The sequence below is a fragment of the Urocitellus parryii genome, chromosome 12, assembly GCF_045843805.1.
Source record: "Urocitellus parryii isolate mUroPar1 chromosome 12, mUroPar1.hap1, whole genome shotgun sequence".
Lineage (NCBI taxonomy): Eukaryota > Metazoa > Chordata > Mammalia > Rodentia > Sciuridae > Urocitellus > Urocitellus parryii.
In genome coordinates, this window is record NC_135542.1 from 30667399 (window position 1) to 30808281 (window position 140883).

Below are 140883 nucleotides of genomic sequence, written 5' to 3' on the forward strand. Positions count from 1 at the left end.
GAGAGGGAGACGCTGTGGAGGCTGTTTCCAGGGGAAGCCCAGTCCCTCAGCCAGCCCAGAGCCGCACTTGGCTGCTGACTGGATTCAGACACAGTGACTTCCTTGGTGTCAGTGTTCAAAACCCTAACTTACGGACAAATTTGGATTATTAAGTTGAATCGATCGTTTTTATACAATAACAAGAATCAGAGTCCTTTTGAAAAGAAGTTGTTTCTTTATTCCAAACTTTTGTCCCCTCCCCCATTACAAAAATAATAATTGGATTGTCCCAAAGGTTCACACAACACCCCTGAGCACAACGGTATTGGAAATCCTCCAAAGCCACAGCCAGGAATGGCTGCATAAACCCCTCGAGATTTCACACACACACACACACACACACACACACACACACACGAACCCAGAAGCCTTGATATATTCTTAGAGAACACAAATCAAATTTGTAAAACAACAAATCTTCTGTGTTCTATATATTATGTATTAAGCATTTTCTCTATCATATTCTGCATTTATAAGATTTCAATTTTTGGTTTGAAAAAGCTATGTGCAGACAGAAGTCTGGAAGAATGAGAAAATTTTAAACACATGCTTTGATGATCTGCAATGTTCTCTATTTGGATTTTTTTAAAAAATGTTTTAGTTGTAGTTGGATATTTCTTTCTTTCTTTTTATTTGGTGCTGAGCATGAAACCCAGGGCCTCACACGCTGAGCCCCAGCCCAGGCTCCTCTGTTTGGATTTTTAAATTTCTTGTGACTCTTCCTCTACATCCTCACCGTGGAAGGCCCACCTGCAGCTCAGCAAGTCGCCACACTGGATGCCCTCCCGCGCCTGACCCCCAGATGCAGAAGCAGAGCCCCCAGGCCTCCTGCTCCCTCCCAGGGCAGCAGGAGGCTGGCCCTGGCGTCTGGTTGGTGCTTTGCCTGGGCCTGTTCCCTGCCCTTGGGATACAGGCAGGTGAAGTGGCTGTCACTTGGGGTCTAGCCATTCCTGGCAGCTGTCTGGACCCCGTGAAGCCGTGTTGTCATACTGCTATCTGGTCCCTTTGATGGGCATTCAGCTTGTTCCCAGCTGGGGCCTGAAAACCAGGAGCACATGAACAATCTCATGCGTGTTCTTTGTATATGTCACTTCTGAAGTATCCTGGGCAATGTGTGCCAGGCAGAGGATGGCGGTCGGTTGCTTGTGCATGTATCTTGCCACAGTGTCCCCAAGATGGTGGCTGCAGCTCAGTGTCTTCCTCAGAACCCAAGCCAGGTGCTGGGTGCAGACTCCTCACCGCAGCCCCCACTGATGCGCCAGGCTGCTGTGGCTCCTGGGCGGCCAGAGCTGAGCCTGCAGGTGGGTGCCTGTGGCCCGGAAGACAGATGGGGGGCAGGCCGGTCCCAGCGCAGCAGCAAAGCACAGACAGCAGCAGGTAGCCCTGGGGCCAGGGCCTCTGGCCTGTTCTTCCTTCCGCTGCTTGCGGCCGGAGTGTGCTCAGTCTGGGCCTCAGTCTCTCATCGCTCACACAGGAGGCCTGGCCAGGGCCTGCCTGACGAGGGACGTGGGTCCGGCCAGCCCGAGCCTCTTACCTCTCCCCTCAGCCATGGAAGGTGGCCCGTCCCTGTTCCCAGACCTGATGGGCAGGAAGATTCGGCTCCTCTGGAGGCCACTGCGTTTGCGCCCTCCTTGCCCCCGGCCCATGCGCAGCCCTGCCCCCAGCCACCTGCGTTTCAGATGCTGGAGGGGATGCGCTGCCCCCCCCCCGCCCCCCAGCCATCTTTTCTTTCCTGTTTTCTGCGATATGTTAACATTCTGTGGCTGCCAGAGGCCTCTGACCACAGCTGGTGGCCCACACCCTTCTCTGAGCAGGCACAGAGAAGCAGGTGGGCTGGGTTCTCCGGGTTGGGCGGAGGAGGTCTGCTCACCAGTCCCTGGGCCCTAGAGCCCAGGGCAGGACTAGAGGACACACAGGGACCTTTCCAAAATGCCCAGGTCCTCCTCTGCACCCAGCTCGGTGTTGCCTGTCCTTCCTTGGCCACCAAGGCTGAGGGACCAATGAAAGGTGGACAACCTGCTGTCTCTCCCTTCCCAGGTGGCTTGAGGCCAGCAGTCCCTGGGGCTCAGCCCTCAAGAGCAAGAGCAGTGAAGTCACTCAGCCAGGAGGCGCTGGCCTCTGGGTGTCCTGGTGCTCCCTGTCCCCAGTCTGTACACCCACTGGTGTTTACAAACGTGCATCTCAGATGTAAAATGAGGACGTACAAATCACGTCCCTGTTGTTTCTCCTCAACTGAGCGTCAGCGTTCTCCTGTAAGTGGCTCTTGTCATAACAGGAGTCACTGCATCTTTAACCCAGGACTTTATTTTTACAACCGAGACATTTTCATAAAAAGGGCAGAGAGTGGGAGAAGAAATAAACAAGCCATGGGAGAGGAGACGTGAACCTGAGAGACTCCCTTGTAGAGGGGAAGGCCTCAGAGACCAACAGGGCTGCCAGGAGCCTTCAACATAGCTGGCCTCCCACCATGAGGGCAGGGAGGACATCGGCCTTGGCCTGGGAACGCACAGGAGGCCATCCCAACTCCATTCCACGAGCCCCAGGAGCCAATGTCACCACTCTGCCAGGAAAAGCAAATGGCAGCCATGGTGGCTTACTGGGCCCCACCAAAGCCCGGGGGGAGGGCAGGAGCCAGAAGAGGTGCCATGGTGGTGTTGCTGAGCGCCCAGCCAGCTTGGTGGGGACCCGAGGCCTGGGGCCTCACAAACTGCTCCCACATGCGAGGCCTGAAGAAAGAACTTGCTGTAGTTAAAAGCGGGCGGCTCGAGAGGGTGATCATCGAAGCAAGAATGACCCTCTCCCACTTGTGCGGACTATTGCTGACCGATATCTGTCTCCTCGTGTTGGTGCAGTCTGCTCACTTGTAAAACCTGAAACAGGAAGGGGTGAGACACTCATGTTCAGCAGATGACAGACGTGGGCCGATTGCAGTAGCCAGGGCCATGGTTAGTGTGAGGATGTTCTTAGGGCGCTGCTTGGTAATTCAACAAAACTTGAAAGCTCAAAGTCCCAAGGATCAGAACCCAGAGTATCCAGCCCAGGGCACCCCAGCTCCGAGGCCTCACTTCCTCCGGGGCCTGTACAAATGCACAGCGAGGGCCGGACACACTGCCTGACCGTGGCTCTTCCCACAGGTCGGGGCTGTGGGGCTGCAGGACGTGCGTCCAAGCCGCAGCTGGAGGTTGGAACAGCTACTCTGTGAGGCCCAGGGACTCCTCACCATACCTGGATCAAGACAGCAAGACCAGAGGCAGTTTGCAAGCTTTTTTTAGCCACAAACCCTTTTGTTCAGATGACGTCTTACAAGAACATGTAAACCCAGGCAGCAGATGAGAGCAGAGCTGTTTCAACTGAGGAGGGCGAGGTGGGCGCAGAGGCCCTGTGACCACTAACCCTCCCTCCCTCCACTGGTGCTAGGAACCCTGGTTTGCCAAAGCATGAGGTCTTGCCTCCGGCTCATCCAGAACTGATTTCAGGTCACTGGGGAACAAGTTAAAGCAAGAGAGTCTGGGGACAGATCACAGGGTGTGCCCAGAGCGGGGCTCTGTTCTTCTTAAGAGGCCGCCATGGGAGCTGGGTGTAGGGACACACACCTGTAATCCCAGCAACTCTGGAGGCTGAGACAGGAGGGTCACAAGTTCAAGGCCAGCCTGGGCAGCTTAGAGAGATAAAGTAAAAAGGGCTGGTGTCACTCAGCAGTAGGGTGCTTGCCCGGCACCTGCCAGGCCCTGGGCTCCATCCGCAGCAGGAACAAAAATAAAAAACCCAGAACAAACGAAAACCAACACAAATCATGTGGGGCATTTTGAGCGGGTTTCTTGCCGGAGGGCTGGCCTTTGGCAGATGCCCTCAAGTTCTCATCCCTGAGGTTGACGGGTTTCTGAATCCGACCCCTGGGTGAAATCGCCCAGCATGAGACTCATTGCAAATCGCCAGAAAGACGTGGCTGGCTCAGGGACTCGGCGGCCTCCAGGGCCCTTTGACACACAGCCTGTCCTGGTACCAGGTGGGGTTACAGGCAGCAGAGGGGAGGCCAGCTCTGGGCAGGGAAGCAACTGTGGAGGGGAGGCCCGCCTCCCCTGATCTGCAGAGTGGGGTGATGGCCCTCCCCTCACGCAGGCCCAGGTGGATGGAGCTGGGACAGAGCCTGGGCTCCCCAGCCCCCTAGGGTGCTCTGCCTGTAGGTTTGATGAGTGCAACCCACAGAGCTGAGAGCTAAGCACTCCCCCACTGAAACACCCCGAGTGGTGTCTGTGTTCCTCTAGGTCACCCCTCTCTCCCCCCTCTGTTTGTGGCTCTCTGCAGGTGACAGCTGACTCTGCTCCCAGCTGCAGTGGGAGACTGTAAACGGGGCAGGGCCCAGCGTCCAGGGCCACATGGGCCTTCGGGGCCCTGTAAGAAGCCCCACACACTCACTGTTTTATGAAGCGAAGCCGGGTTCTCCTCTGCAGACCTGGAAGGGAGAGTAAAGAGCCGGTCAGTGGAGGTTGTGGACCACTAGCACTGACCCAGAGGACCACAGGAGTACAGGGCTGGCCAACACCTCAGGCCACCTCTGTACCATGCTCTGCCTCCAGCCCCTAACACACTTGTGGCCCCTCATGCTCACTGAGAACCTGTCAGGTGGACGCTACAACTGACCCGTTACCCACAGGAGCTGAGGCATAGGTGAGGGGGCCACTGAGTGGCCTGCCCAGGGCCAGGCAGGTGTCAGAGGACATGCAGGTCAGATGGGAGAGGTGGCTCCAGACTTCCTGGGGGGTGGGAAGGAAGCCGGAGCAAGTCTCTCGTGTTTGGTCTCCCCCTCGTTACTTTGACCTCCGAAGCCCACTTAGAAACACCTGGGATATATTGATAAATAAAGTGGGCAATTGCATTTAATGAGACCAGTTTTTAAAATTTTTACTGATAAGGTCCTTAATCAGGAAAGTCCGCAGTCCCTGAGCTTCAGGGGGTTCTGAGAGCAGGGCACACAGACCCACTGCAGGGAGCAGCGGTGGGCAGAAGAGGATCCACAAGACATCACACCTCCCCAGGGCTCAGTGACCTGTACAAGTTAAGGGCTGTGGTCCAGGCCTTGCCTCTAATGTGCCACCCTGCCTGTCTTACAGAAGCTCAGAGAGGGGCGGCCATGTGCCCAGGGCAGCACAGCTGGAGGAGGGCAGCCTGGGTCCCGCCTCCCCCCACCCTTAGTAGGAGCCTATGCTGGGTGGAGCCTGGGAGCCCAGAGGGACCAGGGGAGCAGCCTGCCCGAGAGGGAGGACTCAGGAGCATTACTCAAACCCCACCAGCGGTCTCTCCTGGGCCCTGGGCCCGAGCCCCCACAGCTCACGGGAGTCCCCACAGCTCACAGGAGTCCCCGCGTACTGAGCACATGTTGCCCACCAAGCACTCTGCGAGGGAGAGGCCAGGCCCAAGGCCAGTCATGGGTGAGGGTGGCAGCACTGGACTCAGAGCCAGGTCGGCCTCACTCCACAGACGGCCGCCTCTGATGCAGCATGGCCGAGGCCAAGAAGGCCTCTGGCCGGGTGCTGCCCAGCAAGCCTGAGGCCTGGGTTCCCTCTCCAGTACCAGGGCCACGGGGTGGGGGGACAAACAGGAGAAGGGTCACCTCGGAGCGCCACAGGGTCCCTGGGGCAAGTCCCCAGCAGGCCCTGCTCCCCCAGAGAAGAGACCACCCTAGAGCCACTGCAGACCCCAGTAGGCCCCCGGCTAGTAGAGGAAGGGCCACTCACAGTATAGGTGGACGGCCACGCCCAGGGACACCAGCAGGACCAGGATGCCGGCCACCAGCAGGCTGAGGGTGACAATGCCACAGGGCAGACCTGGAGAGACACAGCCATGCTCAGCCCTGACTCCATGGGTAGGACACGGGAGGGAGGGAGCCGGGGACCCAGCCCAGGCCCAGCCCAGGGCCACCCCAGGGCCCATCCCAGAAGCCCAGGCCAGGCCCAGCCCAGGGCCACCCCAGGGCCACCCCAGGGCCCATCCTAGAAGCCCAGCCCAGGCCCAGCCCAGGGCCACACCAGGGCCCAGCCCAGGCCCAGCTCAGGCTCACCCCTGGCGCACTCTGGGTCTCCTTCGAGGCCTGTTTGTGTGCACTTCAAACCTCTGAGGTAATTTTGTATAAAAATTTCATGTTTCACATCCAAGTATTTTTTAAATTAGTTAAACTCAGGAGGTCTCTGTGTTCCAAGGAGGTAGATAATTGTCATGTATGGAAACAATGTTTTCACTGCATATTTTAAAAACCTTTGTTTGAATTTCATAAGAAATAGCCGACTGTACTTTCTTTGTACAGGTTTAAATGTGTGGTTAGGGTGCCCCTTGGCACCCTGGCTCCTTTGATAAGTTTGATTATCACCCTTGATAATTTGGTGGTCTTTCTTTTCACACTTATGCATACATGATTTCCATAGATATTTAAGTTTTTTTTTTTTTTTTTTAATGCAGTGGATTCCACTTTACAGATTATTCTGCAAGGGCTTCGTCCTCTTCATCTGATCACACAGCATGTTCTTTTCCCCAGCAATTGATACGTGACTGTATGGGTAGGCATGGATTATTTAGCCATCAGTGTGCAACTGGACCGTTTCCTGTGTTTTATAAGCAACCCTCGGAGAACATCCTGGTAGGTTTCCTAATACGGATGTCTTCCTGAGCAGATACTGAAGATGGAAATTACTAAATCTTAGACTCCCTCCACCTTAATTTTTTTAGGGGTGCTGGGGATTGAACCCAGGGGCACTTTGACACTGAGCCACATCCCAGCCCTCTCTATTTTTTACTTTGAGACAGGATCTTGCCAAGTTGCTTAGGCCTCGCCAAGTTGCTGAGGCTGACTCTGAACTCCCAATCCTCCTGCCTCAGACTCCTGAGCCCTTGGGAGGTGGTGTGCATCGTGGTGTGCACTACCATGTCCACCTCATGTATGAATTTTCTTCTGTGAGCTGGCACTCTGTTCCTTTGCCCATTTTGCATATTATTTAAGTAGCAGAGGTTGGTTTTTTTTTTTTTTTTTTCTGTGCTGGGGATGGAACTCAGGACTTCAGGCATGCCAAAGAGCACTGTACCACTGAGCTATACACCCCGCCCAGGAGCAAAGCTTCCATTCTTAAAGTGATGCCCCAAACCCTTCTCCAATACCTGTCGGGACCTGTGGTTGGTCCCTCTAGTAGCTGAGGTCCAGAACTGAGGCCCAGGGGTGACAGGGCAAGGGTGCATATTTTGGGCTTGAGGTTAACAAAATTAGGAATCATCTTGGATGTCAGGGAGGAGGGAGTTTGTACTGAATGCAGCGTGCCAAGGGCAGACTAGCTGCAAGCCCTCATCTTGTGGGGAAGGAATGTTTTGAGGCTCATAAAACCAAGATTCAAATAGGTTCAATCACAAACCTGAGGTTACCCAGCTTCTACAAGGCAGGACCAGGTGCAGATACCAGTCCTTCGAGTTCTCAAGCCCTGCCTGGCCCACCTGTGCTGCCCGAGCTTCTGGAAGGGAACCTGCCATCGCTGGGAGGGCACAGGCCAAGGCCAATGATGGGGACATGGAGGCTCCTGCACAGGCAACGGGTTGGAAGAGAGGCCCAGCTCTCTCCGGGTTCCTGTCCCACTTCCACTCACCTTCTCCAGCTCCCCTCAATTTGGTGAGCCTCAGAAATGTGGCTCTGGGTGGAAGCAGCCAAGTGTGAGACCAATGGAAGCACCCAGATCGTGCAGTTATGTTTAAACGAACTGCCAGGGGTACAGACTGGGGAGGTGGAGAGGGACTCATGGTTGCCAGTGGCTGTGACGGGAGGACACCAGCTCTGGACACGTGCAGGGTCTCACTGGGTCCTGAGGCCTCCTAAGGCTCAATGGTGGTGCACTATCCTGAGTCCCATGCTCCAAGAGTCCCCGAGTCCGCATGCTTAACGTGGATGTTATGGTTGGCAGACTACACCCCTGACGGTTTTCAGAAGTCCTGGAGGTGGCCTCAGGGCACCTGAGGATGGCCGCCTGGCAGCCTTCCCGTGGAGTGGTCGCTACACGCTGGAGCTGCTGTGCAGCTGGGGTCGTGGGCTGGCTGAGCCAGGGCCCCACCGGGTTGCTCCCTGTGTCCTGCTCCCTGTGTCCTGTTCTGTGGTAGTCTGCCTCAGGGCCTCAGGCCAAGTTGTCAGGGCCTGGTGCATCATGGACCCAGGCCACTCTGCCCCCCTTTCTATTCCAGAAGCTTTGCCATCTGTGCAGGGGCTCTGATTTCCCTGAGCTGAGCCCGAGTCCTGTGGGTGCCCCTCCTCAGCCCCTGTCAGGCACTCTGTATGGTAACAAAAGCCACCCACCACAGAAGTCAGTCCCGTGGGGGTGGGGATGCTGCGGCTTGTCTCTGGGAAGTGGCAGATGGTACTTTCTGTTTGTCACCAGTTACTTTTAGGGTCTGAGGTCGGTAGTTTTCCAGAAACATGTTTGGACTGATGATCAAAAAAAGTGTGTGTGTGTGTGTGTGGACACATTGTGTGCATGTGCCACTTCAGCTATGGGGTCTGGTGCTTACAGCATAGATGGGCCGTTCTGTCCACTCACTGACCAATAGACAGTGAGCCCATCCCATGTGTTAGGTCCTCAGTTAAGCATCAAAATGGGGAGAGGGGCTGGGGCGTGGCTCAGTGGTGCAATGCTTGCCTAGCACATGCGAGGCCCTGGGTTTGATCCTCAGCACCACGTGAAAACAAATAAATAAAATAAAACTATTGTGTCCATCTACAACTAAAAACCAAAAAGATAAATGGGGAGAGTTTTAAAACTTAAAGTGTGGCTGAGGGTGACAATGCCACAGGGCAGACCTGGAGAGACACAGCCATGCTCAGCCTTGACTCCATGGGTAGGACACGGGAGGGAGGGAGCCGGGGGCTGTTTTTGTGCCTGTGTGTTTTTGTTTTCTGTTGGCGCTGGGGATTGAACCTCTGAGCTACAATCCTTAGCCACATCCCCAGTCCTTTTCATTTTCTATTTTGAGACAGGGTCTTGCTAAGTTGCCCAGGCTGGCCTTGAACTTGTGACCCTCGTCCTTAGCCTCCCCAGCTGCTGGGATTATAGGAGGGTGCCACAGCGCCCGGCCTGGGTTGGGTTTTGTTGAACAGTCTTTCTGAGGCACAATCTGCGTATCATAAAGCTCCCTGTTCCCAGTGCACAACATGGTGGCTCTTTCCATCTTGGTAGAATAATGTGACCATTACCATATTCTCACGTTTGTCCCTACCCCCAGAAAGAAACCCTGCACCCTCAGGAATCACTTCTCCACCTCTCTGTCTCTGTCCCGCTGAGCTGCATCCTTGGGCCACTCCCCAGGTCACTCTCTAGCCCTCCCAGGGTAGCCGCTCACCCGCCCTCTGTTCCTATGGAGTGCCACCTGCACAATTCATAGCAGGGCACCGTGTAGCACGTGGCCTTCTGGGACTGGCCTCTTCCACTGCGTAGCAGTTCCAAGATCCAGCCAGGGCACCTATTGGCTCTTGGTTCTTTACGTGGCCGATGTGCTGCTGTAACAGAGGCCATACTTTATCACATTCATTAGCTGGTGGACATCTGGGTTGTTTCTGCTTTCAGCCAAAATGAACCATCGTGTGCAAGTGTTTTGGTGGTAGTTTCTCTCTGGGGTCTGTCTGTGATGATTTGTGAGTCTGACCACTGGACAGGGAGCTGCTGTTGCTCAGTGTCCCTTCTGGACCCAGCTCAGGCTGGGGAATCAGGCTACAGAGTGAACACTTGGCAAGGGCTTAGAGGAAGAAGGAGGGGAGGAGGGAGGGGAGGAGGAGAGGAAGGTGGGAAGGAAGGAGGGGAGAACGCCTGCCTCATTCTGAGGGTGCTGGGGATGGAGACTCACCCTTCTGGGCTGTCAGCTTAGGGCGCTGGCAGGTTCTTTTCTTGGGGACAGACTTACTGGTGGGCTTGGCAGTGGTAGGAAGAGCATCAACTACAGAAGGAAAGCAAGATACACCCGAATCAGATAAACAGCAAGTGGATGTAGAGACAAATTCAAAGCTGCCTACATCATAGGCACAAAAGTCCCTATGATAGTTCCCTGGGCTGCCACAGGGATTCAAGTGACAGAGCAAAAGAATTTTGATCCCTTTCTGGAATCTCAGATGTATCTGAGGCCCAGGAATGGGGACCAGCTTTGTGTCCTGCAGAGAGGGGCTCTGCAGCCCCCATACCAGATTCAACACCCTGGTCAGCCACTGTGAGACGGCCACCATGAGATGTGGGAAAGCCTGCACACTCTCTGAGCCTCAGCGTCCCCACCTGCCACAATAACATGACTCCACCTCCTTCTCAGGGTCGCTGTGGCTGCAAAGTGTACGAGGGCTGCCTGGCAGGAGGCTGTGAGCTGCCGCTGGAGTCCCCAGGCCTTGGCACAGCCAGCCCCGGCCCTGGCCACCCCTGAGCCAGCAGAGAGGCTCATGGGAAGGGGCCACCCTGCTCCGGGACTGAGCCATACAGGGCGCCTGTCTGGGATTGCTCTCCTTCTTATCTGTCCTTGAAAGACTAAGGGGACCTGTAGTCTCCACTGCAACTTCAAAGGTGAACTCCAGCAATGGGGGCTGAAGGAGGCCTCACAGGCCAGTGCTGGGCTGGGCCCCCAAGCACCACTGCCCTCCTTCCCCAGGCCAGTGTCCCCTGCTGCAGGGTTGGGAGAGGGCAGTGAGGCCACCCCCAGAGGGAAGGGAGACCCAGGGTTCTGCAGAGCTGAGCGAGCCGTGAGTGAGCATGGCAGCCACCAGCCCTCGCCCCCCTCAATGAGGCCATCTTTTGGCAAAGTGGTACGACGGAGAAGAGGGAAGCAAGATGAGCCGGGGGAGCAAGGAGGGGTGGCTGGCGATGGTCCCCATGGGCTGGCGCCTTCCATACGCAGAGAGGACACGGGGCCTCTCTTCCTGGGCCTCCTCCAGAAGGTGGAGGACGCGGCAGCTTTGCCTGCTCTATGGTGTTCCTGGGAAGAACTGGGGAAACTAGAATAGACTATCCTGAGCTCCCTGGCACTTCAGCCTGAGAGGACGGCCCCCATGAGCCTGGGCCTAGCGAGCAGCTGAGGAGGCCTCCGCTCAGAGGCTGTAACAGCTTGTGCATACCAACCGGGGAGTCAGGATCTGAACCCAGAGCCTGGTTCCACCCCAACACTCCTCTTGTCACCACTCTGCTCCGGGCACCAACGTTTTCTGACAAAGGTGGAATACTTAGGCTGACCTGAGCCTTAGGTGACCTGAGGGTGCTGGGGACCACGGTAAGAGGATGAACAGCGGGCTCGGCGCTTGTGACCCGGGAGCTCCACTGGCCTGCAGGGAGTCCCTCAGCTGGAGCAGGAGCCCGGAGGGGATGGGGCTGGCACCACAGGCCTGGGCCTTGTGGGGGCTTGGGGCGGAGGCTTGTTCTGTTTTAATTCCTTCTTGCAGAGTCTAGTTCTCCTCGGCTGCTCTCTCTCTGGCCTTGGAAGGCGCAGGCCCTCTGAGCCCTGGGACACCTCGAGGCCTGGTGACGGGCCTCTCCACCACCCAGGCTTTTCTGACACGCAGGACCTCAGCCACACAGGTGGGTGCTAGCTCTGCACACCTGGGCTCTGGGGAGCTTCGGGAGCTGTGGCCAGTCCTGGGAGGTGAGCAGTGGCTTTGAAGCCAGGTGTGGGGGGTGGGGGTGAAGGTGGTGAGAGGTTTCTGGAAAACAGTGGCACTTACTCCACAGAGACTGGAGTCTCACGGTGGGGAGACGGGGGCTTTCAGAGCCAAGGCTGTAAACCAACACCAACCCAACCCTCAAGCTGGGTTTCAACACTGTTCCCCGAGGAGGCCTTGCTTCTCACCCAGAATCTGACCCCAGGCTGAGGACAGGCATCGCATCGCTCTGGCTTTTGTCTTCCTAACTCAGCCACTGTCCCCAGCTGTCCTGCACCTTCTTATGCTGAGCAGTGTGATTTCTGGGGTCCCCCAGTCCTGCTCTGTACCCCTGGTGGGTGGAAGCCATGGGAGGCCCGGCCACAGGCTAAGCTGGGGAAGGGGCCACAGCTGGGTGCAGGCCTGAGGGAATGTCCACTTCCCTCTCTGCCAGCACAGCAGCCCCTGGCCACGTGCGGCTGGGCGCGTGCCAGTCTGGGTGGACACGCCACAAGCATCAGTAAACCCCCAGCACTCAGTGTGAGCACTCTGTGAACTGCGCAATGGCTGAGTAAAACGTCACGTAAAGTCTTCCACTTGTTTCTTTTTACACTTTAAAATCTGGCTGTTAAAATTTTAATTTACACCCGTAGCTTACAGTGTGCGGCCATTGTACGCTGCCTTAACTCAGGGCATTGATGCTTCTCAGGCCTGAGGGGACACGAGGCTGTCAGCAGCCCCCAGAGCAGAGGAGGAAACTGAGGCCAGGAGGGAGTGGCCTACCCAAAGGCACGTGGCAGATTCACAGCACAGCTGAGCCTGGGGTCCAATTTCCTTCATCCCTAAACTTCAAGTGCGGGCTTGAACCACAGGCCCCACAAAGAACATTTGGGGAATCTGCCTCTCCATTACCCAGACATACTTTTGCTGAGTGTATGCAGGCAATGGGAAGCTTCTTTCCCTGTCTGCACCGTTGGGATCCTGGGATTCACCAGGTGGGCCTGAAGGACAGCACTGCCCTGTCCCCATGAGAAGCATGGCCCCTGTCTCCTTCAGGCTCGTCTGACTTCAAGTAAGATGGGAGTGGTAAAATGCCCCCAGCTGGGCGGGTACAGCACTGAGTGACACCCCGTGGGAAATGCGGCGGGTGCCTGCCCTGGCCAGGCCCGCACTCGCCCTCGGTGATGCCCAGCTCTCGGTCATGGCTGCAGAGTAGGCTCCCGAGAGTGGCCAGCCCAGAGCGCCGTTCTTACCCACACTCAGCCGAGTTCCCTTCCCGAAGGTCAGCTCAGGGGCCCCGACAGTCATGCAGAAGTAGACGCCACTGTCCTCAGGCCTCACGCTCGTGAGGTTGAGAAAGTGCCCGGTGGCATTTGAGAACGGAGTCAGCTTCTCCTTGGCCACTGCCTCTCCATATGTCGTCCCTTTTTGTGGATACCAGGAGGCCAGGAACTGGTACCAGCTGTGCTCACTGGGGGGCTGGGGCTGTCGCAGCCAGAAGACACGCACTTGGCTCGAGGAGGTTGTGGTCTTACAGGACAGCGTCACCACTTGGTGGGTCAGAGCCACCGTGAACCCAGGGGTCTGTTGGAAGGCAGAGCCACCGTGGAGAGCTACGAGAGACCAGGGGGCAGAGACCATCAGCACATGTTCTGGCCACCATGTGAGGCCTTAGTCACACTGAGCGGGTGCCTGAGGGAAAGCCATGGAGAACCTGTCCAGAGACAGGGCCCAGGTGTGAATGTGATGGGTGCCTCTGCACTCAGAGCTCACACATCTCACGACCCAGGAGATCAGCTGCCAGGTATTTCCTATGCCAAGCTTTACCATAGGTACAGGAGAGACCACGGCCAGTTGTGGGTAGCACATGGATATGTCTGGCCCTCAACCTGGCTTCAGGAGTTTAATCTCCATTGCATAGAGGAGAAAACTTGGCCATGAAGGTACTTGTCCAAAGTTACTTGCAAGTAGCTTTGGATTCAAACCACAGGATCCAAAGTCTGAGTCAAAGCTGGGGCCACTCTACGCTTAGGCCTCGGTAGCTCAAGCCACTTCAGGAGGGCCGGGAGAGACTGAGTGCCAGGCAGAGCCCATAGCTGGTCTGGACGAGCTGAGGATAGCCACCACTCTGGACAAACAGCAGAAGGGGCTCACTGTCCCAGTGGCCACAGTTGCCCCATCACTCCTAGCTCAGTGATCCACGGTCGCAGAACCCCATTCTGTGTGGAAGGACGCACCCCAGGAGCAGAGCAGGTGTTCACGTGAGCCTCCCCGCAGGTGGGGCTTGTCCACCAGGAGCTAGAGGGGACCTCGAGGCTTGGCAGAAACCTGCCTCTGCTGTGGGCCACCTGTGGGACCGAGTCTAGGCCTGAGACGCCGTGAGGGAGGTGGCTTCCCCTGGCTGTCTTGTAGCAGGGCCCAGCAGAATCAAAAGCCCCAACTTGTTTCCTTCCCCTTCTTCCTGGTGAGAGTTGTTCTCTCTGGACTTCCTACTGCTGAGAATGGGGACTGAAGAGCCACCCCTGGCCCAGGCAAGACGGCCTGTGACGACCTCTCTGGCTAGCACAGCCTTGCTCCATCCCCAGGTGACTGTCTCCTGGCCTTGGTTTCTAGGGGACCAGTGGGGACAGACTGGTTGCTTCTCCCAGTCCTGGCCAAACAGCCTCAGATCCCTCAGTGCCCTTCGACATGGCTCCCTCTCTCCTTATGTGGGTGAGTGGCTGAATCCAGCTGCTGGGAGCCGGGCAGGTTCCCTGGCTGGTGGCCACAGCTGTCCTGTCGGCCTGAGGGTCAGAAAGAAAGGAAAGGGCACCAAAGAACCATCTCAAGCTGCAGAGCCCTCCACGCAGGGAGACACTGTCCTCCTGTCCACAGCCCAGGAGCTGCTACGAACGACAAGTAAGACCTCAAGAAGGATCCCAATGGGTCCCCTTCACAGTATTGCCAGGTCACACAGGTTCCCAACAGGCCCATTCTGACTGGGCAAGGAGCAGAGGGGGACCCTGCAGACCATGGCAAAGCACAGAGGACACAGACTGGGTGGGCAGAGGAGACTGGGGTGTGAGCATGTGTGCGTGGGGCATGCAGCAGGGCACTGCCTGGACCAGGGTTCTCCTGCCCTACTCGTGGCTCAAGCCCAGTGTTCCCACAATGGCTTCTCCAGTACTGATGAGGTGGACCTGAACTTCCTGATGCTGTTCCCAGGCCACTCGAGCTTCTGCTGACATGCAGAATGAGATGGCACCTGGGGCCCAAGTAGCAGCAGGACCTCCTCTCTTCCCAGACACCAGGCCACCCAGCAGAGTTTCCTCACTGGGGAGTTAATAAGAATCAATAACGACAGTATTTCCTGAGCTGCGCCTGGGAGGGTGTGTGTGTTTCCTCATTTAACCCTCACTGGGTCCTGAGGATTAAAGGAGACCTGTTTTACATTCAGGCCCAGGGACGGAAGGAACCGTTCAAGGTCACACAGCCTGGCAGATGGATCCAGATTGCAGGGGCCCCAGCACCTGCGCTTGGAGCAGGTTTCACGGCATCTGAAATCCGCCCTCCTCTCCCAGATCTAGGTTATGTGCACAGTGGGGCAGCAAATGTTCCGCCACCCAAACCCTGGCCCAGAAAGCCCAGAAGAGCCTCCCTGGGCAGCGGGGGCCATTTCCCCTCCTGCGGAGGCACGCCCTGCTCCTGCTCTCTTGCTCTCTGGGCCATTTTCCTCTTGGCCTCTGGAGATTGAACCCCAGGCTGAGACAGAGCCCCCACTGGGCCGGACACAGAGCCAGCCCCCAAGCTGGTCTCATTGTGGCTCCCAGTAACCTACAGTTGTCCCTTCTCAGAGGCCTGTGAGGGTTCCAGAGCCACCAATGATCAGCGGAGTTCTGTGGCTTGGCCTGATCTGGGTTCTTGCTGTTTGGATATGGCTGAGCTCACCGGGTCAGAGCTTGGTGCTGTCAGGCCTTGTCCCCTGCTGGCAGAATGACAGCTTTTGGCTTTGGGGACCACAGGCTAGAGGGCAGTTTGAGGTGTGGGGGGCCTTCTTCCAAAAGGTAGTCTGGGGGGACTTAGCCAGAGGTGCCATTCTGACCCATGCCTCCTGCCAACTCCAGCGCTAACCCTGCTTCTTTGGGGGAATCCCACCACACAGGACCCCACACCAAAGGACAGCGGAGTGAGGGGACTAGAGAGGACACTTCCCGGAAGTGATAAAAATGTATCCACAGGACCCTCAGCTCAGGGCAAGTGTGGGGCTCAAAGACCAGGCTACTCCTGGCTCCTTCCAGGGGCAAATCCCCGTGGGGACCGCGAGGACCTCTCTTCTTTCTCCCTGTACCCCTCCGTTCTTCTCCCTCCTCCCGTCCCTCCTCTTGGGTCCTCCCTTCTCCAGAGCGGCTCTCGGGTCCCGGGGTTACTGGGCTCCGAGGGACTTTCCTTCCCACTGGGGACCGAGCCTGCCAGCCGCCTCGACCCCGCCGAGTCCCGCCCAGTCCCGCCTGCGTCCCGCTTACCCGCCAGCTGCGCGGCCAGGAGCAGCCAGAGCCGCGGCTGCATGGTGTCGCCGCGGCACCGGCACCGTCGGGCGGGCGGGTGGCGACGCGGCTCCACTCCGTCGCCGCGGGAGCCGGGGAGGCGGGGTGCGGGGCGGGGCCGGCGCTAGAGGTGGACGGCGGGGTCTCCGCCCTCGTCCCTGGAGGCCCAGGTCTCCACCGTCCTCTGCTTTCCGCTAAGGCGCTGACCCCGCTGACCTGTGCCAAGCAGTGTGAGCTTGAAGGCCTCCTGCCCCTGGGAGGTGCCCAGGGCATGGCGGTGACCCACTGTGTCAGCTGGAGAGGTTCGGAGAGGCCGTAATTCTCCAGGTCCTACAGGACTGCTGCGGGGGCTGACTTAACTGGGGGACACTGCTTCACTTCTTTTCTGTTTGAGCAGTGGCCGAGGTGACCAGTCTGGTGACCAGGGTTCAGCTGGACCTGGAAGCAGGCAAGGCCATCCTGACTGTCACACAGGAAGATGAGGGAGGTAGAGGACTTGGGAGCTGGAACGCTGGAGGGGCCCCCAGCTCTGCCTGGGGTGGGGCTAGGTCAAACCTAGGCCCTGAGTCCCCAGGACTAGCTGATGGGGTGTGCCAGGACCCGCCCTGCCCCTGCACCCAGGGAGATCCAGCCTGGTGGGCACACTGTAGGACGACCTGGCTTGAGGGTGTTAGAGGTGGCAGGGCTGAGAGTGGGGAGGCTGTGCAGGGAGAGCTGGTGAGTGATGACCTACAGGGGAGAAGAGGGCTGGGAGGGCTGCAAGCAGGGGACTGCCCGCAGGATCAGCTGGACAGGCCTGTGAGGGACCAGGGGAAGAGCTTGCATATCCCAGAAGGGATGGCCTGTCCCTGGAGGGCTAAAGTAGGCAGTGGGTGGGGACATCGTCACCTTCCCAACCCACTCTTGCCCATTGCTGGTGACCAGCATCACTGACCTAGGGACAGGGTTCAAAGTCTGGAAGGGAAGAAGAAAGGGGGTGCGTGCACTGAGTGTGGGCTTCTGACGGCTCACACCTCCCCTGTATTGTCGTGGCCCAGGAGCGGCTGCTGAGGCCTGGTGCACACAGAAGCCCAGGGAGACCGATGGTAGTAATTAAGGGGAGCCCGCTGGGTGAGGTGGCATACATCTGTCATCCCAGCGGTTTGGGAGGCTGTGACAGGAGGATTGCAAGTTCAAAGCTAGCCTCAGCAACAGCGAGGCACTAAGCAAGTCAGTGAGACCCTGTCTCTAAATAAAATGCAAAATAGGGCTGGGGTGTGGCTCAGTGGTTGAGTGCCTCTGAATTCAGTCTCTGGTACAAAAACATAAAATAAAATAAAATGGAGGGGAGCCAGAGGTGGTGGTGTGTGCTTGTAATCTCAGCAACTGGGGAGGCTGAGGCAGGAAGTTCTCGAGTTTGAGACCACCCTGGGAACTTACCAAGACCCTGTTTCAAAAGAAAATAAAGAACTGTAGAACTGGGGCAGTGTAGTTCAGTGGTAGAGCACCCTTGCATTCCCACCAACACTTGCCGCTTTCTGTTTTGTGCCCATCCTTGTGGGTGTCAAGTGGCATCTCGTTGTGGTTTGGATTTGCATTTCCCCAGTCATTAAGGAGATTAGCTTCTTTGCATGTCCCATTTGTATTTCTTCTTCATATGTCTATTTAAAACATTTGTTGTTTACTTCTGGGTGCAGTAGTGTACAACCGCAGTTCCAGCAACTCAGGAGGCTGAGGCAGGAGGACTGCAAGTTTGAGGCCAGCCTGGGAAATTTAGTGAGACTCTAAACAATTCAGCAAGACCCTGTCTCAAAATAAAACAGGCTAGGGGGTGTGGCTCGGTGGTCAAGCTCCTCTGGGTTCAATCCCCAGTATATATACACACACATACACATAAACATGCATGTTTGTATTTTATACGCTACTCTTTCTACCCTCTCTCTCTCATGGATTCCTGAAAAACAACTTTCTCACTGAATGACTAAGAGTCACTTCTTGTCCAGGTATTGGCAAGGATAAGGTACTCCTGGATGCATTAGTCAAGGAAACACTTGCTCTCCTGATTAATTAAGTCTTAATGATTTACTTCTTAACGATTAGGCCTTAATGATCTGACTCCATCCCAAAGCCCTGGCTCCCTCTGCACCCTCCAGTGGCTGTTCCAGGGCTGGACCTTGTCTGTTCCCCTCATCTGTAGGCCCAGGCTCTTTCTGTCTTGCCGTTCTCCACCCTTAACTCGAGGCTTCAGGGACTACTGTGCATAGGGAAGGGAGAAGAGTGGGTGGGTGGAGCCTTTCTCTGCCCACTCTTCCATGGCCAGGGCTCAGTCACCTGTAGGGGTGCTGTCAAGTGGAGCTGAGTTGGAAAGGGAGAGACCTTGGTCTGCACACGCCCAGTGAGGATCACACCACCAACCATGCGTCTCACTGGGTTATTTTGGAGTCAGGTGAGACCCAGGGTCCGCTTTGTGATCTCTTGCTGGCTGATCTCCAAGGAGCCAATGTGGGGGGAGGGGGGGGATACAAGGATCATTTTTATAAAAACCGAGGTGGAGTCTCACTGTGTGTCCAGGCTGGTCTTGGACTCCTAGGCTCAAGTGATCCTCCCACCTCAGCCTCCGGAGTCTCTGGGACTCAGTGTGCATGCTACTGTGCCTGGCAGTGTCCCCTTCACATGGGAGCAGTTTGGAAAGGCACTGAAGATCTTTCAATAGATCCACTGATTGAGGTAGCCATAAAGTTTGGTGAGTGGGGCCAGGGGGCCACAGTACAGCATGAACCTTTCCTGTGACTTCCAAGTGTGCTGCTCGTCATCGATCCAGGTGGATGATCTGAACCTGGAGCTGACCGTTTGGTTCTCACTGGGTGCCTTTTCCTTTGGGCTATTACACGCTGTGACTCTGGTGGCCCAGCCATGCAGCCCAGCCACCCTTTGCCCCCTGCCCTCCCAACCTCCTGATCTCTGCCACATGCCAGGACCTACTCCGGCTTCTCTGCAGCTGGCGTGTGCGTGGTGCAGTCAGTGTTGGGGCACAGGGACCTTGGCAGGGCGTCTCCGGAGCCCAGGGAGCCGGCTGGTTCAAGTGCTCTCCAACTGGTTCTCACGCTCTCCTCTCTTACGTTGTGCTTTAGGGTTTGTGCTGATTTGTTTTGAAATCGTGGGTGCAGGTTGGACATTTTGTCTCAGGATTTCATTTCAGGGCAGTAAAAATGCTCTGGTAAGAATGGTCAAGTCGAAGGTTCTGGTCTGACAGGTTGGGATGGGTGATTCCCAGGGGGCTGCGGGGCTTGCAGCGGCTGGCTGACAGGCCCACAGGGGGCGCTCTTTCAACAGCTGCGGAAGGGGCGGAGGGAGGACCAGCCGGTGTAAATGCTTTAGTGCACAGTGGTGGCTCAGGGTAGATCTCTGAGTGTGCCAGGCCCTGGGGCCAGCACCCAATGAATGAGTGAATGAATGAATGAATATTAAAATAGTGTGATCAGAAAACACCCGGAACATAAATCTAGTTTAGATCAGTCTCAGAACACTCTGAACTCTGAAGTCAAAGCTTTTTGAGCTGCTGTTCATTTTCCACTTGGAAATCTCACACTTAATTCTAGACCAAGTCAAAGAAAAACAGTATATACCACTTTTTCTAGTCTTATTAGGAAAGTGCTAGAAACACCAAACACATGGCCATCAAAGGGAACCCAAATGGAAGAAAAACACTGAATAACCTCCTCAAGTAAAGGGCTAATGATTCCACTGTCACCAATAAGAGAAGTGAAAGTAGGAGCCTCTTACTCAGAAAAATCACATTAGGGGGCAAAGAAAGGAAAATCATGTCTCTTGAAAGTTTATTTATAGTTGGGCATTTTTCTCTTGAAAATCTTGTGTCTTGAAAGTTTTGTAATCCAAACTACTGGGAAGGCTGAAACAGGAGGATCACAAGTTTGGGGCCAGCGTCAGCAAATTAGTGAGATCCTGTCTCAAGATTTCAAAAGAAAAAAAAAGGGGGGGGGGCTGAGGATGTATTTCAGTGGTCAAGTGCCTCTGGGTTCAATTCCCAGTACTGGGGAAAAAATTTTCCAAGCTGGAGAGCTGAGCGGGGCAGCCAGTGGAGACTGCTTGGCTGGTCTACCCCCGTCAGAGGCTCAGGTGTGGCTCCATATTCCAAAGTCAGGTGTTCACAGATACTTCACCACTTCCCCAGAGGTTTGGAGTCTACTTTTATTTTTTCCAAATTAATTTTTCGATTTTATTGCCTTTACTCAAAAATGTTGAACAATATATGAAAAAGAATGTTCAGGATTTTTAAAATTACCTAAAGAAGTGGAAGTGCCTTATCAGTTCCCATCAATTCCAGGCCTGGGAGTGAGCCTCCTGTGAGAAAGAAATCATTCAGATGAGGTGAACTCTGTCTGTCCTCTCGATGAGGCCTGGAATGGCTCAGAGGTGGGCGGAGTGCCCAGCGTATGAGGCCCTGGGTGGGACCCCTAGTAGCACCAAGGAAAGGTGGCCAAGGACAGGGTCATCAGCCCTTTCCCTGGGGAGCCTATTCGACCTGCTTGAACCTGAGTGGAGACCAGTCTGGGCAAAACAACAGGACTCGGCTTCAAAAACAGCAACGCACATGGCAGGCCTTGCCAAAGGTCCCTCACACCCCAGGGGAGGGGTCAGCAAGGGTCCCTCACACCTCAGGGCAGGGGATGGCAAGGGTCCCTCATACCTCAGGGCAGGGGTCACCTAGGATCCCCTCACACCCCAGGGCAGGGGTTGGCAAGGGTCCCTCACACTCCAGGGCAGGGGTCACTTAGGATCCCCTCACACCCCAGGGCAGGGTCACCAAGGATTTCTTCATACTCCAGGGCAGGCTTCCCAAAGGGTCCCTCACACCCCAGGGCAGGGTCACCAAGGGTCCCTCACACCCAGGGCAGGGTCGCCAAGGGTCCTTCACCCCCGGGGCAGGGTCGGCAAGCATTTTCTTTCCTCTTTTCAGAGGCATGAGCAGATTTACTTAGGATAGTGGAGACCTAGTCCAAGGAGAACGGGGCCATCTCAAGACGGAGGACTCTGGAGGAAGAGAGGAAGGCGCATCCCGGGAAAGTGGCATTGGCCTCTAGGGGGCAAGAGGGCAGGCTGTCGCTGAGGAACGCGCTGGGGCTTCTCCTGGAGCTCTCTATTCTCCTACACAGCGCAGTCTGTGCCTCTGGCTGGCGCTCACTGTGTGCCAAGGACCCTGCGGGTCCTGCACCAAGTGTCCCCTGTTCCTGGGACTCCTTGGGCCCTTCTTCAGAGATGTCTTCTCCTGGGACAACTCTGGTGTGGTCCACATGGGGACCTCTGGAGGCCCTGACTTGGCCTCATGAAACTGGCCTACTAGTTTAAAATCAAAACTTGGAGACCAAACCCAGGGAATGAAAGGGCTAAGGAAAAGCAGCCCAGGGGTTGGCCCTGGCCCTTTAAGGTCGGCCAGGACCTAGGACATCATGGACCCCCTAAGGCCTTGTGACTTCAGGGAGTCTCCCCACCTCCCAGTCAGGTGGATTGTGAGGATCCTTGGGAACAGGAAGCCAACATGTGCACATTCTGCAAAGAGGAGGGTCAGAGAGGGAAATGCTCCTGATTATTCCAAGGGGGCCATGGGTGCTCAGTTAGACCCTGGCCCATCCTGGTGGCTCGCACTACTGATGGGGGAGGGCAGCAGAGCCAAGAGGCTCCTCACAAGTCCCCAAGCATGACCCCTGAGCAATCTCAGCTGCCCTTAACCGTAGGTAGGAACCAGTCAATTTTTTTACCAACCTGGCCTTAAATACCTGGAAAGCATTTTCTTAAAGGGCCATATTTTTTCACCTTTGTGGGTCTGGTCTATTGCAGCTCTGAGGTGACCACATGGGTGTGGCTGTGTCCCAGTGTAACTATCTACAACAACAGGCAGAAGCCAGCTTTGGCCACGGGCTGCAGTGGGCAGACCCCTCACATCCCTGGGGAATGTATTAGTTGACTTACTATTGACCATGAACGTCCAGTCCATGAATTTGAATGTTACTTTTATTTATCTTAATCATTAACACATATAACAGGCTTCACGAGGACACTTCCACCAGGGCACAGATCAAGCTTTGGTCATGCCCACCTTCCTGCCCCTTGTGCCCTCTGACTGCCTTCCTCAATCCTAATAGCTCCTCTTCTACTTTCAGGGCCTCCCCTGCCCCCCCCCCCCCCCGTTTCCACATAGGAGAGGAAATGTACAACAGTCGTCTTTCTGTGTCTCCTTGATTTTGTTTAACAGGAGGTCTTTCAGTTCCATCCATTTTCTGCAAATAAGAGGATTTCATTCTTTTTGTTTTTTCCAGTACTGGGTATTGAACCCAGGGGTGCTCTACCTCTGCACTGTAGCCCCAGCCCTTTTAATTATTATTATTATTTAATTTTGTGACCGAGTCTTATTGAGTTGGTGAGGCTGGCCTCCAACTTGTGGTCCTCCTGCCTCAGGCTCCTAAGGACCTAAATTTACAGGCATGTGCTACCATGGCCCGCTGACCTGGTTCCTCTCTACATACTGAATAATGCTCCATTGTTAGGCCATATTTTCTTTATCCATTCATCTGTTGATGGGCACCTGGGTTGATTCCATATCTTGGTTATTGTATGTGGGTGTCTCTTTGTATGATAACCTCATTTCCTCAGATATGCGCCCAGCAGGAGTTCTGTTTTTTCTTTTGTGAGGAGTCTACATCCTCTTTGCACTAATTTACGTGCCCACCAACAGTGTTGAGGGCTTCTTTTTCTGTGCAACCTCATCAGGACTGGTTATTTTTTGCTCTTTTGCTAACAGGCTGAAAGTTAAAAAGTTGCAAATGACCTTTGGTAGGGATGCAGGAGCTTTGATCCAGGAGAGAAGCTCATCTCAGTGTTCTGCTGCCCACAGGCCACCCATCATTTTTATATCTAAATTAGCATGTTTATTTCAGCATAAATCTGTTGACCATCCTGCTGGGCCCTTTTTCTTTGTGCACAAATGCAGGAGTGGGAGGAAGGGAATGTAGGGCAGGATCAGGGTGACCGACAGTAGAGAGGGCTGGGGTGGAGGGTCGAGCTTGGTTTAGGTCCTTCATCGATGGGAGGTTATGAGTCTGTCTGGAGTGGTATCTACATACACATGTGCATATGTATCTATATTATTTTACACAGTTCAAAATGTTCTCTGAGAAATGGGTCTAAAATCAGCTCCTTTTCTGGAACCATTATGGGTTGCAGACTTAGCTACATGTGTGTAGCTCTGCTTGAGCAGATTGGAACCCTCTTCTGCCTCCTTCATCTTGACCTTGAGCCCTGCTCTTTTGCCAGACAGAAATCTGAACCTGGCTCCATACTTCTGCTGCCCTACCTTGGGCAAGAGGCTGCTGATCTGGTCTCACGGATCTCTCAGGAGTCACACTGACCTCCAGGCATTTTGAGGATGGGGTCAGACGGTGTGTAACACACTGGACTGTCACCGCACCACTGTGGTCACTGAGCACAAGCTCTGCTTTCCAGCCCCAAACATTCCAGGCATTTGGACACTGAAGAGCTGAGCACTCAGGACTCTGGCACAGGGAACATGCAGTCTGTGGGACAGAAAAACAAACAGAATGGGAAATTGTGCTACTTGTCAAAGGACGAAATGAAAATGATTTAGTTTAAAGATCTTAATTCATTTTCCGTTCTATTCTAGAATGTCTCCATACTTCCTTCCATAAAGTTGAGGACACACAGAATGGAAGTGGTTTTACTGACAGAGAAAGGCCAGAGAGAGCAGAAACAACAGAAAAAGCAAATTGAGCCTTTCAAAGTTACTTTCCTTGTGAAGTGAGGAAGAATAATAGAAAAATAATGGACGTGGCTAACACCAGACTATTTTGGGTTGCTCCGCCTAAGGATGTAAGGCTGCTGGGGTGAAGGTAGAGCAGACAGGGTCCTCACCTTGAGCCAAACTGCCTGGGAGAGTAAACTCCTTTTCCTGGTTTTAGGAGGGCAGAGAAGCAGCTCAGTTTGGGTTTGATGACAAGGAACTTCAGTGCATGTGACTCCCCTTTGATGCTTATTCTGGTTTTGGGGACCCACTGCAGGAGGATCCTTGTCCAAAACAATGGTCTTTGTAAATTTTATTTAACAAATCAATGAGCCTGGTGAGGAAACAGGGGCTCAGGTGAGATTCCAGGCTGGAGTGTGTGGGTACACGTGTGGCTGTGTGGTTATGTGTGGAAGATGCATGTGTGTGTGTTTGCATGCAGAGTTTGCTTGTCTTGCTATTTAGTGTTCCACACATTCAGTTCTGCTCTACCCTACCTGGAAGGAATAGATGGTCAGCAGCTCCTACAGCCTAAGCCACCCGTGGGAAGCCATGCCCAAAGCATGTGGGCGGTGAGGGCAGGGACCCAGGCCTTCCTTCCTCCTGAGCCCCTCCCTCTCTGTCTCTCCCTCCTCCTTCCAGCCTCTCCTCCTGGGTCAGATTTCTGGCAGAGATGGAAGGCTCAGTCCTGGGCTCTTTGAATTCCTGGGAGGATGAGCTAAGCTCCAGAAATTTCCTTTCCACACACCGGAGCCCCTCTGGCCCTGACCCAGCCCTCAGTCCTCAGTCTGATAGGGACAGCCAGCTCCAGCCCTGATGTGGACCCACGGGAAGCTCTGCAGATGATTGGGAGCCCAGCTAAAATGGGCACCAAGTTGTTACTCTTCTGGGTTAAACAGGGCTGACCTGGGCCCTCCTAGAAAGCACCTAGGGAACGTTTCCCATGTCCATACCTGCTCTAGACTCAGCGGAGCACAGAGCCTTCCCAGATTTCCCCCTGAATTGCTCCCTATCCCAGTCTTCACCCCAGCCCCGACACAGCCTGCCTTGGACACAAGAAGCCTTATTCAGGCTCCTTTCCACTGTCAGCCATCACCCCCCTTCCCAGTTTTCCACAACTGTGTTCCGAGAGAGAATTTTCTTCAAAGCTTAAATAATAAAAGCTGAATTAAATGTATCTATTAGAAACTAACACTTCCCATAAATAGGAAGTGATTGTTAATTTGAAAACCAGGGAAAAAAAAAACTGAGGTCAGAGAGGAGATCTGCAGTGCTCCGGGGGATTCAAGGTTGGCCAGAACTGGAGGGAGACTTTATGTCTGAGGGTTCGAGGAGGACAGACTGGATGGGAGGACAGACTGGACAGCAGCAACCTTCCATCTCATGTGGTTTGATGTGTCTGTAAATTACCTGAATGAATATTTGTAAACTGATGGGATCTCAGAGGACCTTGGCTAATCATCCCTGGCTCCTCTGGGCCCAGACCATGAGTCCTCATTGAATAAAAGGGGACAAGACTACACCACCTTGCCTATCTTGCTAGGTTGTCCTCAGGGACAAAGGAAATCAGATGGTGATCTAAAAATCACAGGAGCTCTGAAGGGTCAGGCATAATGGGTAGGAGCGCATTTTGTAAATTCATGGTGGAAGACCTGTGTTGGTCTTCCCAGTGTTGGGGTGGAGGGGGCTGCTGGCATTTAGCAGATGGGGGTAGGGATGCCAGGAGTTCTGCAAATGCATTGATCTATACCTAGACCAATGGTTAAATGACAGCTCCCACCCCCGTCGGCCCTCTGGCGCCCCCTATAGGCAGAGACGAACATAAAGCCACGGGTCTAACCTGACCCTGGGCCGCCCAGCTTCTCAGAGCAATGAAGTCACTTGGATCTAAGAGTGGTACCTTCAGCTCAAGGTGAGCTGCCCGCCCTGCCCAACACGAGCCCAGATGGAGCTCAGTTACACATCAACGCCTCCCTCCCTCTCTCCTCTTTCTTCCTCTTTGTCTCTATTTCCTGCTCTGCTGTATCTCTATACCTAGACCAATGGTTAAATGCCAGGTGAATGTCTACATTTTCTTATTGATTTGTAGAAGTTATTTGTCTAGTAGGACTATCTTGGTCAAAGCCAAATCAGGAAATCAAAACCACACCAATAATTTAAACAGAAAAAATTAAATATGAAGAATTGTTAGCTATAAAAGATGGCTAGCTACCAAAAAGGTACAAAAGTCTATTGCACATGCCTGTAATCTAAGCTCCTTGGGAAACTGAGATAGGAGGATCTCAAGTTTCAAGGCTAGCCTCAGAAACTTGGCAAGAACTGTCTCAAAATAAAAAATAACAAAGGGCTGGGAGTGTAGCTCAGTGGCAGAGCAGCTCTGGGTTCAATCCTCAGTGCCAACAAATGCTGGGTTTCTTTTCTGACTAAAACGCTCAGGGATTACTCCAGTTGAACTGGGCTGACTGGACTGTGCAAAATAACCACACAAGAGACACAAACACCTTTTTCTTTGGGGTCGCTATGACGGCTCCTCTGACCTTAAGGGTCCACAGAAAGAGAGAGAGCCCACATGAGCTGACCCCCTTTTATTGAGGAGAAGCTATTCAAATGAGGCAAGGGGTCAGTTTTCAGGGGGCTGAGTCTATCTTCATGATGTCCACTGTCAGCAGGTTGACTGACATCTGGGTAGGCCACACCCAAGGGCACAGTAAGAGAAGGGGACATATACAAGGCACTTCCATGAAGATTCTAACCTAAACAGGGCAAGGGATTATATTACAAAGGAATAGGTGAGCATAGCTCCACCCATGGGGCTGGCCTAAGACACACCCAGGCATGAAGACACAGTCACTCAACCCTGGAAGAGCGGGGCAGTCTAGCAGCATGGGTGCCTGATGCCACACTGCCCAGTAGGGGAGTTAACTCAGTCACATGCAAGGTTGGTCACACACACACACACACACACACACACACACGGAACAAAGAGCACAAGAGGGCTCTGAAGCAGGGTGGCAAGCTTTTCCTGCCAAGGTCTGGGCGGCAGACATTTGGGGCTTTATGGACAAGAGGCACTATCAAGGATACATGTTCCTATAGCAACACAGAAAACAAGCATCTGCTGTCAGGTAGACTTAGAACAAAGCAGCCGGCGAGGGAAAGGAACATCAATCAGGTGCCTACAGAAAGCCTGTCAATCAGCGGGATCTCCTGACTAGCACCTGTCAATCAGCAGGACCCCCTGGCCAATCCTGGAGTTCAGCCAGCTCCCCTGACCAACTTCAGCGGGACAAGGGACCCTAAAAATCCCTTTTCCTGTCCCAAGCCCTTCCCTTCCTGCCTAAGCCCCATAAAATCCCAGTCCAGTCGAGTTCCCATGCAGTTTCTCCTCAGTCCCTTCTCCTGTCCACTCTATCAGTCTGATTGAGTTCCGCCCTGGTGAATCTCAATAAAGGCTCATTCAGTGGCCTTTTAAAATCTGCCTCCTTGGGCTGGGGATGTGGCTCAAGTGGTAGCGCGCTCACCTGGCATGCGTGCGGCCTGGGTTCGATCCTCAGCACCACATACCAACAAAGATGTTGTGTCTGCCGAGAACTAAAAAAAATAAATATTAAAAAAAATTCTAAAAAAAAAAATGAGGGAAAGGGTGGGATGTCAAGTAAAAAATAAATAAAATCTGCCTCCTCTTGGTCGCCCCATGTCCTGATCTCACATCTACAACATTTTTATTGATGGGATCCAGAATAAAATATTGAGTACATGTTTTGGAATGCCGTTCAATCAATGAGGACTGGTTTAACATTTTGCTTAGTTGAGGTCCAGGTGTAAAATCCACCCTCAGCTCAAGGGCAGTGCAGAAGCTGTAGTGGACTGATGGCTTTAAGCCCTACCTGTGGGGCCGGGCAAGGTAAGCAAGGAAGGACTGAGAAGGAGGGCATCTCCCTGATGACTGGGAGTCAGGCTCTGCAGAGAGAACTGGGCCCTTGGCCCAACAATACAGACTTGTTGAGGGCACAGGTGGGAGGTTGAGGCCACACTCCTCTAGAGAAATCTGCTCCAACCTGGGCAGCAAAGCTGGTCCTCCCAGCTCCCACCCCCGTCGGCCCTCTGGCGCCCCCTATAGGCAGGGACGAACATCAAGCCACTGGGCACACCAGACCCTGGGCCGCCCAGCTTCTCAGAGCAATGAAGCCACTTGGATCTAAGAGTGGTACCTTGAGAGTGGTACTGGGGCACTAGGTGATGCACATGATTTTCTCAGTCTGTTTGACTTGAAAACATTTGTGTTTCATAGGACGCAGTATTCAAAACGGAAAGAAATAACACTTTGAAAAGTTAATCTAGCTCCCACCTCTGTGCCCGCTCACTCAGTCCTGGCCCCCAGAGACTCTGGTTACCATGTACCATGTATCTTTATTGAGTGCTGCAGTCTGGCTGGGCACAAATAACTGAGCCACCACAAAGCCTTGTAGGTTCAAATAGCAAGTCTTTATTCCCGAACTTTCACCGGCACTCTACACACACTTCCTGGGAACACACTCCCTCCACCGGGCTCAGCACGCCAATTCTCCCGGAACCCTGGGAGAACTCAACGCCCAAGGGCAGCAGGATCCGCCCTAATCCCAGGAGGATCTGCCCTAATCCTGAGCCGCCCTATTCCTGGAAGATCCACCCTAATCCCGGAGCCGCCCTAATCCCAGAGCAGAGTCACCTTTCAACCATTCCCTCTAGCAAAATGCCAGGAGTCATTCCGACTAAACTGTGGCTCTCAACAATTGAGCTGCTCTAAGTATGCAAGCAATGCTTATTTTTAAATTTCTGTTTTAAAGATTTCACAATAAAGTCTTCTTCTTCATACAAATTCTAAATACTTTGGCAACTATGTCTCTTAATTTTTCTCATTTAATGGCCTCTGGCTAAGGTGTCTTGTTTATGAGGGACATCCAAACACTAAGATTAAAAGCCATTTTCCATATTTTCTTCTACGACTTTTGTACTTTAGCTTTTACTTTCCTGCATTTAAACCAGCTGGGCTTGACAGTGTGAGGTGGGGATGAGCTTCTGTGTAGTGGTGTTTCCGAAAGACCCGTCCCTGTCCCCTATGCCAGTCCAGTAACGAGGACTCGAATTTGACAAAAAAGAAGGTTATTGCTTTGCTAGTGTTACCGCTGTTGACCAGTGACAGTCCTTGCTTCCCCAATGTTGAAGAATAACACCAGAGAAGCACGCCGAGGCAAGGTCAGAGTAGAAATTAGAAGTTTATTAAAGGACAGCAGAAAAGACTTCTCCTGGAGAAGAAGGGGACCAAAGAGGTGGAATCCGTGGAAGTGCGGTTGTTTCCCCTTTGTATAGTTCTTTCAGTGATGGAATGTAGGTTGGAAGGCCGGAGGGGTGGGACACAGGTGGGCCAAAGAAGTAATCTGGGCAGGGAGGACTTCATTAACACTTCTTTGGGATGGGCTATCTCCAAATCTTTTGGGGGCTGTTTCCTGGGCTCCATTAACATTCCTTTGGGATGGACTTTGGGCCTAGGGCTTTTTCGGGACTTCATTAACATTCCATGAGTTGTCCTGCGTTTCCCGGAATTCATTCAACATGGCCTCCATTTTAGATCTTACTCGATATTAGACCCGATTTACCTAACTACACTGACTACCTAACTTTAAATCTGGCTTCACTAGCAAAGGAGACACAGGGCACTCCTGTCCCAGAGGCTGTGATCCTGCCATCAGAGGGAACTGGTGAAGCCAGATTTAAAATTAGGTAGTCAGTGTAGTTAGGTAAATAGGGTCTAATACGGAGTGAAATCTAAAATGGAGGCCATGCTGAGAATGACTCAGGGAAAACAGGACAACTCATGGAATGTTAATGAAGTCCCGAAAAGGCCCTAGGCCAAAGTCCACCTCAAAGAAGTATTAATGAACAGCCCCCAACAGATTTGGAGATAGCCCATCCCAGAGAAGTGATAAGCCCATCCCAAAAGTCCTTCCTTCCCGTTTGGCCCACCAGTGTCCTAACCCTTCCCCCTTGCATTCCATCACCAAAACTATAAAAAGGGGAAACAACCGCACTTCCACGGATTCCACCTCTTGGGTCCCCTTCTTTCTCCGGGAGAAGTCTTTTCTGCTGTCCTTTAATAAACTTCTAATTTCTACTCTGACCTTGCCTCGGCGTGCTTCTTTGGTGTTATTCTTCAACATGGGAAGCAAGAACTCATCACCGGTCAACAGCGGTAACACTGGGGCTGTTAAAGAGGTGACTCAAAGGCTGCATTCCCCGTGCTTTCTGTTGGAGTTAATTTGAGAGATGGTCATTTCTGAGACGTTCTGGTGCCACCCCCAAAGTCTGGAGGACTTCTTTCCTATGGTGGGTGTGTGTTCAGGGACAGATACCTCTGCCTAAGATGGGCCAGAAAGGTGATCCTGTCTCCCCTGAGATTAGGGAGGAACAGGGAGAGATTAGGGAGGAGCAGGGAGAGAGGAAGAGAAAGAACCGTGTCCATTTAAAAACCAGTTGCAGTAGCAGAGCAGCAGGGCCACATTCAAAGCCTGAAGTGGACACTGTTATAGTGGGAGGTGGTGGCCATTACCCAGGTCCCTCTCAGCTGCGCTCCTTGGGCTCCACTGCCTGCAGACTGCTCTATGCCTTGCCTTCTATGTCGGCTTCTGTCTTGGATGTCCCTGGGGCCAGAGCCACTTGGGAGAGCCCCAGGGTTTTGAAATGCTTGAGACTTTCTGGCGGGTTGGACACTGCGGGCTTGGTCCTCAGCAGTGGGCGTTTGCCAGCTGGGCAGGTGTCTGGCTTTCTGTCCTTTGCAGCCCTTCCTGGGAAGCAGGGCCCTGGTGGCCTCCTGGGGGATGTGGGGCCATGTGCTTCCTCCTCATCCTCAGGGGTAGAGTCCTGGTCACCCTCCTAAGCCACACCTTGGGCTGTAACCCTTTGGCTTTCTGTTTTCTAATGTCAGTCTCAAATTCATGTTGCAAGGGTCTAGAGTTTTCCGTTACATTGACCAGGAATGAACGCTCTCCGTTAGAATGCATTGCTTGCTAGGAGCCCATTCTTGTCTGAAGAAGGGCAAGCTCAAATTCCTAGGGGAGAGGATGCTATATACTGTAAATACTCCTTGTCATTTGTGCTAGTCAGCTTCTCATGACTGTGACCAAAATACCCAACACAAACAACCTGCAGGAGGAAAAGATCTATTTGGGGGCAGGGTTTCCGAGGTCTCAGTCATGGTCAGCTGGCTCTGATGCCTGGCCTGAGGTGAGGCAGAGGTCATGTGGAGGAAGGCTGCTCACCTCATGGTGGGGAAGCAGAGGGAGACAAGGGAGAGAAGATGACCCCTTGTAGGGTATGGGCCAGGGACCAGCTTCCTCCCTACCTCCTACCTCCCAGGCATCCAGGCGGTCATCACTGGGGTGATCCCCTGAGGAGGCCAGCGCCTCATAATCCAGTCACTTCCCCCAATCCTACCTATGAACCCATGGGGCTATGGGGATGTTCAGGTCCAAACCATAACGTCGTGGATCTTGAGCAGGCATATTTGGTGTAGAATGGAAATCATGAAACACAATGGACTATGAAAGTGAATCTCAAAACACTGTGCAAATGTGAGTTTTAATATATAATAAATGTAACTCCCATTTTCCCAGGAGTTCATGTTTAAAATTTATCCCTGGTTACCACAGGTTTGAAGATCATGGATAATGTTAGTCTTTCTTAATTGTTTTGATTTTTCCTATAAATACCATTACTTTGTATATAAAAATAAATGAGATTGAGTCATTTTAAGAAAACAGAAGCAGACTACCAAGCAACTAAGCTCTGGTGAAACCAAGCCAGGCATGTTGGATCAGGCCTGTAGTCCCAGCTGCTTGGGAGGCTGAGGCAGGAGGATCACCTCAGGGGCCAGACTTGGCAACAGCCAGACCTGTCTCTAAATAAACAAACAAATCTAAAATATATATGTGTTCATTTGTAAGTTCTACAGAACCAGAACTGGTCGTCTTATATGCCAGGAAGGAAAAAGCAGACCAACCAACACGTCCCAAGCACACCTGTGTACTTGGTCCCTCCGTGTCGCCTCTCTGCATTGGACCTGAGAGCTGGGCCATGGAGAGCTGTGTGGCCAGGCTCCTGCATCAGGCCCACTGGACAGACCAAAATGGAGTTGCTGGTGCTGATTTCCACCTCCCCAGGTAGGAAGAAGCTAAGCCATGCCTCTGGTCACCGGGGAAATCAGGAGAGAGGCATCATCAAAGCTCAACAGGCCAGGTTCATCTGGGATATGCGGAGTCCCCTCAGCTTTCACTCATTAAAGGATGAACAGCGTTTTGCTGTTTCTGCTTCCTGGAGCCCATCTCTGCCTCTAAAGCCAAGGCCTCTGCTCGGCTCATGGGAAGGCTCCTGCCACATTGTGAAAGAAGGTGTTGCCATTTACTTGGACACTGCTTATTCTTTTATGTTCCCTGAGGAACATAAAAGTTTGCTACCACCCTCTCCTACTTCCAGAATCACAAAAGGCCACAAGTGAGACTGTGGAGCTTATGAAATCTGTGGTTTTGCTTACGTATTTGTCAGGCTGCTTACCAAGATGAGGACTTTGTTAAAAGAATGTTTGCTTTGTGGGAAAAAAAAATGGGAGGAAGATTAGATGAGAGAAATAAGATAAGGTGGCTGGGCGCAGCAGGTGGGCTGGGAGTTTGCCTGTGGGAGCTCTGAAATGGGCTCAGCACTGTGACATTCACACTGTCTGGTTTTACTCCTGAATGGAGTATCCTTTTGTGTGTGCTGGGGACGACTCTGGGACACTGTGATACCCAAGTCAGTTGCAGCTCACATTCTATAAGAACCTGGACAGCCTCCCCTGTGCTTTGGTCATCTTCAGATGACCTGTCAGACCAACAGTAATGCTGTCAAGAGGCGTCACACCCCATATTGTTTGGTGAATAATAAGAAATAGGTCTGCGCCTGTTCAACAGACACAGTGGAAAACAGCGTCCACCCATGTTCGTTGAGCCTGCACAGGCTGAGGGCTGACATGCACACTTCTCTGTTCCTTTCTGGTGCCTTTAGCGTGTAAGCACATGCTCTCCCACCGAGCTACCCCCAGCTCTGTACTGGATATTCTGATTCAACTAACTAATGCATGGAACTGGAACATTTTATCTTCAAATCACCTCCTCAGGTGAGACAGTTCACAAACTCAATAAAGGTTAAGTGACCCCCTCAGCCACCTGACTGTGAGACCACCTCCCTGCTCCAGTCTCCCTTCCCAGGTCTGAGTTCCCACTCCCAGCTGCTCTGTAAACCCTGGGTACTTGTAAGGGGCCTTGAGTATCAGACAACTTGAGGTAAAAGCAGAAGAACCCCTTTTAAAACATGTTTTTATTAGCGTGTTCTAGTTCTACAGAGTGTGGTTCATTGTGACACAATCAAACATGCAGAGAATTTAATTAACTCTAAGTCAGCCTCTAGGACCTCCACTTCCTCCCCTGCGCCCCCCTGTCCCCTCCTCTGGTCCACTTGTTTATTCTTTTCTTGTTTGTTAGGTTGGAGCTTCATAGACATACATGTGAAGTCCTCCCTGGAATATGCGCACAGGACAGAGCACAGCACATCATGGCCCGCTAGCTTCACTCCACACTTCTCCCCACTCAAGCTGCTTCCTCTACTCCATCCATCTCCCCTCTATTTAGTGGGACCGGCCCTGCTTCCCTTTATTTTGTTCTAGCTTCCGGATATGAGAGAAAGCGTCCAACCCTTGATGTTCCACTCAGCATGACGACCTGCCTTTCCCCCACTACCAGCCGACATCATGATTTCCTTCTTCTTTATGGCTGTGCAGAACTCCACTGTGTATGGGTGCCACATTTTCTGTGTCCATTCATCTGCTGACAGGCTCCTGGGCTGGTTTTGTAATTTGGCTGTTGTGAACTGAGCTGCCATAAACATTGAGGGGCGGAAAGTGGAACTACCACATGACCCAGCCATCCCACTCCTTGGTATTCATCCAAAGGGAAACATTTTTGATGGTGCTGCCTAGGTGCAGACAGGCAGATGTCTCATGAGGATACTCTCGCTGCTGCAGGTTGGGGGGCCTCTAGGTACCTCAATACACATAGGTTCCTGGGTAGCACACATTGGGGGAGGGAAGCTCCTGCCCTTCCCGCAGGCTTACACCATGCACGTCTCCATCCGTAATACCCTTTATAGCAAACCAGTAAGCATCAGTCAAGAGTTCCCCGAATCTGTGAGCTGTTCTAGAAAATTAACCAAATCCAAGGGAACCCAACTATGGCTGGTCACTCTAAAACAGGTACACCTGGGGCCTGTGATTCGCATCAACTTGAGGGATGTCTTGGGAACTAAGCCCTCATCCTGGGTGGATAGTGTCAGAGATGAACTGGCTCAGAGGACACCCAGCTGGTGTCTGCTGCAAAAACTAGAGAACCGGGCGATGGCTTGTGGTGGGAGAAGTCCTCACACTTCTTGGTGAACAGAGGTCACAGAGACCTTGTGTTGTGTTGTGAGAGTAGGGTGGGAGGAATCAAGTTTGTTTTCCTCTACATTGCAGAGTGGTTGAGGGAGTTTTTATAATTTTTCTTCTGAAAGGGAGACAGAAGCAAATGGATAGGATAGTCCAATACAGACCCTCAGTGCAGGACAGAGATGAGTCCTGAGAAGGTAAAAGGTGTAGAGTTCACGGCATGAGGAGAGGAGGTGTCTTCAGGAAGAGCAGGTTGTCTTCATGAGGAAAGGGGGTGTCTTCAGGAAGAGCAGGGTGTCTTCATGAGGAAAGGGGGTGTCTCCAAGAAGAGCAGGGTGTCTTCATGAGGAGAGGAGGTGTCTTCAGGAAGAGCAAGGCGTCTTCATGAGGAAAGGGGGTGTCTTCAGGAAGAGCAGGGCGTCACCAAGAGGAGAGGAGGTGTCTTCAGGAAGAACAGGGCATCCTCATATGGAGAGGAAGTGTCTTCAGGAAGAGCAGGGCATCTTTACGAGGAAAAGGGGTGTCTTCAGGAAGAGTGGGGCTTCTTCATGAAGAGAAGAGGTGTCTTCAGGAAGAGCAGGGCATCCTCATTAGGAAATGGGGTATCTTCAGGAAGAGCAGTGCATCTTCATGAGGAGAGGTGGTGTCTTCAGGAAGAGCTGGGTGTCTTCATGAGGAGAGATGGTGTCTTCAGGAAGAGCTGGGTGTCTTCATGAGGAAAGGGGGTGTCTCAGGAAGAGCAGGGTGTCTTCCCTGCAACAATGGGAACCTGGGGCTGTGTGCAGGAGGCAGACAGACAGAGGCATTTATCTCCCTAGTGAAGTGGGAGGTAGGTTATCACTGCTGCCTACACCTCACTGCCCAGCCCTGGTCAGGCCAACCCTGTTTCTTTCTGGGACCCTGAGACAGCCTCCTGCCTGACCTTTCTGGTGTTCGTTTGCCTTGCCTGCCCTAACCCCCAAACTTAGTTTCAGGTAACAGAGGAGGTGTAATGCAGCGATCTCAGTGGGGTGCTTTTTCAAGAGTGGTCTATTTCCCTGTCCCCTAACTCCTCAGGAGGAAGTTCTTCAATCCAAGGTCTGGGGACACTGCCTAGTAGTCATGTCTCTCCCTGCCTATGGCTTTGTGAACGCCCCCTGACCCATTCAGCTGTCCTTCAGGAGCCCTCGTGTTCTCATAGCCCAAGCTCTGGGCATCAGACACCCAGCTCCCTCCAGTCACTCTAGGATCCACTAAAGCCAAAGTTTCAGAATGTCTGGGGTGAGTGGGTCCAGAGTCTGTGGGAAGCGGTCTTTTAAATACTGAAACTCAAGGCCTTCAATGTCTATCGCAGACAAATCCAAGTTCCATAACACAGCCTTGTGGACACCTCTGCTCTTCCCAGCTTGGCTCCAGACTCCTTCTGTCCTCACCCAGAGATATGCCCGTCTATGGCCTTTTGGGTACCGCAGTACCTCTGCGGGACACACTCCTGCTCCCTCACCTTCCAGTGGGAGCTGACCCCTAGTGACACGTCTTCCCAAGGCCTGTTCCCACCCACAGATCCGACGCCACCCAGCTACAGCCCATCCCGTGTGGACTGGCTGGCCTCCTCAGGTAGTGTGCAGCCTGGGGTGGAGACAGCCCCAGCCCACTGTCCCAGGTTCCTTCCTGGCACCCCTCAGGCCTGGTGCTCTCAGTCTTGGTTCACGTTTGTTATGACAAAAACTCCAGTTTTGACACTTCCCTTCAAATCTAGCCAGAATTTCTCTCCCCCATCTCCCAGTCAGCTTAGGTTCTGCTCTTGGGAAGTGCTACCCTTGAAGGGGCAGAAGAGGAGAGAGAGCTGCCCGAAGAAATCTCAGCTTCAGCCACAGTGGCACCACTGATAGCCCCCTGTATGCTGAACAGGGTGGAGAACAAGGCCTCCCTTCATATTTTAGGGCAATGTTTCCGTCCTACAAATATTTTTTTTCCCTATCCTAAAATTTTTTAAAAAGATTGCGCAAACCACAGGGCTTCCTAAAGATCATCAGCATCACGTATATAGCCTTCCCCTGCCCAATTTCCATGATTTAATCCCATTTACAAAGGACCTGCATGATACTTGCAGTGTGGACTGTTCATCAGGTGCTGCCTACTGGACCTGAGCCATTCGGAAGGCTCCCCAGCACTTGGTGTCTTCTGATGTCCCTACAGCGTTGTCAGGATGGGGGAGTGAATGGCATTTCACCTTAAACATTCCCATCTCTTCAGGGTCAACTATCTGGAAAATTAGCCACACATTTCTCTTCTGAAAACTGAGTTCAAATATGAATATGCTTGGTACAGAAGATAAAGACCTTCCACAACTCTGAAGTGTCCCACCCCAAAGATCTGGCTGCTTACGTACAAACTGTCCTGTTGTTATTTTGCTCTTCCACTTGCCAAGGAAACTCATCACTGAGGGGAACAGACCACTGACACAGAACAACGTGTAGAAATTAGAACACTTTATTATAAACATTTCCAGAATATAAACTGATTTTTTATTGAGACTCTTCAAAACTTTTAAAACTATATGAAACATTATCTTACTATTATTATATTTATTTTCCACTTTCCAACCTAGAAAATATGACATTAGAGCTAACAAAGGAAAAAAATCTAAATTGCTGCATAGAGAAAAATCAATCAACTTAAAAAAAAATCCCACTCAAAACTAAAACAATCCCAACCAAGAAACAGATTCTGCAAAGTCTATTCATCCTCAAATTTAAAATAAATGATCTCCCAAGGGAAATAATCCCATCCTAGCAGTTTGATGAATAAAAGCAGAGTCACTCTCCTAAAGAGAAACCCATCGTGTAAGAACAACATAATAGTGCTTTTAGAAAAGGAGAAACGGTGACTCCCCCTTGGGGAGCAAGCACACGAAATGCTGCACGTCTGTGGCCTGGTAGGAATCTAACAGGGCCTGATCACAAAGGAAGCCCTGTGCATACCAGCACCATAACCAGCTCTGCAACCCTGTCTTCAGCGCCACCTGGGAGGACCAGCGCCGGCGCTTGCTTCAGAACCCGAGGATGGACTGGTCCCAGAGCATTTCCTCCTCGGTCCTCTCCTGGCCTTGGTCCTTGCTGGCTTTTCTGTGCTTGCGGCCCTCTTTCCTCGAGGCCGCTCGGCTCTTTCTCTCCTTCCGGCTCTTGGGCTTTCTTGCACTGACCTGTGTGGCTTCTGTCTCCGTCTCCACCTTTGCTTTCTTTCTTTGGATGCTCCTGTGTCTGCCCAAACCCAGTTCCTCAGAACCTCTTTTCCTACGGTGCTTGGGCTGCTCCTCCTCTGCCTCCTCTCCAACCTCCTCGGGGTGCCTTTTCCTCTTCTGATGCGCCTGCTTGTGGCCGGCTGATCGGTCGCTGGGGCTGTTTCCTGAAGAGAGGTGCCTGTGAACACTGGACTCCAAGTCATAAGAGCCACAATTGTACTCTCGCTGACTAAGGTTCCTGGGCACTGGTGTCCCTAAGAAGCAGTGCTTGGGGAGCTGAGAGACGCTCAGGGACTCTGGTCTCAGCCTGCCGTCCTGAGCTGGCAGGCACTGAGGTAACTGGCCGTCCGCTGTCTGTAGAGAACTGCATGATCTTGGGTGGGTCTGGACAAGTCCAGGTGGTGGTCTCTGGTCAGACATTCTGTACCTGGCTCTGGAGTCGACCTCCTCTCTGTGCCCACAGGTTTCCAGGTAGCCCTCTCTCATCTTCCTGAAACAAGTCTTTGGCTCTAAGCCTCTGGCTTTCTGCACTTTAATGTAATCTTCAAGCTCATCTTGAAAAGAGTCATATGACTTTGAATGCTTCATTAGGTTGGCAAAAAGGGATTCTCTGTAGAAGAGATGGAAGAAAATCCTTACTAGATAATTTTGTTCTGAATATTTCCTTTGCTCTTGAAAAGAGCTTTGAAAAACAAAGAAGCCTAAACAAATTAAAACTTCCTTCATCATAAATGTTAAACGTTATGACAATATAGGCCAAAGAGTGGCATCAGCATGGTCACATACCTCCCAGGCCACTCAGGGGGACCTTCACCCTCTCCACCATGGAAGGAAGAGGCAGAGAGGGCTGACAGGAGACCTGTCACAGGACTGAGATGAAGACACACACGGATGTGTAGGGAAGAACCACGAGTGGTGGCCCCCTCTGAAGGGTTAGATAGTTTCTAAAGCTCTATTAATCAGTTTCCTGTATGTGTTTTCTCAGAAAAGTCCTAGAACCACTGAGAAGTAGTCTGATCTTTAACATGTTCAATTTACTCAAACAAAATAAACACACATACTCACCTGACTACGTACTGTAAGGCTTAATAATAAAAGGATGACTAATCACAAATTAAAAAAAAGTATATATGAAAATAAAATAAAAGGATGTTTGTGAAACAGTTTGGGGATGCTGGAAATCAGAAATTCAGCTCTAAACTACTCGGGTATAGGGCTTGAAGGCATATGAGGGAACAGAGTTCTGTTTCTCCTGCCCAGCGCTAGGGTTTCATTCCGTTACTTCTGATTGGTGGGAAAAGCATTCTAGAATACCTTCTGGTTTGTTCTCTCAAAGTACTGATGTGAGGGCTGAGGGAGGAAACCGAGGAGACGGCACTTGGGGACACCTGGTGTAGAGAGTGTCAGGAGGAACGTAGGAGGGGATTGTCTGTGGTCCTGGTGATGGAGCACAGGGCCTGGAGCAGGCCAGGAAGGCAGGCAGGCTTCTCACACTGAGCCACGTGCCCAGCCCTAGTCTGTTTTCACTGAGACAGGGCTCACCAGGCTGCAGGAGGCCCCACCCTGTGGTCTCCTGCCCTGGCCTCCAGGTAGCTGCATCTCAGGCCTGCTTGGCTGTGTGTAATTCATGCTGTTTTTCTGCTTGCTTGTCAGATTCTTTTTGCAGGGGAGAGGGAACAAGCAACAGGATTCCTGATTCTCTCTCTTCTCCCACCTCAAGCCCTGATTAAGCAGCAGAAAGTACACTAGGGAATGATAATGCCCTGGGTGTTATCAGTGAGGTTTCACCTGTAAGGCAGGAGGCAGCAGCAACCCTGTGCAGAGCTGCATTTCCCCTTTCACAAGAGCAAGCTGCACAGCACTCTAGAGTCACTGCTGACCAGCTCTTCTCTTGCCAATGAAATCCACTTTTCTCTAAATGAAACCCAATTGGGTGAGTTACAAAAATCAGCTCCTATTCCATGTAAATAGCACAAAAGTTCTGACTAGGATAATAAAATAACAAATGGTTAAATATAGGCAAAATATTTTAAGAAATATTTCTGAAAAGAATAAATAGAAATGGCCAATAAACACATGAAAAAGATGTTGAAGATCATTATCATCAAGAAAATGTAAACTATGTAAAGACAAACCTCACCATTATGTACCCCTATAATGCACCAATAGAAAATACAGGAAAAAAAAATAAAAAGAAAATGTGAACTAAGCTGGGGCAGTGGCCCACGCCTATTGAAAGGTTAATAAAATAGGTACTTGTCACTCCGTTTTTCTATATGCTTAACAAAACACTGTTGAAATCTTAAGTGCCAAACTGCAAAATGTAACTTCCCTCCCTGCCCTCTCCAAGGAAAGTATATAAGCTCTGCTTAAGCTGTTCTCAGGGCTCTCTCTCTTTGCTCTATTCAAGTGAGCTCTGAGCCCCAGAATGCTGGTCCCCTTTGCTGGTGCATGAGACAGTCTCTTGGTGGTCTCTTCCTCCGACATTTCGCCGGTCCCTTACATTTGGTGCATTGGCCGGGAACTGCGCATCGCCGGACAAGGAGACCCCAACAGACTCCTTTAGGGGGTAAGTAAGGCGCCTCTCCTTCTTCTCCTTCTTGTTTTTCCTTTGCCATCGCTCAGAGCTAATTTGGTTCAGGTTTGGTTTTTGGCTTGAGTTTGGTTTTTGGTTTGGGTTGGCAGAGTGTGGTTACCAGCGGAGAGCATGAGCTCCCCCTGGCGGTGGTGGACAGATGTGTCCTGAAGCCACAGGACACGTCCTTCAAGGGATGCCTTGGAGGACTCGGGGAGGGACGGAAGCGCCCTCATCTGGTAGAGGGACGGAAGCGCCCTCGTTGGGTATATTTTGCTGCCAAACCGTCTGGTCTTGCGGCAATTCTTTCTCTCAGGTTGTTGAATTCACTGTCTGTTTTTAATCTTTGCCTCTAAACTTGTGTTACACGTTTACTGTGTGTGTCGTGTTTGTGTCACGTTTGTATTGTCCCTGTCTTTGTTCAAGACTTTCATTATGGGACAAAGCCATTCCACGCCTCTGTCCCTGACCCTTGATCACTGGACTGAAGTCCACTTAAGGGCTCAGAATCTTTCTTTTTCAGTAAAACGCCGGACCTGGCAGACTCTTTGTGCCTCAGAATGGCCCACCTTTGGAGTCGGGTGGCCCCCAGAAGGATCTTTCTACATCCCACTAATTTAAAAAGTCAGAGATATTGTCTTTGTCTTTCAGCCGGGACCACATAGCCATCCAGATCAACAGCCATATATCTTAACTTGGCAGGACCTCTGCAAATCTCCTCCTCCATGGGTGAAGCCTTTCCTTGTCCCTGCCCCCGCTCCTACTCCTTCCCCCACGATTCTGTCTCTCAAACCCTCTGCTCCTCCTCCTCCTCCACCCTCTGTTCTCCCTAAATCTCAAGATTTGACTCTACTGGACTCTCCTCCCCCTCCTTATCCCCTGCCCTCGTTCCCCAACCCCCAACACCCTCTAAGTGATTCCCCTGCTGCTGACTCAGCCTCTCCACCATTGGAGGAAGCTAAGCCAGCCCAGTGCCCTCCAGATGACTCCCCCACAGCACACACAGCCCCTCCTCCCCTGGAGGAAACTGGCTCAACTAAAAGAACTGAAAAAAACTCAATGGCGTTTTCACACCAGCCTACTTGGGATGACTGCCAACAACTCCTAGGGACTCTCTTCATGACAGAGGAACAAAAGAGAATCCTCCTGGAAGCTAGGAAAAAAATATCCTCGGACCAGATGGGCGACCGACACAACTTCCCAACATAATCGAAGCCGACTTCCCCTTGAACCGACCCAACTGGGACCCCAACACCTTTGAAGGTAGAGAGCATCTGTCCACTTATCGCCGAGCTCTAATAGCAGGTGTCCGAGCAGCCACTAGATGGCCAACTAATTTGGCCAATGTAAGAGAGATTATTCAAGGGCCTAATGAATCTCCCTCTATGTTTCTGGAGAGAATTATGGAGGCATATAGGAGAGATACTCCTTTTGATCCTCAGGCAGAGGATCAAAAGGCATCTGTTATGATGGCCTTTATTGGGCAAGCTGCCCTGGATATTAAAATAAAGTTACAACGCTTAGATGGATTACAAGATATGACTTTGAGAGATTTAGTCAGAGAAGCCAAGAAGGTATACCTTAAGAGAGAAACTGAGGAAGAGAAGGGAGCAAAGGGAGGATGAAAGAAGCAAAAGACAGACTAAGGCATTGACTAAGGTCCTGGTCACAACAACAAATAGGCCAGAAATTAAGAGGCAGGGAGACAGAAAGGGATACCTGGGCCCATGCCAGAAGCCACCTCTGGCCTCAGATCAATGTGCCTACTGTAGAGAAAAAGGACACTGGGCCAAAGAGTGCCCTAGAAAGAAACAGCCACGCCAGTTAGCCATTCTAACTCTAGAGAATGACTAGGAAAGTCGGGGCTCGGATCCCCTCCCCGAGCTCAAGGTAACTTTTGAAGTGGAGGGGACCTCAGTAAACTTTGAAGTGGATACAGGGGCAATATACTCAGCCCTTAAGGCCCCATTGGGCCCTCTATCAACTAAAAGGTCTCTAGTTCAAGGGGCTAACGGCAGTAAATATCGGGCTTGGATAACTAAGAGGACCATGGACCTGGGGAAAGGAAAAGTCCATCACTCCTTCCTAGTGATCCCAGAATGCCCAGCCCCATTGATGGGCAGAGATCTGCTCACCAAACTCCGGGCCAAAATAACTTTTAACCCTGAAGGCCCCCAAATGAAATTTCTAAATCCTTCAGTAAAAACTCCTATAGTCATGGCTTTAACTATGTTAGTAAAAGATGAACATCAACTCTTCACACCCCCCAAGACTGATCAAACAGGCAAGCTATCCCAGAAATGGATAACAGATTACCCAGATGCCTGGGCAGAAACTGCTAAGTTAGGCCTAGCCGTAAAACAACCTCCAATAACAGTGGAGTTAAAAACCTCAGCCTCCCCAATTAATATTAAACAATATCCTCTGAACAAAGAAGCTAAAGATGGGATAAGGCCCCATATTCAGAAATATCTGGCCTTGGGGTCCTAAGGCCCTGTCAATTGGCCTGGAACACTCTCCTGCTACCAGTAAAAAAGCCAGGAACCGGGAACTATCGCCCCATTCAAGACCTAAGAGAGATCAACAACAGAGTGCAGGACATTCACCCCACAGTACCTAATCTGTACAATCTGCTTAGCACCCTGAACCCTGAGCAAAAATGGTATACTGTTCTGGACTTACAAGATGCTTTCTTTTGCTTGCCTGTGCATAAAGATACTCAGTTGCTGTTTGCTTTCGAATGGGTAAACCCAGAAACCGGAACGTCTGATCAACTAACTTGGACCAGATTCCTACAGGGGTTCAAAAACTCCCCCACTCTCTTTGATGAAGCCCTCCATAGAGATCTCAATAACTTCAGAACTATGCACCCCGAAGTTACCCTGTTTCAATATGTGGATGACCTGCTACTGGCAACCGAAAACTATACATTTTCAGGATGGATTGAAGCCTTCCCCACAAAAAAAGAAACGGCGCAAATGGTGGTCAAGAAGATCCTGGAAGATATTTTTTCCAAGATACGGCCTGCCTAAGGTAACAGGGTCTGATAATGGACCGGCGTTCGTGGCCCAGGTAAGTCAGGGGTTAACCAGGACCCTGGGGATTAATTGAAAGTTACATTGTGCTTATAGACCCCAGAGCTCAGGACAGATAAAAAAAATAAATAGAACCATTAAAGAGACCTTAACGAAATTAAGCTTGGAGACTGGCATAAAAGATTGGACTATGCTCCTGCCTTATGCACTGTTTCATACAAGAAATACTCCCTCTGTTTCTTTGTGTAACCTCACCCCCTACGAAATTCTCTATGGTGCCCCTCCTCCAGTAAGGGACCTAACCCCAACTCTAAGACCTAACAATCCCTTCCACACCCCTTTGCTTGACAGACTTAAAGCTCTTGAAAAAACTCAGTGATACCTGTGGAAACAGCTGGCCACTGCCTACCAACCTGGGGACGAAGGAACTCCACACCGATATCAAGTGGGAAACTTCTTCTACATAAGACGACATCAGGTGTCATCCCTGGAACCCCGCTGGAAAGGACCATACCAGGTGCTACTTATAACACTTACAGCGGTAAAGGTAAACGGAATCACTTCCTGGATCCATGCCTCTTATCTCAAGCCTGCGCCCTGTCCAGACTCTGGCTGGAAATTGAAAAGACTGGTAACCCTCTCAAATTGCGTATTCGCCGTGTGGATAGGGCTATGGACTCTCCCCTTGACCACCAGTAGTCCTAACCCTCATCAGCCCGTTCAGAAGCGATGGCTGATCACAAATCCTACTGGACAGGAAGTATGGTCTATCTCGAATACAGCCCCCTTAGGGACCTGGTGGCCATCTCTCCACCCAGACATTTGTCAGCTGGCTATAGGTCTTTCCTATTGGGATATCCCTGATGAAGAGGATCCCACTAAAATTCCATTAAATCCCTTCCATACCATAGATAATAGAAACAAACATTATGGATGTAGGGACACGCGAGCCAGATGCAGGTTGGCTAACCTAGATTACTATGTTTGCCCGGCGGACTATCAAAGCCACAAACAGTCATGACTGTGTGGGGGAAAAACCGACTTCTTCTGTAAGTCATAAGGATGTAAACATACAGGGGCTATCTGATGGAACCCAAACCTCCGCCGGTTCTCAGACCATTGCCCCCTTGCTGAAGTAACAGGTACTGAGGTATCTCTCCACCCATTCACTCCTCTCTTCTCCTGTCAGTGCCCACACCGGGTCCCACCAGGTCCTCTTACCAGCTAACCCAAAGCTCAAACCAGCTGAGGAGAGCCCTCAGACCCCTATCCAAGATGTAATGAAAATGGCCTTTAATGTTGCCTTGTCATCACTGAAAACAGGTTACTAAAAATTTAAAGTCCCTCACAGGCTTTTTGGGATACTCACTCCAGTCTTCCCCTCTGCTATACCTGTTCTACTACTCAAATTTTTGTTGCTAGGAAAATCCCAAACCCCTTTCCCATTATTCTTTTACATCTCTCCTTCCTCATTCTCAGATCCACGGAGCTGCTCTCAGCACTGCCTTCCCCGTCCTCCCCCTCTATACCAGGCCCACAGAAAAGTCTTAACTGACCTTCTCCAGAAGTCTTCACCATGGCTGACTTTAGGACTTTCAGCAAAAGAGTCCCTATAAAAGAGTTCAGTATAGATAAACTTCCTCTTTTTTTCATGTTGCCCTGTTCTTCTTGGCCACTGGCTGGAAAAATCAGCACTCCTAAGCTAGACACCCCCTTACTAGGTTTTCACAAAATATGTGAACAAGGCCTCTGCCCTTGAGCTGGGGCTTCACAGAGATGGCTACATTTCTAAGATAAAAAAGTTATCAACTGGGCTCCATGGTAACAGCTGGCAAGGGGGAAAAAAAAGTTCTCCCCCTCCCAGGTGTCCTTAAAAAGTTAACTTGCCCAGAACAGAGAAAAAAAAAACAGAAACAAAAACTGCTTTTTGTGAACTTCTGCAGACTATAAACATCTGAGCCCCTTCCCTTACATATTGAGTACAAAATTCTGAAACTACCTACTCTTGGGGTTCAGGGGATTAATTGATTACAACAGAAGCAATGCCCTCTAAATCCGGTTGCAACCAAATAGGACTGTTTCCCTGTCTTCAGTGCTATCTTAGGTGCCTTGCCTTGTCCGTCCCTACAACAGTATAACTTAAACATTATTTATGTTTTCATAAAATGGTCAACAGATGTGATTAATTGTATAATGGTGCAGATGTTTCCCAGAGTGCTCTATCATGATGCAGGTTCATTTAAAGATCAAATAAGGGGACATACAACCTGGTTCCGCTGGGAACCTGTATCCCTCACTTTAGCCATCTTATTAGGAATGAGAATTGCTGCAGAGGTGGACACAAGAACCACTGCCCTGGTCCGTGGGACACAACAAATGACCCAATTAGAAACAGCAATGGACCAAAACTTAAAGATATTAAAAACCTCCATCACAGCTTTGCAGGAATCTTTAACCTCTCTCTCTAAAGTTGTTTTACAGAACAGGCGAGGGTTGGACCTCCTCTTCATGAGAGAAAAAAGCCTTTGTGCTGCATTGAGGAAATAATGTTGTTTTTATGCCAACCATACTGGAGTTGTAAAAAAATCTACAAATAAATTAAAAAGACGCCTTTAAGAGCGTCAACGAGAGAGAGAAACCCAAAAAGGGTGGTATGGGTCTTGGTTCACATAGTCCCCCTGGTTAACTATGCTTTTACCAGCCCTGGCCGGTCCTTTAATAATTCTTATATTGTTGCTAACTCTAGGACCCTGTTTGCTCAACCGTGTAGTTTCCTTTCTCCAAGCCCAAATTGGACAAGTCAAACTTATGGTAATCAGACAACAATATACCCCACTAGCAGACATAAAATGTGACACCCCCCAATGATCACTTTTATGATTAAAAGTAGCCAGAAGAAGAAGTGGGGAATGAAAGGTTAATAAAATAGGTACTTGTCACTCCGTTTTTCTGTATGCTTAACAAAACACTGTTGAAATCTTAAGAACTGTTTGCTAATCTTGTTCCCAAAATGTGCCGTCCCCAACTGCGAACTGTTTGCTAATCTTGTTCCCAGAATGTGCTGTCCCCAACTGCCAAACTGCAAAATGTAACTTCCCTCCCTGCCCTCTCCAAGGAAAGTATATAAGCTCTGCTTAAGCTGTTCTCAGGGCTCTCTCTCTTTGCTCTATTCAAGTGAGCTCTGAGCCCCAGCATGCTGGTCCCCAAATAAACCCTTTGCTGTTGCATGAGACAGTCTCTTGGTGGTCTCTTCCTCCGAAGTTTCGCCGGTCCCTTACACTATAATCCCAGGGACTTGGGAGGCTGAGGCAGGAGGATCACAAGTTTGAGGCCAGCCTCAGCAACTTGGTGAGGCACTAAGCAACTTAGCAAGACTCTGTCTCAAACACTAAAAAAGGCTAGTGATGTAGTCCAGTGGTAAAGCATATATCCCTCAGTTCAATCCCTAGTGTCATTATTAAAAAAAAAAAAAAAAAAGGAAAGAAAAGGGAAACGTGAAGTGAAACCACAGGGAGCCATCCCCACCTTCCAGGACGCCTGAAATGAAGATGGCCTGAAGTGAAGACTGCAGTCCCCCTCTCATGAGAGTGGACAGCTGGAGCTCCTGGGAGGGTCTGAGGGGTAGAAAAGGGCACCACCACTTTGAAATCAGGCATTGGGGCTAAGCCCAGAGGTGTTCTACCACAGAGCTACATAATCCTCAGTCCTTTTTTAAAAATTTATTTTTCAGTTGTAGGTAGATAAACAATATCTTTATTTATTTTTATGTGGTGCCGAGGATCAGACCCAGGGCCTCGAACATGCTAGGTGAGTGCTCTACCGCTGAGCCCCAGCCCCAGCCCCCCAAGTCCTTTTTATTTTATATTTCGAGACAGGATTAAGTTGCCCAGGCCGGCCTTGAACTTGTGATCCTCCTGCTTCAGCCTGGTCCATTGGGACCACGGGCGTGGCTACCGCAACTCACTAGTCTGGCAGAGCTTCAGTCAGCTTTTTTGTTGCTGTGACCAAAAGACCTGGCAAGAGCAATTTTAAGGAGAAAAAGTGTAATTGGGGGCTCACGTTTTCAGAGGTCTCAGTCCACAGACAGCTGGCTCCTTCCTCAGGGCACAAGGTGAGGCTGGAAGAGTGTGGCGGAGGAAGGGGCTCAGGAATTATGTCAAGAAGCAGAGACTCCACTCACCAGGTGCAAAAATATACCCCAAGGGCACGCCCACCTCCCATCTCCTACCTTCGCCAGCCACACCCTACCACACAGCTCATCCCATCAGGGAGTAGTTCACTGACTAGGTAAGACTCTCATGATACTCTAAACCTCTTTGCATTGTCTCACACATGAGCTTTGGGGGGACACCTCACATCCAAACCATCACAGGCAGTTTCTTAAGAAGTCACACACACATTTACCAAATGATCCATTTTATATCACTCCTAGATATTTACTCCAAAGAAAAGGAGATCTATGTCTACACAAAGGCTTGGATATCAATGTTTACAGTAATTTCATTTGTAACAGCTCCAGAAAGAAAGAAAATGTCATTAATAGGTGAATGGATAAGCTAAATGGTGTTACGACTGTACAATGGAATAAATACTCTTAGTGATACAAAGTGGGAACAATCCCAACTTCCATCAACTAAAACAAAATGTGGTACATTCATACAATGGAATATTATTCAACGATAAAAAGGAATGCAGTACTGATACATAGTATGTCGTAGAGGAACATGAGGACACTATACTAAGTGAAAGAAGCTGGTCCCCAAACACTGCAGAGGGCACAGATGGGGATGAAGAGGTGAACAAAAGCTTACCCTTCTCAGGCTGAGAACTTGGTGGAGATACCTGATCATATTTACCCATTAACTGCTTCAGATTTTCAGAATGAACTTTCTTCAAATAGTGAGGCTGTGCAAGAATCTGTGAGCTAAAAAACATGATGCAGAAGATTACAACTCTGTATTGTGTAATACTCTATTCTTGCTCACCTGGAACAAAGCACAATCTTGTTATAAAGATTAAATAATTTGGAGCCAGGTGAGATGTCACACGCCTGTAATCCCAGCAGCTTGGGAGGCTGAGACAGGATTGTGAGTTCAAAGTCAGCAACTTAGTGAGGCCCTAAGCAACTCAGTGAGTCCCTGTCTCTAAATAAAATACAAAATAGAGCTGGGGATGTGGCTCAGTGGTGGAGTGCCCCTGGGTTCAATTAAAAACAAAAATTAGGGTGGGGTTGTGGTTCACAAGTAGAGCGGCCGCCTGGCAGTTCTTCGTGAGGCACTGGGTTTGATCCTCAGCATGATATAAAGTAAAATAAAGACATTGTGTCCATCTATAATTAAAAAATTTTAAAAAATTAAATAATTCAAGCTAGGCATTGTGGCACATACCTATAATCCCAGTGACTAAGGAGGCTGAGGCAAGAGATTGAAAATTTGAGTCTAGCCTGCCCAATTTAGCAGATCCTGTCTCAAACAATAAAAAGAGCCAAGATGAAGTTCAGTAGTAGAGTACTCCAGTACTGGGGGAGGGGGAAGGGGAGGGGGGGAGAAAGAGTCCTCCAATTTGGAAGTCAGTCGGTTTTCTTTCTTTCTTTATCTCTTTTTTTAAACACAATACCTTTTATTTATTTATATGTGATGCTGAGGGTCTAACCCAGTGCTTCACACATGCTAGGCAAGCCACAACCCCAGCCCCTCCTTTTTCTTGAGACAGAGTCTTAGCCGGGTGTAGTGGTGCATGCTTGTGATCCAAGGAGCTCAGGAGGCTGAGACAGGAGGATTGTGAGTTCAAAACCAGCCTTAACAAAATCGAGTGCTAAGCAACTCAGTGAGACCCTATCTCTAAACAAAATACAAAATAGAGCTGGGGATGTGGCTCAGTGGTTGAGTGCCCTGGAGTTCAATCCCTGGTTCCCCACTCCAAAAAAAAAAAAAAAAAGAGACATAGACTTGCTATGTTACCTAGGCTGGACCGAATTCTTGATCTCAAAGAGATCCTCCTGCCTCAGCCTCCCACGTAGTGGGGACTATAAGTTTGTGCCCATGGCCAAATTTAGAAGCCATTAATTTTTATGTTTTTATTGGTTTTTGTTTCTTGAACCAGGGTTTTTTTTTTTACCACTGGCTATATCCTCAAGTCTTTATAATTTTTTACTTCAACACAGGGTCTTGTTAAGTTGCCCAGGCTGGCCCTAAACTTGTGATCCTCCTGCCTCGGCTTCTAAATCACTGAGATCACAGGCATGTGTCCCTGTACCTAGCTATGTTCCTACTTATGAGAAATAATTAGCTGCTTCTCAAAATACTTTGCCCTTCCTTAGTAACAAACCTTAGGCAATATGTCTAGTTAGAAGATGACATTTCCTGGCCACTCTTAAAGATTCGGTCATCTGAATAAATTCTGAAAGAAAGCTTAAGGTCATGTAGGGCTGCAGCAGAGCTCCTTCCTCCTGCTGCTGGAATGAGACACCTGGGCGGAGCTCAGCATCCTGGGCATGGGGAGGGGAGCCAGTGCCCCAAGGACCCATCTGGTCCTCTCCACGACACACGTCATGGAGCTGTTGCAGCTGCCTGGCACTGTCTACTTCCAACCTCCCATAAGTAGGATGAAGAGACCTCTAGAGGTTCAAGCCAGGGCAAATCTCCAAATTAGTTTAAACTGACCATGTAACTAAAGCGTTGATATAGGGAGAAGGAGATGCAAACATTTTCAGAGTATAGCTGCAAGTGGTTTTTATTGTCTTGTATTTACATGCCTTCCTACATTGACTGTTACTTTATAGTTGTAGAATCTTGTGGTCATGTCTTCAACAGTCCTGGCTTTCACTGTGGGGAAAGGATCAGACTAGACATACTCACAACTATGGCAACACACAGATCATCAACCCCACTCTGCAGGTTGAGAGAACAGAGAGGTAACAAGTCATAGGAGAGCGGAGACCTGAGTCCACTCGATCCCAGGCCAAGACGTGCCTGCAATCATGGTGCTCTATCTCAGCCTTACATGAACTAAACCGCAGTTCCTACAAGCTCACCGGTGGGTGAAAATAGAGCTACTCCTCAGAGCTGCAGAGCTGGCTTTGTGCTTCAGGTCAGTAAATGTGTCCAGTACTCCTGGTCTGCAGGTACCAGACCTAAGAGATCCAACAGCTTGTCCGGTCTTACGAGAATGAAAGGGTCAGCGTGGGAAAGATGGCTTCCTGTGCTAGGCAAAGCAGGAGAGTACAAGACCGCCCTTTCTCCAGGAGATCCCCACGAAGGGAAGACTACACAGGGAGCCCCACCCACAAAGGGAATGGGCACAGGCAGGATCGCATCTCACCTGCAGGCTCTGTCATGCCCATGACTAGTTAAGGAGAATCCCTCTCTTCTGGATCTCAGTTTCTTTGGCTATAAACTAAGAAAGTAGGGCCAATGGATTTTGTGTGTGTGTGTGTGTGTGTGGTTTTTTTTTTTTTTTGGTTACTGGGGATTAAACTCAGGGATGCTTTACCACTGAGCCACTTCCTCAGCCATTTTTAGTTTTTGAGACAGTGTCTTGCTAAGTTGCTGAGGCTGGCCTGGAACTTGTGATCCTCCTGCCTCAGCCTCCCAAGTTGCTGGGATTACAGATGTGTGCCACCGTGCCTGACTAGTAAATGTTTACCTTCTGTTTTTAACACTCTTATATTCTAAGACTAAAAATTATAAACAAACAAACACACACAAAAGCCTAGGTCAAGGGTGAGACTGCTACATATAATATTCATAACCTTCAACTACTACAAGGGAAGCCTCTTTGGGCCTTGATCCAGATTAATAGGTTCCTGCTCAAGCTTTATGATACTATAAGAACTAAGGATTCAGGGGCTTTCTGGATCCAGTGGAAGACATGGGGAAAGCAAATGAATTTTGGAGTTACAAATACTTGAGTTTAAACCCTAATTCCAAAGGGGTAAGTCACTCTTGAGCCAGTCCCACCATCTGTCAAAAGGACAGGGGCACCTCCTTCATAGGGTTCTTGTAAAGATTAAACAGATGACACTCTGAAGTTCCCTGCTCCATTTAAGCTTCTGGAGGTCCTGTTCTCTTTATGTTCGACCTACCTCATCATAGGAACTTGTTTATCAGTCAGACTGAAGCAATAGTCCACGGAGGCCTTTTATAAAAAAGTATCTGTGACAGTTCAGTCTTTGTTCATTTAACGTGGTCCCTATAGAGGAAGTAAAGGGAGGCAAAGACAGAGGATCAGATTAAACACCTAAGGCAATGTTCCTGACCTTCAGCTAGTAGCATCATTTCATGAACTATCCCAAATCTTCATTTCCCAAGTGCTTACAGGTGACAGCAATAGCTTCTTGTGCTCATTAGAACAGCAATTTTAATGTGAAAACATTTAGTAAATCTCTAATACGGACACATTTTGATTTGGTTCAGAATACTGCTCTGAAGGAAAGGTTAAGGGGCACCGTGGGACCTGGACTTCTGGGACGTGATCTGGAATACCGATATTGAAGAGTGGGTAAGAGATCATCCTGGTGTTTTGTTTTAGAGCAATCACAAGAAATGTAGCCCACTTTATGGTGCTGCTGACTTCAGCTGCAGCAGGCCCTCCATGTCTGTGGGTCCACATCCTTGGACCCAACCAACCGTGGTTGGATGTGTTTGAATGTCTATCCGAACACGTACAGACCTTTTTTTTCTTGTCGTTATTTCCTAAACAATATAGTATCGCCACTGATTACAAGCATCTACATGTATCTGGTATATGAGCATCTAGAGGTGACTTACAGCACTGAAGGATGTGTGCGGGCTGTGTGTAGACACCATGGCATTTTATCGGACACAGTTGAAGGACTGTGGATTTTGCTTTATTTGGGGAGGTCCAATCCCCTGCAGACACTCCAAGATGACCCCACAGCACTAATGTCCTCCCCACAGTTGCTATAAATGTACCCACACAAATCTCATTGAGTAGGCTCCTCAAGCCCCTTAAAGCTATACTTACATATAACTTCTAGAACATGTGCAAAACATTTTTTCCTCATAATAAGTAATTTATCCCAAAACGACTACATTAATACTGAGAACTGAACTTCAATATAAAGTTCCTAACAGTTTAAATTTATTTTATAGAAGTTTGCCGGTTTATAATTAGGATCTACTATGGTCTTAACATGTTCCCCTAAAATGTGTGGAAAACTTAATTACCAAAGCAACCGTGTTGGGAGGCAGGGGCCTAAAGGGAGGTTTGAGGTCAGGAGGGCTTCTCCTTCACAAGAGATTGATACCAGTTATACAGGGGGTCAGGTCGTAGTGTGATCCCTCCACACATGGCTGCCCTCTGCCCTGGAATGGTGTAGCAAGAAGGTCTTCGACAAAGGCTGGCACCTAGACACGGGAATTCCTAGCCTCCAGGTCTCCTGGGCCTCGGAATTAAGAGCCTGATCACAGCAACTAAGAATATTTAACAACAAATCCCTCCATTATGTGCAACTATAAAGCACCAATAAAAAAAATAATGGGGGAAAAAGAGCTTAATGGTAGTTGCTAGGAGGAAAAAACCCCCTCTCCGAGTCCCATTAGTAAGATGTCCCTGGCAAAGAGTCACTGGCAGTAAATAAATCCAAAATTGATGAGGCACTGTTTTGTGAATAACATCATGTAAGCCATACTACAAGAAGCTGATTCACAATCCACCTCGTGAAGTGAAACTCACTTAAAAACCTTATCTATTATCCTGGGTCAGGAACACAGGACCAACTAGGGGACACAGCCTGAAGAGAGCGCTTTCACGTACCACATGCTCTTCTGATTCACTGGAATCTCCCAATTGCCTGTATCCTTTAAATAATCACTAAACCTTAATCCTGGCTTTTATTACTGACTCACGTGAGCCTGATTTGACAATCCAATCTATGTGCTAGCTAAAATTGTGCAGAGAAAACCTGAAGGCTGTGTAAGGGTGCGCTCCAATAATCCCAGCACTCAGGAAGCCGAGGCCGAGTTCCAAGACCATGTCTTAAAGTAATAAGCACTGGAGACGCAGCTCACTGTTAGAACACCTCTAGGTTCAGTCCCCAGTACTGATAAAGAAAAAAAAAAATCTAAAAAGGTACATAGTAAATTTAATGGGAATAAGATAGGGGAGAATATTTAAATTTTGCTTCAGATATGCCTGTATTATGCTAATTTTTGCAAAAAAATATGACCTTGTAAACTGAATCTCCTGAAGTATTTATTTACATTATACTGTATATATTCAAACTAAGCTTAATTTCAGTACCAGTGTATAGATTTTAAAAGGTTTGCTTAAAAATATGTGCTCAAGATAATAATTGTAAATGAGAACCAATTTAGGAAGAACTTGATGAGTAAAATGTATGTCACATATCATATCTCTTAATTAGTTTTGAGTTGTTTTAAAATATATAGTTGTACTTGGTTTTAAAGTAACAAGACAAAAAACGTAACGACATAGGTTTATATACTTCTCTTTCCTCCTTCTGGTTCCGGGCTTGAGCCCTGGGGTGCTTTAGAACTGAGCTGCAGCTTTAGACCTTTTTTTTTCCCCCATTTATTTTGTCACAGGATCTTGCTAAATTGCTGAGGCTAGCCTCAAACTCAAGATCCTCCTGCCTTAGCCTCCCACTGTTGGGATTACAGTTATGTGCCACTGTGCTTGATTAGAATGTCAGGATTCAGAATTCATAAAGAACTGTCCATGGTGATGTGATCCCCCACCCCCTTGAGATAGGATCTATGTTGCCCAGGCTGGCTTTGAACTCTTGGGACCAAGTGATCTGCCTGCCTCAACTTTCTGGGTAGCTGTGACAATAGGCATCAAGTCAGTTTTAATGGTACTATTAGGATTTTGAAAGTGAGAAAGAAATTTTAATAACTGGGAACAGGATAATTCTTTGATAACATTTGGAGAACTCTTCTAACAAGTTCTTTAAAAAAAAGATTAAGTAAAATATCTTGTTTTTCTCTTCTTGTTTATCTATGATCATAGCTGGCAACTATTTATAACTATGTGAAATAATAAGCTTTTATAACTATGTAAAATAAAAATATAAGCTGGGCTTGTGGCACAAGCCTGTAATCCTGGTGACTCAGAAGGCAGGACAATCACAAGTTCAGAGTCACCCTCAGCAACTTATAGAGACCCTATCTCATAGTATAAAAATAAAAAGGGCTGGCAATGTATTTTTTAAACTTTAAATATTGAGTCCCAATAGTGTTTTAAAAATATAACATATCTAATATTTACCATATTAGATATGTTATATTTTAGATATGTTATATTTTTAAAACACTATTGGGACTATCTCAAGTGGCTAATGAAGGATATTAACTTGAAATAAAGGTGACAAGATGTATTTTTAGGTAACAATTATATTTTGCTTTTCAAGTCCACAGGAAGGACCTCCACCTTGACTCAGGCGAGTTCATCACTCTGCAGGTCTGACCGGGTCACAGGCGAGTTTCGTGTTTAATGAGTCACTGTTTAGCACACAACCACTGAGGAGAGCGTGTCGGGTGGAGCTGCTCAGCTGTTGGTGTCAAAGTCTGGACAGTGCAGGCTCCTGTAGTGCACACCACTGACATTCTCAGTAAGATGATCTTGTGCTATGTGTAGGTTGTCCAGTGTATTTTTAGGATGTTTGTGGCATTTCTGGTCCACAGTAAAAAGATGCCCTTAGAACCTGCCCTCACTCACTATGCCCCTCCCTGTCCAGTAGTGCGACAAGCAAATGTCTCCAGACATTACCCAATATCCTCTTGGGGACAAGGGTGGGTAGGTGGTAAAATGACCCTTGGTTGAGAACCACTGGGCTAGTCCAGCAGCCCCACTCAACAGATGACAAAGTCAAGTTCAAAGAACTGGGGACTTACTCAGGGCCATAGAGTGAGTGGAGAGACTAGCACCAGGGCCTGGGACAAATCAAGACTCCTACTCCAGTGCTCTCATTTACCACCCGAAGTGATTCAGAAAGGTGACTGTTGGCACCACATGGACACCTATTAATGTTTTCTGCACACATTTAAAGTCACTGCAAAAACCAAAACAAACACCCAAATGCCACGTTTGGCAAAAAGTTAATTTTCCATGAAGTGCTGTTTGCACGTCTGATGGGTTGGCCATGAAGCCACACTGACTTGCATCTCTCCTGACACCCATAAGCTGTTCAGACACACTGACAGGAAGTTTTGGTGTAAAAGAAAAAAATATATATTTCAGCCAGGCATGGCAGCAGATGCCTGTGACCTCCAGCTTGAGAAGGGTATGGCCAGCCTGGGCAACTCAGACTGCCTCCAATAAAATAAAAAAGACTGGGATGCACCTCAGTGACTCAATCACTTTTCTGAGGGGACGAAGTGATAAAAATCTGATGTTTCTTATTTTTTTTGTTGTTGTTCTTTTGTTTCAAATCAGAACAATGATACTAATTCAGGCTGACTGAAGACACTCATTTGATTGTAATGGAATTCTAATTAGCATATATATAGGGAATGGAATTTATAATTCACTGCTTATAAAAATGTTTTAAGAGTTATTTTATTCCTTGGTCATTTCTCCAAAGTGAAATAAGTAAGATTATGGAACAGCACACAAAACATACCCATCACAATAAAGTATTTTTATAGTTATTACATTTATGGTGTCAGTCCTAGTAAAAGGGTCCTAAATCACTCTTTAATATGAACTCCATTATCTTTCACTCTGCATAAAGAAAGTGACTTAGGGTAACCCAGCAAGCGCCCCTCCCTGAAATCACCTGTGGACGTTTTGCAGCCTATCCCGGCCGCCTACAGGCGGGCTGTCCGCAGTGGAGGGTACTTGGAGGAACCCAAGTCTCTTACACCGGGACGGGCAAGAAACTGTGTGTTACAGGAAACGTGTTGGTGATAACTGTAAAAACTCTCCAGATCCCTGTAAAAGACATTTTTTTGAATATATTTTTTAGTTGATGACCTTTATTTTATGTAGTTGTATGCATTGCTGAGGATCAGATCCAGGGCCGCACAGGTGCCAGGCGAGCGCCCCTCCACTGAGCCCAGGCCTCTAACAGCTGAGGCTGGGTCCCTGCAGAAGCGCTGGATTCTCTGCTCTAGCCGCCGCCCCAGGACAGGCCTGCTGTCCCGGGGCGCACCCCGACCGCCCCTGCGAACTGCTCCTCGGTCCTTCTGGGAGGTGTGTCCGGGGCCTGCGAGCCACTGCTCTGGACTGGTCAGCGGGGCCGGTCTCCGAGGGGGGACCGAGCCGGGGACACGGGGCCCTGCCTGCACGAGCACCAGCGCCCTGCGGACAGGCGTGCCCACCTCTCCCGCCCAGCGCCCGGGACGCCCGGGGCAGACCCGTCCCGCTCGGCCCGGCCCGCCCGGCGTCCAGCTCCACCGCGGCCCCGCAGGAGCGCGCCGAGGCGCAGGCGGCGTCGGGACAGGACTGGGCCCGCCCTCCGACCCCTGCGCCGCGGCATGGCGCCTTCCGGGCCACGGGCGGCGAGGCAGGGCGAGGGACGAGGCGGCAGCCGCCGCCCGGCAGGAACTCACCTTCTCGGAGGCGGGGCGGCGTCGACAACTGCGGCCCCCTCCCCGCCAGCGCCGCGGCCGGGCCGCGCAGCGGGTGGCGGAGAGGCGGGGACGCCGCCGCAGCCCGGAGCAGGCGGGCCGGGAGCAAGAGGCGGAGACCCGGTTTCCCGAGTGGAAGTCGCTGCCACCACCGGTGGCTGACTGGGCGGCGCCGGCGCCATGGCGGCCGAGCGCGCTCCGGCGCCTGCGCGGCCCCGCTCTTGGCAGCCCTCCTGCGCCACGCCCTCCCGCGTGCCCCGCCCCCTGAGCGGCCCCACCCTCTTGCTGCCCCGCCCCCTGAGCGGCCCTGCTCTGGACAGTCTCCCGCGCCACGCCCTACCGTGTGTCCCGCCCCCTGCACGGCCCCGCTTTCGGCGTGCCTCGCCGCCTGCGCGGCCCTACCCTTCCTGCCCCGCCCTCTGCGCGGCTCGGCACTAGGAAGTCCCCCGCGCCACGCCCTCCCTCTTTCCCCGCCCCCTGCGCAGCCCCACCCTCTCGCATGCCCCGCCCCCCTGCGCGGCCCCGTTTTCGGCAGTCCCCCGCGCCACGCCCTCATGCGTGCCCCGCCCCCTACACCGCCTCGCTTTCTGTGGTCTCTGCGCCACGCCTTTCAGCTTGCCTGATCCCCCTGAGCTGTCCGGCTCTCGGCGGCCCCCGCGCCACGCCCTCCCGCGTGCCCCGCCCCCTGCGAGCGCCGCGCGGGATCGGCTGGCACTTGGCCTCTGGGCTGTGGTTCCGCCTTCCCATTGGAGGAAGGGACAGCTGCTGAGACTGGAGACCCGGGGACGCGCGTGCCTTCCACCTGCACGACGCATCGCGTGCGCGCTCCCCTTCTTCCTTATTACGCAATTTAATACCCAACGTAGAGGAGGCGCAATCCTCGGTCGGGACTGTTGTCTTCAGGGCACCCTAAGTGACCTCTCTCCCCGCTCTTTTTCAGGCTTTGAGCATAGACGTGCAGCACACGCACGAGGCTCTATCCAAAGCAGCACCCCTGTTCGCAGTCATCACCGCCTCTCTCCTCTCTGTCGTACACACATAGCACACGTATGTGGTCACATCTATGTTAGGTTGCTTTTGTCAACTCGTAAGGCTACTTGTCCCTGTGTGAAGCATCCTGGGACTTGTTTCACTTAACGCGGGGTTAACCTCTGCGCAGTCGCAAGTAGCTGTGATTTATTTAGTTCCCTGATGGACAATGCTCCACCCATTTTCTCCTTGATTGGTGTTTTTCCTGATAGGCTGCGCAAAAAAACGTTCCCCTGGTGACCTCTGCATTCCTGTCACACTGATACTGCCTGTTTCACGTCTCGCCTCTTTTGATTGAAACACGCTAAGATCTGCCTTCTTTTGATTTCAGCAGCTACAGTCGATGCTCATGTTGCTGCTGAGGATTCAATAAAGAAGTCATAATTGGCTCTCCATTGTTAGTGGGGAAAAGTTAGACTGAGTCCTGTCAGCTGTGCAAGCCCTGATCTCATTCTCTCCCACTGCCCTCAAGCCCCACCCAGCACTCACCTTATGATTCTACAACATTAAACTTTTATGATTACTACAAATACTCCACTACTGTGTTACTAAACTTTTTTATTTGCTCCCTCCTCCTGTAATGCTCTCTCCAGAAAGAGGTAAGAATAGAAGCAAGCATGCTATCTTATTTTGTTGTATTTTTTTGCACCGCTTGGGACCAAACCCTTGGGACCCTACTTCCTAATGAACTCCTTTTCCTAAATCCAGCATTTCTCATTCACACGCATTGTTTCATAATTTTACGGCATATATATGGAATATTGATTTGCATGACTTAGAATTTTACATAAATATTATTATACATCCTGCTTATTCCTCTGGAATTTGTCTCCACTTTCCAGTTTAGCGGCATTCCATCCTGTGAACACACGGTCTTCATTCCCCAGCCATTCTCCTTGGACGGGAGCTGTTTCCCAGGTTTGTTCTCACAGACGGTGCTGCATCAGGGCTCTCGTGAAGCCTCATGCACTTGAGTGGTGGTTCCTATGGAGGAGATGATGCTGTGTCTTCAGTAGGAGCTCTTAGCCACATTTCTTCTCAGGACCTCCATTTCTTATCTTCCAAAAGGCACTAGTTCCCACCTCAAAGGGCACTAGGGGAACGTGGCAATTCCAAGCATTCAAACGTCTTGCTAGTAGAATCTCTTTCCAATGCACACGAGTCACTGGACATGAAAGGCCTGGGACCAGACTAGCGAAGGAAACAGTTGTGTGCTCTATGTGTCCTGCTGTCTCTCCATGTCCACCTCTCTGGGTCCTTGGGCGTATGCTGCTCTCCTCCAGTTCTGATTTCCCCTTTCTTCTTCCTCTACCCTTCTTTGGAAGATTGCCCTGGTTCCTCATTCTCACCTGGATAAGATTTTCTCTTTGTCTCCTACTCTCTTTAACCATCTTCACATGCTTTTCCATAATCCCCTTTATTATTTATTTATTTGCAGTACTGGGGTTTGAATCTGGGGCGCTATACACTGAGCCACATCCTTAGCCTCCCCTTTCTTTGTGGTGCTGGGGATCGCACCCAGGACCTGTGCATGCAAGGCAAGCATTCTATCAACTGAACTATATACCCATCCCTTTTTAATTTTCTTTTAAATTTTGAAACAGAGTCTTGCTAGGTTGCTTAGGGCCTGTCTAAATTGCTGAGGCTGGCCTTGAACTTGCAATCCTCCTGCCTCAGTCTCTCATGTCCCTGTAATAACAGGTGTGTGCTACCTCACCTGGCCCATAATCTCCTTTAAATGGTCAATGTCTTGAAGCCAGGCCCTACATTTTGTGGGTCTATGTGCCTCAGACCCTGATTATAGTGCTTGCTACATGTGCTGGTAAGTGCATGTGGAATGAGGGAATTTAAGAATTCTCTGATGGAAAGCAGTTTGAAACTAAGGATTTCTTAGAGGCAGGGCATTGGGACCAAACCAAGGGCCTCATGCATGTTAGGCAAGTGCTCTACCACTGAACTATATTCCCGGCTTCATACTTATTTTTGTGAGAACACAGGGACCAGAGGGAATGTGTTTTTCAGTGATGAAACTGCATAGAACATAATGAGTATTGGGGAGAGAACCTGCACTGCTCATCCTAGGTGTGGGCTAGACATGCACAAGAGCCTTTCTTTGATAGTGTCTCTGACATTGCTTTTGAAATGAGTGAATGCAGCAGCCAGGGGATGGCTGTTGAAGCAGCAAGCTCCTGTGGCCTCTTCTAGGTGTCCAGGCATGCAGCCATTTTAGTTTGAATAAGGCTTGGCAAACATTTTTTGAACAATGCCAGAGAGTAAGTTTTTTTTCAGTTCTGGGGACTCTGTGTAATATTCAACTCTGCTGTTGAAGTGTGAAGGCAGCCTTAGAAAATATGTAAATCCAGTGGCTGTTTTCTAATAAAATTAAATATATGGCCATTAAAATTTGAATTTTGTGTGATTTTTTTTGTGTGTGTGTCACAAAATATTCTTTAATTTTTTTTCCCCAAACCATTCTAAAGGACCCCGGCCTAAGTGAAAGTTAGGGCTGAGGATGTAGCTCAGTGTACAGTTACTTGCCAAGAAGCGTCGGGCTCTGACTTTGATTCCCAGTACAGAAAAGGAGGGGAAAAAAAGCTCAACGAACCTCAGTACCAGGTACTGGGGTGCAGAGGCCGGGACCAGCCAAGGGTGGGACTCCTGTCACTACAGCAGCCTCAGGGAAGATTAAAATCCTGCAGTTCCTAGACTAGCCACTAGATGGCGCTCTCCCCAGGCTCGTGGCTCAACAGGGACCCAAAGGCTGGAGTAGTTTTCCCCAGGTGTGGTAGGTCAGTGGCCACCCTATTCACACAGGCACACCAACTTCCCAAAGATCCAAAACCTATCACAGACTGTGTAGGTCTGTTTTCCCTCTCCATGTTCATACTTTTTGTGCATATTCCCTGAATCGTCACCCACCCAGCTGAGGGGAGTTAGTCACTCTGAAGCCTCTGTGTCATCAAGGCTCAGGATGATCATGTAAATACAGGTTTATGGTCAAACATCCGGGAGCTGCAGCAGGCTCTGGAGATACAGTCTGCCTAGGTGCGTGTAAGCCAGCAGAGCGCCTCCTTATGCTGCGAGGATACTTGCAGCCCCTGGCTCATCTCATGGCATGGTACTGACCGCTGTCTCCAGAACAGCCCCAGGCCTGGCCTCCTCCTCACCACCTCCTTCCACCACGGAGGTGCGTGGCAGGGACCTGACACTACCTTTGATTTGCACCAATGGCCTTGAACTCTTGTTAGGGTGTGGGAGCATTGGGTAGCCGTGGTAATGTTCTTTGCGCGTATGCGTGTGTGTGCGCGTGCACGCGTGTGCACACTCGGGCATTTCTGCTGACACAGAGGTATAGCGACAGCCTGGGCATCTGCCCCATGGGGTCATTCTTGTTGCTGCACTGCAGACCCCTCTTCTGCTCTGGGTGCCCTTGGGCTCAAGTGGTCTCCCTTTCCCCAGCCTCACCCTCCTTCTTTATTCAGACACACATGAAAGAGACCCTGTGCCTTTAAAGTGATCTCCGATGGGAAAACTCCCAGCATGGTGGAGTGGAAAAGGGTCCTCAACCGCAGTGTGATTTGAAGGCCTGGGAGGCTCAGTTCTGTGACCTGAAGTGACAGTCACACGCAGATATGCCACCCTGGTCTTGGAGGATCTCTCAGGAGGTGTGGAATGAACCTACCTCTTCCATCCCTCATGAGGTATGATGTCCAAGAAAGCTCTGGTGTCCTTCCTGTAGCCTTTCTCTGGTGACCTCCACCAGGGTGACAAGAAATCCCGAGGATTTGGAATGTGCTTTTCCTGAAGACAAGGAGCAGCCGTTCCCAGAGGAGGCAAGTCCACCACAGGGAAGAGTTTAGAGATGTGATGAGAGTCTTTGGTTATCACAGTGACCCCAGGTGCTAGAGGCACGATGCTGTCCATCCAGGGCCACCAGGAAAGATCGGCATCCTGGTGAAAAGACACTGGAGGAGCTGGGGTGCCAGCCAGGGCAGATGGGCTCAGAGCTGTTTCATCAGGTCTGTGCTCACATGCGACCTGGCAGGGTCCGGTGCCTTCTGCCCCCGACCAGCCTGGTCTGGGGCCAACTCTCCTGACTCTCTGATGCTGGCCAGAAATGCTGGCTGTCCTGGAAGCAAGGAGCAGCCTTGAATAATGAAAAACCTGTCCCAAGAGGCTTAGATAGCCAGATGTGCCTCTCCAGCAGGTGAAAACCCCGTTTATAATCACCTGGTCCAGAACTCTGCTTTGTATGGAATCATAGAGCAGTTTTTAGAAGTTCTATTATCCACTGAACATTATAGGGGAGATTGTGCCAAGAGACAACCACCATCTCAGGAAGCCATGCCCTGGGCACTGTGCCCCGCGTGGGGTTTGTGTCCCCAGATCAACCCACACAGGGCTTCACTCAGACGTGCACAGTTCTGACCACTCCATCACATCTCTACTGCGGTTGGACCCAAGCATGTGAACAGTGAGCAAACCGGCATCTTAATTTACCATCAAGGTATTAACATTTATTTTTTAGTTGTAGGTGGACACAATACCTTTATTTTATTTTTATATGGTGCTGAGGATTGAAGCAGTGCTTCATGCATGCTAGGCCAGTGCTCTACCTCTGAGCCCCAGCCCCAGCCCCACCATCAAGGTACTTTAATTTATTATAAGTTACCTTTCATTTTCTTCCCCCCCCTTATTAGGGTGGGATAATAGTTGATTGTGTTTTTTTTTTTTTTTTTTTTTTTGTAAGAGCTAGTAAATTACACTCTGTATGAATTTCCTTTCAGAGTAGCAGAAGAGCCTTAGGTGATATGTACTGTGTGGAGAAACTACTTCAATACTTTATATGTGAGTTTCCCATCGCTACGGTAACAAATCAGGACAAAGTTAGTGACTTAAAAACATGAAGTTATCATCTTACAGTTCTGGAGGTCAGAAGCCAGACCTGGGGTTCGCCGGCTGAGATCAAGGTGCCACAGTGCTGCGCTGTCCTGGAGGAGCGGGAGGGAGGGCCTGCTCCGCTGCCTTTTCCAGAGTCGGCCGCTTCTCTGCCCGTGACTCCTTCCTCCATCTTTATGGTCAGCAGCACTGAATCTCCAGAGAGCTCTCGGACTCCGACCCTCTGGCGTCCATTGTGACGACTCCTTCTCTGACCCTGACCCTCCTGCCTTGCTCTTATGGGGATCCCCGTGATCACATTGGTCCCACCCAGATAATCTAGGATAATCTTTGTGTCTCAAGATCCTTAATTCAATCACATTTGCAAAGTCCCCTTTGCCATGTGTCTCGATGCTACAACTGGATATCACAGACTGAGTCACTTATAAAGAAAGTGTGTTCCACTTGTGATTCTGAAGGCTGGGAAATTCAAGACTGGGTGGCCGTATCTGGTGAGGGCCTGCCCTCTGGTGGGGATGCTGCAAAGACCCAAGCACCGTAGGAAGTCAATAGAGCATCCCCACGTCCATCTCTCCAGTGCCATTGGACCAGGGCCACCCTCAGTGCTCCTTGGACCTTGATTGCCCTCTGCACTCCCATCTCCAGGTGCCGTTGTTGGATCCATTAAGCTTTGATACCTCATGTGGGGATCACGTTCACCACTGTTTTCTTGTTGGTTTGTTTTTTTATGGTACCTGGGATTGAACCCAGGGGCATTCTACCACTGAGCTACATCCCCAGCCCTTTTAAAAAATTTAGTTTTGAGACAGTCTTGCTACGTTGCTGAGGCTGTCCTTGAACTTGCCATCCTCATGCCTCACTCAGCCTCTAGTGCTGGGTTTATAGGCGTGCACCACCTGCCTGTCTCGGCATGAGTGTTTGTGGAGACAGTCACTCCATGGACATCCTATGTCAGGTATGTTCAAAGCTCTGGGGATTTGAGCCTGGACATCCTTGGGGGCCTGATTCTGCCTTCAACAGTATTCCTGTCTTTGATCTGGTAAGGTTGCACCCAGGGATATAACTCAAGCTCTGGTCTCGGGTGGGTCCACTTTGTCCTCGATGACAGCTTGGGCTGAACCTGTTCCAGTCCAGTGTCTACAGGAGAGCACAGGGCCCTGCCAGGCTGAGGGAGGACCAGCTGTCACCAGGCAACATGGGTGTGGGCACTTCGCTGGAAGCCGACTAGTCTCCTCCATAATATTATTTTTTCTCTTGGGAGTGTGTGATGTTTACTCTTTGAGGCACCAGCTTTCACCGTCTTAAGTTGTTGTGCTCTTTGGATCCATCTGAAGCCGCCAAGATATTGTCCAGCCCATCGGGCTGCGGGAGAACTCCACACCAGGATGTGTGGTCTGAGAGGATTTGGGGTGTGCTATCCGGAGCCACAGGAGAGTGGGGAGAGGCAATTTGCCTGAAGGTCCATTAGAATTCCTGCACATCTTGGTAGTCTAGGGAGGACAATGGAACAGAATAAACAGAGTAGAAGAGCCTTCGCTGAATGATGTGACATGAAGTGCCAAGTGCCAGGCTCTGTCCTTCCATGTGACCCCACTTAACTCCCAAATAAGTTGGCGAGGTAGAGACGGTCACCTTGCTCTTAGGTTTTGTGTCAGGGTGACATTAACAGACCCTTTACTGCTAAGCTACATTCCCAGCCTTTACCTTTTTAAAATTTTTTTTAAAATTTTGAGACAGAGTCCCATTAGGTTGCCTAGGCTGGCCTTGGACTTGTGGTCCTCAAGCCTCAACCTCCTGAGTACCTCGGATTACAGGCGTGCACCCCTATGATGGGCTGAGACTGGATAATTTGTAACAGAAAACTTACTGACTCACGATACTGGAGCTTGTGAAGTCCAGGCTCCAGGGGCCACGTCTAGTGAGGGCCTTCTTGCTGCATTGCCATATGGTGGAAGGCATCAGAGGAAGAGAGAGAGGAAGGGAGAGAGAGAAGGAGGACGGGAGGGAGGGAGAGAGAGCAAGAGGCGTGGGGGGGTCGGGGGTGTGGACAACAGACAGAGGCCAAACTTTTATCAATCCTTTCATCAGGAACCCAAAATAACTAACCCACTCCCTTGACAATGGCCTTAATGTGCTCACAAGGGTGGAGACCCTGTGAACCACTCACTCCCTAACCCTAACCCTAACCCTAACCTTAATGTGTTCACAAGGGTGGAGACCCTGGGAACCACCCACCCCCTAAAGGTCCTGCCTGTCAACACTGTTGCATTGTGAACTAGGTGTCCAACACAAGGACTCTGGGGACACATTCAAACCATGGCAGGAGGTATCCAGAAACTAGAAATACTACAGGGAGGATAAGCCACATCTCCAGACCTGGGCCTTTCTTCGGCTTCCGTGAGATGTGCCTGATGGCTAGGGAGAGTGGCACTTAGTTCACTGAGGATCTCAGAACTGTCCCTCCACAGCCCTGGCACCAGATGAGGAGGACAGAGCACGCTGGTGTTCTCCTGGCAGTAGATGGTGTTTAAGGGGAGTTTGATGGGTGGATGGAGACAGGGATGGGTTTGTGAAGCCGGCCTTCCCTGTGCCCAACCTGCCTCTGAGACAGCTGCATGGCCAGTGATATTAAAGACAAGACACCCTTGGACCTCCATGCCACCTGGGGGAGCCACGCCCGGGACCTTCATGACACCTGGCAGGGGGCACGCCTGGGACCTCCATGCCACCTGGGGGGACATGCCCAGGACCTCCATGCCACCTGGGGGGGCACGCCTGGCACCTCCATGCCACGTGGGTGGGGTACACCCAGGACCTCCATGCCACCTCAGTGGGCACCCCAGGAGTCTCCATGTCACCTGGGGGGGCACACCTGGGACCTTCATGACACCTGGCAGGGGGCACGCCTGGGACCTCCATGCCACTTGGGGGGACATGCCCAGGACCTCCATGCCACCTGGGGGGCACGCCTGGCACCTCCATGCCACCTAGGTGGGCACCCCAGGAATCTCCATGTCACCTGGGGGGGCACACCCGGGACCTCCATGCCACCTGGGGGGGGCATGCCTGGGACCTCCATGCCACTTGGGGGGGCATACCTGGGAGCCCCAGGTGCTGGAGAGGAGCAATGCCCCTTGGAACCTGGGCAGTTCTGTTAAGCAGCGTCCCACCAGGCAGAGAGACTGGGGTGGGAGGAGCGTCCACCTTGGGAAACGCGAGCCTGACAGCTGAAGGGTCCCAGAGCAGCAGGCCACCTTTCCTCTTCCCTTGGGCCACTCTGGAGGTCTGCTCTTGATTGATAGAGGCATCTGGCTGCTAAAAATACCCTCCTGCCTGGCTCCCTGTTCCAGCTCCAGCTGAGCCGACACACGCACACGCACACAGCTTCTTTTTGCAAAGAACCTTTCAGAACTGGTCAGGCCCCATCCCAGGGCTGCACTCGCCCACGGCATCTTCTGCTTTCTCCGCTGTGCTGGGTGACAAGAGAGACCCTTGCCCTACTGCTGTCTTCTCGCCTGCCTACTCCTGCCTCCAGGAACGAGGTAGAGGGGGAGGTGAGGGCCCAAGGCCAAGGGGGCAGGGAAGGGGAGGTGGCCTGTCCATTTATAGTCCTGCTCTTTGGGATGCCGAAGGTGCCGAAATAGCAGCAGTGACAAAGGGCTTGGCCCAGCGCTGACATCCCCCGTGCGCCCGCAGACTCTGAGATGACAATAGGGAGCATGGAGAACGTGGAGGTCTTCAACTCCGAGGGCAAAGGCCGGGGCCTGAAGGCCACCAAGGAGTTCTGGGCAGCAGACGTCATCTTCGCCGAGCGGGCTTATGCCGCTGTGGTCTTTGACAGGTATGGGGCCCTTGCTTTGGCTTGTGCCAAACTTTAAAATAGGTGGCTCTCATGGTCACCAGGGAGGGGGTGGTGACCACGGGGTCCTCTTGGCGAAGCGGCACTGCTGCCAGGTAACTCCCTTCTGGAGGCCCCAGCATTGCCTGAGATGTGCTGTGGACTCAGAGTGGTGGAGGTGACCAGAGGCCCCGGCATGTCCTCCTGAAACATGTGCCCGTGGCCCAGCTGTGGGTGGGTGCTGGGGGGCAGAGGTGGGCGTGGTGCTGCAGCAGACACCTTCTGGCAGAAGATCCCTCCTGTAAACTTCCTTTGATACGTTAAATAAGCCAAAGACTTGTAGACATATGTTCAAGAATCAAGGAATTGCTGAGACTTGAAGAAATCAACTGTAAATACACAGGTGACTCAGGGACCCATGTGCCCTTCAAAAATCTTGTCCAGTCCTGGTTCCTTCTGTCTTTCCTGAGGTAACCTGTGTGATGATTTAAATGTATTTCTTTCCAGAATGTTCTTGTGTTATTACATACAGTCACTGGCACTTACCAAAGTGGCCTTTGGTTTCTTTTTATAGAGATGGCCTCTTCCTTCAAATGCCCTTTTAGAACCTCTCCTTTCCCCACACCACACACTCCTGACGGCCATTCCTGAGGGACTGGAAGCTCTAGACACTTCCTTTCAATCCTTGGGGACCTGCCTCCTTTAGGGATGCGTAGCACTGTTCACGTTGGTCCAGCTGCTCTGCGGACCCCGGGTTTGAGCTGCCCGATGAGTTCTGCCCCCCATACTCGTGACTCCTGGAGTTGGGGTGTGGCTCAGTGTAGGGCATGTGCTCAGCCTGTGAAGGCCCTGCTGATTCTTCACGCCATCAAGCCTCGGCAGGGAGGCCTGCTGTGGCCATTGCTTGCTGGTGGCTGTTCTCTGGGTGTGTGGCTGGAAGAGCCACCCCCAGGCCATCAGAGTGCTGCCTTCAGTTTTAGTAGTGTCTGCCATGACCCTGTCCCTGCAGAACAGCCACTTTTAAATTAGCTCTTAAAATTGGTTTTCAAAAGCCCTGCCTGGTAATTAAATGAACATGATGCTTTCTGAGCCTGTAGTTGGTGTGACCTACCTGATGTTTACGTGGCCCGTTGGTCCCTGTGATTGGCTGTGGCTCCGCCCATCCTGGGCATGGGTGCTGCTTTCCAGAGACACCTTGCTGGGCACTCAGGGTGTCCTCTGCCTGCTGCAGGCCCTCTGGGGAAGTCAGAGAGCAGGCCCTGGGGATGGAGTGAGGTCTCCCTCACCAGTCCGTGTGTGTGTTGTGTGTTTATGTATGTGTGTGGGTGTGTGTATGTGGGTTTATGTGTGTGTGTGTGTATGTGTGTGGGTGTGTATATGTGTGTATGTGGGTTTATGTGTGTGTGTGTGTATGTGTGTGGGTGTGTATATGTGTGTATGTGGGTTTATGTGTGTGTGTGTGTGTGTGTGTGTACATACAACAAGGAGTCAGCTGGTTAAAACACAAAATTCAGAAACACAGGGTCTGGGACTGCTGGTCCTGTTCTGGGGCCAGGCTGCCCCCTGACCTTAAAAGAGCACCCCCACTTAACACCTTGGGTTCCCCGGAGCCCATCTGGGGCCCAGTCTCCTCCCAGGAGTGTCTGGAGTTGGGCAGGTTGCACCGTTTAGCTGTAGAGAAGCTTGAGGAGAAGTGCGTCATGGCGGAGTGTCTGCTCTCTACACACTGTTGTCTCCTCGGCTGGTTGTGCCCAGGTGTCAGCATCTGTCCACACAGCTGGGATCTGACCACATGGCTGTTGGGATTTTTTATTTAATGACTACCTATCTCTGGGCAACATACATACCCTCTTCACGGACACAGAGGTTAAGGATTACGTGTTCTGCCACTTGCTGAGGATCAAAAGTGTAGGTGGCTTCTGTATCTCTGTTACTATGAATAATGTGTTACCAAGTTGAAGTAATAACTACAAAAACAGCCTTAGAGCATGCTGCAGATAAAATGCTATACAGTATTTCATATTGTCATTACAGTCGTCGTAGGGTGAAGGGGGTAAAAGATCTCCAAAATGATTACAAGGGGGCTTGGGGCATAGCTCAGTGGCAGGCACATGTTTAGCCTACAGGAGGCCCTGGGAAGGATCCCCAGCAACACACACACACACACACACACACACACACACACACACACACACACACACACTGATGGGGAAAAAGTAATAGAGATAGTGTTTGAAAGTGATTCACCCAAATTCCTCGCTGCACAGAGGAGGGAGCTGTTTCTATGGGCATCTCATGCCCGAGACAGCCTGGAAACGGTGAGAGGAAGGCTTTGCCCATCGAGGGCTCCTGCTGAAGCTCAGAGACTGTTCAAGAGAAACACAGCTGGGCAGGTAGGACAGGGTCACCCAGGAAGTCCCTCTGCAGACGTGATAGGCTCTAGTCCACAGATCAGCAGCACAGGCCTTCTGCATGAGGACTGTTTTTAGTTGAGTAGTGCATTAGATGAAAATCAGTTCCTTCAATTAATGGGTGGTGCCTACCGTATCCTGTAACACCCTAACTGTTGTGATGAAGCACAGTGTGAAATGGGCACAGGAGGCCACCAGCTCCCCCTGGGGTGCTCCAGCCTGCTGCCCCTTCTCCTCCCTTCTGAGTCCTGTGTCCTGCCTGCCCTGAGCCCAGGGGTACCCTAAGCTTTTTCTCATACACTCTACTGCTTTTCTCATACAGTTTATTCACAGGGTGAATATTTCTAAGCCATATGCAACTTGGTTTCTATTTCGTTTTTTAATCAAAGGTACAACAATGCTTGTGGTTTTGTGCCAATTGCTTCCTTCACCCTCAAGTTCGTTCTCATCCATGTGGCTTTGCCCAATTAATAAATAAATAAATAAGCTGTGTGTTGTGTGTGCCACATGCATCTTCCACCCCCTGATGGACGGTCGGGGGAGCCTTGTTCCTCTGTCTCTTGGAGGGCAGACGCTCTAGGTGCGTGCCCTTGCTGGCTTGCGGGTCTCCGCTGCCTGTGCGTTCTGCTTTCCCGCCCAGGGCTGGCGGGCAGGAGTGAGCTGGTCTAGCTCATGCTGCTGAGTCTGGCCCTCACAGCCGCCTGCCACGGTCCTCAGTGTGCTCAGGATGTCTTCCCCTTTGCCGGCTGGACACATGAGGCATCTGCTTAGAGGTCAGGGAGACACAGAGAGCAGATGTCAGAGAGCACACCAAGAGCTGGGAGGACTCTCTCAGGCCTTGGCAGTGTGCAATGTGTCCCATGGTCCCTGGCAGGTGTGACCAATCCCTCAGGCACACCTGCCCCCCCCTAAACTTCAGTCTGGCCTCAGAATCCTCCCAGCAGGTGCTCTGGCGGCCACTGCCCATCATCCTAGAATGGGAACTGGCTTTGAGATGAAGTCCACTTGCCCCCCGTGGGTGCTTCCATGGGACTGGGTGCCAGAAAGGAGGGAGAGTGAGGTGGTGGAGGAGGGAAACTTGCAGGGAGCCTCTGTGAACACAGAGTTTTAAAGTGGTGAGACACTGGTTTGGGGGTGAGCTGGCAGAGGCCCTTTAGCTGTCTCCTCTGAGGGTTCCCAGATCCTGGGAAGACAGGGACAGGGAGCCCACAGGACCTTAGCCCCATGCCCTCGCTGTTCTGCAGTGGGGTGGATCTGGGAACTGGTGATGCTGGATTGATTGTTGCTGTTTAGATTTTTTTCTACTTCATTTTAGAAAATTTGTAAATTATAGAAAAAACAAGGAGGGAAATTAAAATGACCTGAAATCCTACCATTTGGAGAAAACTACGATTAACATTCTGATGTATTTCTTTCTGTCTGTCTCATGAAAATATAATACATATAAAATGTTCTCTTGCTCCCGATGGGGTGTATGTGGGCTGAGGGTGCTGGGAGAAGCACTCCCTTGACTGTAAGGTAGTAAGTGCACCTGATTGTAAGGTGTTAAATTCCAGGTAGTAAAATACGGGGGAAGAAGTTAGCTTTAGAATGGAAGGAATATGGGGCACATATAGTATTTTATCAATTCCAGGACATATATTTCATTTTAACATCTCCAAGTTCATCATGTGAGGTGGGGGGTATAGCTCAATGATAGAGCATGTGCTTAGCAAATGTGAGGCCCTGGGTTCAATCACTATAAGAGTGAATAAATGAATAAAAATAAGCAAATAACATCATGATGGATGCTACAATCTATGGTTCATTATAGTTTAATTGGCAGAATTTTTTTGTTTCTTAGTGGTAAATACAAATGGTGTGTTTAATAATCATTTAATACTTCTAATAACTAAAGAATATTAAGTGGTGCACTTAGTTACTTTAGGTTCAATGTAGTGGAGTTGTATATATTTTTTTTTCTCAAGAGATGAAATTATTTGAAACCTGTTTTTTTCTTTTTAAAAATATCTTTTGGGCTGGGGATATGGCTCAAGTGGTAGCGCGCTCGCCTGGCATGCGTGCGGCCCGGGTTCGATCCTCAGCACCACATACAAACAAAGATATTGTGTCCGCCGATAACTAAAAAATAAATATTAAAAAATTCTCTCTCTCTCCCTCTCTCTCTCTCACTCTCTCTAAAAAAAAAAATCTTTAATTTTTTTTTTAGTTGTAGATGGATAATACCTTTATTTATTTATCTTTATGTGGTGCTGAGGCTTGATCCCAGTGCCTCGCAAATGCTAGGCGAATGCTCTACCACTGAGCCACAACCCCAGCTCCCCTGAAACCTGTTTTCTTTACTTCACAGCATGTTGTGACATTCCAAACCATTAATGTCCTTCCACACCTTTTACACACCCATGTAGTGCTCCTTTTGTTGACCCATGTTTATTAATTTAACCAGATATCAAGGGGGGGTCCTACTCTTTCCTAGTAAGTCTTCCCATAGGTGTCTGATTATTTATTGAAGATAAACTCCTGGAAATAGATTTTTTTTTTTTACTTCAAAAGACATTTGTCAGGCTTTGGATGTAGATTTCCACATCACCTCCCCAAAGGGGCCACGCTGCCTTCTCTGACAGTGAAGGTTTACCTACCCGCCCCAGCCTTGGTGAGCAGTTATTAGTTACTTTTTTATGTTTTCCAACTTAATCTGTAAAATCTTACTTTATTATTGTTATAATTTGAGTTTTCATTATTAGAGAAGTGAACTTTTAAACTGTTTATTAGTCATCAACATGTATTACTTTATGATTTGGTTTTCTTTGAATGTCCTCAAGTTTTAAGAAAAGAGGGTCCCCATTAGGACGGTTCCCCACAGTCTTCACCTCTAGAAGGTGTGAGGGTGACCACACCCAGTGGGAGCTGCCCTGTGAGGTGGGCCTGTTGGTCTTCTCCTGGGCTGGTGGTGGGCAGCACAGTACCGTCAAGAGGCTGGGCAGTGGCAGCGCTGCAGCCCCCAGTCACTCAGCTGTCACCAGGTGAGTGACGGACACTCCACAGTGCACTGTGTTGAGCTAGGGTGTTGGTGGCCAGGTGACCACATGCATCTTTGTCTTTTCTTTGGCTGTGCTGGGAATGGAACCCAGGGCCTGGGACACCCGGGAAATGCTCTACCACTAAGCGGCACCCGCAGCCCTGCATGCATTTTAACTCAGGATATTTCCAACTTAGGATGTGTTCACTGGCACCTGTCCCTGTGGCAAACTGAGGAGCATTTGCACTTTCGTGCTCAGATGTTTTCCCCTCCTTTATGTGCAGGTCTTCACCACTGCCTGTGTTTCTTGAAATCCCTTCTGTTTTGATTTCAGCTCTTCTACAGTCTTCTATTAGTTTTGACTTTAATTTTGCAAGTCTTTCTTTGATCTTATCTGAAGACATTTTTAGAGGTGCATATTTTCCCTATGTGTGCCTTTTAAAGTGATGTCCAGCTTTGCTTCTTTCTTGTTCCTTCATTGCACTCTGATTCCTGTTGTCACTGTGGTTTTCAACTTAGCTGACTCAGTTTGTTTTATGTCAAGTAGAAGGAGAGACAAAGGGCTCAGGAGTGACTCAGGCCTTCAGCAAATGGTCAGGTCCTGGCCTTTTCCCTGGGTGGCCTGGAACTCTTCCAGACCCTCAAAGGAAAACCTCCATATTTTTAACTCCAAAATCTACTGGATAAGCCAGGTAACTTATTGTAATATGAATGAAATTCACCACCATTGCCACCATCATCACCATCACCATCATCACCATCACTACTACTACCACCATATCACCACCACCACCACCACCACTACCTACAACACTACCACCACCACCACCACCACCACCACCACCATCACCACCACCACCATCATTACTGTCACTACCATCACCACCATCACCATCACCACCACCACCACCACTATCATTACCACCACCACCATCATACCACCACCACCACCATTGCCATCATCACCACCACCAATGCCACCATCACCACCATCACCATCACCACCATCACCACTATCACCATCACCACCATCACCACTATCACCATCACCACCATCACCACCATCACCACCATCACTATTACCATCACTATCACCATCACCATCACTGTCACCACCACCACCACCACCATCATTATTATCACTACCATCACCACCACCACCACCACCACCACCATCACCACCACCACCATCATTACTGTCACTACCATCACCACCATCACCATCACCACCACCACCACCACTATCATTACCACCACCACCATCATACCACCACCATCACCACCATCACCATCACCACCATCACCACTATCACCATCACCACCACCACCATCACCATCACCACCATCACCACCATCACTATTACCATCACTATCACCATCACCATCACCGTCACCACCACCACCACCACCATCATTATTATCACTACCATCACCACCATCACCACTATCACCATTACCATCATCATCAACACCATCACCACTATCACCATTACCATTAACATCACCATCATCATCATCACCATCATCACCATCATCACCATCCCTACTATCACCACCACCACCACCACCACCACAACCATCATCATCATTGACATCACTACCACCATCACCATCGACACTGTCACCATCCATCACCATCATTACTTTCAAACAATGTACACACCTAATAACTATGTGGCCAAACTGGAATGAATTCAGAATTGGGCTGGTCAACAGAAGCATAATACACTTCAAATAATTTTCAAATAATTTTGGAGAACCTCTTGAAATAGCCATCTGAAAATAATGAATTGTCCTTTGAAAGAGTGTTCTGAACATTCTGTTTCTCTCTCTCTCCCTCTCTCTCTCTCTCTATACACACACACACACACACACACACATACATATTTTAATTGTCAATGGACCTTTATTTTATAAATTTATATGCGGTGCTGAGACTCGAACCCAGTGCCTCATACATAAGACATAGTCAGGCCACAGGCCTTTTTTTCTGGGGCACCTGAAAATTTCCAGTCCCTTGGCACCCAAAGCCTTGCCTGCCCTGGCCGGGGTGGGCCTGGAAGTGCTGTTACTCCTCTTGAGGTCCCCTGAACAGTCCCCCCGTCTTGAATTTAGAGTCCATGTGGCCTGGGGGTTCCTAACTTGGATCCAGGGATCCTTCACCAGGGAAATACCTGAACCTGGAAGGTCCAGCTTTCTATGTGTGGGCATATCCACTTCTGCCTCTGGGAGAAAGTCCACGGCTTCCATCAGGTGTGAGTGGTTCCAGGCCCAGATGAATGCCGGGGCTATTGGCTTTTATGCAATCTTCTGTGGCAGATGAGGAAACTGAGGCTTAGAGAGGTAATGGTCCCCCAGGTCACACAGGGTGGGTCCCAGGGAAGGACTGAGTCGTCCAGGCCATTGGTTCTCATCAGCTGCACTCCCACCCCAAGAGGGCTTCATGGCACTGCTACCAAGCTTTCTCGTGCAGTGTTCAATGAAATTAATGGTATTTTGTTTTTGTTTTGTTTTGGGTACCGGAGATTTAACTCAGAGCCACTCAACCACTGAGCCACATCCACAGCCCTATTTTGTATTTTACTTAGAGACAGGGACTCACTGAGTTGCTTAGCACCTCACTTTTGCTGAGGCTGGCTTTGAACTCGTGATTCTCCTGCCTCTGCCTCCTGAGCCACTGGGATTACAGGAGTGCACCACCATGCCCAGCCAGTATTTAATTTTAATAAAAGAAAAAGCATCCATTAATTTCAGAAGAATCAAAAGATGATTATAGCCAGGTGCAATTACGCCTGTAATCCCAACTCAGAAGGCTGAGGCAGGAGGATCCCAAGTTCAAGGACATCCTGGGCAATTTAGGGAGACCCTGTCTCAAAAACAAAATAATAAGGGCTGAGGCTGAGAGCAGAGCACTGCCTAGCATGTATGAGGCCCTGAATTTGATCCCCAGCCCCGAAAAAAAGGTCACCGGCTCCCAGGTTACAGGAATTAGGACATGAACACCTTGGAAGGCTATTTTTGAACCTACCACAACCAGTAATGTGAATTTTCTAGATCAAAGTTCTTTATAAAGTATAGTAAGAAGAAGGAAGGAGCCAGGATAATTTTGGAGACTTTTCTTTTAATTTTTATGACTCTTTTCTGTGCTAGGGATTGAACCTAGGGTCACATACATGCTAGATGAGGGCTCTGCCACTGAGCTATATCCCCAGAGCTTTTAAGTCCTTTAAATAAAACATGACCAAGTCCAGATGATTCTGGGTGGGAGTTAGAGTGGCCGAGACATTGTGTAGACACCTGTGTGCAGAGAAAGCACAAGGGGCAGCGTGGAGGAGCTGAGGACTTTTAAAGAAATGGTCCCAGCCAGGCTGCTTTTGAAAACTGAACCAGAGAGAGCCCCTTTAGGCCCAGTGGGGACAGCTGGGCCTTGGGCCTCTGGAGCGCTGTGTGACCCGTGGGAAAGCCAGGATTAGCCCCGCAGACGCAGGACACACATGTGGCCTTTAATCTGGGAGCAGCTGGTGAGTGGAGGGTGGAGGGCAGATGAGGCTATAAATAGAAACAACTTAATAACGGGATTAGAGAAATTCCTGGACAATTAGTTCAGAAAATGCAGGAATCAGTGTCTGTTAGGGTGATCAGGTGGCAGCCTCCCAGGTCTGCCCTTGCTGAGAGCGAGTCTCCCCTTTAGTTTGGCGTCTTGGCTGCAGAAAGCTGCAGGGCTGGAGTTCTCCACAGTCCTCAACGGCAGACTTAGGATGGTTGCTTTTTAAAAATTTAGGCAAATCACCTCTGTAGAGATGTCATCGTCACTCATGTGCATCTGAGGGCTGAGCAGAGTCTCAGGTCAGGGTGTAGACACAGCTGGCGCAGGGCTAGCATCCAGGTATGGGGTGTGTGACCTCCTCAAGGGAGGAGTGGCAGGGAAAACCTCAAGAGTCAGCGTTTCAATAAAATGTGGCCTGTAATCCCAGCAGCTCTGGAGGCTGAGGCGAGAGGATCATGAGTTCAAAGCCAGACTCAGCTACAGCGAGGCCCTAAGCAACTCAGTGAGACCCTGTCTCTAAATAAAATACAAATAAGGCTGGGGATGTGGCCCAGTGGTCGAGGGCCCCTGAGTTCAATCCCTGGTACCAAAAACAAACAAACAAACAAGAAAGTGGTGTTAGAGATGGATAGGCCATCCCGGGCCTCCTCCAGAGATGCCATGCCACCCAGTGTATGCCTAGGCACACAGGACAGTGAACAGCAGCACAGCAACGTCCCTCAGGGCCCCTGGGCCTGAAATGCACAGTAGGGAGATGTCTGGAGAGAAACGGAGCAGCCAGCTCTGCTCCTGTGGCTCCTCTCTCACAGGCCATCAGTGGAGCCCCTGGGCCTGCAGGCTGGGGACGTGCACTGAGAGGGCAGTCCACGTCCCCCAAGCCTGGTCACTTTCCCAACATCCCTTCCCAGTATGGTGCCTCCTGCAATCTCCTCAAGAGCTGGCCACTCCTGTCTCCTAGAGCACCCCGCCTCCAACTCACACAGGAGACCTGGGCCTCCTAGTGTGCACACAGCCCATCTGGGGGGCCAGAACAATGTCTCCTCTCCCAGGTGACAGCTCCACCTCAGTGAAGTAAGGGCTTCTCCCTGACCTGATGGTGTTGCCTTCATACGTGTTTGTGTCCCAGCCCAGCCTGGGGACTGCAGGAGGGCGAGATCAGCCTTCCCTGTGTTCAGGCCCTCCATGACCTACCTCAGTGTGCAGCACATAACAGATGCTCAGTAAAGACTTGTGAAAAGAAGGAGGAGGGGAGGAGTTGGGGGAAGGGTGAAGAAAGGAAAGAAGGAATGAGAAAAGGAATTTGAGACACTGGAGTTGTCTGGGCGCTGGAAGGGGTGCTCTTGAAGATCCCCTTCCCCAGTGTCCAGGCAGCCTGCGGAGCCGGGGGCGCTCTCTGAGCCTCAGCTGGCCCGCCCACCACGTGCACACCTCGACTTTGCATTTGTCTGTGACTATTTCCATACAAGGAGCGGAGCAGCAGCTGCCCCTCCGTCCCTCTTGACGCTGACAGGTGACAGAGCACAGGGCACAGCTGCGGGGCGAGGAGCGAATGGGGACCAGTGGCCAGGAAAAACCACACAGGCTTCAGGAGGACAGTGGGCTCTGGGGCGTCTGCCCTCATGCTGGGAGTGGGTGCAGCAGCAGGCACTCGGGTGAGACCCCTATGGGACAATGACCACCAGGGCTCCAAAGGCTGTGGAGAGGATTTAAAAAAGAAGACTCCACACACCTCTGGAAACTTGGAGCTCTGTACAAAAGAGACCTGCCACTTCCTGTGTGAAGGGCAGCTGGTAGCCCAGGAGGCAGTCTTGCTGAAGGCCACCCAGCTGAGCCTGGAGGGACCGCACTCTCCCAGAATCCAAGTAGTGGTTTGGGGATTTGCTTCTTTTGGACACTCTTCTGTGCTGGGGGAAGGGATGGGGGTATTTCCATCTAGGAGGGGCCCTGGTCCCACCAGGAAGGTCTCCATACCCGGCTGTACTCTCCTCCTCTCTGGCACCTTGGAGAGCAGGAGGAGCTGGAGGAGAGCAGGGGCTCAGAGGTCACCTGACCAACCTCCCCGTGTGACGGGCGGGCCAGGCTGCCATCCAGGGAGCACCCACCCAGTGCCAGGCTGTGCTGGCTACTTCACACCTATTACATCAAAATCATTAAATCCTGAAAAATCACCCTGAGGGTAGAACTTCTTTGTAAATTTATTCTTGTTTTAATTTAAAAGCAGTAATGATGTTTCTTTCAAAAGCAACAAACATTAGTCTAAAAAATATCAAGATGTAGGTGTTGCCATTCCCATCTTCACATAAGGAATCAGGGCTCAGAGAGGTTAGGGGACTTGCTAAGGTCTCACAGCCAGCAGATATTGGAGTCAGGAGTTGAACCCAGCTCTAACTGACTCCAGATTTGACCTTCCACATTATCCCAAAACTCTGGAGGTTTTCCCTGCCACTCCTCCTGTGAGGAGGTCACACACACCACTGATGAGGAGAGGTGAGGACCAGAGGGCTAGGCTTCTCCTTCTCCTTGTTTCTAAATAAGCTTCCCCTTCCTGTCTACCTGGTATTTCCCGTGTGCTCCCTGGAAGCAGCAGGATCCAGGTTCCTCCCGTCTCTACTTTCTCGCTCCTGAAAGGCATCAGTGTCCCCCCAGAATAGGAAGGGCACAATCCCGGGCCCCCCAGACCTGGCAGCAGAAGCTGGATTTAGCAGGACCTCCGAGGATGTGTGTGCAGTGATCCAGGGCCTCAGTCCGCAGGTGCGGCTCAGGGCTAGGGCGGCAGGTAGCCGAAAGAGGGGCCGCCTGTCCCAAGGGCACCGGGATTTGGAGCTAACTTGCAATGCTTCCTGGGTTTCACTGGCCTTTGAAGCTGGCTCCAGGCCCCCCAGGGAACTGCAGGATGGATCCCAAGCCGACTTCTTCCCTTGGCTCTGGAGGAAGCACTTGCTCACACTCGGACCCACGCTAGTCAGGGTGAGAAAAGGCCATCCTGATGGTCACGTTTACTATGTCAGATTTGTCCCACTGCACATTTAGTTTTTATGAGAGGAATGAAAGCGTCTTATGGAGAAGTGACGAGGTGGAAGGAGGTGGGACACTGCACTGATAGGCTTACTGATCCGAGGCAGGCGACAATCAGTGATTGGAAGGCTTCCTGTCACTCAGCCTGGAGTGAAGGGTGAAGGTCTCACCGGAGCAGCCAGGGCTCTGTCTCCAGCCTCCTCCCCAAAGTGGTTGCTCGTGACCTTGAAGCCACATGGTCCAACCCTCTGGAATTTATTCTTAGGAACATAATTTGGCTATAGTTCATTGCAAGTGGATTATTCTAAATTCAGGCCTTAGTAGAAGTGATTTAAGTCAGCTCCTGGGAGCTGGGGACAAGTGCCAGGCCAGGAAAACACACCTTAATGAACCTCAGGCTATGCAGACCTGGGGCAGGCGGGACAGGGGTCCAGCCAGGGGCAGGCCATAGGGGGCATTGTCTGCACAGTTACAAATCAATGACAACCAAGTCCTACTCATCTTTTTCTACTGTCACCATGACCAGCAGCCCTCGACCATGTCAGACCGTGGGCTCCTGCCCGCCAAAATCCATGTTCTGAACAGTTGCTGTTGACTGACCTTCACATTGGCACATTTGAAAACACTGTCTTCTGCCCGGGGTTTGATTGGACAGACTCTCAGTGGCATCATTGTTCCCTGACACAGCAGGCCGGGCTGCTGTGTTTGCTTTGAGAGTTGCTCTGGGGACGAGACTCCTTCAGCTTGTGTTGGCCACTCTCCAATCCCGTGATACCATGTGGGTTAGGCCAAGCAGTGAGCGCAAAAGTCAAACGTCTGTTATGCCAGGTGATCCCCTAGAGCCTATTCACATTTAAGATTTATTTAATTTATTAATTATTTTTTTTGTACCAGTCATTGAACCCAGGGGCACTTAACCACTGAGCCACATCCTTAGCCCTTTTGAGTATTTTTATTTAGAGACAGGGTCTTGCTGAATTGCTTAGGGCTTTGCTAAGTGGCTCATCCTCCTGCCTCAGCCTCCTGAGCTACTGGGATCACAGGTGTGTACTGCCATGCTTGGCTTAAGATTTATTTTTTATTAAAAAATATTTAAGAATTTGGGGGTTGTTGGGGACTGAACACAAGGCCTTCCTCTTGCTACACATGTGCTCCACCACTGAGCTATACCCCCAGCCCCCAGTATTTAACCTTTAAAACAGTGACCTGGGCACTGTGATATTTTTAATATTTCATAAATTTTTGAAGATTTTGCAAATTTCAATGTATCCATGAAATATGAATGTGTATTATATTTATATATGTGACTAAAATAAGAGGTATATTAGATGCTCTAAAAATACCAATTTGGGGGCTGGGGTTGTGGCTCAGTGGCAGAGTGTTTGCCCTGCACATGTGAGGCACGGGGTTTGATCCTCAGCACCACATAAAAATAAATAAACAAAATAAAAGATTTAAAAATGTATATTTTAAAAAACAAATACCAATTTGAGTGTAAGGCATTAGACACTCCCAGTGTGGAGTTTTCTCTGATGGACGACCCTGGAGGGGACAGTCATGGAGTGCCAAGTGACAGCAGGCACCACTGTGCAGCTTCTAACAGTCCCGCCCCAGGTCTTGCTCGCCACCCTCTTTCCTGCCTGTGTGTTTCTGTGCCATCTCGTCCTGATGTCCCAGAGGTGGTATCTCCTGCTGCTCCTCCTTCCCCAACCTAGGAAAGGCTCTCAGGTGTGCCAAGGTCTGGAAGCTAACACACCAGCACAGAAGATGCTCTTGATGAAAGGGAACGCCACACCACAAGCAGCCAGGAGGGGACAATGGTGATGCCTCCATTTCCTGTGAGGCAGTTCAGAGCCAGGAAAGAACTTCCGGCTGTGATGTGTTTGTGCGCCATCTTGGTGACGGTCTGGTACACAAATGTGCACCATCTTGGTGATGGTCTGGTACACAGATGTGCACCATCTTGGTGACAGTCTTGTGGACAGATGTGTGCGCCCTCTTGGTGATGGTCTGTGGACAGATGTACCTATTGGAATCTGTCCAAGCGTATACACTCTCAGGGTGGCCTGAATGCACTTTGCTTGGGGAGAAGAACATGAGCTTTCAGGAGCTGGAGTAGGTTCCTATAGTTTGAATTTTTTTTTTTTTTTTTTTGGTACTAGAGATTGAACCCAGGGACACTTTATCACTGAACTACATCCCCAGTCCTTCTTGATTTTTTCTGTTGAGACAGGTTCTCACCAAGTTGATGAGGGTGGCACAAAGTTGCTGATGTTGGCCTCAAACTCTTGATCCTCCTGCCTTAGCCTCCCAAGGTGCTGGGATTACAGGTGTGTACCACCATGCCTGGCTTATAGCTTGAATTTTGAATGTCCCTCCAAAGCCCATGTGTCAAAGGCTATCACCAGCTGGCTGGACTGGTGACATGAACTGGGTTCAAGGGAGCTGGCTGTATAAATAACTATGAAAACGGTGAAGAAACATGCAGCAAATGAACATAAATTTCTAAGGCAGGACAGTTTGGTGATCCCAAGGGGCAGCTCCAGCCCTGGAAGGAGCAAGAGAGTGAGCATACCCCAAACCCCTGTTTTTATTTAGGGGAAAGACGTTTGAGAAAGTTCCACCCCAATAAAGCAAGGGATTGGATTTTGAAGTGTGGAGTCTTGCTGGTTGTGTCTTGGGAGGCCACACCCATCTCAGGTGCTATGTGGGATCACAGGCAGAGGGAGAGGAAAGGCACACAAACAGGCAGCAACGTCGGGCCACTCCCCTCATGTGCTCAAATGCGCATGGCTCACACACAGCCCACAGATGGATGACTCGGACTAGAGGCTTGGTCTTCAACCTGTGGTGATTTTGGATGATGGTGGAAACTTCAGGAGGCGGGGCTGCTGGAAGGAGGTTAGGCCACTGGGGTGCTTCCTTGAAGAGGTGCCACCTCCTCCTCTTCCTCTCCTTGCTTCCTGGTTGCCATGAGGTGAGCAGCTTCCTCTGCCATGGGCTCCCACCAGGATGTGCCACGTTGCCACAGGCCAAAAGCAATGGACCAGCGGACCGAGGACTGAAATGTCCCAAGCCATGAGCTGAAATAAACCTTTCCTCTTCCTAAGTGGACTGTCTTAGCTAGCCTGGTGTGCATGCACATCTGGAATCCCAGTGACTTGGGAGGGTGCTGAGGATTGAATCCAAGGCCTTGTACATGTAGACATGTGTTCTACCAATGAGCTACACCCGCAGCCCAGAAGAATATATTTTAAATATGTGTGGTTGATTGTGTATCTATTCTGTCCCTATAAAGAATATTTAGTGCCCTGTGGATAGGCAGAGACTCTGATTGGGCTCGGGCCTTTGGGAGAGCTTGAGAGGGTCTGAAGACTACTTATAATTTGATTTTTACACTAACGTATTTTTGTAAAAGAAACTAATGGAAGTGCAAAGTCGAGATCCAGGAAGTGTAAGTGGGACCTCATTGTGATACTATTCTCTATCCTGGACACGGGGATTGTAAAGTGTCTTCACTTCTGAGTGGCCAGGAGATGACATATGGAGCCTTTTGGGCTATTCTCTCGTGTTCTTCAGCAAGCCAGTCTCTGCTAAGGAACTTCAAACTCCTGCCAAAGAATGCAATTCTGACTTATGAGAGAGAGAGAGAGAGAGAGAGAGAGAGAGAGAGAGAGAGAGAGACAGTGCAGGACCTCCAGCTCCCCCTCTCTGGGGCTCGGGGACTGCACACGCTGGCCAGGCCCTGTGGTAACTCATATGCCCGCTCTGTTGGGCCTTCTCCCTGGTGCACCCCTGTGGCTCCTGATGGGGGCTGTGGAATCTGTGCAATTCTAAGTATGCGGAGGAACTCCTCCTTCTGTGTCACAGGGAAGCTTGTGGGGACGCAGGTGGCAGAGCAAGGAGGATGTTACTGTGGGGATAACCTTGAATCTCCCTAACTTACAAATAAGCACTGACCTTCCACACCCTGGAGCAAGCACTTCAGGGTCACTAACAAGTTGCCAACAATGCACCTCGGTGGGGATAGAGCAGGGTGCTGGGTCTGCCAGTGGGTGGCTGGGGACTGCCTGGACTCTGGGAAGCCTGGGCCTGGCTTGGAGCAGCAGCCCACGCAGTGCCCTCTGCTGGCTCTGCATGTGTCTCCCCTTCTTGATGCCACTGTGCCAACATGGGGCCTGGCCTTGGGCTGGCCCCCGAATCTGACCCCTTGCACTGGCCCCTGGACCTGGCTTGATGGCATGGTTATGCCCACCTTCCTCTGACTGCAGGGAACATCAGAGGCCACCCAGGAGGGAGGACTCCAGGGGCCACACTGTTCCTGCTGAAGGAGCTGTGAGCCTCTCACTTGGAGCAGGGAACGAGGGGGAAGCAGGCAGGGGGTTCCCATTCTGGAAGACTGATCCCCTAGGGCAAGGGTCCAGTGCCCCCCATGAGCATGCAGACGATGGCTTCTGTGGAGGCAGATGGAAGCTGACCAACAAATAGACTGGCCACCAGTGCTGTCCTCCGAAGAGGTGCCAAGCTTTCCTCCCTGGGAATTAAGATTCATGGTCAGGAAGGGATCCAGGGATCGCAGCACTTGGGGGGGCCTGTGGAGTTCCTTCAGGCTCAAGCTGCCCCTAAATGCCCATTTTCTTATCCTTTTGAGATCCCTGTGTAGACTGCCGACTCTAGCCTGGGTGTCCACATCTGCTGCCCACCATGATGGGAGAAGAGGGTCCCAGGGAGTCCCAGAGAGAGGAGGTCTCCACCCAGGAACAGCGGGGTCCTAGATGTACATGAGGGGAGAAAAGTACAGCACATGTCAATAGCGGCCCAGGGATCTATTTAGGAAGGCCAGGAACATGCGTTCAAGGGACACTAGGCCATCTCTAGAGTGAGGGATATGTTTGGGGGCTCCCCAATCCTCTGCTAAAGGAAGCTTGGTGACGGTGGGTGTGGGAAAGTAGGTAGGGTTGACATGAGCCTGCGATCTCAAGGTGGCCTCCGGTGGCCATCCTCGGGATCCTTAGGCTGATGTCCCATTATGGGATCAGCAGATAACACCGGCAATGCCTTAAATTAAAGGTTTTTCAAGCTATCTCTTTGCTTAATCTATTTATTGAGGGCTTAATTTACAGTGCTCAAGGTAGTTATATAAGTGAGTACTTTATGTTCAACTTCAAGATTTACAGATTTCCCCAAAATGTGGAGAAACAGACCTGGAGAAGCATGGCGTGTGGGTCTAGAGGCCTGGAGAGGTGTGGGGGACCTCAGGTTAAAGGCACAAATGTGCAGCTTGGACCTGAGAGGCTTCATTCCAGAGGCCACTTGCCTGGTGTCAGGCTACGTCTAAAACTATTTCCGGTGTGGCCTGTGTCCTTCTTTATTAATGGCTGGGCAACACAGGGCACGTGGCTCTCTGCAGGGAACATGGGAGGCCGGAAGCTGGGATAAGAAGACTGGCCCTCTAATGGGCGTGCATTTCCCACCCTCCCTCCCAGCCTCTCTCTGAGCTGGGAGAGTTTCTCAGGTGACATCGGTAACCTATTCTTCCTGTAGCAAAACCCAGGACTGTGCAGGTGCAGAGTGGGCAGACCTGGTCACCCATGTCATGAATTTAAGAATGGCTATGTGAAATGCGCCAGATGGTCCTGTTCCATCGTGAGTGTGTGTCACTGCGTATTGACAGCCCACTGTCATGTAATCACAGTGCACCAGGTGACAAAGGCACTGGCATGCAGAGGGCAGAGGTGTCTCCCACAGGGCCACGAGAAATGCCTGCTGCGGGATGGCCAGAACTAGAGGGGACCTCGGGAAGCTCAGGCCCCTCGTCTGAAAGGTGGGAGTCTGGAGTTTGGAGTGATGAGGACCAGCCCACGGAGCTGGTTCCTGAGCCCAAGTCTCCCCACTGGGGTAGGTATGGTTCCAGTGCATATCAGGGCTTCCTGTGCCAGGTGTGGCCCTGCCCCATGGCAAGGTGTCAGAGGTGGAGATCCAGGACTGTGGCCCGCAGTGGGGCCCATGGGCAGAGTAGGATGAGGTCTTCAGGTTGCCAGGCTCCAGTGTCCAAGATGAAGCTGTGGCTTCAAGGGACCAGGGAGTGCGCACACACCCTCAGGGAACCCTCCCTGTGCCTCTCCCTGTGGCTCCTGGGCTGCCTCCGTAGGCCACCACAGCCAGGTGGGTGTAGCCTGTAATTCTAGCAAGTTAGAAGGTTGAGGCATGAGGATCCCAATTTTGAGGCCAACCTGTCTCAAAATAAAAAAGAAAAATAAATAATAGTGTTTGGGCTGTAGCTCCATGATAGAGCTCCCTGGGTTCAACCCCCAGTGCCCCAAACCAAACCAACCACAACAAACCAAAAAGGCCACCCCAGAGGTGAGCCCGCACCCGACCTGAACTCTGAGCCCAAATAAGTGTCTTTTCATTGTACCTCTCCTGTGGGGGTCTAGCACTGTCAGCCGGAGCACTGAGACCCCTGACCTGCTCTCTCTGCCCTGCCAGCCTGGTGACCGTCGTGTGCCACACCTGCTTCAAGAGGCAGGAGAAGCTGCACCGCTGTGGGCAGTGCAAGTTCGCCCACTACTGTGACCGCACCTGCCAGAAGGACGCCTGGCTGGACCACAAGAAGGAGTGCTCGGCCCTCAAGAGACAGGGGAAGGCACCCAACGAGAACATCAGGTCAGGCCCTGCAGACCAGGAGGGATGTCCAGGGCCCTGGGCGGCTCACTCCTCCCATTCCCCCCACCCAGCTAAGAGGGAGGCCGGGGAGTCCACAGTGCACGCAGGCAGGTTCTGCAGGCCTTCCAGGGCCCTGTATGCAACAGCTGACCTGCCAGGGTTGAGACATGGAGGTTTCTACATTCAGAAAAAAGACGGTTTTGGCTTCTCTAGAAACAATGGCAAGAGCTGGGATCTGACAACCGGTGGGACAGAAGAGTAATGTCCACTTACAGTGGTCTCCCAGTCACCCGGCTGCCCCGGCCTGCGTGCTCTAGGCACCCTCACCCCTGCACATGGGGCCTGGCACGCATCAGCCGTGGCTGAATGAACGAGTGACCGTGACTGGGAGCGCGGCCTGCCTAACGCTGCCCTCCTGCAGGTTGGCTGCACGCATCATGTGGCGGGTGGAGAGAGAGGGCAGCGGGCTCACCGAGGGCTGCTTGGTGTCGGTGGACGACCTGCAGAACCACGTGGAACACTTTGGGGAGGAGGAGCAGAAGGAGCTGCGGGTGGACGTGGACACGTTCCTGCAGTACTGGCCGCCCCAGAGCCAAACATTCAGCATGCAGTACATCTCCCACATCTTCGGAGTGGTACGCCTCCCCTCCTCCCTCCACTCCCCTCCGCCCTCCCCCGCCCCTCTGCGCTGCCCTCCCCACCCTCTGTCTTCTCCTCCCTCCTTCCCTTCCTGGCTTTGGGTGGGTGGGCGACTACTGCTGAGGGGTCCTGATGAGGACACTCATGGCCTTGGCCAGTGGCTCCAGTGCCATAATATGGTGCCCAGTCCAAGTAGCCCGAGCCTGGTGGAGAGCCCCCTGCTCACCATGCAGCAGGAGAGTCTGCCGCTTCCGGTTTGCAGCCCAGGGACAGGCCTCTAAATAGCCCCATTTGAAACTAGAGACCCTGGAGTGTTATTCCTAGTAAAGAGGGGAGACGGGGTCAGAGGGGGTTGTCCAGCCAAGAAGCTTCCAGAAGGTGCTGGTGCAGAATCAGGAGGGCACCAGGGGACGGAGGAGCAAGAGGCTTTAGATGAGACCTGGCCCTGACCCTCCCTGGCTTTGCTTGCTCTGGGATCTGTCTCGCCCTGACTGAACCTGCCATCCCGTCCACACACTATTTCTGCATCATTTCTGAATGACAACTTATTTTCCTGCTTATCAGCACTTGCTAAAATTTCTTCAGTCTGAAATGAAAACAAAGACCTGATCCCCATCCCTCCCTGCCCACCTGTCACCTTGGAAATAAAGCCCTTCCTCTCTCCAGGTCTGCAGGGCAGGACTGAGGGGGTGCTGGAGCAGTGGGTCCTTGTGCAGCCAGGGAAATTGGGCTTGTGGAGGGGGCAGCCCAGCCAGGGGAGCCACCAGGTCCAGGAGGTAGGGGCAGGGTCTGTGGATCAGGAGCTCCTTGGCCAGTGGGCTGCGTCTCTCCCATGGTGCTGGTGATGAGGATGAGGAGGGGGTCCGTGGAATAGCAACAAGAAGGTCACACTCGATGCCTCTCCAGGCCTGACCATGGAGAGAGGGACTGGCTCAGGCAACTTTGCCCAGGGGATGCTGGACACACAGGGAAGAGCTGGGCTTGAGCCAAAGGCAGTCTGTCCCACCAGTCCCTCTTGCTCAGGGGGAGATAAGTCTCTCCTGTGTCAAGGTCTCCCGCTGATCGGGACCCACCTGCAAAGCGGTGGCCACTCTGCTTTGCTCCAAGTTCACTCGTTTAAAAGTTAATCTCATCTAAAAAACAACTCTACAGAAACACACATACTGAGGTTTGACCAAATTAAGTACCTGGGCATCATGGTCCAGCCATGCTGACCCTTAAAGGTAGCCATCATGGCCTCCTCCCAGATAGTGTCATGAATCTTTACCACACGAGGTGAGGGCCTCGTTTATAGAACAGAGAACCCAGGCTCAGAGAGGTCATGTGACCTCTGAAGGCATAGTTGCTGCTCGAGGAAGGTCTGGAAGCAGTCTGTCTGGTGCCAGGGCATCTGTCCTTACTTCTGGTAGCCCTGCGGCGAGCTGCTGTGACAGACCCACCCTGGGCATCCCTAGGGGTCTGGGGATGAGAGCCACGGTCCTATAACCACCAGAGCCTGGAGCTGAGAGGATCCTTAGGGTTTATCTAGTCCATTTGACTCAACCTACAGATGGGACACCAGAGCTCAGAGAGGAAAGAAGTGTGCCCGGTGCTTACGGGTGTGCTCATGTCTGAGGAGAGTTGTGGGAAGGTGGCCTTCTCCAGTACCAACTGCCAGGCCGGGGCACACGGGCGTGCTGTTTCCATTATCCAGACGCAGTCACTGACACACTCCAGGTGTGTGCTCTTACACGTGTCTCGTGCTCTGAGAGCAACTGTTTGGAACCTGTTTCTAGAAAGAACGACTTATTTTTAAGGAAAAGAAAATCAATTGACTGCTTCATCTGTAGTAGCAACTTGATTTGCCTTGCATTTCAGAGACACATTAAATATGGCCCTCTTCTGATTTTTCAAATTTGTGAACAGGAAATACAAACCGGGACTCAGAGGCTGAGACAGGAGGATGGCAAGTTGGAGAAACCCTGTTTCACAATTAATAAGGGCTGGGGCTGCAGCTCAGTGGTCGAACACCCCAGGTTCAATCCCAGTACTGGAAAAAAACAAGAAATAACTATATGCCAGATAAAAAATAGTCCAAGAGTGTTGTCAATTTTATGTCGCGGCAGCTATGGGAACTGTGAGAGGGCAGGCAAAGGAAGGAGGAGAGAGACAGGCAAGGGCATGGGCTGTGTGCTCCTACACGAGGGTACAGAGTGGAACCTCGGCGTGCCCAGGGGGACTCACGTGAGCCCAGGTACAGAAAAAGGGACCCAGCATTTCCATCTTGAGCCCTTTTAGAATAAAACCTGGGCCAGCTTCAAGGTGCTAATGCACTTTTGCCAAGATGGGGCTCCAGGTTGCTCTCCCCTGTAGGTCATCTGGAGTGACGCAGAGCAGGGGCATCCCCTAGGCTCCCTGTCTTCAGGCTCCCTCGCAGCTGGGTGGCCTTCGCCTTGCGGGTGTCCCTGACGACCCTTTGGTCTCTTCCTCTGGTAGATCAACTGCAACGGGTTCACTCTCAGCGATCAGAGAGGCCTGCAGGCCGTGGGAGTGGGCATCTTCCCCAACCTGGGCCTGGTCAACCACGACTGCTGGCCCAACTGCACCGTCATATTCAACAATGGCAGGTGAGTCCGGCTGACAGGGCATGCGGGGACAGGAGGCCTCCCGTGTCTGTTGACTTCACTTAACCAGAGTGGGCCTTCCACCTTGAACTGCGGTGGAAGTCCCCTGTGTGCCCAGTTGGAACCTCCCGCAGACGAGCTGCGGCTGGGAAGGGTAGTGAGGAGAGAGCAGAGTGCCGCGGGTCACTTTCAAGCCCTGGTGTGTTTCTCGAGGCTGCCTGGTGTGTTAGATGAGCCTCTAGCGTCTATTTTAAAATGTGAAGCTGTAATCATCTCTCTGAGGTCATGCAGAATTCAGGTTGAGGGAGGCTGCAGGAACACACCCTAAAGCCTCTAGCATTAAGCACATTTTCCCAGTGATTCCCCAGAAGCCAGAAACAGTAGACTCTGGGTCCCGCTGAGAGCTAGGCCTCGCCATCAACGTGGCAAGGACCCGATTTCTCTCTTCCTGCCCGTTTCCGATGTCAGTTTCTAACGGAATTGAGAAAGACCTTAAGATGGAAAAGTTTATTTTGGATCTTGATGATACTATTTTCCCAGCATCTGTATTTGTCCTCCCAAGCCTCTTGGGGTCACTGCCTGGACCTCCTGCAATCTCCTGAGAGGGCCAGATTTCCAGTCCGGCCTGGCTGGCAAGGAGATCACACTCAGCCATGTGCAGGGCTGACTCCCTAGGCCCTTCCCTAAGCTATGGCGACCCGGGACTCTGCCGGTCACTCTGCACAATGGCCAAGGAGCCTGGGAAACTTCCTCTGTCCTCTCGGCTTCTGCTCTGGCTTCCCTGTGTCTACTAATTCTGAGCAGCCATGTTTGTCTGGGCTGCTTGGCTTCTGTGTGAGAAGACGCCTTTGCGTTCACTGCCTGGCCACCTGCCATCTGGAGAGACCCCTGGGCCTGGCATTGGGTCCTGATTCCAGCTCTGACCAGTTTTACCTACTAGCTGCGTGAGTGGACCACATCTTAGCACTGGACTTCAAATGCATTCTCAGGACACCCCCTGCCAGGCGGCAGGTGAGACCTGGAGGCCCAGGGAAGGAAGCAAGCTATGCAGGGCCGAGAGCCTTCTACCCCCAGACCTCCTCACTCCAAAACCAGGGCACTGTCCACCAGGCCAGCCGCATCCTGCCTTGGGACTGGCTGGAAGGGCTAGGATGCAGGCTGCTGTGACAGTGAGTGGCACCTTGCCCACTGGGCAGGTCGGCCAGTGGTATTGACTCCACCTGGTGTCTGTTTTGTCTTTCAGCCATGAGGCAGTGAAGTCCATGTTTCACACCCAGATGAGGTGGGTCAGCCCTTCCAAGACCCCTGCTCCTCTGACCCATCTGCCTCCTTTTCCTGGTGTGCTGGGCCCACCCCGCCCAAGACTCCATGTCTGCTGTCCGTCCGTGTGTCCTCTGCACACCAGCGCCCATCCTCCTTGCATGGCGTATTGTTAATGCTTTTGAACTGGGCATCTGCTGCTCACCCACCTCTTCCTCTCTGTCTGCTCTCTCTCTCTCTCCTGGCCACCAAGCATGAGTCCTTCTAGTCCACATCTTAGCCCAAACCTACGTCTTCCCCCTACACCCTGTTTGCCACAAGACGGGGGCTGTGGATCCACTGACCTGCTAAAGGACCCAGTTTGTTTATAACCCCAACTTCTCGCCCAGACTGGTTTCTGAAAATACCATCCACTACTGTGAAAATTCTGATCAATAGTCATTCATAGTATTCTGTTTATAGTTTCTGGCCAACTCTGTGAATTCGCAGTTTAGGTTAAATTTTGCTTTTGCTTTTTCTTAATGACGATCAAATAGCTCCAGAGGGGTCTTTGGGTCGGGCTGTGCTTGGGACCCTTGAAGTGGTCTTTGGGGATGAGGGCTGGGAGAGCTTGGGGCACCTGATTTGTTGCTGTGCCTCACATGAGACTCTGGATGCACCACACCATCTCCTGGCTTTGTGTTCCACATCAGGGGAGCAAAGGTGAGGATGACAGTGTCTCTGGGGATCTCTGGCTCTGGCTCTGTTCCTAAGCTCTGCAAAAAAATGCTTTAAATAAGTGTCTGCTTGTCGCTCAGCTAGCTGTGTGATAGATGGCAGAGTGCTGAAGTACAAGGGACCTGGGTCCCGCCAGGGCAGAGACAGGTCCAGGGCAGCGGCCGCAGGAAGGGCAGTGCCACACCCCTCACTGCTTCTTCGGCAGTGCTTACTTCAATTCCCGTTTGCCCCCAGCCACCAATTCCACGTACAGATGTCCCTCGCTTACAGTGGCTTGGCACAAAGATTTTTTTGACGTCCTGGGTAGTGCAGAAGTACGCCCATGTGGTCATCCTGTCACCCACCGGCAGCTCAGTAGTCGAGACATCAGGTGCACAGTGACATCAGTGGGCACAGATGACCTCGCCCACTGCAGGCGGTGCCCATATTCTGGGCATATTGAAGGCAGCTGGGCCAGGCTATGGTGTGGGGCAGGTCAGGGGACTGCACATGTCTTTTGAGGGTTGGGACACTTTATTACTTTCACACTCCCCAGCAGGGGCAAGCCCACCTGCGTTTTTGTCCTGTGATATTTGAGTTACCCATGGGTTTACTGGGACGTGAGCCCCGGAAGTCAGGGCTCACCTATAACATCAGACTGGGAGAAGATGTATGTGTGTTTTTTGGTATTTAAGTGATATGAAATTAATTTGGTTTTGAAAACTCTTAAATACCATTAAACCATCTGAGCCACAGATCACTGTTGGATTTCAATCTGTCACCATGGCGAGCTGCCTCTGGGAAAGAAACCGTGGGAACAGAGTGGGTCCTCCTCTCCCAGGGCAGGACACCAATGATCCACCCTACACCCTGGCCCTGGAGTGGCTCACCTGGGACAATTTGCCCAGTAGTGGAGCCCTAAAACCCAGGCGGTGGGCCATCTCATGTTCCAGGCAACTGTGCTGGCCGTGAGGCATCCTGGAAACCTCATGTGAGCAGCACCAGGGGCACCAAGGGCACCCGACTCTAATCTCTGCCACCCCTGTGCTCTGGGACCTGGGAGGAGGCCACTTGCTTTCTTGGTTTGTGTCCTCGTTTCAGAGACATGGGGCCCTGCAGCTCGGCATGTTAGGATTCTCAGCAGAGCTGTTAGCACAACCACCCACCTTCTGTCCCACCTGCCTTTCATTGCTTCTGCTGAGAACTGGGCTGGGAAGAAAGGAAAGCAGGAATAGGGGGTGGCGTCCGGGGCTTTCCCAGGCTTCCTCAGCTGCTCTTACCCACATGAGTGCATTTTGGGGCATGTTGGTGTAGTCCACTTTGGGGAGAGGTTTCCACCTTAAGTGGTGACCTCAGGTGCCAGGCGGGCATGTCTCTGCCACTCACCTTGGAAGACATGGAAGGGGCTGCTTTGCCTGGAACCCCTCCAGGTGCTGGAGTCCCGACCTGCCTTTCACACAGCACCTAATAGCCTTTCTAGGTGGTAAAGCCATGCCCACCTCTGCAGTGCATGTCCCCAGCCCTCTGCATCCCACCCCTTGCTCTCTGGATGGTGGTTTCCCCCTGGGCCGTGAGGCCCTGGACCAGGCTTGGGATCTAGGTTGCCAGTCTTGCACTTCTCTATAACCATCTGACTTTGTGATGCCAGGGGTGGATGGTGGGGTGGGTGGGGCCGCAGCCTGCCTGTGGGATCTGCTGGGTGTCAGTTCTGCAGAGGGCTTTCACCTTGAGCACCTTTTGTATTGTTGCTCAGCGGGTGGGTACTGGAGGGTCAGGTCTGGGGGAATGGAAATCTACCTACTGTTGCCAGTATGCTGCGTCTCCAGGGAAACGCTGAAGGCAGTGATGAGCAGGCTACAGACCCAGCCTTTGTTTGTCTACGTCCAGTGACAGTGGTGGGCATGAGTCTCCCACAGGGTGGGTCTGAACACTGGACCAAAGCTGAAGGTCCTGAGGCTTAAAGTCAGACACAGAGTGTGCCAGGGTTGTGGGTAACGGAATGTATTTGTCTTTGAGAGTATCTCCAAACTAACCAGAAATCCCTTCTAGGTCCTTTTTTCTTGGGGTTTTGCCTCCTTGTTTCTCCCTTCCCTTGTCACAGATAACCAGTAACTAAGTTCACACAGGTGGCTGCAGAAATGGCTGCTGTGTATGGTTTTATGGCCCATCCCAGCTGGGAGCCTATAGGAACCTATTCCAGGGCAATCAGCTGAATGGAGCAGATTTGACCATTATAATACTGAGCGACCTAGCAACTGTGTGTGGGATCACGTTCCCCCTCCTGGGGGGAATGGGTGCTTTCTCGGGGTGCTAGTGGAGGCGCAGTCTCTGGGACTTAACCCTCGAGCCGAGGAGAGCAGGATCCTCTGTGGGTGGCCTGGTTCTCCTGACTCCTGCCCCTCCGACCTGCTCTAGGATCGAGCTGCGGGCCCTGGGCAAGATCTCGGAGGGAGAGGAGCTGACGGTGTCCTACATCGACTTCCTCAATGTCAGCAAGGAGCGCAGGCAGCAGCTGAAGCAGCAGTACTACTTCGACTGCACCTGTGAGCACTGCCAGAAAGGGCTGAAGGATGACCTCTTCCTGGGAGTGAAGGAAGACCCCAAGGTACATGCAGCCCACCGCTGGGCCCAGGCCACTGCCCCTGGGGCCAGGCCAGGGCGGCTCTCACAGCCAGTCGAGGTCCCCATGGCCCCGGGAAGGTGGCAAGGGGTGGTAGGGCCCAGCTGTCCCGACCAGGGGTCTGAGTTTGGGGGAGTCACTCAGTCTTCCCATCTGCGAAACAGGAATGAAGGCCCCGCTGCAAGGGTCGTCTTGAGGATGAACCAAGGTGCCGTAGGAAAGGGAGCAGAGGCACTCCGCGCATCTCCCACCTCCATGCGGGTGAAATACCCCTGAGCCTCTCAGACATGGAGGTCTAAGGGGCAAAGAGATTTGTTACTGGGTTATCCCAGAGAAATTCCTGGTCTCACAGATGACAACATGGAGAGGGGGCAGGCTTGCGGAGGGGCGTCCGGAGCTCAGCTGCACCAGGAGGGAGCCGAGTGGCCAGGTGTGGGAATAGCAGGGCAAAGCCACGCACCAAAAACGACAGTGACGTTGTCTGGCTCTGTGGTCAAGCGGGAAGGGCTGGGTCCTGAGTCCAGTGGGAAGAGTGTCTTCAAAGCCTGCTCTGCCTTCGTAAGAGGTGTAGGGAAGGTCCCTGAAGGGGAGCTGGCCCAAGGTCTCAGAGACCCAGGAAGGAAGAAAGATGTAGGTGGCGGCCCTGTTGGGAACACTGAATATTGAATAAAACCCAAATAACCACAGACAGAGAGTCAAAGGAGAAAATACCCTGAATCCACTAAGATGAATGAGCCAGATGTTTATGTGCAGATGTGGAATGAGCTGTGTTTGTGAAAGGGCAAGAACCAGGGGCCAAGCAATGCTGTGCAGGCTAGTTTGCTGGAGCTGCTTATAACAGAGTGCCCCGAACTAGCCCTGTTGATCCCAGGGGTGCTTTACCACTGAGCCACATCTCCCTTTTCTATATTTATTTAGATTGTTGAGTTGCTAAGTGCCTTGCAAAGTTGCTGAGGCTGGCTTTGAAATCACGATCCTCCCCTCTCCCCTGGCCCCTCCCCTGGCTCCTTTGCTTTTCTGGGGCTCCTCCCCTCTGATCCCGCCCCTCTTCCCTGGCCCCGCCCCTCTTCCCTGGCCCCGCCCCTCTTCCCTGGGGGGGCGTTCCTTTCCTTCTCTCTGGTTCCTCCCCTTTTCCCTCCCGGTCCCCCTTCATTTAGTACCTTCTCTTCCTCCTTTGGACTTTGACAAATTCAGTGGTTTTTTCCCTTCAAAATTATGGTGTCCTCATGTGATATGGCTTCTTGATTATGGTACTTTCATGCCTCAAATACCAAAAACGTCTTTGGATAGGTTTTGGTGGGATTAATGCGGTAAGCCAAGTGGGTCTCGGTTTCAGATGTAGCTGGCAAAAATCCCTTCTGACGTCCTCTGGTCAGGATGCCAACCTTGGCCAGTGCTAAGACGCTGGGAGGTTTGAATGGGCAGAAGCGCAGGATCCCCCTTAAAGACCCCCGGTGAACTGGAGTCCAATGCTGCCGGCTCAGTCCTCGCCCCAGGCTGCCTCCAGAACGTGCAGAGCATGCCGGTGAAGGTGGGCTAGTGGATGAGTGGCCAATGTTTTGGGTGATAGATCAGAATCCAAAATTCAGAGAACACCTGACAGGGACCAGCGCCAGGCTCTGCTCCTGGCCACAGCTCACCGGGAGCCAGGACTAGGGATCACTAGCTAGCAGAAAGCAAGGCAGAGAAGCTGCAGGAATCCTGACAGAACCTCAGGACCCAGAGTTTAGAACCAGGAAGGCACTGATCTCGGTGGCCTCATCTACCTCCGCTGGCAGCCATCAACAGAGTGGGCTTTCCCTGGAGGGGGCCTCCAACTCCACGTCCCTCTTTTCTAGCCCTCTCAGGAAGCTGTGAAGGAGATGATACAATTCTCCAAGGACACGTTGGAAAAAATACACAAGGCTCGCTCCGAGGGTCTGTACCATGAGGTGAGAGGCCACTGCTCTAGGGCTGGGCTGGGGAGGAGTGGGGAAGGGCTGCTCTTCTGCAGATGTCCCTTGATTGAGACCAGGGCTTTTCTTGCTCCTAACCCTTTAGTACCTGCTAGGGTTGTGTTCTCAGCGACCCTTCAGCTCACGGGAACTGGGTCTGAGCAGAGCAGGGGCAGCTTGACAGATGTGTCTGGGGCTGTAGGACAGCTCAGGGCCATTGGAGGTGGGATGGTGATGATAGTTGACTCATGGGAATGGCCTCTTGCTCTGAGTAATTGAGTGCTTGAATGGCCACAGTTTCTAGTCTCCGCCAACCAAAATTCAGTTGTGCCTTTGGAGGCACTGGGGGCTCTCACTAGAGAGGGGGCTGTACACTAGAATCACCTTCAAAAAGTCCTGATGCCCAGACCCTGGCCCAGGACAATTTCAGCAGAATCTCTGGGAGTGAGACCCAGACAGTAAGATTTTCAAAGTTCTCCAGCAATTTCAATGTGCAGCTGAAGCTGAGGCCCACGGCCCAACACTGGGCTGCAGTGAAGTGGCTTTGAATTATCCTGGACAGCTGAGTCTACCCCCTGAGATGCCAGTCACCCAGTCTGCAGAACAGAGATCAGGGTCAGGATGTGCCACAGTCCGGCTGCAGCAAAATAACCGGGGGGTGACGAGCAACTTGTGTAGATTGATACAGCAGGAGTGGGAGCCATTTATTGTAGGACAGGAGGGGTATATATACATTCCACACAGCTTATCTTAATTAACATAAACTAGATACAGCAGTCAACCAATAAGGAATCTACACACTTAATGGCTCACTGGCACCACCTCACAAACCACTCCCCCTGGCACCATCCTGACTTGTTTACAGACTCTAACAAGGATATTCTTCCGAGCTCATTAAGCCACTGGGGCGTGTGGACAGGTTTGCGTGGCACTAGGGCGCGGTACCGTGGGGGTGGGTTCTCTTCCTTCTCCCTCTTCTCCTCCTCGGCCTCTGCTAACTCAGTCATTGCACGTGCAGAGCCCTCCCTGGGGTCACCAACACGACACAGTCCTTGCCTCCTTGGAATCCTGTCGGGTGGGGAGAGTCGATGCCCAGTGTTGTGCACAGCTTGGAAAGCCGCGTCAGGGCGTGAGCCGGGAGTGAGCAGCAGGCGGGTTCTCTTTCTCTGGATTCTTGTCTCCTCTTCATTTCTACTTTGTCTTCATTCAAACTTGGCAGAGCCAACTTCGGGCTGCCCACTGCCCCTCGGATTGGAGAGGGTTTCCTGCAGGACGGGCTGGTCGCAGCTCCCGGTTGCCACCCCACAACCATTTGCTCCCAGGCTCTGGGGAAGCCTCAGAGCTCGGCTAGTTTTGAAATGGAGAGAACTGGCAGCCCTTCCCCATGAGAGCATCCAGGGAGGAGGAGGATAATGACAACCCAACCGAGAGACACTCTGGGTTTGTGAGGTGCAGTCTCAGCTTGTGTCTACGCATGAGCTGTGGGAAAGCCTGCCCCCACCAAGGCAGCGTCCTCCCAGTAGGTCTCTGGCCTCCCAGGGAACCGCCTTCTTTGCCCATCATCTTGTACATATCTATCAACTTGCTCAGCCTCACTGGGCAGAAGGACCCCCAGCGCCTCCCACAAACTGCACATTCCACATCTTTCTCCCAGATATTTGGTATCAATTAGTCTGGGGTAGAGTCTTTTTTTTTGGGGGGGGGCATCAGCATTTTAAAAAAGCTTTCCAGATATTCCAAAGTACAACCCATGTGGAGAATCACAAGAAGGGTTGAAAAGATGGAGCTCAACTGCTTGGTTCGAATCTTTGATCTCACTACCTGTGTGACTTTGACAAAGTACTTACCTTCTCTGTGCTTCAGTTTTTTCCTCTAGTAAATTGGGAATACTGGTAGTACCCATGTCATTGCATTGCCGTGGGACAAATCTGTCATGAACCTGTCACCTGTCTGTATTTGTACATGTGCACATATTTGCACGTGTATGTCTTTGTATGCACATGTATACACGTATACACACACATATGTACACAGCTTTCACAGCTCTCTGCTGCCCACAGATTTAAAAGCTGCCCACTCCTTCTGTCATTGGTGTGTCCCGTGGTTACACTCTCACCCCCGCATCTTAGCCCAGTCACAAACTCGGCTGCCTCACTTCTGTCAGCAGCTTCCCCAGCCTTAAAAGAGGTCCAGGGTTCTCGGGATGCTCCCGTGTGACTGAGGCTCCGGCTCTGGGGTAGTGGTGACGGTGGACCGTGTCTTGTTCCAGGTGGTGAGGCTGTGCCGAGAGGCTCTGCAGAAGCAGGAGCCAGTGTTTGCTGATACCAACCTCTACACGTTGCGGCTGCTGAGTGTTGTCTCTGAGGTCCTCTCCTACCTCCAGGCCTTCGACGAGGCCTCCCACTATGCCAGGCGGATGGTGGACGGCTACATGTAGGTGATCATCGCCGACCCAGGACGGTCTCCTGAGACCTCCTCCAAATGGCACACAGGGCGCAGGTGCTGCACCTCCTCACCCACGGCCTCTGTGGGCCACCCACATCTCCTTCCCTCCAGCCTTTCTACATGGGCTCCGAGCAGTAGTGACCACCCTTCACTTCCTTGTCCCCATGAGCCGGTGGGTTTGCATTTCTGGACAAACGAGAAAGTCTTCCAGAGGAGGCCACCTGTTAGACACGCCGCCCACTGCCCAGTGGGCAGGAGGGAGCCTCCCAGAGGAGCACAACCACCAGCTGTCCTGAGAAGGACGCTCTAGTTATTCCTGTCACTTTCCTAGGAGGGCCTGAGTGCCCCCAAGGGCCCCAGCTCCCCCTGTTCTAGCTCAGAGTGCCATCCTGGGCCTTCTCATGAGGATGTGGCTCTGGGGCTCAGGCCGGAGTCCCAGCTCCCACAGCTCCCTGTACCCCTCAGTCCCGCCCAGCTGACCAGGGAGGCCTCACAGACTTGCAGGAGGGGCAGACAGGCCTGAGCACTGAAGGTTCTTTCTGAGCCACTAGGAGACAGGTGGGAGTAGGAGGGCTTAGGGTCATGTCTTGTTATCTTCTGTCCCCCTGCAGGAAGCTCTACCACCCCAACAATGCCCAACTGGGCATGGCCGTGATGCGGGCAGGCCTGACCAACTGGCACGCTGGTCACATTGAGGTGGGGCATGGGATGATCTGCAAAGCCTACGCCATCCTCCTGGTGACTCACGGGCCCTCCCACCCCATCACCAAAGACCTGGAGGCAAGTAGTGCCTGAGGGCTGGGCCTCGGCCTCTGAGCTCCCTGAGGGGTAAAGGCCTAGTTCAGGTGGACCTGGCCCTAGGGGAGTCCTGATATCTGGAGGGACCAGAAAGGGAGGGTGCAGAAATGCTTTGTCACCCCCTTGTTTCATATCCAGGAACCCCTGGGCCCTGGGAGGGGGCTCTGTCTGTAGTGACTGAGGGGTGATGGCAAGGATGAAGCCTGAGTACTGGGCTTGTGATGGCCGCGGCTGGACTGAGAAGCCGGACCGTGGTGTATGCACAGCCATTTACACATGGAGCTTGGAACTCGCCTCTGGAGTCTGACTCCGGGGCGGAATCCCAGCCTCTGCTCTCTCCAGCTGTGCTCCTCCACACAGTGATGGCAGTGACACCTGGCCGGCTCCACCTCTGTGTGGTAGGGACCAGGATGGTGTCGTGGTGTGGGTTCAGCAAGTCAGTGCTTAAAGGCGCAAGGGACCAGGGGCACAGTTTTACTATCTGCTGTTTCCCTGCTGTTTATTTGAGTGACAGGACTGTTCTCAGGTGACTTCGTCCAGGGAAAGCAGGTACACTTCATGTCTTCACACTGTGACCTCAAGTGTTGCAGAGTGGCCTTGACACTAGGACTAGTGTGACCTCAGGTGGGGTGTCCCTGACTTCTCAGACCCCCAGATCCTCATCTATAAGAGACAGGATATGCTAGCTCTGAACATGGATTCAGGGAGCAAGTGACAGCGGGGAGCGGAGGTGACTAGCTGTCTGTCCAGACACTAAGCTTGTCCAGGCAGAGTCTCTGTCAGTCTGATTCACTGTGGTTTCCAGTGAAACCACAGATGTCCTGACTCGTGGAGGGACTGGGCTTTCTCGTGTGCCATACTCCATGATCTTCCAAACCTACTATAAGGAACAAAGGGATCTCATCTGTGTCCTGGACAAGATTGAGGACTGAAGTGGTTGTGTCACTTGCCTGAGGTCTCACAGCATAAGTGAGGGACCCAAGTCTGGGTCCCTACTTGACAGGTCCTGAGGGCAAGCATTCTCTGGTGGAAACAGTCCCTTCGACTACTCCCTCGGGGCCACGCCGCCTCCACACTAACTGCCCACTGCTGAGGTGGAGGGCAGAGCTCCCTCAAGTGTCCTGGGCCGTCCCCACCGTTCACTGTGGATGTGTCCCACAGGCCATGCGGGTGCAGACGGAGATGGAGCTGCGCATGTTCCGCCAGAACGAGTTCATGTACCACAAGATGCGAGAAGCAGCTCTGAACAACCAGCCCATGCAGGTCATGGCCGAGCCCAGCGCGGAGCCAGCCCCAGCTCTGTTCCACAAGAAGCCCTGAGGACCTGGGGCAGGGGCAGGCCGCGGGGAGGGGCTCTGGAGGCAGCAGGTCTTTGCAGAGACCCTTGGTGAGCAAGCTCAGCCTTGTGGGGACATCCTGCCCTTTGTTCACCTTGTCATTCGGGCTCAGTTCAGCTTTTCCAGTGAGTTTGACACTGTCTCCCAGCCTGACACCTGTAGGTACGCGCTGGTGCTGGGCCCTAGGGTCTGGTAATGGAGCCCCCAGTGTAGGAGGGAGACAAATATAAGTGATCAATTAAAGCCCAGTGTCATCCTGAACGCAGTGGTGAACCACGTGGAGGGGGTGCAGGGGAGGGATGTGTCTGGTGTGTGTGCACCTGGTGTGTGTGGGGGCGTGCCATGGGGCCATGGTGCCAGGCTGAGGGTGGCAGGCACCTGGAGTCTCCTGGCTGCTCACCTACTTGTGCAAGTGTCTCTGGGGCTGCTGGTTTCCCCCGGGGCTGGAATCGTCAGCGTTTGGCAACTCGGGTGAGTGCTGTCCGGCTTCCTCAGGCTGGTGGGATTCTGAGGAATGGCTGTTAGGCCCTTTAGGACCCACTCAGAGACCTGAAGCCCATTCAGAAGGGTACACATGCAAAAAGAGGCAGGGCCTTGCCCAAGCCACCTCAGATCTCAATTCTGGGTCTGGGTTCCAAGTGTAATTTTAGAAATAATTCTAGATACACAGAGGGAATATCTCCCCACCTTAGCACCCAGCCTGGTGCCTCCTTGTGATGTGAGAGCTGCGGGGACAATATCTGGATTTTTCTCACCATTGACCTAGTAGGACTGAAGAAGCCTTCCCAGGGTGCACCTGGGAGAGAAGGGAGGAGACATGCACCCGATGGCCCTGGGTCCAGCAGAGGTGTACCTGGGGGTTTGGCTCTGTGTGCCTGGGTGGTCTTTCTCAGCTCAGACTCCTTCATTGTCCCAAGGGGCTCCGTCAGAGGGCTGAGTAATTACTTCCCTTGCTGAATTTCTTTTTCTGTCCGTGCCCTGGGTTCTTGCTCTTCTCACCAGAAGGAACACCTGTGCACCTCTTCAGAGGTGTGACCAGTGTGTCCTGATTTCCTGGGAGACTCTTGTTATTTCCATCAAAAAGTGTAGGTCTTGAGAATTGTCCTATTCCAAGAATGGCCTATTATCTTCTGAGACTTCAAATTTCTCACCAATGTTTTCTGAGACCCCGGAACAAACTCCGGGGTCTTAGGGATGTTCACAGACTTCTATGCAACCTTGGGCTACTACCACTGACCCCAGAACTCCACCCAGCCTCATGGAGTCAAGTGAGCTCCACAAGCTCCGGGTTTTCCTCCACCCCTGCTCCAGCCCCAGGACAACCCACTGCCTCCCTCTGAACATCATCTAGTGGCTGAAAACTCTGCAAAAGGCCACTCTTTGCAGAATATTAGTCCCTGACATTTGGCTCTTCTTCAAGGACACTCTCTTCTCTGGAAGGTTCTATAGGAAGACTGGCAGTTCTTTCAATCCCCATTCCGCAGACCAGGAGGCCACGCTCCACTGGCACATTCGAATGACCCCCTCTTCCTCCTGGATGGAAACCTCCCCAGCCCTCTTCCTTTCTGGGCCATGTTTTCTGCCCACCCACTGGTTGTCTCCCATGTCCCGGGTCATTTTTTTCCTCCCCGTCTTCCTGAAGCTGTTGTCTTGGTGAATTCTGTGTGTCTGTGATCCTCCTTCCCTCTCTCCTCCAGAGCTAGACTGCTCCTGTGCCCTGGAGCCCTGGTCTTCCTGTGACCCTGGGACCTGCTCCATGCTGGTTCCCCTCCCTCCAGGGTCCTGCCACTCCTCACCACTCTGCATCTTCAGATCAGGACTCTTGGACCTCCAAGACCCTTGGTCTCCATGGCGAGGGTTCTTTTAGTTGTAGTCTATCTGCTTTTCCTCCCTCTGCATTTCTGTGGAGCCCACTGCAGCCTGGCCCCACCCTGCCCTCCACTGCCCCTGCCCCTCCACTGCCCCTGCCCCTCCACTGCCCCTGCCCCTCCACTGCCCCTGCCCCTCCACTGCCCCTGCCCCTCCACTGCCCCTGACCCTCTACTGAAATGGCTCTTGTCCACTCTAGCGTTTGCTGTTGGGGCCTCGGATGAGTAGACTTCTCTCTACCCACTCCACTCCCTGACCGTGACTGACGTGACTGTTCCTTGGGAGGAGCCTCTGACGTTGTTGCTCCACCTGCCCCCATGTGTGGCATCACAGGAGGTGGTTCATCCCTCTATCCACCCTCTTCTCTCCACACACACTCCCTGCCTGTGCTCCAGTAGGTCCTCTGCTGAAGGGCTGCCTGGAGGATGATGCCCTGTTCCCTGACCTTGAGCTCCAGCTCCACTGCCCCCCCCCACCCCAGAACATCACCCCCAGGCATTGCCTCCCCTCTGATTGTGAACTCCTGGAGGGTGGGGCTGTTCTCACCCCAAAACCTGGCCCAGGCCCTGGAGCAGGACAGGTGCCTGGGAAATGTGTATGATGGATGGATGAATTTGCTAATTACTGAGCAGTGGGCACTTTGAGTTTTTGTGTTACAGCAATCGACAAAGCCCTTTAAGCCCTTTATGTTTCCAAGCAAACAGGTGTGGCTTCTAAGGACCTTGGAGCAGTGATGATGGATAATTTTTCCGCCCCAAACAGTCATCACTAGGGACTCCTGACTGCTGAGCACTTGAGTCTGACTCGGACGGAATCTTTTATTTTATTTAATTTCCGTTTATGTTTGAATAGTCAAAGCAATCAGTGGCTGCTGTGCTAGATTGTGCAATTTTAGGGGAGTAATTAAGGATAGGTTCCCCCCGCCCCCACCCCCTGCTCTCAGTACTAGGGGTTTAACCCAGGGGTGCTTTACCACTGAGCCATATCACCAACCCTTTTTTAAAAATTTTATCTTGAGACAGGGTTTCACTAAGTTGCTTAGGGCCTTGCTAAACTACTGAGGCTGGCCTCGAACTTTTGATCCTCCTGTCTCAGCTCCCAAGCCATGGAATTACAAGGGTGGGCCACCACTCCTGTCTCAGAGTAGTTTTTAAAGCTAGACTTCCTTCTCCTCCCCATCCCATGAATCATTTCCTCTAACCCAATCCGTGTTTTGAAAAGGGGAAGCACTCTTCTGGGTGGATGTAGACTGCTGCAGGTGTAGACCGCATCGCACCTGCAGACACCTGGCACGGCATCTGCGGCAAGCGCCCCCTGTCGGCGGGAGGACCGCAGCGCAGGCAAGGGGCCCGAGAGGTCGGGGCAAAAACAGCCCACCTTACCCACTGCTGTTGAGCCAATTTGTGTAAAGCAGATTTCCAGCCCAGGGTCTTCTGGGCATCTGTAAAAACCCAAATTCGCTTCTAAAATTAAATCTCCTTTTCAGTCCAAGTCATAATAGCGATCTTCCCCCAAATGAGTTCTCAGGGAGGAGCCTCGCTAGGAGCCGCGGAATTTTGTGTAGTCCTGGAGGTTTGCTCAGAGTACTTGGCTACTCTCTCTTCCTGCGGCTGGAGATCCAGAATCTCAGTGCCACCGCCCCTTGGGGCTGTGGATGAACCTCTTCTCTCAGCTTCTGCGTCTGCTCTCAGAGGTTAATTCCTGTGCTGCACAGTTGCTGCTAATGCTCTTACCAAACCCAGCGACATTCCCCGAGGAATCCAATGGCAACAGTGTCCTGCTTTACTCTGATGGCCTTTGGTGTGCACCAATTCATGGGCTTCTTGCAAAAGCTCTAGAGAAGGTCTCTTGCTGCCCATTTCACAGTGAGAATACCGAGGTCTAAAGTCATGGAGCAATTAGCTACAGTTACATCTTCAAGCCCAGAATTTTTTCTTAAGGCATATGCTTGTTAAGTTCATTGCCCTCTAAAAAATGGTTCCAAAAAATCATTTACTTGCAAAAGATTCATACAATGTAAATCAGGCAAAAAGCTTTTGACTTTCAAATTTGTTCCACCCTAGAGGTCATGGCTTTTATCCAGTGTTGCAACTAACTAGAGGTTTCCCAGTGTTCACCTATAGCTTTGTTTCATGTTTTAGCAAAATTTACAGAAATGATATTGTCAACATTGTTACAAAACTAGCTTTTTAAACAATGTGCTTTATCTTAAGGGACATTTCTATGCTGTACATGTAGACCTACCTTGTGCATTTAATGTATTGTGGGTTATTTCAGGGCATGCCTGGACCACAGTTCTGTTCTTGTTTAGCAGTGAGCATTTATTTACAACTTTAGGTTTCTGCATCTGTGTGTCTCTTCATGCCTGTGTATAGCACGTGTGTAAGAAGCCCTAGGACAGTGGCCTTGCTAGGTTTTAGGGATCACATTGTTTTCAATGTGATCAGGGATACTGTCAAGTGGCTCTGTATGGGCCTCACAGTGTTCACCTGCCATCGAAGGCAGGGCCTGTGCCCAAGTGGTTACATAGCTTGGGTGTTTCTTTTTACTATTGACTTTTATTTGGGTACCTCCTCCATAGTTACTATGGAAACAGATGTATTTCATGTGTGAGCAGCCTATTCACGTCCTCGACCCACCTCCCCATTGACTTGCAGGTCTGGTTGATCTCATGAGTAGAGCTGTCCTGTGTCTGCCCAGTGCTCTTGCCCCTATCCCTTCAGGGAGCCACACTCAGGACAAGCCCACTGCACACCCTCTTTCTCCAGCTCCTTGCCCATGGGGCTGGCTGGGGAGGGCTGTGCCAGGGCCACCCTACAGATGCGGCACACCTGGAGTTCCTGTCAGGGACATCGGAGAGGGCAGGCTGAGGTCTACAGTGCAGGGTGAGACCTGCCCTCCGGTCCTGAGCTGGTGGGGTGGAACCTGGGGATCATGATCGTAGGTGGCTCATAGGTGGCTCATGGGTGACTAGGAGTCATCCAGACCATCAAGAAGAAAAATCATTTTTAAAACAAACTTCACTTTATTACATTAATTTTACACAGTAAAAGAATATAAAATGCAGACTTGTCTATATTCTCTTGCTGATTCTCTTGAAGACAATGTCACCCACAGTCATGGTCTGAAAGCCAGAAAAAGAAAACATGAATTGTTCACCTGATGTTAAATTGTAACAAAATAAAACAAAAACCAAGTTCCCAAAATAGCCTAGGATATGCCGACATGTGAAACAAACAACTCAAAGATCCCGCTGTTTTCTGTGGGACCGGAGGAAGCACTGGCAGTTTGTCCTAAAACCCTGTGCCAGCCTTCATCACTTCCCTTTTGGTGTGGAGATCTGTCCTGCCATTTACTGAATTATCTTGTACATCGATGGCTGTTATAGCAAGACCACCCAAACCAGCCTAATCCAATCAAATTTCCCAAGATTTCACTGAGTACCTATTATGCACCAAACACATGCTCTGAGTGTCAAGGACACATGTACACAGACACATGGAGCAACTGGCCAGGAGCATGGTGGCCCTTACCACTTTCTGCCCAGGGCTGAGTGGGGCAGTGACAGTGAGTTCTGTGTTATGAAAGGACGTGCCCTCCGCCCTGTGGGCACTCTGGAACGTGACAGTGGTGGTGACCTAGCAGGTGATGAAAGGAGCTCCTGAACTTGGGCAGCAGGGAGGGGCTGCTGCTGATTGAATGGGAGCCCTGGAAGGATGGCCCTGGACAGGTTAGCCTGACTAGTGAGTCCCTTGTCCTGCCTCCCCTCAGGAGACCCGAGGATGAGGCCAGACAGAGGTTATGTAAGGCTGCTGGCGGGGGCTCAGTCCTGGCGGCTCAGCTCCACTGCCCTCCTCTGCCCTGCAAGTCCTGCTTGAGGGCTGTGGCTCTTGGGTTGGGGACAGCCTCCTGGGCAGCCTCCTTCTGCAGCTCCTTGAGCCTCGTGCTGGGGGCAACACTGCAGAGCGACAGGCAGATGCAGCCTGTGCTGGGGAGGCTGGCCAACGCCAGGTACTGGGGTGCCTCACCCCTGAGGGCACCGCCCATCAGCTGCATCAACTCGCCCCCAGGGCTTGTGGGTTAGTGCTGGCAGGAGGCAGGGCTGCTGCTCTGAACCTCCGAGAGGCCATAAAACAGGAAAGGCAATGAAGAAGCCTAACTCGGCCACAGCCTCGAGGTGTGTGGCTGCTGTTTCCTTGGGAAGGGTGGCTCCAGGAGTCCAGAGGCCAGCAGAGGGACACCCGCAGACTGGCTGCATTTCCTCCCAGCGGGGACAGGAGGAGGTGAGCTGTGCCTCTGTCCCCAGCTCCTCCCTCACGCCAAAGGTTTGGGTGTTCAGGCACCAGTTCAGCGACCCCTGCCCTTAGCTCCATGCTGCTGCGGCTCCCCATCTAGAAACGCTGCTGTTGACCTGTGTGCGAACCACCTGTGCGTAAGGGCTCCTCCAGGAGTGGAAGGTGACACTGACAGCAGCAGCACACTTGGAGACTTGGGGCCAGGCTGGCAGGGTGGGGGACCCTGAGCAGATCCTCACCCCCACCTCTCCTCTCCCAGCACTGGGAGCCGAAGCCCCGAGCACCAACTCACACTGGTGATGATGTCACCGTTGAGTTCAGTCACAGACTTGATGTTTTTGATAGTTGTCACCAGCTTGTTGTCACCTTCCATGTTGACCACTGTCTGCAGGAGACGGAGAGGGCCTGTGAGGAGGGGTCTGGGAGTGGGCAAGACCCTTGCCATGAGCCTGGCTCCCCTGCACAGGGTCAGCTTCCAAACACCCAAACTCCCGGCCCTGTGCTCCCAGCGGCCTCTCGGGCTCCAAGGAGCGAGGTGCACTTCAGAAGGAGAGAGGAGCCAGCACCGTGCGGCCGGAAGTGCATTCTGTGGCATTGACCCAGAAAGACCCCAGGACCTAAGTGTTCCCAAACACAAATGCTAGGATAGAATCAACTAAGGTCCCAATTCTCCAAGCTGGTGGAGGGAGGCCAAATTCACAGCGCTGGCCAGCTGAGAGAACACGTGGCTTGCTTTGGCATGTACCCATCCTTCCAGAACATTCCTCTTTTCTCCTGTAGCCCTCCTTCCGAGCCTTAGGCATGCCGGAAGAGGTAACACAGAAACCCAGCCAGGAGCAGAAGATGCTGGCCAAGGTGAAGCTCTGGCCTCAAAGCGTTCCAATGGAAAGGCCTGAGGGGACCCTGTGGGCCTGCAGCTCCGGAATCCCCTCCTGGCTCACACATCACGTCTGCAGGGCAGAGGTGGAGGCAGCTGGGAGAGGCACAGGGACACCTGGGAGCAGAGGAGACAGGCTCGGTGGCTCTGGCTCCACCGGGTGCACATGGTCCTGTGGGGCACCTCAGAGGCCCATGGAGATGGTGCCATAGGACAGGCACCACGGCATGCACACGGCCCTGCCCAGCTCCCGTCGCACCCCAGGTTGGCAGCCTGTGTCATGTGGGAGCCAAGGTCGGGCAAAGCCGGGCCTGCGCTCCTGCCGAGGCTTGTGGTCCTGTGCTGCCGGCACCTCTGGAGACCTTCCCCACACCCTCTGGGCTCATCAAGGGCCTCACTAATGCCTGCTGGGCTCCTCCGAGGCTCTCGAGAGCCAGGGGTGTTGGGCCTGGAGAAGGAGAGCCTCAGAGTCATGCTCTGAGCGGGCTTCCCATGTGGCCGAGCACCCGGGATGGGCCAGGGAATATGAAATGGGCTTCCCCAGGGCCATCTGCTGCCCTCCCCTCATGGGGTGCCCGCAGTGGGAACCGGGAGGCTCAGGCAGGAAGCCTCGGAGGCAGAGGTGGCTGCAGGGGTGCCTCTTACCTTGACCTTCTCCCCGGTCATGGTCTCCAGCTCGCACTCCTCCCCCAGGGTGAACTCGTTCTGGATCACCTTGGAGCCGGTGGTGATGGTGAGCTTGAAGTGCTTCCCGTTCTGCACCACCTCCGACACCCCCTTGAGGTCCTTCCCCTTCTGGATGAGGTCATCGGGCAGACCTGGGGAACTGGGAGGCTTAGAGACGGCAGGGTGGAATGCAAAGCTGGGCAGAGAGAGACTGACATGGGGGCAGGACAGTGCTGACCCCCGAGGCCTGAGAGCATGGCGCTTTGGCCTCCAAAGGGAAGGTGGGTGGTGCTGGGCCTGCTGCCATCTTGCCAGTTCATTCATAGAGGATACTCCTGTGCCTGGAACCTTCCCTCTGCGGCTCCCTGCCTCCCACTCACGGCCACTCCCCCTTTACTTGGCTCTTGGAGTGTACGCAGCCCACCCTCCACACCCTGAGGCACCAGAGCCTCTGTTCTCCAGACCAAGTCGCTCCTGAGGTGGCGGGGGCTATGGACACCCAGGCCAGACCAGGCACAGTTGGGCAGCGTGGGCAAAGCTGTTCCTTATAGAGTCGGGTGCGGGGCACCTCCTGCAGCAGGGTGGCACTCCTGGTATGGGTGGGCATTTGGACACACAGGTGTGGGACCTGCTGCAAATGGGGGCTCTGGGGGTTCCTGGAGGCCTCCTTTCCTGTCCCTCCCCCAGCACCCTCCCCCTTCCTGCTGCACCCTCCTCTCCAGGCTACCCCCGCCAAGCAGGCGTCCTCCCCAGCCCCTGGTGGCACTTGCTCATTTTCCAAGGCTCAGCCTCCCTCCACACCCTCCTGGACCTGGGGAGGCCAAGGAGTTAACGCAGGCCTCTGGGCCCAGAACCTACTTCCAGTCCCACCCAAACCCTTCCCACCATGTGACCCTGGCCACAACTACCCAGCCTTTCTCAGCCTCAGTTGCCTCCACTGTGAAATGGGGAACTCACTGTGCCCATCTCAGCAGTTTGTGAGATTGGTGGGGCATTGAGGATCCTGGCTAGGCACGGTGTCCTACACAGCAGGGGGCACCTGCTCACATTCATCTCTGCTCTCTAAACTGCGCCCTGGAAATGTGGCTCATTGTCATCTGACTCCTTGATTATCTGTCCAGCACAGAGCTTGATATGTGGCTGGCCTGGAACCAAGGCTGGCATGAAGGGATGAAGGGATGGCTGGGTGGCTGGGTGGGTGGGTGGGTAGATGCATGGATAGGTGGATGGATGGGTGCGTGGGTGGGTGGGTAGATGGGTGGATGAGTAGGTGGATGGGTGAATGAGTAGATGGATGGATGAGTGGGTAGATGGGTGGGTGGGTGGATGAGTAGGTGGATGGGTGGGTGGGTAGATGGATGGGTGGTTGGGTGGGTGGGTGGGTAGATGGGTGGATGAGTAGGTGGATGGGTGGGTGGGTAGATGGATGGGTGGATAGATGGATGGATGGACAGGCTCACACAGTGAAGTTCCAGAGAACATGAGCTTCAGTCCAGATCAGCTCTCTTTTCACTGGCCATGGGTGGCCTTGTCCAGGGAGTCACAGTGCAAGTGGCAAAAGATCGCAAAAGACCACTGACTGACCCTAGTCCAGTGTGCCTCAGCCTCTCCTCCATCTCAGCCTCAGGCCCTGGAGCCACCCCAGCAGGATCAGACTCACCACCCGTCCAGCACTCACCAATTGCCTTCATGAAGGGCTCGAAGTTCTCCTGGCTCTGCACCTGGTACTTGCCGGAGAAGTTCATGGTGGCGGTGAAGCTCCCTGTGCCCACTGACACTGCTGGCTGGGCTGCTCACTTCTGCAGCTTTATAGGGGCTTCTTCCCTTTCAAATATCGGCCATAGGTCAGTAGCTGTCGATTTCTTTATGGCCAGGTTCAAACATTAACTTCCGAGAGCAATGGTCAACGATAAAATCCAGGATGGGCACATCAGAGGTTTTCCCTACTCAGCAAACAGCGATGATGCCAATCGGGGCAAGCCCGAGGGCCCTGCAGCCTCTCAGTTGAGTGCCCACCCTTCATGGAATGTGCATGCATGCACACTGTGTACAGGTGTGTGTGCACGTGTATATACACACGGGGTGAGTGCGCATCTGTACGTGTTCACGTTTGTATGTGTACTGTACACACGTGGGTGAGTGAGCATCGGTACATGTGCATGTTCATATGTGTACTGCACATGTACACAACACACCCAGTTTGGGCTCAGAACCTTCCTTACTTACACGGCCTTAGGGTTGGTCCCCACTGCTGTCATTGTCACAGACTTGATGTTCACAAAACTGTCATCACCTGTCACATCTCCACAGTCCAAAGCTCTCCTGAGTGAAGTGGTGAAGTGGCCCTGGCTGCGTGTGGGGCAAGCCACTCACACCCAGTGTGTGCAAATGGGGAAGCATTTCTTTGGCAGGACATGGTCAGGGAAAGGAAGAAGGAGGGCTCTGCTGACTCACCCCAACAAGGGACAAGGGATGGGTGACATGTGTGAACTTGACCCTGCACTTGCAGAGACCTGAGGCTGCTCTAGCCTATCTTGAGGTGCAGTGGATCTGTATCCCCTACTTCCACACCTGAGGGGCTCTGGATGAGCATTGCCCACTTCTCTCGCTCCCCCATCTGGATGAGGTGCCAGCCTCTGCATCAGCAGTAGCCCGTCCCTGTCCACCAGGCCTGTCCACTCTCGGCTGCACAAGTCATCCTGACGTGCAGCCTGAGCACATACTCCTGTTTCAGCCTTCAGGGCTGCGTGTCACTCAGAGGCCACAGGCTCTGGGCATCTGGAGGGTGCTGGTGTCCTGTGTCCCAGGCAGACGACCCTCCAGCAGTGCTGTCCTTTGCCAGCATGAGCTCTGGTTTCTACCTGGGACGTGATTGCCCTGCTCCACTTCTAGCAGGGTTCCCAGCCCCAAGTCACCTTGCTGCCCTTTCCCCTCTTTCTCTGCGGGCCACAGTCACAGGCAGGCGCTCACATGGGGCGACTGTGCCTCTGTCTGCACTCACAGGGGGCTCCTCTGCCCTCCTCCACCTGTCAACCGCGTGGCTCCTCTGTGAGCCCCCAGGACTGCAGCTCTGCCAACCTCTGTGTCCTGAGGCCTGCAGGACACCTTCCTGTGCCTTCTTTCCTGAGGGTTTTTCTTGCTTTCCCTAATACTCGGCACAAATTAGGACCGCATCAGAGACGGATCAGCAAATAAGAACCATCGAAGCTCCCGAGGCCACGCTCTCCTGGTTGAGGGAAAGAGAGATGGTCAGCAATCCTCCGTCCTGCCAGCCAGGAGACGGGGGGTTGGTTTATCATGATTAGTCTGAATGGGCTGCAGCTTGGTGAAGAGTCCAGTGGGACGGGTGTGGGCAGGGCTGCCAAGGTGTACCTCTAGCCTGAACCTCCCAGTCCGCGTGGCCTTTCTCCTCCCCTGCCACCTGGCTCTGCCACTCTGGCCTGTGCTGAGCAGGTGGCTTCAGAGCCCAGACTCTGAGCTCTTGGACAGCTCTGTCCCCTCCCCAGGGACCCCACCTGTCCCTACTTGCAGCACAATAACCCCTTAGGTCTAAACGTTCACTGCCCAGCTGCTGTCCCCTGCTCTGCCCCCAGTAGCTGGCTGGGCGGTGGGCTGTCTGCTCTGGTAGCCAGGCAGCCCCAGTCTCTGGTCAGGCAGGAGATGGGAAATGTGGGTGGATAAGAGCTCACACAGGGGCATCGGTGCCCTAGGAGGCACCCAGGGAGCTCAGGCCGATGCAGCCGCACCAGGCACAGCTGTGGCTCTGTCCCCTGTGTCCCCCACCCCAACCTCTGTGCCTCCAGGGTTTACATCTGCTGTTCTGAAAATGCTCTCTGCACCCGCATCCCTGCTGGGTGGGGTCAACATGTACCCTGCCATCTGCTGACAGTGTTGGGCACACTGGAGCACGCGGCCCCCTGAGAACTCTGGCGGTTCCTAGGCACCACAGTCACCTGGGCACAGGGATGGGGATGGGCAGGGGCCTCAAAGGATGATGGGCACAGGCATGACCCTGTCATCTTGCTCTATCTTGACTTTGTGTCTTTTGATGTGACCCGCTGTTCTGAGGGCTCATTTGGACTCCAGTCTCCAAGTGGGACCCTGCTCTTCCATTTTTCTCTAAGTGAGAAAGTAAAAAAGCCATTATCTCAGGAAGTGGCCTGAAAATTCCTCTTGGAGAGGGTGTGTGTGTGTGTGTGTTTGTGTGTGTGTGTGCCCGCGTGCGTGCACATGTGCAGGATAAGCTGCTCGGGAGAGAGGGTGGGGAGCCCCCAGACCTGTGTGTCCTTAAGAGGTGGGTGGGAGAAGACACAGGCTGTCCTGATGTGCAGGGGACCACTGAGGACCCAGGGAGAGGGGAGAGGAGAGGGGCCCACGGGAGGGCTTGGGGTGGGGTCACTTTCAGTTCCCAGTGGCCACAGGCCAAGGTCCTAGGATGCTGCCTGTCTGCGGCAGAGTGAGTGCCTGTCTGTCTGTCTCTAAGTCCCTCTGGTGTGACTGCAAAGGCTGTGGTGAGACGCACTAAGTGAATCACAAGTCATTGTTAGGATCGAGAGCGTGACCTCGGCGGGCCTGTGACAGCTCAGGCAGCTAACCTGGAAAGCAGTGTGGCAGGAAGCTGAAGGTCCACAGGGATGCCCCAGAGGGGTCCCCAGAAATCCAAGGAACTCAAGCTTACTTCATATAGACTCTGGAGTCCTGTGTGCCCCAGGTGGCATCTGGGTCATGTACGTTGCCTAAACCTGGGGTGACAGCCGCCCTGTGTCTGTCTGATGAGCAGTGGTCGAGCCCAAGGCTAAATCCAAGATGTCCCGAGACCTCCTCCACCGGCCTCCCTTACCACCCAAGGACCGTTGCCAACACCTGTGGAGGAGTGGATGGGAAAGGGCTTGGGGTGGCGGAGTAACCAGAAGTAGAGAGCACGCCTGGCAGGCACGAGGCCCTGAGTTTGAGTCCCAGCATGGCAGAGAGAGAGACGGGGGGTGGGGTGGGGGTGGGGAGAGAGGGAGAGAGAGAGAGAGTTTAGAGACTTACAACTTAAAGCCAATGAAACAAAAAAAACCCTGTGAACAAGAGCAATGGTCATCGCCGCCCTACCCATCGAGTGCGCAGGGGCCGGATCCGGGCAGCCCTCACCCTAGGCACTCTCTTGCACCCTGTAATCTCCACACAGAGCCCCTTCCCTTGACCATAGGCTTCAGAGGGCTGGGCCAGTGCAGCCCTGAGTCTAGGGTGGGGAGTGAGGGAGGGGCAGGTTCCCTTCAGGGAAAGTCAGCCTCCATCCCAGGACCCCTGGGGAAGGCCCAGTCCATGTGACTTTCTAAGAGCAGGACCCATGGCCATCTCCCCGTGGACGCCCTGCCTGGCCCCACACTTCCTACTCTGAACAGGCAACTCCTGCAGACGAGGAACAGCACTGGGGATGTGACCCAGGCTGGTCAAAAGCTGGCACAGCTGGTGAGGAAGTGACCGCTCCCCAGAAGGGTCAACGCCCAACAGGCAGAGAACAGGGGAACCAGGATGATGGGTGGGAGGCCAAGAAGCCCCTCCCCCAGCTCCAGACGGGGCCATTAACAGTCAACCAGGGCCCCCCACCCCCGGGTCTGGAGCATTGTAGCCATTTCAAAACCTAACACTTTTGAGTAGTTTTCCATAAAATTAGGAGAGGGTAATGACATCTTCCACCCACTGGCTGAGCAAACATAGGAGATAAGCTGAATTACAATGACAAAGTTCAAGTGGCTTTCAGAGAAAAAAGGCTCCAACTCCCTGGGCACAGTCCTATGTCTGTCAACCCAGAGATGGCGCAGCCACACCAGGTCCGCTAGGCTTCCCCCACCTCACGCTGCCTACTCAGATGGGAGTGAGTGCGCTTGGTGGTGGCCAGGAGGTGATCAGCATTCATTTTAGAACAGGCACCTCTGCAGGTGTGTCTGACCCTGGGTGCCCGCCTGCTGCACCAGCTTGCCCATTTCCCGGAGCCCAGGGCTGCAGAGCAAAAGGGCAGGGCCAGCTCTTCTTCACCCACCGCGTGGTTCTGGAACCTCCTGCCTCCGCCTCCCAGTCTATTAGATGGTCACGGGGTTCTTGCTCTTGTGAAAGATCCATGTAAACTGCCAAGTCCTCAGGAACATGGAGCTCACACCACAGGGGACCAGGGCCCCTCACATTTGTCTCTCAGGGTCCTAGGGGCACCCTGGCCCAGGACCCATCTTTCAGTTAATCCCCTGGCTTGGCGGCAAGCTTCCTCCCATCTCCCGGCCAGTCACTCAGATGGGTCACCCAGGTCACAGGCCTGAGGCTCCTCTTGGCTCCTGCAGGCTGTGAACTCCAGCGCCTGGTCACCTGGGCTTAATTCCAGATCTGCCAACCACTCGGGGGCCCAGCCTCCACCTTGGGCTTCCTGCTCTGCCTTCCTACCCGCTGTCCTGGCACCTGGGAGTCTCACTTATTTATTTTTCTCCTGTGACTTTGGCCACTCTAGGCCATGCTTCAGCCGCAGCGGCAGCCATGCTGGGGGCTTCATTGGCTCAGTTGCTCACTCCATTGGTGCGGGAGGACCTGTGCTTGTACACGCTGTTTTAAGACCTTCCTGTAGGACCCCTGGATGAACATACAGTAACAAAAACAGTTTTAAAGACATTGTTAGGCGTCATTGCACATGTGCCTGTTTTGTTCTTCAGTCCTGGTAAGTTCCTTAAAGAACTCGCCTGTCACAACTGTACCCACCTAGGAGGGGACCTGCCTTAGGGGATCTGCAATAGCTGTGGCATGTTTTAGAAACCCACCCACTTGAAGAACCCACCAGGACTCAGGGGTAAAAACATGCCCAAGAGAAACGCAGGTGGTGGCTTGCACTGTGAAAGGGGTCACGCAGCAGAGCACCCAGAGTGAGCGTGCAACCAACACCCTTCCCTGACATGGTGACATTTTAGGAATGTCCTTGATAAAGTGAAGCCTTCCTGTGACTCACTCTGGGGTCCCCAGAGAGCTCTTCACATGGCAGGTGGAAGAGCCCGTGGAGGACACAGCAGGAGGTGGGGGACGAGCAGGCTGGCGGAGTCCAAAAAGAACTCAACGCTTATCCGCAGCCAGCACCTAGGTCCCTATTTTGACTGTAAAAGCTGATACTGTTTATTTTTCCTGTGTCCTTTGTCCCCTTGGGGTTATAAGCTAGCCTAGTTAGCTTCCGAGTTAGCCTGACACTTGAAAGCAAACCTCTACCAACTCGCCACCCCTGCCCGGCAGCCCAAGATCCATGGGTCAGCAGTCAACTCCTGGCATCCAGGAAGGCTCAGCGCCACACCACTCCCAGGAAGCCTCCTGAGGCCTCTGCCCTTTCTGCAGCCAGGACCAACGTCCTTGCAGCATTTCCATTATATCAACAGTGATAACATTAGGGCCTCCAGGAGCCAAGTGCTTTTTCTCATTGACTTCTCAAAACAACTTAAAAGGTCTGCATTATGTCCCCATTTTCAGATGAGGAAACTAAGCTACCTGATTTCTACTCCATGAACACAATATGTCCTACCGTGTGGATTTTGTGTTGGGATTCAATTTTAAATTCACAGAGGACCTCACTGCCTAACAGGGGACATGAGGGAATTAGAGCTGCCATCTGGATAGGGGAAAGTTTGAAGAAGACTTGGAAATTCAGAGAATGTTTGATTAAGAGTAAGAAGGCCGGGCACAGTGGCACACACTGTAACTCTAGCCACCCTGGAGGCTGAAGCTGGAGGATGGCAAGTTCAAGGTCAGCCTCAGTGACTCAGCTACACCCCGTCTCAAAATACAAAACACAAAGGACTGGAGATAGAGCTCAGCCGTAGAGAGCACCCGGGTCCGAAAACCAGTCCAGCAAAAAACAAATAATAATAAATGAATAAGAGAGTAAGAAGGCGTTTTCTGGTTGGTCAAGGAGCTAAGATTCTCTCAGGAAGAGAGGAGAGTCATGGAGCCTGGCTGCTGCAGAAAGACCCGCGATGCAGGGTGGAAGGACAGGATGATGGCAAGGGTGGGCGGGGGCACTGGGGCTGGGAGCAGGGGAATCAGCCACATAGGGCCGGGGAGGAGGGTGACCGCATCCCCTACAGTGGGACATGCAGCAGGGCTGTGATCTGTACAGGGAACACAGATGATCATGCATTTTGTCTACTATGTTCTAGAGAAATATAGACCAGTTTATGATCTTGTGGACATTATTGCTTAGGAGAAGGTCAAGGTTCTTTTTTTTTTTTTTTCCTTCAAGGAGGGTTTAGAGAAAAATAGCCCGTGACACAGGACAGGATTATAGCAGTTGGAGTCTGATGTGTTAAACTGGCAATAACCTAGGCATTTTCAATGAGTGATTCATCCTCGGGACTGATTTCCAAGATGTTGGAAGAGCTGGAAGAGACCAGGAGGGAGGACTCCAAGCTGGTGATCGTGCCTGGGTGGAGCCCAGGGTCCCCACCGGCTCCCACAGGGCAGGAGGCAGCTGGTGCCTTTGGTTCTGGGTCCAATAAAATGATGCCCCCTCGACCAGAACTTGACCCACTGAAGAGGACGAGACGGTGAGGGGCTGGGAGAAGAGGCAACAAGCTAGCACAAGGACCTCAAAGGAGTGAAGCTGATGCATCGGTGACAAATTTTGGATTCGCCATTCTGAGTGGTGGTGAGTCAGGGCAAGCTCTTGGCAGAGTTGTGAGATCTGATGTGTGGCTTTGGAAGACTTCTCTCAGGGAGCAGGAGGGATGGGACGACATGGGGGGCATGGAGGCCGAAGTCCTGGCAGGAGAGGTGGAAGCCTAAACTTGGGAGCAGGCAGAGGGGCGCCAGGGAGCGCTGTAGGTGGGCATGGGATGGGAGGAGTTGAAGATGCCGGAGGCTAGCCGGTCACCAAGGGGTGCATGCATCCACTGAGCCCTTCTCTCTGCCTACTGTCTCATGTGGGAGTGTCTTTTCCTCACTCTGAATCCTCGGTGGAGATTTGTTGTTCCGACACTCATCACTCAGTCTCACCTCCTTCAGTCTCTCAGTCTCACCTCCTTCAGTCTCACCTCCTTCAATATCACCTCCTCAGTCTCACCTCCTTCAGTCTCACCTCCTTCAATCTTGCTTCCTTTAGTCTCGCCTCCTTCAATCTCACCTCCTTCAGTCTTACCTCCTTTAATTTCACCTCCTTCAGTCTCACCTCTGTTCATATCTTCCTTTCCTTTTCCCCCAGCCATGGCAAGGTGCTTGATTATAGGGTACAAGGACTTGTTTGTGTCCTTACTAGACTTTCATGTCCCTGGTGTAGAGACAGGCTCAGAACCCATGACAATGATGATTCCGGGAGGGCCACGCCTGTGACCACCTGCAGAGCCTCCTCTCCCCAAGCCCTTTGTCACAGGTCTCTGGCATCCTTACAGTCCCATGGCTGCTCCCTGTGCCAGGCCCTCCTCTGATGGGACTCCTGGCTTCTGAATTTCGACTGAATGGTTTAACTTTTAAATATTGGTTCAATTTGGTTAAGAAATAAAGTTCTTGCAAATCATGAAAGGTAAACTCTCTATTCCTTGCTTTCCACTTGTTGAATTATGATTGGAAGTTTTAAATTTTAGGAGATGATATTCATTAAGTTGAGGGTCCGTGATAAAATCGGACATCAGGGTTTTGTGATGATTTTTCTTTTTCTGTTTCCTTTTGCTTATTGTGTGTGACATTGGGAGGGCAGATGGCATGAAGGTGCTGGGAAGTTTCGGGATGTGCTCATACAAGTGCCCCCAGCTTCACCTGCAGGGCCTCCTGGCAGGAGCTTGGCTGCATACGGGAAAAACGCCTCCCCCAGAGTGGAGTCGAGAGAGCACAGAGGTCTGTGGGTGAAGGCTGGAGTTGGTGTCAACATCCTGACAGCATTTCATGGTGACCCTACAGTCGGATGGGCGCGGCCCCAGGGAAGCAGCTGCAGGCTCCAGGTTCCATGCTACACACAAGCTTCGGGAGGGCAAGTCCTGGTGACAGTGGTGAGGTGGACAGCAGAGCGGCTGATAGGTGTGCGTGTGGGGTGCTGAGAACATGGACGGCTCTGCCCACTCCTCCTGTGACCAAGGCTTTGACAGTTCAGTTAAACTTCAACTAACTATTATTTGACTAAACTATCCCCTGGTTCCTGAGGGGCTGGAGGTGTTGGCCCTCTTTGTCTTTGCTGACAGGAGCTCTGATGGGGCTTGTTTTCCAAAACCAGAGCAAACTGAAGCACCAGCGTCTTGAGCAATACCAGGGTCAGCAGAGACCAGAGGGATTCAACCCTGTGTCACCAAGATGCGCATGGCCCAGGGGAAGAGCAGGAGTCTCAAATCACTCGCTTCCTTCTTTTCCAACAGGCCCCAGTGGACAAACTCTTTACCCTGCTTGTCTCATACGAGACTCTAGATTCCGAAGACCAGACCACAGCCATGAGCTTCCTTCTGCATAGCTCGAGACTGGCGGGCTCTCAGCCTCCTTGGCAGGGGCACCTGCAATTCCCACTCACCACCCCATCACCACTGGAGCCTCCTCGGCTCCTAGAGGGCTCCTCTAGGAGGCAGCAGAGAGCGTGGGCCTTTAGGGATCAGTTCAGGATGGCCTCCACTTCCCGAAGACGCTGTCCTTGCCCATCTTTCTCCAAGTGCAAGGGAGGCTGTGTCTTGGTAATAGGTACATATTCAGGATTTGGAAATTCCTCTTTTAGTGCATCATTAGCGAGTCTGGCTATTAGACCAGAGAGCCAGGCATATTGCGGGTTCTGAGCGTGAAGGCTGATAACACCATGGTGAAGTCTTCCCACTCGGTGCTGGGCAGGTAGGAAGGGGAGGATGGGACTTTCTCAAGGACTTTTTAAAGACTCAGATTTTTTTCCCTGGTTCTACATCCATTGAATGGCTTACACATTTCCAGGGTGCGTCTGCAGAGATTTGTGAAATGAGGTCTGCCTTCAACATTCCTCCAGACCTCAATTCAGACAAGATGTGAGACAGAGCGCCTGCCTGGCCACAGGGTCTCCATGTGACTAATCTGACTGGCTCTCTAAGACCATATCCTCTGCCCCCAGCTCACATAATGTCATCCCTTCTAGGCTGAACTCCTGCCTTGCCTCAGCCTCCTTGGCCAGATCCACAGGCTCCCATTGAGATCCCCATCTCCATGCTCTGCAGCTGTATCCCCAGTCCCTGGGCCCTCCAAGGTGGCTGTTGAGGCTGACATAATGACCACCTGGGGATGAAGGGAGGAAGGAGCCTCAGAAGCCCTGGGCACAGCCCCCTCTGGCTCAGACTGAGTAGAGGAGGGGCCTGGGAGAGGGGCAGGCTTCTTCACGCCCAGGCCCCAGGTCCTCGGGTCACCTTGGTCACTTCTCAGCCATGAGTCTCACGGGCTGGTTCTTTCGGGGCAGGGCTGAGTGCCAGGACCCCAGCACCAGGTCCCTAAGGCAGCAGGAGCTTTTTGGCCTCGACTTCCGAGCGGCAGGCACGGCCCTGCCCACACTGCCCCTTCCTCTCCTCACCAGTGCACACCAGGGCCATGGGACGGGTGTCGCTCAGTCATACGAAGAAGAAGCTTGAACCTGCTTTACAGCGGAAAATAAAAATCAGGAAGGATGTGATCCGAACTTCATTAGTGAGGCGGGCTGAACCCCACCTGGGGAGGCTGCTGAGGTGGTGGGCTGGGGGCTGGGGCTGCCCTGGGCACCTGAGGTCTCCCAGGTGCCCACTCTCCTTCCCTGCAGGCCTTTGGAACCCCCTCCTCTGGTGGAGTGGATGGACAGGACAGGACCGTGGTGGGGTGGTCACGGTCCTCTCCAGCAAGTCTTCACTGGCATCTGCTCCCTGGCTCAGGGGTCCCCTCTGACACTCAATGGAGCCTAACAAGATCATCGTCATTGCACTTTGATCCCATCATGACTGAAGTGGTCACCTGAGTCTTGCAGCCACATGGCCTCGCTGACTCTTGGAGAGGGGGCCTGCTCTGACTTTCATTTCCCCTGCCAATCTCCTCAATGGGCATAGAAATAGGCATTGTGGTCCTTGAAGGATTCATAGTCGCATTTATATGCCATGGCGACCTGGCTACTCGATTTTGGGTCTGCACTGGTCTCTCTGACCATAATTTTTCTATTCATAGAATTTTATAGAAATTTATTTATTTGCTCATTCAACACATCTTTACTAAGCACTTAGCTGGTGCCAGGACTTTGCTCAACCTCATGAATATCCTGGGCATTAACATGACATTGCACCGCAGGGGTCTGCAGAGCTCTGATCCTGAGAGTCAAGCCCAGCTGTCCCTTGAGTTTGCTGGGCAGGTTGAAGGAGGTCAACCATATGTGTACCTTCCCACAGGATGGGCTGGGGATCCCTGGGTGGGGAAGCCCTCCTCGCCCCCAGGACTGCTGTGCAGAAGTTGAAGGGGGCAGGAACAGGGAGGCCAGGGAGTGGGCAGCCCACGCCAGCTTCCAGAAGCCTGCTGCCTCAGTGGTGAACCAGGGCTGAGGGCATCAGAGACCAGGGCCCTCTGCTTTCCTGGGTGTAGTAGGAACCAAGACGTACCAGGAGATCAGGCCCAAAGCGCCAGCGCTCTAACGCATTGAGACTGGCACTAACGTCAGCTCCATCTCCCCGTCCAGGACTGCCTGGCTACACAAGGCCAGCACCGCCACAGACATTCTGGCCGCTTCCTGACACAGCTCCGATCTGCCTCTGGGCCAGGAATCCGTCTTGCTTCTCCATCAGCAGAGCCAGGGGAGTCTGCTTCCCACATCCGGGCCGTGCCTGCTCCTGTCCCTTCTTTTGGGTTAGGGCCATCGCAGGGGATATGACGTGGCCTCTCCCTTTGCTTTTGATTTGTGTTTCTGCGATGACCAGTGATGTCAGCATCTCCTTGTGTGCTTGTTGGACATCTGTATGTCCTCTTGGGGGAGAAAGTCTCTTCAAATCTTTTCCTCATGCTTAAACTGGGCTGTTTGTCTTGTCCCTGCTGTGAGTTAGTGTCAGAGGGTTTGTGTATCTGGACAGTTCCTCATCAGATACACGATCGGCAGACATTCCCCTCCTTCAGGGGCCGCTTTCCGTTTTCTCAGTGGTGTCTTGAAGTGCAAGAGCATTCAGTTTTCATCAAGTGCAATTCCTCAGTTTTTCTCGGTTGGTGTTTTGGTGTTGCCCCTGGGAACCCTCGTGCGGACCTACGACCACGGGCCATGAGGAGTTCACTGACCCCATGAGGCTGGAACCTGCCAGTTTCCTCCTCGCCTCCCACGTGTCCCTTTGTCCCTGTCCCCTTCTTCTCTTGGGTTGGGTATCTTAGGTTCCCGTGTTATCTCATCTGCGTCTGTTGGACGTGGAGCTTGGCTCCTGGGGTTGCCCAGGGGTTCAGAGAGCAGTCTGACTTATCGGGAGCCGCCCATGGCTGTGCTACCCCTTTTCCTGTGTGGGAGGGCTCGAGGCCAGCGCGCTGACTTCCCTCCCCAGACCTTTGGGCCACTTTTTGGAACATTTTAGCTCTATGTGTGCTGTAATCTCCACAGGATGTTGTTATCAGTGTTCCAGTGGCTGGTTATCTTTTGAAGAGGTTGAAAGAGGAGCGGAAAACTTATCGGGCGCCTCTCCCTCTGGTCTTCCCCGTGGGGGCCCCATTCCCTCCTGCTCCTTTCCGTCACTTGCAGGACTTGGTGTATGTCATGTGGCTGAGCCTGAGGGTTTTGCATGTTTCCAGTTTGTTTGTCTGAAGCAGTCTGCATTCTCCCTTTCTTTATTCCTTTCTTGCAGTGGGTATTGAACCCCAGGGTGCTTAACCACTGAGCCTCATCCCTAGCCATTTTTATTTTTCATTTTGAGACAGGGTCTCCCAAAGTTGCTTAGGGCCTTGCTAAGTTGCTGGGGCTGGCCTCGAACTTTTGATCCTCCTGCCTCAGCCTCCCAAGTTGCAGGGATGACACAGGTGTACCATTGCGCCTGGCTATTTTGCCTTCATTTCTCAAGGACATTTTGCTGCTGTAAAAATGTGGCTGTGTGGCCGGTGCTCAAGTTCATTCCTAGAGAAGTCCGCTGGCATTTTTACCTCTGTTCTTCTGTGTAACACGTCTTCTTTTCCCAGCTGCTTTCGATTTCTTTCTCTGGATCCTTGGTTCTGAGCCTGTCGATTATGAGGAGCTGTGTAGTGTTTTCTTCCTGATCTTGTGCTCGGGGTTTGCTGAACTTCTTGGATCTGCATGTTAATAGTTTTAATCATTTTTAGAAATATGTTTTGGTTATTATTTCTCCAAATATTTTATCTCTGTCCTCTGGGGGACTCCAATCACATCTATTTGGTGGCTCAGACTCCCACGCCTCACGAGCGGTGTCTTCCGACTCTGGTTTTCTCCGAGTTTGTCACTTGGTGTCTGTGATTTCTCCGTCCTCAGGTTCATGAGCCTTTTCTTTGGCAACATGTCATCTTTGAATCCCATCTGGGGTGATTTTTATCTCAGACACTCAGATGTTGCCGTTTTGACCTCTAGAAGTTTTATTTGACGGTTGGATCTTCCTTTTCTACTTGCCTGGGGAACTATGGGATGCAGGTGTGTTGTCGCTCTCGCTCTCACATCCTGTCTGCTGGTTCGAACGCGCATGTCTGCTCTGGAAGGAACAATCAATGCATTTTCTCCTTATCATGCCTTGTTTTTTTCCTGTTTTCTTTGCATGCCTGATAGTTTTCTACTGTTGTACCATATATTGTGAATTTTGTTTTGTGGGGTGGTGAATATTTTTGTACTTTCATAAATATTCTTCCTGGGATGCAGTTTAATTTTTTTTTTTTTTTTTGGTACCAGGGATTGTACCCAGGGTGCTTCACCACTGAGTCACATCTCCAGCCCTTTTTATTTGTTATTTAGAGACAGGATCTTGCTAAGTAGCTTAGGACCTCACTAAGTTTCTGAGGCTGGCTTTGAACTTGCGACCCTTTGGTCTCGCCTCCCAAGCCATTGGGATTACAGGTGTGCGGGACTGTGCTGAGCTGGTTTAATTATGCTGAGGCATTATTTCAGGGAGGGAGTCTGGTTTTAAGGCAGGACTGGAACAGTGGCCCAATTAGCGCTATTATTCTCAGTGGGATGTATTCGGTGCCCTGGGGACCACAAGGTTCTCCATGCTGGTGGGAAGGGGCTCATCCCTGACCCTGAGTGGGTGCCAGGCACTGCTACCCTCTAATCCCTTGGCTAGCTCTGTTTTTAACCTTGATCGGCTCTTGGTGACTACTGGAGAGGCGGCCTCTGCAGATGCCTGGCATCCTCTGCAACATCGCCCTCCGACCACCAGGCCTTCCGTACACTCAGCTGCCCTGTCCTCCTGGGTTCCTGTTTTGCTCCTGCCCTCGGGCTTCCCTTGACTGCACCGTGGGCCAAGGCAGTGAGCTGGAGCAATCGGAAGACTCATGTCATTTACCTCCCATGTCCCAGAGACCAGTGTCCACCATTGTACAGTGTCTAGTAATATTACAATTGTCACTTCCTGTAGTTTGTCAGGTTTCTGGTTTCCTGCAGGAAGGCTGACTGCGGCCAGAACTGGAAGTCCTCTCCCTGCCCCTTCTGGCTCAGTGGTGGATAGAAGTCCTCAAATCAAGGCCTCCTGTTCTCTCCAACCTTGCGCCCGCTATTCCTTTTCCCAGCCCTGTGGTCTTGACTAGGTCCAGGCCGTGACAGCAGTGATGCTAATGGGTTCCCTTGTCTGATTTCTAGTTTCAAAGTTTTCTGAGGTTTGAGTTTGATGGTTCATGTGGGTCGAGTCAAAGCATTTCACCTGCTTCATCCTGTCTCACGGTGCCCACACATCGAATGGGAACGTCCTACTGCTCTGTGTGGGGACAAAGAGCTGCCACCATCTTGACACACACGAATCTCCACTTTCAAGATACCGAGCGTCCTAGGAGTGTTGAGGGACCAAGGCAGCCGGGCAATAAGAAAGCGGGTGTCTCAAAGAGGTGCCTTTGATCAGACACCAACTATCAAGGAGATAACAGTCTGGCCTCCTCCCTGGACCCCAGGAGCACGGCCTGCCATAATGGTCCAATCTCCCTCCCACCTGCGGGCTCACAGGTAGGGGTGTGGGCTGCTGGGAAGGAGCAGGACAAACTGTGCAGGTGTGAGGGCCAAAGGTCCCTGCCATCCTTGTCCACCCGAGGTGACCTTTCATCCAGATGAAGCTACACAAGGCGCTGCCAGTATCTGGGGTCATCAGAGGCCTCTGGGCTAAGTGCTGATTTGAGACCAGTCTGGGCCTAATAAAAGGGTCACTGGCTCCTGCTGCTTCCCTAATCTCAAGATATTAATAGAATCTGCAGCTCGTGGCCAGATGGTCAATGGTCATGAGGCTACGTTCTTAGATAAGAGGAGCCAGCTCAGGGCCACTGGCACTGGGAGCCACCCCCCCGGGACACGTAAGCTCTACCAGGGCTCCCGACCACAGTCCACCCAGAATGCCCATTTCCTGCACCAGCTGGCCGCCCACTCTTAGTGCCAGCTCTGTGCCTGGCCGGGGCTGCCTGCTGTTCAGAGGCCAGGTCTCCTCTACTTTGCTGGTGATTTACATGATAACAGGACCATCTGTGGTCCTTGGCTGTGTTATGAAATTTTATCATGTTTGTAGCCCACCAGGACTGTTCCGCTGTCCCCTCTCTGCCCTTGCCCAGGCCTTCTGAAGGCAGCAGACTCTTGCCACTACACGGCCATGCTAAGCACCCGAGAGCAAGAGAACAGCGGCCACCTGGCCACAGTCCCAGGGCCATAGCTCCTTTCAGATCCGCCTCCTCTAGAGCCAGAAGGAGGGCCCTGCAGGACGGAGGCCCAGGTCCCAGAGGCTGCCTCGCCTTTTCCCGGCCCCTGCTGGCAGCCCTGGTCACACTGGCCATTCACGCTCACATTCCTCTCTGCGTGTGCTGTTCCTTCTGCCTACTGTGGTTTCCCTGTGAAGTCCAGCTCCTCCTTCCCGGTCAGCCTAAGGAGGACGGCCTCTGGGAAGTCCCCTGGACGTTCCCCTTGCCCTTTCCTTCAGGCAGGTCATATACCTTTATCTCTATGCCTGTCCTTCCCTGCATTTGGACTCAACAACCCGATTTCCTGGTTCCCTGCTAAGCTCAGAGCTCCTATTCTCAAGCACTCTGCCCACCTCTCAGCCTCAGAGAGCCCAGGCTCCTGCACGGGTGCGGAATTTCAGACTACGTTGGTCTGGGACTTTGTCAGCGTCTCAGTCCTGACCTCCCCGACCCTCTGAGCCCCACCTCAGACAATCTGGGCCTTTTCCTCATATTCCTACCTAGAGTCTCAGTTTTTCTTCCCTCTCCCCCATCCCATCCTCTTAGCAGATGCATCATTTCCTGATTTATAGGAAAACCAAGACTGGAAGTCAGACTTGGTAGTTTTCAGGTGCCTGCCTGAGCACACATCTGCCACAATAGGGGCACCTTCTCCTCACTGAGGGGCCTGAAGAGCTGCCAGCCTCCCATAGTGGCTCTGAGCCCACAGACGCCCAGAGCTTGCCTAGAAACCTGTGCGGGTAAGGGAGGGCCCCTGGTCCCCCTGGTCCCCCTGGTCCCCCTGGTCCCCCTGGTCCCCCTGGTCCCCCTGGTCTCCCTGGTGTGCGAGGTCCCCCTGCTGCATCTCTGCAGGCTCTCCTGGCCTTCGGCCTCCTTCCCATTCTCCTGCGAGTTCTCTCATCCTCTGTAGTTGCTCTTCATGTAGACTCAGAAATGCTGACGAAACAGCCCCCAACTCTTCACTTACTGTTTCATTTGCATTCACTTAAGAACAGGCGGATGTCCAGCTGGGCAGCCAGGCACTCTCTGTCTCCCCACCTGCGGGGTCCACCAGGCGGGGCTCTGGTGTGTTGGGGAATGAATGACTTTGCCTTACAAAACAGCCACTGGTACTCTTTAGAGTGTTTTCCCCAGTGATGGAGTGGGGAGAGTGGCCTGCTAATAAGGAATGAGGGTGTCAGTCCCACCCAAAGGAGCTCTCTCGGAACAGGGCCAGGGCCCTGGAGATGAGATCTCAACTCAATGTCATCGGCAAAACACAAGGAGAGTCCCCCCGACCCATCTTCTGATTCAAACATGTCACAGACATTCTAGATGATTGCTGCTTTGCGATCACCACTGACAGCAAAACTAGGGGTACAGGCAAAAGTGAGAGAACACTCGTGGATCAAGAGGAAATCAAGTGCATCGCCAGCATGAATTCACACTTGGTACCTGGGAGGAGGACACAGAGGACACTGAAAGAGAACAGAGGACAATTCCGGGGCTGCAAATTTCTTAGGGAAATGTTTGTTGTACCTTCTTATTTTTCTAGCAGTAATTTCCAATCTACTAGGAAAAATACCATGGAAAATACTAGGGTTCACTTGATTTAACTCCTTTTGGCGATGAACGTACATGCCATCTGCAACTTGATGGGTTCAAACAGGTTTTCGCTTTAATCCACCAAACACTATTGTCACTACCACCAACAGCAGAAACAGGCTGATGGCAGAGACACCTGTTGCCAGGACCTTTGACCACGTGCTGCCATCTCGTGGCTGCGAGCGAAACCACCGAGGCTTGTGCTGCATCAGAAACTCGACCGTATCAGCCATGTTGCCATTGCCGGGGAAGCACAGGCAGAAGAGGCCCCTGCTCCAACTGTGGCTGCAAATTCTCACCCAGCTTCACCAGAGCCACCTCCTCCAGGAGACGGCCTCCGGGTGCCTTTCCCTCTGTGCTGGGCCCAGGCCCACGGGGACTCCCTGAGGGCATGCTCAGTGGGGCTGCGAGTCCTCTGCAGGTGCCCCATGAACAGGAGCTCCTGAGGGCGAAGACCTCACTTCCTGCCTTTCCTTACGTCCTGGAGCTGGCCACTGCCTGGTGTATTATAGGTGGGCAGTACATATGGCATACATATAATTACGCGTCACACACACGATTGTATTTAGTTCATGCACATAATACCTGCATGGCAGGTGGATGGCCATCACTTTGTAGATGGCAGCCCCAAGAGGACCAGACACCTACTTCTCTCGAACCATCTGGCGGATGTGCTTTGCGGCTCTGTTGAATGCTCCTTCGGGAAGAAAGAGCTTCTTTCCCGGTGCTGGGGACTTCTGGGAGAAGGCCATCAATCTGGACTGTTTAAGGGGTGTCCTAGCTGGAGATGCAGGCTCACACAAGGCCACTGTCCTCCCGGGAGTTAGCAGCGTGGAGTGGAAGGGCCTGGCAGAGACCCCTTCTACTCCTGAAGGTGCTGGGGTGTGCCCCCATCCCCAAGCCCCGCAGGACCCCCATCTCTGCTCCAGCTGAAGCATGCCACCCCCACCCCAGGCACACTTCCTGTGTCCCTGCTCTTTCTGCCTCAACCTACTTGTTACAGCTTCCCTTGACACGTGGCCAGCTGTCTGCCTCCACTGGGCCCCTGTGGCTCTCATTGCTTTCTAGGTCTTGGGGCCTGCCTTCCTCTCCCTAGCCCAGACGCGGGCAGGGTCACCATGGTGAGACCCAGCATGACAACTCTGCACCCTCAAGGTGCTCGGCAAACACTGCCCCCTTTGCTACCAGATGGTAGTGGGGCTTTCAGGCCGGGGCCAGAAAGATGTTTCTGGAAAGGGTGGGATGGTGAATCTCTGTCCTTGTGGTCTCCATGGCTTGCGTCTCAGTCCACAATACTGCGATGAGGGCCGCCAAGGCTGTCCCTGAGCGAGTGGGGCTGTGGGGTCCAGGCAACCTCATCAGCTGTGTGTCAGCGTCTGTGGGCTCTGCATCTGGGAGTCCCACCAAGTGCGGCCTGGAAATATTCAAAACGAGACACTGCGTCTGTACAGGATACCATGGGCTCTTCTGTTATCATTCCTTCAACGAGAACAATGATTTATAGAGCATTTATATCATAGTGGGTATCGAGGAACGTGGAGATGATCTGAAGTCTGGAGGCATGTGCCCAGGTTACATGCAAACACCATGCCACTCCAGCAATTCTGGTACCACCCTGGGGGCCACCGAGGGACAGGGCTATGATTGTAGTCACTATTGTGGGTGCTGGGAGGGATGGGAGTGCCCTCGGAGCTGCCTCAGGACTGGGAGAGAAGAGCAGGCCGCTCAGGGCTCTCGCCAGCAGCTGTGAAGAATGACAGCCCCAGGTAGAGTGGCCGCAGGGGTGGCTCCCAGGTGCTCTAAGGTCTCAGAAGTCCCAAGTAGCATCTGCCACCCCACTCAGAGAAGAGAGGTGGCTGTCACACCCTCTGAGGCCCAGGTGCCTGGCACTGGCCCCTACTGTAGGCAGATATAGTTGAACTGCTGGCCCAGCAGGGATGCCCCAGGGGGCATTGGGGTGGAGGTGACAGTAAGTAACAAAAAATAGAAGCAGACTGGTAAAAAGGGGCAGTTACATAGGAAGGGGTAGGGAGAGGGGAGGGAGGAGGAAGGGAGCAGGGAGGAGGGAGGGTGTGAGGGGGGGAGGGGTAGAGGGGAGGGTGTGAGGGGGAAGCTCTCTGAGAAGTCATCCTTGGTGCCAGCACCTCCCTCAGCTGAGAGAAAGGCCGGGCCATGCAGAGGCTGGGGGAGCATGGGTAAGAGGGCCAAAGGGACATGTGACCACAGACAGGAAAGGCGTGGCTCATCCCAGGGAGAAGGAGGCCAAGTAGGTGGGGCTGAGGTGTCAGGGGAGACACCATGCAGGGCCATGGGCCAGACCTGGGTTCCAACAGTGATGGGAACCAGAAGCTACGGCTCTCCTTGCGGGTGCATGGACAGTCCTGCGGGGCCAGCAGCCTGTGGGTGGGGGTGGAAGCAGCAGTGCAGAGATGGAGCTGGAAAGATGTGGACTGTAGGTTTGGGGTGGAATCAGGGGCTTGCTGCTGGTTTGGAAGGCAAGCGGGATGAGAGACAGGAGCGAATGCAGTTGTTCAAGGGAACTGCCCGGTAGAGAAGGAGTCAAGGCCTGAAGTGGCCAACTGAGGCTGGAAGGCGTGTGCTGCTCCCACCAACAGGCATTTGCTCCTAACCAGTTTTTGTGTTTCTCTTTCGCAATTTTAAATCACAATTTAATTTATGTAATATAAAATCTGCCTTTTTAAAGTGTACCATCCCACGGATTTTAATAAATTCACAAATCTGTGTGACCATCATCACTGTCTAGTACCAGAACACTTTAATAAACCCCAGAAGAAAGCCTGGCCCTCTGTCACCAGCTCCGCAGCCTCTGATCCACTTGTGGTCTTAGGGATCGTCCTGTCCTAGCATGTCACATAAATTGAACTCATGATTTGCAGCCTCCTGAGTCAGTCCTCTGACACTTAGCGTGATGTTTCAGAGGCTTACCGTGTTGTTGCAAGGGCAGCTACCTATTCCACTATATGGAATTGCCACGCTCGGTTCATCAGGTCACAGGCGTTCGGGAGGATCCACTCTGGGCTATTATGAACAGTGCTATTTGTTTACAACATTTTTATGAACCCGTGTTTTAATTCTCTGGTTATGTGCCCAGGAACAGACTTGTTGGGCCACAAGGTAATTCCATATTTAACATTTTGAGGAACTGCTGAACCGTTTTCAAAGTGGCTGCACCAGTTTACACCCCCAGCAATGGTGTTGGGGGTCCAGTTCCCCCAGAGCCTCTGCCACACTTGCTGCCTGTCTTTTTGATTCTAGCCCACCCAGGAGGTGCAGAGTGGGGTCTCACTGGGGTTTTGATTTGCACTCCTCTGATACCTAATGATTGTGAACAGCTTCTTGTGAGCTTGGTGGCCACTTGTACATCTCCTTTAGAGAAATATCTACTTAAATCCTTTGCCCATTTAAAAATTAGGTTGTCTTCAAAAAATAAAATTAGAGAGATCCAGGATGGCAGGCTAGAGGGAGGCTGCATTCTGTGTGCTCCGAGACCTGGGATTCTAGTCGTGGGAATACTGTTTCTCCTGAGTTACTCGAGGACCTCTGACAGCTGTTCCCACACAGGAATCCCAGCTACAATGCCTGCGCGGGTCTCTAGGCCTCAGTGTCATCACAGGACTCCAGGACACATGCCCATGCAGGACCTCCAGCCGCCACGCCCAAGTGGACCCCCATCTACCAACAGGGGCTCTCCCAGTTGCCTTCATCTTGGGACACTGCAACCACTGCCATAGTTCCCTACGTGGTAGCCTGCACCAGGGACACTGCACAGGGTCTGGAGTCAGCTGCCAACCACAACACTGCCTGCCACAGAGCTGCATCTCTGAACATGCCACCCACCGCCACCACCTGGCCCTATTCAACCGGACACCCCATCGCTGAAAGCAGCTACCTCCATCTTGGGACACCTTCCTCACCATCTTTAGTTGGGGCAACTCCTAGCTTGGGACAGGCTGGGGCCTAGAAGCAGTATCAAGGTAACTTTAGTCCCCAAATCCCCCTGGCCCCCGGCAGCCACTAACCTGGCACCGTGCTTGTGGCTACACAGCCAGTCTGTAGTCGAAAAGCCTGGCTCTGAAGTGCCCAATACAAGACAGCTCTCCATGACAGGTGCGTGCCCCCAGAGCACAGCCCAAAGGACCTCTGGAGAGAGAGGCTCCTGACTGGGGAGTAGAAAGGTAGGAGTGAGTGATATACAGTTAATTAGAGACCAGGAACTGTGAGGTTTACAGGCGATGTAAGGAGATAAGACCAGATGCCCACATCACACCAGCGGCCCCAAAGGAGATCCTTGGGGTGAGTCTCCCATGGGGACCAGCAAGTGCTATACCCCACCCCCAGGAGCCACGCCCCCAAGAGCAACCCTCCTACCCCAATGACCTTCACCATCCTGAGGGTGGAGATGCCAGCAAGCAGCAGACCACCCCACCTATTGGATGAGAAGGAAGCAGGAAAGACCCTGAACTCCAGCAAAAACAATTCTTGCATTTTCCTTTTGTCTTTTTTTTTCTCTCTCTCTCCCTCCCTCACATCCCCAACATTTATGAAACCAAGTACCTTAAGGCTACTGAGGACTGGGATGTCTGAATATATTGCAGTGGAGTTCTATATTCTTTTATCTCCTATTTTTACATTTTAAAATTTGCCTTAATATTTGTTTGTTTGTTTGTACTCTCCCTACAGGCTTCCCACTTACTCATCTCCCCCAAATCACTTCCTCTTTATTCTCCTGCTACTAGCTAACTTCTTTAGATTCCTCTTTCATGCTTCCTGGATCTCATAACGATATCCTCACCTCCTACCCCCTCAACATCTCAGCCTACACCCCACCCCCAGTTCTCTGTCCACCATCAAAAACTGTAGACCCTTTTGTAAACCTACTGTTTATATTGTAGATAATAATGGAACTCACCATTTCTGCATATTGTGACAAAACCAGAAACATCTTAATAGGAGCTATTTGATTTAAGGCTGTATATTGTTTGTATTGGGATCTGTTAATATTGTTCTTCCCCTTAAAGGAGAGGTATTGGAACCTTACAGGGGCACTATAATCCTATAGAGTAAAAACTGCAATGCCTTGGACTCACAGCACTAGAAGGGAAGACACATAGATAACATGAAAGGACAAGGGAAAAGAAGGCCCCAAACAAACCAAGAGACCACAGTATTAGAATCTGCGGTCAGCACAGCAGAAGAAATGTCAGATAAGGAGTGTTCAGGATGTGCACAATTAAAATGTTCTGTGAATTAAAGGATGATATGAGAGAGCAAATACAGACAGCAAAAGATCATTTCAGAAAAGAGCTACATAAGCATATACAGGAAACAAAGATTACTTCAATAAGCAGATAGAGGTTCTGAAAAAAAAACAAACAGAAGTCCTTGAAATGAATGAAACAATAAACCAAATTAAAAATAGAAAGCACCACCAACAGATTAGATCACTTGGAAGACAGAACCTCAGACAATGAAGACCAAATATATAATCTTGAAAATAATGTTGGCCACACAGTGAAGATGGTAAGAAACCATGGGCAGAACATTCAAGAAATATGGGATATCATAAAAAGACCAAATTTAAGAATTATTGTAATAGAGGGAGGCATAGAGTCACAAACCAAAGGAATGAACAATCTATTCAATGAAATAATATCAGAAAATTTTTTGAACATGAAGAATGAATTGGAAAATCAAATACAAGAGGCTTATAAAACACCAAATGTACAAAATTACAACAGATGTACACCAAGACACATTGTAATGAAAATGCCCAACATACAGAATAAGGTCATAATTTCACAAGCCACAAAATGAAATCAGATTACATATAGGGGGAAACCAATTAGGATATCTGCAGATCTTTCAACCCAGACCCTGAAAGCTAGAAGATCCTGGAATAACATATACCAAGCTCTGAAGGAAAATGGATACCAACCAAGAAGCTTTAGATTTGATGATGAAATAAAAAAACCTTCCATGATAAACAAAAGAATTTACAACTGGAAAGCCTGAACCACAGAACATCCTCAGCAAAATATTCCATGAGGAGGAAATAAAAAACAACAACGAAAACCAGCAGAGGGAGGTATTACACTAAAGGGAAAACCAATCAAAAGAGAAACCAAGTCAAGTTAAATACCAAAAAATAAACAAAAATGACTGGGAATACAAATCATGTCTCAATAATAACCCTGAATGTTAATGGCCTAGACTCACTAATCAAAAGACACAGACTGGCAGATTGGATTTTAAAAAAAGACCCAACAATATGCTGCCTCCAAGAGACTCATCTCATAGGAAAAGACATCCACAGACTGAAGGTGAAAGATTGGGGAAAATTATACCACTCACATGAACTGTGGAAACAAGCAGGGGTTTCCATCCTCATATCAAATAAAGTAGACTTCAAGCCAAAGTTTACCAAAAGGGATAAAGATGGATATTTCATACTGCTTAAGGAAACCATACACTAACAAGACATAACAATTATAAATATATATGCCCCAAATAATGGTGCAGCTATGTTCATCAAACAAACTCTTCTCAAGTATAAGAGTCAAATAGACCACAACACAATAATTCTGGGTGATTTTAACATACCTCTTTCACCCCTGGAAAGATCTTCCAAACAAAAGCTAATCAAAGAAACTATAGAACTCAATAATAAAATCAATAACTTAGACTTAATAGACATATATAAAATATTTCGTCCTTCAATGAATGAATACACTTTCTTCGAAGCAGCACATGGATCCTTCTCTAAAATAGACCATGTATTATGTCACAAAGCAAATCTTAGCAAATACAATAAAATAGAGATACTACCCTACATTCTATCAGATCATAATGGAATGAAATTAGAAATCAATGATAAAATAAAAAAGAAGCTACTCCAACACCTGGAGACTAAATAATATGCTAGTGAATGAGCAATGGATACCATAAGATATCAAAGAGGAGATTAAAAAATTCTTAGAGGTGAATGAGAACACAGATACAGCATATCAAAATCTCTGCGACACTATGAAGGCAGGACTAAGAGTAAAGTTCATTGCATGGATTTCAATCCTTAAAAGAAGAAAAGTTGGGGCTGGGGCTGTAGCTCAGCAATAGCACACTTGCCTGGCATGTGTGAGGCACTGGGTTCGATTCTCAGCACCACATAAAAACAAATAAATAAAATGAAGATCTATCAACAATTAAAAAAAAATAAGAAGAAGATAAAGTCAACAAACAAGTGACTTAAAATTACATCTCAAAGTCCTGGGGGGGGGAACAAATCAACACCAGAAACAGTAGAAGACAGGAAATAATTAAAATCAGAGCTAAAATCAATGAAATTGAAACAAAAGAAACAATTGAAAAATTGACAAAACAAATAGTTGGTTCATTGAAAAAATAAATAAAATTGACAAATTCTTAGCCATGCTAATGAAGAGAAGGAGAGAGAGAACTCAAATCACTAACATCTATGATGAAAAAAGGAAATATCATGATGGACACTACATACATACAGAAAATAATTACAAATTATTTTGAAAATTTGTACTCCAATAAAATAGGAAATATAGAAGGCATTGCCTAATTTCTACAGTCATATGATTTGCCCAAACTGGGTCAGGATGATGTACACAAGTTAAACAGATCAATTAAAAGCAACGAAATAGAAGACACCATCAAAAACCCACCAACCAAGAAAAGCCCAGGACCAGATGGATACACAGCTGAGTTCTACAAGACCTTCAAAGAAGCACTAACCCAATAGTCCTCAAATTATTCCATGAAATAGAAAAAGAACACTTCCAAACTCATTATATGAGGCCAATATCACCCTGAAGCCAAAACTAGGCAAAGACACATCAAAGAAATTAAACTTCAGACCAATATCTCTAATGAATATAGATGCACAAATTCTCAATAAGATTCTGGCAAATTGAATACAAAAACATATTAAAAAGATAGTGCACCACAATCAACTGGGGATCATCCAGGGATGCAAGATTGGTTCAACATAGGGAAATCAATAAATGTAATTCATCATATCAATAGACTTAAAGATAAAAATCATATGGTCATCTCAATAGATGCAGAAAAGGCATTTGACAAAATACAGCATCCCTTCATGTTCAAAGCACTAGAAAAACTAGGGATAACAGGAACATATCTTAATATCATAAATGCTATCTACCTAAGCCCCAGGCCAGCATCATGCTAAATGAAGAAAAATGGAAAGCATTCCCTCTAAAAACTAGAACAAGAACGGGGACAGCCTCTTTCACCACTTCTATTCAACACAGTCCTTGATACTCTAGCCAGAGTAATTAAATGAAAGAAATTAAAGGGATACAGATAGAAAAAAAAGAACTCAAATTATTACTATTTTCTGATGACATAATTCTATATGTATAGATCCAAAAAATTCCACCAGAGATCTTCTAGAACTAATAAATGAATTCTGTAAAGTAGCAGGATATAAAATCAACACTCATAAATCAAAGGCATTTCTGTACATCAGTGAAAAATCCTCTGAAAGAGAAACTAGGAAAACTATCCCATTTGCAATAGCCTCCAGTAAAATAAAATAAAATAAATTAAAAAACCTGGGAATCAACTTAACAAAAGAAGTAAAAGACCTCTATAATGAAAACTACAGAACGCTAAAGAAAGAAAGAAGACCTTAGAAGATGGAAAGATCTCCCTTGTTCTTGGATAGACAGAATTAATATTGTCAAAATAACCACATTACCAAAAGACTATACAGATTTAATGCAATCTCGATCAAAATACCAATGACATTCCTCATAGAAATAGAAAAAGCAATCATGAAATTCATCTGGAAAAACAAGACACCCAGAATATCCAAAGCAATCCTTAGCAGGAAGAATGAAGAAGTAGGGGCTGGGGTTGTGGCTCAGTGGTAGAGCACTTGTCTAGCATGCATGAGGCCCTGGGTTCAATCCTCAGCAAGCCATAAAAATAAAATAAAGGTATTGTGTTCCCTTAAAACTAAAAAATAATTGTTAAAAAAAGAATTAAGAAGTAGGCATCACAATACCAGAACTTAAACTATATTACAGAGCAATACTAACAAAAATGGCATGGTATTGTCACCAAAATAGACTTGTAGACCAATGGTATAGAATAGAGGACACAGACACAAACCCACATAAATACTGTTATCTCATATTAGACAAAGGCACCAAAAACATATATTGGAGAAAAGATGGCTGTTGGGAGTCGCCATGGCTCCAAAGACTAACTTCCCCATCCTCCAAGAAGAGCCATCCAATGGTGAGCCCTGCTGGCTCACATGATCCTTACCTACCAATCAGACTAGCCCTGCTGGCTCACATGATCCTTACCCACCAATCAGACTAGCCCTGCTGGCTCACATGATCCTTACCCACCACTCAGAAAGCACCCCAGCCAACTGTCAAACCATTCAACCATTAAACTGACATAACTGTCAAACCGCCCCCAGCACTATAAATATGCAGAGCTGTTCCTCAATAAATGAGCATTTTTTCCAACAGCAAGCCTTTATCTTTTTTCATTGGTGCTGAAACCTGGGAGGGGGAATGCCTCGCTGCTCGAGGGCCCCCTCTCTCAAGGCTTGCTGTCCTCGTCCATTCTTTCGAGCACTACTACTCACACAACACTGGCTCTTCGATAGGTGAGTTCTCCTATCAGGTAGGTATTCAACTTCAGAAGGGCTACGTAGGGGTTTTGACCGTGATCGTCCAGCAAACCTCTGACACCCAATCTGGAGGAGAGAACGCACCCCACCACGACCTTCACAGTCACGGTGGACTCTCTAGAACCCGGTTCATGATTGGGAGGTCCTGAGGGATGGAAGAACAGGCACTCCCCCCCCTCTTAACCACTCTTGTCCCTCTCCTGACCTATGGGGGCTTCTTCTTCCCTCCCTGCAGACTCCCCCTTATTAAATTCTGCACACAAGATTGGCCTTACTATCAATTAGACAATCAAAGTCAATGGCCCCCAGGAGGATTCCTAGATCCCGCAATTCTCAGAGATCTGTTTAACTTCTGCAAGTGCTCCAAAAAGTGGAAGGAGTTCCCCTATGTTGAGGATTTTTCTCTTCTTCATTCTCACCCTGACCTATCCAGCAGATGAACCCCCTCCCTACCGACCTCCCCCGTCGGCTCCGTCCAGACCCTCAGGTGCTCCCCCTGACTCGACCAACACCTTTAGTTCCCCCCAAACTAGGTCCCGTCCCTAGTCCCACAAACCATGGCTCCTTTAAGAGAGGTTGCTGGACTGAGGGCATTATCCGGGTACAATCCCATTCTCTATGAATGACCTCACGTAACTCGAGAGAAGGTTGGGCTCATTCACTACAGAAGAGAGTTTCAATGGGTCCTCTAGGCTTATAGCCTCACTTATATGTCATTGGCTAATACTCTCCTTCTTGAGGAACGTACCAGAGTCTGGGAACTTGCCAGAGCCCATGCAGATGAAACTCACCGAGTTAATCCCAATCACCCTCTGGGGCCACTTGCTGCCCCAGATCAAACTCTCGACTGGGATTATAATACACAAACTGGCATACAGAGTAGGGACTGATTCTCTGCATGTATTATTGCTGGGCTCAAAAAAGCGGCACGTAAGGCCGTCAATTTCCAAAAATTACAAGAGACCCCATTGGAATTTCTGGATCGGCTTACAAAAGCCCTTCAGCACTAACCTAGATCCCGGAACCCCAGATGGCCGTCATGTCCTTATGACATATTTCCTCTTGCAGAGCTACCCCGTCATCTGGGCCAAACTAAAAAAGCCCGAACATGGCCCTGCCACCCCCAAGACTGAGAAATTTCAGATGCTCACCCAGGCCCTGCAGGGTGCTTCCTTAGGTCGCTGCCCATCACCAACCCCCCCCCCCCACTGGGTGCCTGCTTCAAGTGTAGCAAGGAGGGACATTGGGCCAGGGCATGCCTCACACCACACACTCTGCGTACTCCATGCCATAAATATCAACAACAAGGTTATTGGGGCTCTGACTGTCCTAGATCCCGTAGGAGGCCTATAGCCAGGGAACCCTCCGACCTTCTGGGCATGGCAATCAATTGACAGTGCCTTGGGTCCTTGTCCCCGGCTGTAACGATCAATAGACAGGAATCTGGTGTGGATCCAGGTGGATGGACTCAAGGTTGACTTTCTCCTTGACACCAGGGCTACCTTCTCAGTCCTGACAGAATTCTGGGGGCAAACAATGATGTCCACCTCTCCTATTGTTGGGGTAGGAGGAAAGACCATCTATCCAAGAAAGACTCCCCTATTACTCTGTTCCATAGACAACTTCCCATTCTTTCAGACGTTCCTAGTTATGCCCCAATGTCCAGTTCCTTTGCTCGGCCGAGATATTCTCTCTAAATTCAATACAACAATCAACATACGGGCTCCTGGCATCAGTCAGGCCCCAGAATTGGCCTATTCATCTTTTCTGGCCCTTTTGGCAGAAGATTGGCCATTCTGCTCTACTTGTGAAGCTGACATGAAATACCATACTAACCTGGTTGACCCAATTGTATGGGATACCCACACCCCCTCCACCATTTCCTGCCCACCTGTTAACATTCATCTCAAAGATCCTAACACCTTCCCAAATCAGGCTCAATACCCGCTGTCCACAAAAGCTCTTTTGGGCCTACTATTTATTATTCAGGACCTTCTTAGCAAGGGGTACCTCCGTCCTGCTCATCCCCCTTACAATACTCCCATACTAGCGGTAAAAAAACCCAATGGGTCCTTCCTACGACTCATCAACACCTCCTTTAGGCCCATATATCCTTTGGTTCCCAACCCATACACTCTGTTGTCTCAGACCCCCCACACTGCCTCCCACTTCTCGGTCATAGATTTAAAGGATATCTTTTTGCCTTTAACCTAGACTGTCCTTCTTCAGGGATTTTGAGATAGTCCACACCTCTTTGGACAAACCTTGTCCTCCAACCTCCAGTCTTTTCACCCCCAGTGCCCCAAATCCACCCTCTTGCAATATGTTGATTATCATCTGGCAAATCTCTTTGCCCACCTGCAGGGAGGAAAGCACCCCACCATAGCCTTTAAGGCTACGGTAGCCCTCAGGGACTCCTTCCTTTGGGCAGATTCAAAAGTCCTAGTCCTCTCATCTTTAAGACTTGCTCGCTTGAGAGACACTTACCTACCCCTTCCTCTCCCCTCTTTCTGGCCCTGGGAGTATCCAGCCTCTCAAGGAGGGTCCTGAAAAGCCTTGGCCAAGGTCTCCCACTGCTCTGGCTCCATCCAGAATGAGAGCTTTGACTGTCAGGATTTGGTGAGGACCAATCTCTGCAGCTCAGTCCTGCCACTAAGGCACTCCTGATTTTTTGGCTCTAGTGAGGATGCCCTTTTTGCCAATAAATCAGTTTCTTCCTTCTCTGTGTCCTCTTCCCTCCTCCTTACATGGGTAACGTGTCCTCTCTGCCGGTCGACTCTCCCCTACAATGCCTCTTGGATCAAATATAGCATCCAGGCCTGGCCCACTTATCCCTTAGACAACCAAAGCAGATGGCCCCTTTTTGGGTCCCTGGATCCCTCCATTCTAAGGGATCTCTTCCAGGCTTTCTTCTTGCTCCGATCCAATCCTGCTCTCGGTACCCCTTGCAAACCTCTACAAACTCTTCTAGCCTGTCCAAAGGGCGCTCAACAGATGACACAGTTCTCCTATTTAATTTCTTGGCCTTAAAGGGATATCGGGCCTCTTCACAAAAGGCCCAAATAGCATGAATCTAGGGTTCTCTATCTCTCAAGGGAAAAAGTCCATTACAGTAGACAGAAAACAGCTTATTGTGTCTATACCTACACCAAAGACCAAAGACCAAAGATGACTCTCCTTCTTGGGTTTGGCTGGATTACTTTTGAATTTCTCCCTCCTCACCAGACCGCTATATAATCTAGCCAAGGGCCCCCAAGATGAACACCTACCCTCAGCGGTAGGGGAGCCCTTTACAAAAAGACCCTCCTCTGGGTACTTGCCCTGCATCTCCCCGACTTCTCCTGACCCTTCACCCTCTATGTACATGAAAAACAGGGACAAAGTCTGGGCGTTCTGGGTCAGGAATATGGCTCCACATTTGCACCAGTGGCCTACATATCCAAATAGTTCAGCCCCACCGTCAGGGGCTGGCCCCCATGCCTCAGAGCCCTATCAGCAGCCCATGACCTCCAGGAAGAAGCACACAAGCTTACCTTTGGCTCCCCACTAACCATCTCATCTCCTCACCATCTAAAGGATTTCCTCACTTCTACAGTCACTTCCTCCTTCCAGGATTCTATCCCTCCTTGTCTCATTCCTTGAAAATCCCTCCATCCCTTTTCAGCCCTGCTCTTCATTAAACCCTGCCTCCCTCCTCCCATCTTCTCCCTCACAAGATCCCATCCACAAATGCCTGGAAGTCTTAGAGATGATTTTACCCTGCCCTACCACCATTTCTGAGGGACCCCTGCCCTCTTCAGACCTCGTCTGGTTCTCAGATGGTAGCTCCTTTATACACAAAGGGGTTAAAGTGGTGGGGTATGCTGTCGCTTCCCTCTCATCCATCATAGAGGCAAAACCTCTCCCACCCAATACCACCAACCAACAAGCTGAACTCATAGCTGCCACAAGGGCATGCGAGCTAGCAGAGGGAAAAACCCTCTCCCTATATACAGATTCCAAATACGTCTTCCATATCCTGATCTCCCATGCAGCCATTTGGAAGAAAGGGGGCTATCACCAGAAGGACGGCAGTCATTAATTCCACACTTATTTCTGGCCTACTACAAGTCTCCAGGCTGCCTTCTCAACTGGGAATAATCCATTGCAAGGCCCACCAAACTGACTCCTCTCTTACTACTATGGGGAATTCCAAGGCCGATCAAATGGCTGGATCAGCTGCCCTATAGAACTTCACCTCCTCTCTGCTACTCTTTGTTACCACCAGGCATCAGCCCAAAGATCCCCAACAACTCTTCAAGTTTCTTCACTCTCTATTCCATTCTAGTCCACAGAGTCTCACTAACTTTCCTTCACTCCTTTTTCACCCTTTCCCCATGCGATAAGACCCTCCTACAACAGATCACTTCCACTTGTCAGATCTGCCAGAGAACCAATACCAATACTCCATTAAAACCTAAACCTTTCCCTTCTCATCAGGCCCGCGGTCATACCCCAGCTGCAGACTGGCAGATTGATTTCACCAACATGCCCTGAGTAAAAAACAAGCCTTTCTCACTTCTAACAAGCAGGCCTCCATGGTAGTTGACTCACATAATCCCCCATTTTGGGATGCCCACTTCTATCCAATCAGACAATGGCCCAGAATTCACTCAGGGACTGGCTCACATGCTATCACTCCCTTGGCATTTCCATTGCCCTTACCGTGCCCAGGCTTCTGGAAAGGTTGAAAGGACCAATTGGTCCCTTAAAGAGACCCTCACCAAGCTCACCAAGCTAACTGGGTAAAGGTGCTCCCCTTGCTCTCCCCTTGCTGTATTGCGTATTAGAGCCTTGCCAAAGAAGCCTTCTAATCTCTCACCTTACGAAGTCATGTATGGCCGTCCCCTCGTCCCTCCCGGATTGCCTACAGAACCCCTACCCATCTCCGAAACCTATGCCCTGCCCCTCCTCTTCCATCTATGCTCTGAACTCTGGCGCTATCAAGACTGGCTCCTTCCTGACCCCAGACTCTTTCAAAACCTTACCTCCTTAACACCTGGTCAACTTGTTTACTATTGCCCACTGGGGGAAAAGCCCCCTCTAAAACCAAAATGGGAGGGTCCTGCTCAGGTGATTATGTGCACTCCCTTGGCAGCCAAACTCAAGCTGTCTAATAACAACTTACACCGTGGATTCACATTTCCAGGCTTATGCCCGGCACTCCTACACCTTCATCAGAAGAGCCAACAATCGTCACCTGTCATTAAGTACTCTTGTCATCCCTTCCCACAAGATCTCCTCAAGCTCTGCCTCTCCCGTGTCTCTGTTCTTAGCCCAATGTTCCATAAATGGGTTCTGCTAATGCTCCCCCTCATTTCTTGCCCCTCTTGGGTCCTCTCTTTGCTCTACATTCAAGGCAAGTGACCCTAAGGGCCCCCTCCAGCCAGACCCCCTTCTCTTCCTTACATACCCCCTACTTGCTTGGATCTGGCTGGTAGTGGGACC

At 51.4% G+C, this 140883-nt stretch overlaps 4 protein-coding genes and 1 long non-coding RNA gene across 8 annotated transcripts; 1 reads left to right on the plus strand and 4 right to left on the minus strand.

The window, feature by feature from the left end:
- Positions 1-2469: 2469 nt before the first annotated feature.
- Positions 2470-16231, minus strand: Cd8b (CD8 subunit beta). The gene is made up of 6 exons (XM_026409492.1): positions 16165-16231; positions 12916-13275; positions 9901-9990; positions 5775-5864; positions 4456-4492; positions 2470-2909 (listed from the first exon to the last, which is right to left on the minus strand). Exons 1-6 carry the CDS (start codon positions 16205-16207, stop codon positions 2897-2899), a joined length of 633 nt encoding a protein of 210 aa, XP_026265277.1. The 5' UTR covers positions 16208-16231; the 3' UTR covers positions 2470-2896.
- Positions 16232-35314: 19083 nt separating this feature from the next.
- Krcc1 (lysine rich coiled-coil 1) lies at positions 35315-57029 on the minus strand. 3 transcript variants are annotated; one of them, XM_026409488.2, is made up of 6 exons: positions 56832-57029; positions 56057-56211; positions 51380-51486; positions 48108-48220; positions 47356-47413; positions 35315-38296 (listed from the first exon to the last, which is right to left on the minus strand). In XM_026409488.2, the coding sequence occupies exons 3-6, from the start codon at positions 51385-51387 to the stop codon at positions 37495-37497; spliced, it is 981 nt and encodes a 326-aa protein (XP_026265273.1). In that variant the 5' UTR covers positions 51388-51486; positions 56057-56211; positions 56832-57029; the 3' UTR covers positions 35315-37494. The 3 variants fall into 3 exon arrangements, with proteins under 3 accessions (XP_026265273.1, XP_026265274.1, XP_026265275.1); XM_026409489.2 differs by lacking the exon at positions 56057-56211; XM_026409490.2 differs by lacking the exons at positions 47356-47413; positions 51380-51486; positions 56057-56211; positions 56832-57029 and having other exon boundaries at positions 48108-48195.
- Positions 57030-62611: 5582 nt separating this feature from the next.
- Positions 62612-66027, minus strand: LOC113197233 (uncharacterized). The gene is made up of 3 exons (XR_003302660.2): positions 65876-66027; positions 64645-64710; positions 62612-64267 (listed from the first exon to the last, which is right to left on the minus strand). It is a non-coding gene; the product is annotated as an uncharacterized LOC113197233 (long non-coding RNA).
- Positions 66028-66194: 167 nt separating this feature from the next.
- Positions 66195-99866, plus strand: Smyd1 (SET and MYND domain containing 1). Of its 2 annotated transcripts, XM_026409475.2 has the most exons (11): positions 66195-66319; positions 66410-66618; positions 85097-85273; positions 85695-85908; positions 88388-88518; positions 89759-89797; positions 92887-93076; positions 94930-95022; positions 97295-97458; positions 98082-98250; positions 99430-99866. In XM_026409475.2, the coding sequence occupies exons 2-11, from the start codon at positions 66482-66484 to the stop codon at positions 99586-99588; spliced, it is 1473 nt and encodes a 490-aa protein (XP_026265260.2). In that variant the 5' UTR covers positions 66195-66319; positions 66410-66481; the 3' UTR covers positions 99589-99866. The 2 variants fall into 2 exon arrangements, with proteins under 2 accessions (XP_026265260.2, XP_026265261.2); XM_026409476.2 differs by lacking the exon at positions 89759-89797.
- Positions 99867-101235: 1369 nt separating this feature from the next.
- Positions 101236-109122, minus strand: Fabp1 (fatty acid binding protein 1). Its single transcript, XM_026409480.2, has 4 exons — positions 108991-109122; positions 107292-107464; positions 106062-106154; positions 101236-104598 (listed from the first exon to the last, which is right to left on the minus strand). Exons 1-4 carry the CDS (start codon positions 109055-109057, stop codon positions 104548-104550), a joined length of 384 nt encoding a protein of 127 aa, XP_026265265.1. The 5' UTR covers positions 109058-109122; the 3' UTR covers positions 101236-104547.
- Positions 109123-140883: the final 31761 nt, after the last annotated feature.

Coding starts and splice junctions, on each gene's coding strand:
- Cd8b (XM_026409492.1), bottom strand. CDS start 16,207: ATGCAGCCGCGGCTCTGGCTGCTCCTGGCCGCGCAGCTGGCGG. Junction 9,991..12,915: donor GGGAACTCGGCTGAGTGTGG/GTAAGAACGGCG, acceptor TTCCTTCTGTAG/TTGATGCTCTTCCTACCACT. Junction 4,493..5,774: donor CGTGGCCGTCCACCTATACT/GTGAGTGGCCCT, acceptor TCTCCCTTCCAG/GTCTGCAGAGGAGAACCCGG.
- Smyd1 (XM_026409475.2), top strand. CDS start 66,482: ATGACAATAGGGAGCATGGAGAACGTGGAGGTCTTCAACTCCGAGGGC. Junction 88,519..89,758: donor GTCATATTCAACAATGGCAG/GTGAGTCCGGCT, acceptor TTTGTCTTTCAG/CCATGAGGCAGTGAAGTCCA. Junction 95,023..97,294: donor CCGAGGGTCTGTACCATGAG/GTGAGAGGCCAC, acceptor GTCTTGTTCCAG/GTGGTGAGGCTGTGCCGAGA.
- Krcc1 (XM_026409489.2), bottom strand. Junction 47,414..48,107: donor AAGTTCTCAGCCTGAGAAGG/GTAAGCTTTTGT, acceptor ACACTCTTCCAG/CCTCACCTTGTGCCCTGAGG. Junction 38,297..47,355: donor GGACTGAGACCTCTGAAAAC/GTGAGCCCCCAA, acceptor TCTCTTCTACAG/AGAATCCCTTTTTGCCAACC.
- Fabp1 (XM_026409480.2), bottom strand. CDS start 109,057: ATGAACTTCTCCGGCAAGTACCAGGTGCAGAGCCAGGAGAACTTCGAG. Junction 107,465..108,990: donor GCCCTTCATGAAGGCAATTG/GTGAGTGCTGGA, acceptor CCAGTTCCCCAG/GTCTGCCCGATGACCTCATC. Junction 106,155..107,291: donor TGACCGGGGAGAAGGTCAAG/GTAAGAGGCACC, acceptor CGTCTCCTGCAG/ACAGTGGTCAACATGGAAGG.